General features: G+C 35.2%; 1 protein-coding gene across 20 annotated transcripts; it reads left to right on the top strand.

The window, feature by feature from the left end:
- The first annotated feature begins 45,582 nt into the window (after window positions 1-45,582).
- Window positions 45,583-122,176, top strand: RECQL2 (RECQ helicase L2). 20 transcript variants are annotated; one of them, XM_088216161.1, is made up of 21 exons: window positions 45,602-45,783; window positions 46,112-46,332; window positions 47,958-48,104; window positions 48,208-48,423; window positions 59,341-59,445; window positions 59,666-59,770; window positions 59,851-59,973; window positions 61,546-61,634; window positions 81,591-81,627; window positions 81,711-81,744; window positions 82,482-82,545; window positions 84,460-84,508; window positions 84,582-84,659; window positions 84,763-84,828; window positions 93,232-93,298; window positions 93,390-93,443; window positions 98,319-98,426; window positions 110,620-110,684; window positions 119,458-119,536; window positions 121,159-121,376; window positions 121,838-122,176. In XM_088216161.1, the coding sequence occupies exons 1-21, from the start codon at window positions 45,720-45,722 to the stop codon at window positions 122,021-122,023; spliced, it is 2,175 nt and encodes a 724-aa protein (XP_088072287.1). In that variant the 5' UTR covers window positions 45,602-45,719; the 3' UTR covers window positions 122,024-122,176. The 20 variants fall into 20 exon arrangements, 13 of the variants coding, with proteins under 13 accessions (XP_088072281.1, XP_088072287.1, XP_088072282.1 ...); XM_088216156.1 differs by having other exon boundaries at window positions 45,773-45,906; XM_088216153.1 differs by lacking the exon at window positions 45,602-45,783 and adding an exon at window positions 45,793-45,998.
- The last annotated feature ends 22,003 nt before the right edge of the window (window positions 122,177-144,179 follow it).

The following is a 144,179-nucleotide window of genomic DNA, read 5'->3' as shown; positions in this document are numbered from 1 at the left end:
TCTTCTCAAAATTATTTTCAATTTCGTCCCTAATTTATTTTTTCTTAAAAATTCAATCAAATTAAAATAAAATAAAATATTTTATTTATTTACATATATATTCCATAACCCGTAAAATTATCCTGGGCCAATTTTCGTGGTGGAGTGTTACAACTCTCTTGCCTTTAAAAAAAATTTGCTCCCTCAAATTTGTTGCCTTTTTGCTAGTCAAACAGCTGGGGATACTAGGCCCTGAAGCTTAATTCCAGTTCCCAAGTGGCCTTTTCATGCGTATAGTTATGCCATAGGACCTTGATGAATGGAATTTCTTGGTTGCGGAGTACTCTACTTTTTTGGTCTATAATGCCTACCGATACTTCCTCATAGGATAAATCTTCCTTGAGTAAAAAGGGCTTGCGGGACAGGATGTGTGAGTGGTATGGGTTGTACTTGCATAGCATAGATACGTGGAACACATTATGAATCCTAGATAGCTCTGGAGGTAGTGTCAATTTATAAGCAGTCGTACCAACTCGATCTAAGATCTCAAATGGTCCAATGAACTGGGAATTTAATTTTTTCTTCTTGTCAAACCTACTTATCCTTTTAAAAAGAGTGACATTAAGAAACACTCGGTCACCTTTCTGAAATTCCAAATCCCTTATCTGGGAGTCCGCATAACTTTTTTGTATGCTCTGAGCTGTTTAAATGCTCTTCCTGATCTTAACTATCTTTGCTATAGTCTATTTTATAAGATCTGCGCTGAATAATTTTCTATCACACACCTCTTCCCAACAGATCTGTGATCTGCACGGACGACCATAGAATGCCTCGCATAGAGTCATGCCGATACTTACCTGGTACCTGTTATTGTAGGTGAATTCTATCAGAGGTAGGTGTTTATCCCAATGGCCCCTAAAGTCTAGAACACAAGCTCAAAGCATATCCTTCAGTGTGCGAATCGTCCTCTCTAATTGTCTATCGGTTTGATGGTGGGATGTGGTATTAAGGGAAAATTTCATTTCCATGGAAAAAAACATCGACAAACTAATAGGTAGCACAGTGAGATTATGTCAACTGTTTTATTGTTTATTGCAAAGAAGAAGAATAAAAAAAATTCAATAATATGGCCATTGAGAGATTTTATTGATTCTTTAACTTCAGTAAATAATTAAGCCTTTGGCCAAAAGAGAGATGTATCGCCTAATTTATGGTTCAGGTTTAAAACCAAATGATGTTAACTCGAAGATAGTATGACGAGAGTTAATATTCCTTATTATAATTTTAAAACTTCTATTGGTATTTCCTTCTTTGCTATTAAGATAAACCCAATATACTTGATTATAAACAACAACCTTAATTTGGAATTATGGAAATGTTGAACTTGCAGAGATTACTAATGCCAAGTTTTTTTTAGATTGAGCTTGGAAATGTTGGTATTATGTGTTATTATGCTAGCATGGGGAATCATGAAGAAACATAGAGAGTGAGAAAAGAGATAAATGAGAAGATAGTGAAGGTATCACTTTGTACATTTATGCAAATTTAAAATATGAATATATATATATACATCGCGTGGGTTTAATGTACGTAGGTATTCCAAGAAATTGTATGTGTGTAGTTTTATATATGACTATGTGCTTTATGCTTGTGTTTGATATATTTATAGGTACTATGGAATTATGATCAATATAATTGCAATAGTTTATATATGTTGAATTGTAATTATATGTAATATGTGCATTGTGAGGAAAAAATATATATATGCATAATGAGGATAGGTTAATGGTTAAATATAACTGTACCAAGATATACAAGCTGTGTGTGTGTTTGACACATATATATGTGGCTGTCTGCTTAATATATTGTGTGGGTGCTTGATATACACAATATATATGTTATTGAGTGTGTTGTGTTAGAACCTAGATTACGTATTTGTACTTGTGTTATATGTATATGTATATAAATACATGTATATAGTGTCCATGTGAATATGGGAAGGTATATATATACATATATATATATATATGAAAGTATATAAATATGGAAAATGTGAATTGTGAATATGTAAAGATTCGTTTAGCTGGAACCAAAGAGGGATGGTGTATGTGAATGTGGTTAACCTTATTGTGGATACAACCTTAGTCGGATGTGACTTGGAAATCACATACTGTACGGGGTTGGGAAATGATTTAGTGGCACCCGTTTCGAACAAGGTATTAGGGATGACCAATGGTTTAATGATGCTCATATGAAATGGGGTATGGAGTTAATCTATAATTGTGGCACTTATTACCAGTCGAGGTATGAGGACGGCTGATAATTGTTATAAAAATGTTGAGTATCTGCAGATAGAGGGGATCCATGTGGCCCTAAATGGTATCGATCAAAATGGCATCAAACAATGAAATATAAAAGTAAATAACTCTAATTCTTAAGCAAAAACAAAGGTGATTGATTTGGTATGTGCCCTACACGTGGATATAGATATGATCATATAGTACTTGTTATTAAGAATAAAAATTGTCTGAATACAAATTTATTTGGTTTGATGGTATTTATGAACAAAACAAAATTATCTAAATAGGAATTTAATATGCTCTGATGGTACTCATGAATGAGAATGATATATACGGTATCTAAATATGAATATGTTTGGAATGGGTAAATGATAGTGCGTAAAAATAAAATCTTCATTATCTATTTTTAAGTACTTAGCTGAAATAATTACTATCTGATTTAAGTTATTCCACTCGTTTTGCTGCAAAACAAAAGATGGGAGCAAAATCAGGAAAAGTAGTAAGAAGAGAGGCAAAATTTATGGAGAAGCTATCAGACCAAGAATAAGCCTTGCCTAAGGCTTAGGACTAGGAAGAAGCGGCAAGCCCGAGTTCCCTTTCACTCATCCCATAAGTAAGGCTAAAGGATTCTAAAGAATTATAATTTGTGGGTCTGCTCAAGTAAGCCACAGCCAAGCCTTATGTATCAATAGAAGGAGGGAGTATAATTTACCCTTGGGCACAATTAACACTAAGACAATAGGAGGCAGACCAGATTCACACTCAACCAAGCCTTGGTCAAGGCTTAAAACATATGCAGCACTTATTTGAAAAAACGCGCTCTTGAGATTCAGAAGAGAGAATCTCGCCATAACTAGGATTAGCAACCGACAATCAAAAGGAAGAGAATTTTCGAAAGCTAGTTAAGTGCCAAAATCATTATAAAGAAACCCAAAAGGAAACCCTAATCATTTTGGCTATAAAGGGAAGCAGCCAAAATCAAACAATATCATCTTCTCCCTTGTGCCGTACGTTGTAACATCTACAACTTTTTTGTATTTTTCTTCTTCTTATTTCCACTTAATCAAAAAGAAACCTCAGGCTGTAATTTATCATGCATGGCTAAACACTTTTTTTTTCCCAGTTAATCACTTTAATAGAATTCTAAAGTGTATTCTGAGATTGAATTGAGTTAATTTTAATTTTGTTTGAATGCAAGTATTTGTTTGTTTCCCTGCAGATATATCTATTTACTGTTACTAACCGTTTAAATAGGGCCCATTAAACGCGTGACATAGCAGCATATAGATATCTGAGATAGCTTAAATTCGTAATTGTTTGAGTTACGGCGGTATTAGTGGCAGTTAGTCACAGGCTAAATGAATGAACAATCTAATTGACAAGCTCATGCAGATGAGTCCAACAACCTGAATTGGTTCCTTTTAATTTCCAAGCCACAGATAAATTAAATTCCAGGAACATTCTCAGGGTTGTTTGATCGATGAGAATCAGTTAGTGAACGTTTCCTGACTAGTTTAAACTTAAGGAATTAATTGGTTATCGGAACGTTTCTGAAAACTAGAACTGATTTGCTACATCCTGACCTTATTGATTTTTTTTACATCAGTGATCAATTACACGATTAGAGTGTAGCTAATTCGTTAATTGAGAATGCTTACATAATTGATTAATCTATAATTTCTTCTAATAGTTTTGTCACTTTAAATATAAACTTGTTTAATTTGAGCATCTTTACCTCTTTTCCACTAAAAAAATAAAAAGAAACCCCTATTTAATTTCATTCAAGGTGGACATAAAGAGGAAAGGCAATCCTCAGTTCCATGTAGAATTGATCTTATTTACTACTGCGACAATCTAATATTATCAGGAAATAAGACTTTATCTTTGGTGAATTTGACAACATCAAATTTTGGCATCGTTTTCGGGGAACTAAACAACTATTTTTTTTTTCTTTTATGACCAAGTCTGATCGTGAGGAACATTTCCTCTATAACCCTGAGATAGAAAAGACAGCCAAAAGCCTGAGAAAAAAGATTAAATAGATAAAATAAACATAACAATAGGATTCAAGAACTAAAGAAGAGAGTGGACTATAGGAACTGAAAAAATGTTAGACTCGATGGAACAGGAACACATTCCAAGGGAATTGGTTGCTCCACCTATGAACTAGAAGCCCCTTTCCATCACCTATCATGAATTGGATATACCCTTCGAGCTGAAGTTGGGTTTGATCCATCTATTGCCTAAATTCAAGGGACTGGAGTCGCACAAGCACTTAAAGGAATTTCATATGGTCTGCTCTAGTATAAAATCACTTGGAGTTTTTAAAGAACAAATCAAGTTAAGGGTGTTCCCATTCTCGTTAGATGATACAGCAAAAGATTGGTTATTTTATCTACCTCCCAATTTCATATGGTGTGCTCTAGTATAAAACCACTTGGAGTTTTTAAAGAACAAATCAAGTTAAGGGCGTTCCCATTCTCATTAGATGATACAGCAAAAGATTGGTTATTTTATCTACCTCCCAGTTCCATAACGACTTGGGGAGAGATGGTCACATTGTTCCTAAATAGATTCTTCCCTACTTCCAAAATTGCTAGGATAAGAACAGAAATCTGCAGCATCAAACAGAAGGACATGAAGAGCCTTTATGACTACTAAAAAGGTTAAAAAAATTTTGTGCCAACTGCCCACAGCATGAGATATCTAAACAATCACTGATCCACTATTTATATGAAGGACTGATCTTCACAGAGAAAAGAATGTTGGATGCTGTTAGTGGAGGCGCAACAGTGAACAAAACTCTCCGAAAAATGAGATAATTGATATCGATCATGGTAATAACTTTATAGCAATTCAAAGCCTTGCCAGACACTCCAAAGAGAATGAATGAGGTAATTATTTCTTCTTTTGAATCCTGTATTTCTGAGCTAATGCATCTAGTATAGAACATGGTTGCAGAAAATGAATCACATACAGGACACCCAACAGATATATGTCCCATGCTTCAAGAGGATGATGCACAGCATGTCAATGCCTTAGGAGGATTTTAGAACCAACAACAATGGATATACAATCCCTACTCAAATACATACAACCTCATATGGAGAGACCACCTGAATTTTAGCTATGGGGCGAGACAACAAAATTTTGAACCATACCAAGTCCGACCACTTTTCCAGCAGGAAGTAGCTGCCCCCTAAGCAAGGTATGTCCCTCGAAGAAATAGTGAAATCACTTGAAATTAACACGTAGCTATTCCAATAAGAAACAAGGGCCAACATCCAAAACTTGGAGACCTATATGAGACAACTAGCAATATTTGTTACCATACAAGAGTCTCAAAGAAAATTGCATTCTCAAACTGAGGTCAACCTAAGGCAAAACATGAACGTAATCATGTTGCAGAGAGGCAAGGAGTTGTAAAACATCCCTCGTTAACCAACCCTTGGGCAAGATTCATGAAGGGAGGAGGAATTAGAAGCCTCGACCAAGGGTCTCAGCCCAGTGGGTAAAAAAGATAGTTGTGAAGCAATGTGAGATCTTGGGCAACCGGAGACATTCACAATGAAGTCGTCATTCCCAGAGAGGTTCGCCAAGATAAAAGGAAAAGGAGGATCGAGAGATTTTGGAAATTTTTTGCAAAATAGAAGTTAATCTCCCCCTTCTCTATGCAATTAAACAAATACCTCGTTATGCCAAATTCTTAAAGGAATTGTGCAAACATAAAAAAATATTGAGCTATAATGAGAGGGTTAGGATCAAAGAGAATGTGATGTGAGCAAGGAAAAGGAAAAGAATTTCTTTAAAGAGAGAATCAGCTAAGATTGAAGACTTCTTCGTAAACCACGTGATATTTTAAAGAAAAAGGAAATCAAATCTCATTCCTTAAATAACTAATCCTCATGATTTAGGAAATATATGGGTGGCATCTTTGCTCCTTTAATGGTCAGTCTTAATTAACCATATTTACTTTGTAACGCCCAAACAATTGGGCATTTTTGTAATTTCCTTATTAATTGTATTTATTAAGTTTAAATAAAAAAAAAGAGCGCCACGTCAGCAGGCCCAGTCAGCAGTCCTGGCCAACCAGGACTGCAACGTGGCAAGACCACGTCGACCCAGAGACGAGCCACGTTGACGATCTGCGTACGCGCGATCGGACGGCCCAGATGCGTCCCCGCGCGCACAGACGGCCCAGATCAAGCGTGCGCACGGACGGCTTAGATGCACGCGCACGGACGGCCCAGATTAAATAAAAAACGGACGGCCTAGATTAAATCAAAATGGACGGCTGAGATCAAAAGGCAAAAGGGTATAAATAGAACCCCCACACCTGACCACAAAAACTCTAGCCGCCTGCCCTCGCCGGAGAAGACGAACCAGACGCCGGAAAAGCCGGTCCCCGCCACCTGCCGCCGCACCGGGGAGATTTTCGACCGCCGATCGAGGTAAATTTCATACCCCCGACTCGTTTTTCCACGCTGAATTCCTCTGTGGCCAAATCGGAGCCAAAATCCCGGCCAAACGGCCAAAAAACACTGCCGAAACCCAGCGGTGCCGCCGCGCCCCTCCTTGGTTTTTGCCTCCGATGAGGCCCTTCCCGGCCTCCGTTTGATGCAATTTTTATATCACCGTGATCACCATTCTTTTCTCTATAGGTTGATCGGAGCCGAATCACCAAAACACGAACCTCACCGGAGAGCCGCCGCACCCGAGAGTACCGCCGCCGGTAAGCTTCAGTTTTTCGTAATTTGTTGGCCCCCCGAGGGCCCTAGGGTTATTTTATCACAGGGACCGATGTAAGTGTGGCCAAATTCGACCGGAAACGGTCGAAAACGGCCAACCCGAGGCGAATCGCCGGAGCACGGCGGAGCCGCCGTGCCGGAATTACGATATTGGCCGAAAGGGGCCCTGGGCCTAATTTGGGGATTTTTGGAACACGTGCAAGTACCAGTAGTGTGTTTCAGTTCCCCGGGAAAATAATTCAGGGAAAATTAGGGATAGCCTGTAGACGCACTGTGAAGCCGTGTTCGGACCCCGAAACAAGTAAGGACCCCTCACCCTATTTCCTATCACGGTATTAAAGTTCAATAAATGATAAAACGGTATTTCATGAATCAACAGATGTGTGAAATTGTTTAAGGTTGCTAATGGAGCCCGAGTCTAGTGTGTTTGTCGGTTAGCTGTTGTTTGGCCTATTTTACGGTTTTAAATGCAGCATGAGGTCTGATGTTTTCATTTCATAGTTTCGTGTGCATATTTTACTGTTTTATTGATTATGAGTTGAATGACTGAGAACCCGATGTTGTATGTTGTCTTGTTTGGCATAAATTACTGGTTTGCTTGTTTGTGTGCGAATTGATGATGCTGACTGGGGAAAAGGGGAATGAAAGGTTATGTAAATTGATAATTGTATAATGTGATCAGCTTGACTAGATATCCTGGGAGATGGTGGACGGACCGGGTCCGTAGGGAACCCTACCGGGATTGTGGTCTCTCATACTGGACGGGGTATGGAGACCTTATGTGTTTTGGCGCCCATACCGAACGGGGTATGGGGACAGCCCGTTTCACCCTCATATCGGACGGGGTATTGAGGTTTATAGTTTTGGCGCCCATACCGGACGGGGTATGGGGACGGCCCTGGAATCTGATTACAAGTGTTAAGGGTTCACGGGTAGCGGGACCCCTATGGATCCCCATGGATACTAGTAGGCTAGTAAATGAGGTAAAATATGTTGTGTAATGATTGAATTGCAAATGTGTGATAAGTATTATGTTATACAGCTCATATGATTTCATGATAATGATAATGTTACTGCTTTCGTATATTGTTTTATGAATTTCACCGAGGTACGTGAATAGTAAAGGATTTTATTATTGATAAAAGAATTTGTTGTAAATTATGCTCCATTGACCTTTTTGTGTTTCTACCCACCTTTACCTCCGTGACGGTGAGATATCGTGATGTCTTTACTGGGCTAGTGTAGCTCATTCCTTATTTAATCATTTCAGATCAGGAAAACATTGTTCCTGAGCCCGTTCCGCAGGAAGACGACGAAGGGGACACCTAAAGACTCCATAGTCATATTCATAGCTTTTACTTTCGAGTTTCTCTTTTAGTTAGTTTGATCTTTTATATTTTGAGCACGTTTTTTGTTTTAGTGTAAGAGATGTTAATCGAAATTTTGACTTCGCTTCCGCATTTGACATTTTTAATACACATATTATATTTTAAATTTCCGGGGCCGTTACATACTTCCCCTAATTCCTCCACAATTAATCAAAATATTCTCATTTAAAAAGAGAATATTCTATCTAACATATTTTATTCAAAATCTTCTTAATTTTTATTATGTTCTCATTCAAGACAAGATTGACCATTTTGTCCTTCAGGGTACGAATTTCCTATTTTACTCTTCCTTTTGTAATAAACCCGTACGGGTTTCCTGACATAAATGTGTTTATTCGGTTGATTGTGAGCATTGAAAATAAAAAATGACGTAATAAGACCAAGAATGTGTAAATTTGGTCTTTGGTTGCTGCCAACGCAAAGGAGAAAAGGACATAAATATTAGTAGTTAAGTAAGAGAAATGGTAAGAAATCTTTATGGAACCTTGCTTCAATCTTTATTTGCTTTCCTTTAATCTGCATTTTTATTAAAAATCCCATGACAGATGATTAAGCTAAGGGAAGATTATCTCCTTTAAAATTTTATGGTCTATGTTGTTAACTTAGTTTCCTTGATTTGAAGAAAAATCTCAGCAAAGACTCAAACCATATAACTTTCTGCACCAAGAAACAAGTGCAAGTAAGATTAACTATATGATGTTAACTAGTTTATATTAGTAGTTACATGTTTGCCTTGTTGGGTTTTTAAAAATTTGAAGTTGCCTACGCTGGAAATGAAGAATTTGTTGGAGAAGATAGGAAAAGAGCCATAGGTAGCCTTGTCTTTGGATCACTTTCAGCACTGATGAGAAGCTTAGATGACCTCATCTCGGAGCCTACTAACAAAAATCTCAAAAAGTCAATGATTCTTAAAAATCCAGGCGAGTTCACTCGACTAGTAAATTTGAGAGTTGACATTGGAAGTTTAAGTTGGGATCGATTACTCATACCTATCTTTCTTCTCATTTAGTTTAACATATGTTTTCTCTTTAAAAGTTCTTTGTATAAAAGGAGGGTAAAACTTCAAAAAGAAATATTAAATTTAGTAATCTGATGAATCTCCAAAACAAGAATTAAATATTCTAAATTAACTGTGAGTCTCATTTCGTTTGATTGTTTTATGTAACCCAAACAGATGGAAAAGAGAATTAGAAACAGTCATATCTCTTCAACAAAGACTTAATTCCACCTAATTGGGAGATTAATATTAACTTCGAACTTCTTGTGCTTGATTGGAAAAGAGACAAGTATCTTGTTTTTTTTTTTTGTTTATTTCTCTTGATTTTTGTGTTAGGTTAATTGTGGGTTCAAAATATCAATATTCTTAAATGTGTAAAATTGACTACGGGAATTAGAGAAAAACAATGTAGAAGAATTTGTTGTTTAGCTTATTGGGTTCGTAATAACCCTGTCAGTTACATGCAAGTAATCAAAGTTCGAAACGATCTTCATATGCATCTTTATTCAAATCTATGAGGTATTGTTTAGACCCGTGTCATTTTGTTTCCCATTTTAGCAAAAAAGAAAAAAGAAAGAAACAAAAGTTATATCTTAAAATAATTCTCTAAAATTTTTGGGCGATTGTAAGAAAAAGTTATATGGAAAAATATAAATTGTATAAATCTTTTGTCTCTGACAATCTCTGCATGTTCTGATCTATCATTTCACAATCCTTTAACCTGAAGGTGAACCACATTATCTCGGCTTCTCCTCCAACTACTTAAGAATGCTCTCACTCACCAAGCAGTTAACCTCTCATGTCAACCAAGGCTACCATGATGCGGCACTCGATTTTTTCGGCCATATCCTTCTTCTCGACCCCTTCGTCTTCCCTCTCGCCATCATATCGACTCCTCCAAGTTACCAAGTTATCCTTAATCTCTAATCCATTCTTGGTTAGATAACCGTGGTGAGTGCTTCTCCATATCCCTTGCACACAAAATGTTCGACGAAATTCCTCACAGAAACGTCGGCATACGGAATTCCATATTCCATAATCTCTCTTTACTTGCATGCCGTCAGATTCATGATGCTTTACAATTGTTTTATGATATGGATGTTGCACCAAAACTGCCCTGGAAATCTTTCTGCAGATGGAGTTAGCGAAAGTACAGCCTGATGAAATCACTTTGCTTGGGGAGGTTTCATGAGACACATGAAGTAATACAGTGGATGCCAATAAAAGCAATTGCAAAAACTTGGGGAGCACTGCTTGGAGCGTGTCGACTTATTGGGAGGTTGAGCTTGTCGAGATTGCTGGGCGAGCTTTGTTGGAGATTGAGCATGAAAATGCTGCAATATGTGCTGTTAGCTAGAATCTATGCCACCATGGGGAGACACGAAGAAACACAGAGAATGAGAAAGGAATATGAGGGAGACTAGGAGTGGCGGAGTGGTACAAACGTGCAAGTTATATATGACCATATGTTTAAAATATAATACACACACATTGTGTCATATAACGCGTAATGTGACCATGTTAAATAATATTTATTTAATCTTTTATCCATGTATTCTTATGTTTTATATATTTTTTTATATTTGTGAAAAGTTTTACCATATATACTGATCAAGTTGCGTGCTGTGTCTCTCTCGTCTAGGCTCCTCATTGCCGGACTCTCTCCCTCCCCCATGTCCATAGACTCTCATGCTTACAAATCATCATCTCCCTCATGTTTCTCCATAAAAAGACATAAGAGTCTCTCTCATGCTTCTTTAAAAGAAGAGGATAAAGTCTCTCATGACAGGCTAGGAGATAGAGAGCGAAAGAGAGGGTCTTGCTAAGTGTCTTTCGTTTAAGTACCAGTAGTGCGTTTCAGTTTTTTGGAAAAAATTCAGGGAAATTAAGGACAGCCTGTAGGCACACTGTAAAGTCGAATTCAGACCCTGAAACAAGTAAGGATCTCTCACCCTGTTTCCTATCATGGTATTAAAGCTAAATAAATAAATTGTACTTTGTGACTTTATAGATGTATAATTGATTAAGGTTGCCAATAGAGCCCGAGTATGATACAGTGTTGGTCTGTTATTGTTTGATCTAATTTTCAGTATTAAATGCAGCATGATGTTTGATGTAATTATGTTATGGTCTCGTATGCATGAACTATGGTTTCTTTTATTATAGTTTGTATTATGGTGAACCCGGTACTGTATTGTCTTGTTTGGTGTCGATGACTGGTTTACATGTTTGTGTATGATTTGATGAGTGAGACCAAGGAAAATGGCAAAAAGGTTATGTGAATTGATGAGTGGATAATATGGACAGCCTGACTAGATATCCTATGAGATGGTGGACGGACCGGGTCCGTAAGGAACCCTACCGGGAACGTGGTCTCTCATACCGGACAGGGTATGGAGACCTTATGTGTTTTGGCGCCCATACCGGACGGGGTATGGGGATGACCCGTTTCACCCTCATACCGGACGGGGTATTGAGGTTCATGATTTTGGCGCCCATACCGGGCGGGGTATGGGGACGGCCCTGGAATAAGGTTGTAAATGTTAATGGTTCACGTGTAGCGGGGACCCCCTATGGATCCCCAGGGATACTAGTAGGCTGGTAAAAGAGGAAATCTGTTTTCTGATGATTGAAATGTAAAGGTATGATATGTGTGTATGTTATAAAGTGTGTATGATTTCATGATATTATAAGGTTATTGTTTTTATATGTCGTTTTCATGGATCTCACCGAGGTAAGTGGACAGTAAAGGTTTTTATGTTAATAAACGAGTTCGTTATAAATTATGCTCCATTGGTCATTTTTATTTTCTACCCACCTTTACTTTCGTGGCGGTGAGATAGTGTGATGTCTTTACTGGTCTGGTGTAGCTCATCCCTTATTTAACCATTTCAGATCAGGAAAACGTTGTTCTCGAGCCCGTTCCGCAGGAAGACGGCGAAGGGGACGCCTAAAGACTTTATAGTTATATTTATAGTGTTTATTTCGAATATCTCTTTTAGTTAGTTTGTTCCTTCATGTTTTGAGTACGTTTTGGTTATTGTGTAAGAGATGTTAATCAAAATTTTTATTCCATTTCTACATTTGAAATTTTTAATACATATATTTTATTTAAATTTCCGGGGCCATTACAGTTATGATTGAAAATTCTATTTCAGCAAAAAGGATGTTATGTATTTTTTCACATTTTATATCATTATTATATTCGTACTTTATAAACTTCTAGTAACAATGAGTTTTATTATATCTATTATACTGCATTTGAATTATAATATATTGGATATGCATTATCATGATATTTTATAATGATGTTAAATTATTATTAAAAATAACTAGCATCACTAATTTCGGAAATAATTTCAAATTACAAAGTATGAAACTTTTTTATTTTACAAAGTTATTTAACTACTCTAGTGATAATGATATTTACTTAAAACTAACAAGATATAGTAATATAGATTTTATATATTTTAATGATAAATATATACTTCTATTAAATCTTTAACAAAAAAATAATTATTCATTTGCTTTTTATAAAAAATCTATTAACTATTTTTTAAATAAATTTTTTTTTTAAATAACTTAAAAAGTATACTATTAATATGAGTAAAATAATAATTTTAATTTTTTTTAGCAATTGGAGACGTACACATATTTTAGTAACAATCCAATCTGTTTGATGAATAGAACAAATTATAGTCATATCATTTGTTTATGTTATAATTAGGTCTCCAGAGTTTTTTTGTTATAATTTGGTTATAAAATTTATAAAATTATTTCAATCCTTAATTTTATAATTATAAAACTTAAGACTAATTTTTTTTATTTTTTTTATATTTTATTTTTGCTGTAATTTTTAAAATTATAAACATCAAAGAGAGAATTTTAAAAAGTAACATATGACTATTCCATACACAATAAGACAGAAGAAGAGACTTCCAATATTTTTTTAAATTTTTAAATCTTAAATAAAAATAAATATTTTAAATGATTTATTAGAGTAATAAAATAAAAAAAAATTGTTATTTTTTTCAGAATTACCAAATAAAATTCTATCAAATCTTAGGATGGAGTTCACTCGAGCATTATATATTATTATATTATATTTTGTTTAAAATCCTCTTTTGTTTTTTAAGCTGAATATGGATTCTATATGTTTATTTCCTCTAAATCTTTAAAAAGTTTTAAAAAAATAAAATTCCGAACGAAATTCAGTTTAAATAGCAAAAAAGAGATTAAAAAAAAAATGTATGAAATTAATTCGTAACCACCACCCTCATTCAACTTAAATTCTGAAGAAAATTTTGTAATTTTTTTTATAATTTTTTTTCTCTATTTTGTATTTTGAATTTTTTTTTTCCTTTTTCTTTTTATCATTTTAGCAGGCTCTCCTTTTATTTATGGTACTTTTTGTTGGGCTCTGGTGCTTTCTATCATATCTATGGTTTGTCATACAAAATACTTCTATTAACACATGTATGTAGTTTCTCTTCTTGAATTTCTCCGAATAAATATATAAATATATATATATATATATTATACGATTTTCATCTGCCAATAAATATTCGTAAATATTGTTTTAAAAAATTAATTATATTGTGTAAAATAATAAATTATAAAATACTTATATGAAAAGAAAATTTCTCAAGATATTAAATTGTATTTTTTTGAAAAAAAAACTTAAAAAAGAAAAAAAAAATTATTATTTTTATAAAAATAGATTAATAACATAGATGATTATGTAGATCTTTTGTTCCAAAAAAAAGATAGAAGGACTAGTATTTTTAATATTTAATAAAAAAAATTAACAAAATAGATAATACATTCGACATCTTAAAAAAAAATCCTATAGAAAATAATAATTAAGTGAACAAATAAATAAGGCATAAAATAAATTAGCTTTTACTACATTTCTTAATTAATTATCTTATCATTTATGCTATTTTTAGAATTATATTTCATCAAGTAGATATACCTGATAAATAGATAAAGACTTTAGTTACTAATTGTTTATTGATCGTTAAACCTACCAAACAGATATGTCAAAGTAATTCGAGAAATCCTTATCATTGTGACTCTTATAGAGGTTAGAACCATATTTAATTAGCTCGTCTTCGAAGCTAGCATAAAATTATACAGTGACTACCCTTTCATTGCAATCTACTATATATATTTGAATCTATAAATATTATCTTAAATACCTTTGTTATTTATGTAAAAACGAATGTTAAACATGTGGTCATTTATTTCTCAAGTTTCACGTATCTGTTGTATATATTTTAAAGGGATTTCAAGCCAAGAAACCTAAACTTTTATAATACCAATAATATTTTATTTTACCTTTTGTATATGTAAAAACTAAAGGTCATCTTGTTTAGATTTTGGAGAAAATTGCTTCTACATGCTTCTATTGTGATCAATCTTTTTTAAGTATTCTAGTTATGTATAGTGCAAATATAGGTTGAAATATAATAACACAAAATTAGTTCTTTTGGATAGAATTTTCTTCCTCGATCTCATATTGATATTTTTTTCTATCATTTGCTGACATCAACATCAGATTGAATTTTTATAAACTTCTTCATTAGATTTTGTTTATTTCCAAGTATTCAGTAAGTAGTTCTATAAGCCTTTTTAATCCGTTGTTATGTTAGCTTTAAGTATAGCTAATTGGCTTCTAACAGTATCATCTAAAGTTTGATATAATACATTTTTTCATAACATTATATTTGTGATTTTTTTGAATATGATGTGCTTCAATCCTTTTTTCACATACCTTTTTTTTTACATATTGTTTACAGATGACGTTTGTTAAATAAGTAGTTTTGTTATCAATATCTTTTGTTATATCCTGATGAATCCTTACATATGATCATTTCAAATTAATAGATATGACAAAAAACCTTTAATTCTTGCCATTAATTCCTAAGCAATGTTGGCAAACTCCCTCAAAGGAGTTATACTAAGATATGATGAAAGGGGGATGTTACGTTTACTTGTAGAGTCCTTGCATGACATAAGAAACTCGTCATAACTTCTATTAAGGTCAAGGCAACTTTTCAATTATTTTCACCACAGTAAGGTCTACTTCAATCCTATATAGGATACCTTGTGACTTAACACTCTTCATCTTGTACTATAAGGTGACAATTTTCCTAATTCAAAATAATATTAGTTTTAATTACATGTTTTTAAACCATATTTTTCATAAACTTCTAAATTAAATTGTTCAAGCAAGCATTAAAAGAGTAATTAAATATAGAGAAATCATCCATAAAGATTTCAATAAAATCTTTAGCCATATTAGAAAATATTGCCTTCATCCATCTCTAAGAGGTAATAAGTACATTACAAAATAGAAAGACATTGTTTTAAATGCAGAAGTATAACAAAGATAAGTTGGAAGTAGTTTTCTCTTGGCCTCCTGCAGTAATAGGGATTTGATTATAACCCGAACACCAATTAAGCAACAAAGTTCATGTGCGATAAATCTTTCTATCATTCGATTAATTAAAAGGTAAAAGAAAGTGATAATTAATAATGATATCATTCAATTTTTCACAATCTACACAAACTCATCATATAGTCATTGCCCTAATAGGATCTTCTTCATTTCACTTATTCCTAATAATAGTCATACACCTTTTTAAGCCACTACTTAAGTTGGACGTACTCATCAATTATTGAATATAAACTATATTATATCTTCACCAAGTAAATTTATTATTGTTATGAATTAATTGAATTAACATATAATTCACAAATCAATTCTGTAAACTAATTTTTCAAGATCATTTTGCATAACATCACATACAATCACATTAACGCATAACGAACTATATGTAAATTTTTACGACATAAATACCTCTTATAAAAATCTAAACTTTTGAAGAAAAACAACCAAAAAATCTCTTCTTTTTCTTCACATAAACAGAACTTTTTGAGAGAGAAAGAGAGAGAGGGAGAGAGTAAGTTTTTTTATGTATCTTTTTTTTCTGTATTTTTTTTCTTTTCACAAATTACAAAAAAAAGGGTAACTTCCACTGAATGTGATAACTAAGCACAATTTTGATTTTAAATTTAAATAAATGTGTTATCCTAACTAGATCGGGTCCCATCATGGGTGATGTAACACCCACCAACATCTTTCTTTTTATTAATAAATATAATTTTATTTATTTATTATATTATATTATATTTTAATTTAATGAAAAAAATTGAGTAAAATTGATGAAGGATAAAATTGAAAATAATTTTGGGAAAAAGGGGTGAAAATTTGAGACATATTCAGCAGTCCTAGCAAAGGCACAGATCGTGGAAAGAAGCTTCAGCACCCGTCCTCGGTCAGGAGGGAGTTCCCGACCCTCAGCTCCGTTCCGCAGGCCAGCACCTACTGCGCCTGCCCAACCAAACAAGAGGCTCAGACCACTTATCCAGACCCCTCCTCAGGCTCCAGGGGCAACACGTGGGAAAATCTGTCAACACTGCGACAGAGATCATGGGGACCGACCCTGCTACCGCCTTAACAACACTTGTTGCATTTGTGGCAGTGCCCAGCATTATGCCAGAGAATGCCCAAGGAACCAGAATCAAGGGAGGCCTCCTATCCAGGGCAGAGCTTACAACCTTACCCAGCAGGATGCCGACGCCAACCCGGATGTGGTACAGGGTATGTATACTATCTGTGACCATATTGCTCATGTTTTATTTGACATTGGTGCATCGCACTCTTTTGTTTCACATGCTTTTACTTCTAAAATTAATGTATCACCTGATAAACTTGAATCATTGTTGTTTGTGTCTACTGCTGGTGGTGAAACAATACTAGGGGAAGCTATCTATAGGGCTTGTGCCGTGGAGATAGCAAATAGGAAACTGAGGGTAGACCTGATAGGGTTAGACACGGGGGATTTTGATGTAATCTTAGGAATAGATTGGCTAGCGGCGTATCACGCCACCATAGATTGCTTCAAAAAGAAAGTTGTATTTAATCCTCCTAACGAGGAGCCATTTACAAATTAATAAAATTATTCAGTACGTATTCCTTGATGGCAAGTTTTCTTAACTTCTAGTGCCTTGATCTTGTTGTTTTCTCTAACTAGGCAAGCCCAAGAAGGAAATTTGTATTCAAGAGATTCCTGTAGTCCAAGACTTCCCAAATGTGTTTCCGGACGAACTGCCTGGTCTGCCAGTGGATAGAGAAGTTGAGTTTACTATAGACCTACAGCCAGGTACCCAGCCCATTTCGGTTGCTCCTTACTGCATGAGCCGCATTGAGATGGAAGAGCTGAGGAAACAGATCACTGAATTGTAAGACAGCGATTTTATTAGACATAGTGTGTCCCCTTGGGGTGCCGGAGTCACTTTTACAAGGAAGGGAGATGGAATGTTGAGACTGTGCATTGATTACAGAGGATTGAACAAGGTCATGATCAAAAACAAGTATCCCCTTCCCCGGATTGATGACATCTTTGATCAGCTGCAGGGTGCACAAATCTTCTCTAAAATAGACCTACGATCAGGTTACCACCAGGTGAAGATAAGAACAGAAGACATCCCCAAGACGGCCTTCCGAACCAGGTACGGACACTATGAGTTCCTGGTCATGCCATTCGGGCTAACCAATGCCCCGACAATCTTTATTGATCTGATGAACAGAGTCTTCAAAGAGTTCTTGGATCAATTTATCATCGTGTTCATCGATAATATCTTAGTCTACTCAAAAAGCAGAGAAGAACATACTCACCATCTGGCCCAAGTTTTACAGGTCCTTAGAGACAAGAGGTTATATGCGAAGTTGAGTAAGTGTGGATTCTGGCTTGAGCAGACTGCCTTCCTAGGACACATCATATCGAAGGAAGGGGTATCAGTGAATCATGAAAAGGTTGAAGCGGTACTTGGTTGGGAGAAGCTGACATCAGTTAAGGAAATTCGTAGCTTTCTACGAATAACATGTTATTACTGCAAGTTCGTTGAAGGATTCTCCAGTCTAGCAGCTCCTCTAACCCGACTCACAAAGAAGAATGCCAAGATTGAGTGGAATGAATACTGCGAAAGAAGTTTTTCAGAATTAAGGAAGCGGCTGACCACTGCACCCGTGCAAGCTTTACCGAGTGGATCGGGAGGATATACAGTTTATAGTGATGCCTCCTATCTGGGCCTGGGTTGTGTCCTGAATCAGCATGGAAAGGTTATAGCATACCGGGAACGTGATCTCTCATACCAGACAGGGTATGGAGACCTTCTATGTTTTGGCACCCATACCGGACGGGGTATGGGGACGGCCCATTTCACCCTCATATCGGACGGGGTATTGAGGTTCATGATTTTGGTGCCCATACCGGACGGTGTATGGGAACGGCTCTGGAATAAGGTTATAAATGTTAAAGGTTCACGGGTAGCGGGACCCCTATGGATCCCCATGGATACTAGTAGGCTGGTAAATGAGGAAAATGTGTTGTTAATGATTGAAATGCAAAGGCGTGGTAAGTATTATGTTATACAATTCATATGATTTCATGATGATGATAATGTTATTACTTTCATATGTTGTTTTATGGATCTCACCAAGGTAAGTGGACAGTAAAGGTTTTTATATTAATAAACGAGTTTATTATAAATTATGCTCCATTGGTCTTTTTGTGTTTTCTACCCACCTTTACCTCCGCGGTGGTGAGATAGTGTGATGTCTTTACTGGGCTGGTGTAGCTCATTTCTTATTTAACCATTTCAGATCAGAAAGACATTGTTCTCGAGCCCGTTCCGCAGGAAGACGGCGAAGGGGATGCCTAAAGACTCCGTAGTTATATTTATAGTTCTTATTTTCGAGCATATCTTTTAGTTAGTTTGTTCTTTTATATTTTGAGCACGTTTTTGGTTTTTGTGTAAGGGATGTTAATCAAAATTTCTATTACGCTTCCGCATTTGACATTTTTAATACACATATTTCATTCAAAATTTCTGAGGCCGTTACAATCGTCGCACTGAAGAGCCTTGCCACCGGTGAGTTTTAATTTTTCGTATTTTGTTTGCCCACCGAGGCCCTTTAGCGTGTGTGCTCGCAGGAATCAATGTAAAATCGGTCAAATTCGGTCGAAAACAACCAACTCGAGGAGGATTGCCGCCGCGGGCGGCGATGCCGTCATCGGAGCACCATGGAGCCGCCGTACCTGATTTTCAAAATTGGCTGAGTGGGCCCTGGGGCTAATTTTGGATTTATTTGGAATATTTGTAAGTATTATAAGCGCATTTCAGTTCTCGGAGAAAAATTCATGTAACCTAAGGATCGCCCGTAGGAGTAGTAAACTGTTTAGCTTTTCAGCATCAAATCAAGTAAAGATCCCTCACCCTATTCCCCATCATAGAATTGAAGTTTTAAATAAATAATAATATAGTATTTTATACAAATTAAATAGATGTGCATAATTAATTACATATTGCTAATGGAGCCTGAACTGGAAATTGTTATTTGTTGATTTATCTTACAGTTTAAAAGCATGATAGTATCTGATTTATCTATTTTATGATTTAGATGCATGTATTGCTGCTTTACCTGACTACTGTTTGACTTGAGATTTGAGACAAGATTGCATTACCTTATGCATGTTTATTTTTTTATGTGATTATGTTTGATTTGGTAATGGAGATTAAAGGAGAACGGAAAAGTTGTGATATCAAATAAACATATGGAATGCAGCCTTCTCAGATATCTTAGGAGATGGTAGACGGACCGAGTACATAGGAAACCCTACCGTGAACGTTGTCTCATACTGGACGGAGTATGGGGACGACCCGCTTCACTCTCATATCGGACGGGGTATTGAGGTTTAATGTTTTAGCGCTCATACCGGACGGGGTATGGGGACGGCCGTGTAATTGATGTTGTTAAATAAACTAGTTCACGTGTAGCGGGGACATTCTTATGAACCCCCATGGATACTAATAGGCTGGTGAAATGAGAAACGGTTATGATTTGATTTATTGTTAATGGATATGAATTTATGATATGTTCTATGTTGCTGATTGTTCATGAAGTTATGATCTATATGGTATTATTATCTCTATAGGTTATTTTCATAAATTCTACTATGGTAAGTGAACGGTAAATGATTTTATGATTGATAAATAAATTTGCTAAATTTAGTGCTCAATTAGTTTTTTGATTTTATACCAACCTTTACTTCTGTGCTGGTGATATAGTGTGACATCCTTACTGGGGTAGTGTAGCTCATCCCTTATTTAACAATTTCAGATCAAGAGGAGCAGGTTTCAAAGTCCGATCCGCAAGAAGAGTGCGGGTCACAGCCAACCTGAGGTGAATCATTGCCGCTCGCGGCGTCGTCGTAATAGCACGGCAGAGGCGCCATGCCAGAATTTTAAAATTGGCCAAGTAGGCCCTGGGTCTGATTTTTGGGTTATTTGGGATATGCGTAGGTACCGTAAACGCGTTTCAGTTCCCGAGAAAAAATTCAGGGAACTTAGGGACCGTCCGTAGGCATAATGACAATCTAGTTTTCGGCGTCAAATCAAGTAAGGACCCCTCCCCCTATTTACTATCATGGAATTGAAGTTTGAATAAATAATAATACTGTATTTTGTACAAATTAAATAGATATGCACTAATTAATTACGGTTCCTAATGGAGCCCGAATCGGACATTATTCTCTGTCAATTTCAGTTTGATTTATTTTACAGTTTAAATGTATTATGGTATCTGATTTATCTATTCTATGATTTTAAATGCATGTATCACTGCTTATTTCACTACTGTTTGATTTTGGGAATCTAAGATATGTTTGCTTTGTTAGATGCAAGTTACTTGTTTATGTATTCATGTTTGAGTTGGTAACGGAGACTAAGGACAAATAGGAATGGGATGTGATTTGATAAATGGATAAGATGACAGCCTCACTAGATATCCTGGGAGGTGGTGGACGGACCGGGTTCATAGGGAACCCTACCGTGAACGTTGTCTCATACCGGACGGAGTATGGAGACTTGGTCATTTGGCACTCATACCGGACAGGGTACGGGGACGACCCGCTTCACCCTGATACCGAACGGGGTATTGAGATTTATTATTTTGGTGCTCATACCAGATGGGGTATGGAGACGACCCTGGAATTAAGATTGTTAAGGGGAATGGTTCACGTGTAGCGGAGACCCCTATAGATCCTTGTGGATAGTAGTAGGCTGGTAAAAACGAGAAACAGTGATAACCAGTTATTGCTAATGAATACGGGTTTATGATGTGCTTTATGTTACTGATTATGCATGAAATCGTGATCTGTATGATGTTATTATCTTTATAGATTGTTTTCATAGGTTCTCCAAGGGTAAGAAAAAGAGTAAGTGGTTTTATTTTAAATAATTGTATTATTTTAAAATTTGTGCTCCATTAGTTATTTTCGGTTTTCTACCAACATTTGCTTCTGTGACGGTGATATAGTGTGATGTTCTTACTGGGCTAGTATAGCTCATTCCTTATTTAACTATTTCAGATTAGGAGGACCTGATTCCTGAGCCCGATCCACAAGAAGACGGCGAGTAGATGCTAGATACTTTATAGTTTTCTTTATTTTTCTCATTTCTCGTATTTCTTTTAGAGAACTTATTCCGTGATATTGTTTAGTACTTTTAAGTTATTGTGTAAGGGATGTTAACTTTAATCTTTTATTTCGCTTCTGCACTCAGATCATTATATGTATTTCCTTTTGAATTTCTGGGGCCGTTAAATTCAATTTAAAATTACATAAATAATAATTATATTCATACAATAATAATTAATAAAAAGAAAAAAGGAAAGGTTGGGTGTTACAGTCCCCCAACACCTTATGAGCTAGAACCAGTCATGTACACATCAGTACTTGACTTATTAGCCTCAATTTGATCTTTTTCTAGCTTTAAGTGTCTCATGACATCTTCAAGAGATCTAATGCCTTCATTATGGGTTACGTGGATCTTTATATGTTTTTAACTTTGGGACAAGGAATGAATCACAGCTTGGATCTATTGTTCATCAGTGAGAATATGACATGTATTTTTCAGTTAATATGACTAGCATTTTTCAGTTCACTTATTATGTTTGACATTTTCCTTATATGTTTTTTCATTATATGATCATAGCATTTCTTATAAGTGTCAAACTTGATACTAACTAACTGAAGTTTGGTCAAGCACGTACCACCAAACCTTTGAGCTAATGCGGACCATATACCCTTAGCTAGGTTATACTTCTTAATCTCTCTCATGATATTATTTTCCATACTACTCAGCAATGTAATGCGAGTGAAAGAGTTCTTTTTCTTCCAAGTCTCAAAAGTTTTATGGTCCTTCTGATGGTGGTAGTGTTCTTTTCTTCAGGTTCATTCATGGATTCATTCAAAACTTTTAGAGCCTCTTGCTCTTTAAGTACATATTGAATTTTCATACTCCATATCTCATAGTTATCGCCATTCAAATTTTCTCCTTTATTAAGTTCAACAACAACGTTTTTCGATGCGAATGTCATTTCTCTATACATATAGATATTATACACGTTACACAATGCCTAATAACATATATATATCCTTAATAAGTATTAGTTATACTAACAATAATCTCATATTAGACATAGAATCAAAAAGACATTATGTTTCCAATCATCATCTTAAATTCTAATATTTGTTTTAATTACTGTAATTAATCATGTAAGGTGGTACTTTTAGTTACTAAAACATCTCTTGGTTTTATGGATTTCATACATGGCAAATAAAATAAAAACATGCTATTATGTATGTACATAAATAAATATGAATAATATTTCATTAACAAGAATAAAGTACACAATTTATAAACAATTCACAAAACCAAAAAAAAAATAATAACAATATAAAATAGTTATCTTATTATAATCTTATGTTTATGAAATGATTCCCTAAGCTTATTTTTAAGGTCATCCTTAAAAAAATTTATGTTTGTTTTAGGTAAAGAGACACCAACAACTTTATGATGTTCTCTTCGTGTGGACACCCATATTGAAGCACCAACTATTTTTTTAGCACCTCAATTAATTTATTCCTCAATAAATTTGCTAACTGTGGGTTTATATACTTGTTCTTTATTCCAACAAAGCTAAAGCAAGCCTCGACAACTAGGGATATATATGTAACACCCCCACCCTTTCTTTTTTTTTATTATTGTAATTATTATTGGAATATAATTATTTTTTATGTAATAATATTGAATTTAATTTAGTTTAATTTATTTTAATGGAAATAATAATAATAATAATAATAAAACGGGATAAAAATTATTTAGAAATTTAATTGAAAATAATTTTGGGAAAAATGGGTGAATATTTGGGTTCTAAGGTATTTTTGAAAGAAAAATTAAAAATCGGAGGTCAAAACGTAATTTAGAAAAATCGCACCACGCCAGCTGTCTGGTCAGCAGCCCCGGCCAATCAGGACACGCCGCGTGGCAGAGACGCTGATGTGGGAGGCCACGCAGAAGGGAGCCACGTGGGCGATCCGTGTGGGCACGATCGAAAGGCTTAGATCCATTCCTGCGCGCACGGACAACCGAGGTCAAAACGCGCACGGACGGCCCAGATTGCACGCGCACGGACAGCCCAGATTGAATCGCGCATGGACGGCCCAGATTCATTTCTTATTTAATCGCGATCGGACGGCTCAGATTGAATCACGATGGACGGCTCAGATTAAAAGTGGATGGTTATAAAAAATCTCATCTGCACCCAAACCCTAACCCTAGCCGCCGGAGCCCCTCGCCAGAGAAGACAGCCCAGCCACCGGGGAGCCGACCGCCGCCACCCACCGCCGACCGGAGCAATTTTCGGCCGCCAAACGAGGTAAAAATTCTCCCATTGGGTCAGAATTCGATTCTAAACCCAACTATGGTCAAATCAGAGCAAAAACACCAGCCAATTGGCCAGAAAATGCCGCCGAAGCCCAGCAGCGCCGCCGCAGGTTGTCTCAATTTTTGCCTCCGATGAGGCCCTTCCCGATTCCTGTTCGATGTAATTTTTCAACCATCGTGACCACCGTTCCCTCCTCTACAGGTTAATTAGAGCAAAAAACAAACCGCGGTGCGAGCTGGAGGAGCCGCCGCACCGGAGAGCCCCACCGCCGGTAAGTTTAAGTTTTCTGTATTTTTTCGGCCCACCGAAGGCCCTATGGGTGTTTTCTCACAAGAACCAATGCAAGTTTGGCTGAATACAGCCGAAAACAGCCGTGCCGAAATTCTGAAATTGGTCGAGTAGACCCTGTGGCTGATTTTTGAGTTATTTGTGACATGTGTAGGTACCGTAAGCGCGTTTCAGTTCCCGAAAAAAAATTCAGAGAATCCAGGAACTGCCTGTAGGCGCAATGAAAATCTAGTTTTGGACGTCGAATCAGGTAAAGACCCACCCCTCACCCTATTTCCTATCATGGAATTGAAGTCTGAATAATGATAATACTGTATTTTATACAACTTAAATAGATATGCATAATTAATTACGGTTGTTAATGGAGCCCAAACCAGACATATTTCTCTGTCAATTCCTGTTTGATTTATTTTACAGTTTAAATGCATTATGTTATCTGGTTTATTTATTCTATGGTTTTGAATGCATGAATCACTGTTTACTTCACTACTGTTTGATTTTGTGAATCTAAGATATATTTGCCTTGTTGGATGCACGTTACTTGTTTAAGTATTCATGTTTGAATGGGTAACGAAAACTAAGGAAAAAAATAGGAAAGGGACGTGAATTGATAAATGAATAAGATGACAGCCTCACTGGATATCCTAGGAGATGGTGGACGGACCGAGTCTATAGGGAACCCTACCGGGAACGTCGTCTCATACCGGACGGGGTATGGAGAAAGCCGGGGTATTGAGGTTTATTTTTTGGCACCCATACCGGACGGGGTATAGGGACGGCCCTGGAAATTAAGTTTGTTAAGGGAATGGTTCACGTGTAGCGGGGACCCCTATGGATCCAAATGGATACTGGTAGGCTAATGAAAAGAGGGCAACTGTTGTTTGATGATTGAAATATAAAAGTATGACATGTGTTATGTTACAGATTATGTATGAATTCATGATATTTATGATGTTATTATTTCCATGGATCGTTTTTATAAATCTCACTGAGGTAGGTGGACGGTAAATGGTTTGGTTATTGATAAATAAATTTGTTTAAAATTTGTGCTCCATTGGTTGTTTTTGGTTTTTTACCAACCTTTACTTCTATGACAGTGATATAGTGTGACGTCCTTACGGGGCTAGTGTAGCTCATTCCTTACTTAACCATTTCAGATCAGGAGGACTTGTCCCGAGCCTGATCCACAAGAAGATGGCGAGTAGATGCCTAGATGTCTTATAGTTTTCTTTATAGTCTCTCATTTCTAGTATTTCCTTTAGAGGACTTATTCTTTGATATTGTTAGTATGTTTAAGCTATTGTGTAAGGGATATTAATCAGAACCTTTTATTTCGCTTCCACACTCAGATTTTTTTCATATATTCCCTTTTGAATTTTCGGGGTCGTTACAATTGGTATCAGAGCCGCGTTCCTCGAACTCATCCCTTACACAATGATACTTAGAGAAACACCAAACTAATGAATCATTACTCAATCCTTCCTTGTAAAATGCAGGTACGGAGAGATGAGAATAAGAAGACCCCCACTAAACCGAGCAGCTCGGGATGGTTCACTTCAGGAAGACGCTGATAAGATATTTGAGATGCTGGAGAGACTCATTGCTACCCAACAGGGCCGATAGGAGAGAAGAGAGCTACCTGACCCTCCCCCACTGCAATAGTTGAGCCACCATTGCAGTGAGAGGATCCCGAGCCACCCCAGTACGAGCCTGCTCCTCCACAGTACCACCCGGTGCCACCGTTGCAGTATAATCCGGTGCCCCAGCCACAGTACTACCCAGCACTGCCATAGTATAATCCGGTGCACCCACCATATCAGCAAGTACCACCACAGGGCCCCCCAGTCTATCCTCAGCCTAGCCCAGTTCCTCTTCCGCGGGACCCAGCTCCTTCCATGATTGACCCAAGTTACGTAGAGAGGTATAAGAGACTAAACCCATCCACTTTTTCATGGAAATCCTCCTTTGAAGATGCCCAGTATTGGTTGGCGGAGACGGAGAAGGCCTTCAAGACCCTAGGAGTGACTCCCGATTAGAGGGTCACCCTTGCTACTTACATGCTGGTGGGAGAAGCAGACCACTGGTGGGAACTCAAGCAGACCACTCTGCCTGTTCCAGTCACTTGGGAACAGTTCTTAGCAGCCTTCCATGTAGAGTACCTCCCAGAGCACATCCGACATCTTAAGGAGATAGAATTTGTCCAGTTAGTACAAGGGAACATGACAGTGTCAGAATATGCCTATAAGTTCTTAGAGTTGGGCCGATACTCCCCTGAGATGTTGATGGAAAGAAGGCTAGGAGGTTCTAGTGGGGCCTCCGTCCAGATATCAAGTAGCACCTATTTGTACTAGAGCTAAAGACATACTCAGCCGTTCTAGCCAAGGCACAGTTAGTGGAGAGGAGCCTCCACACCCTTCCTCAGTCAGTAGGAAACCACAGACCCTCAGTTCCACTCCGCAGACCAGCACCTACTGCGTCTGTCCAACAGAACGAGATGCCGAGACCAGTTATCTAGGCTCCCCCTCAGGCTCCAGTGGTAGGACGTGGTAAGATCTTTCAGCATTGCGGCAGGGATCACGGGGACCGACCATGCTACCGCCTCAATAACACTTGTCGCATATGTAGTAGTGTCCAACACTATGCGAGAGAGTGCCCAAGGAACCAGAATCAGGGAAGACCTCCTATACAAGGCAAGGCTTACAACCTCACCCAGCAGGATGCCGATGCCGACCCGGACGTGGTACAGGGCAAACCCAAGAAAGATAATTGTATTCAAGAGATTCCGATAGTCCAAGACTTTCCAGATGTGTTTCCGGACGAACTACCCGGACTGCTAGTGGACAGGGAAGTCGAGTCACCATAGATCTACAGCCAGGCACCCAACCCATTTCAGTTGCTCCTTATCGCATGAGCCGCGTTGAGATGGAGAAGTTGAGGAAACAAATCACTGGATTGCAAGATAGTGATTTTATCAAATACAGTGTGTCCCCTTGAGGTGCCGGAGTCACTTTTGCTAGGAAAGGAGATGGAACGTGGAGGCTATGTATTGACTACAGAGGATTGAATAGAGTCACAATCAAGAACAAGTATCCCCTTTCCAAGATTGATGACCTCTTTAATCAGTTGCAGGATGCGCAGGTCTTCTCCAAAATAGACTTGCGATTAGGTTACCATCAGGTAAAAATAAGGACAGAAGACATCCCCAAGACGACTTTTCGAACCAGGTACAAACACTATGAGTTCTTGGTCATGTCATTTGGGTTAACAGACACCCCAGCCATCTTTATGGATCTGATGAATAGGGTCTTTAGAGAGTTCTTAGATCAATTTGTTATCGTGTTCATCGATGACATCTTGGTCTATTCAAAAAGCAGAGAAGAACATGTTCACCATCTAGTCCAGGTTTTGCAGGTTCTCAGAAGAAAGAAGTTGTATGCAAAGTTGAGTAAGTGTGGATTCTAGCTTGAGCAGACCGCATTCCTAGGACACATCATATCAAAGGATGGAGTATTAGTGAATCCCAAAAAGGTTGAAGCAGTGCTCAACTGAGAGAAATTGACATCAGTTAAAGAAATCTATAGCTTTCTGGGAATGGCGAGCTATTACCGCAGGTTCATTGAAGGATTTTCTAGTCTAGCAGCTCCCCTAACCCGACTCACAAAGAAGAATGCCAAGTTTGAGTGGAATGAGGACCGTGAAAGAAGTTTTTCAGAACTAAAAAAGTGATTGACTACTGCACTTATGCTGGCCTTACCGAGTGGATCAGGAGGATATACGGTTTACAGTGATGCCTCCTATCTACACCTAGGTTGTGTTCTAATGCAGCATGGGAAGGTCATAGCTTATGGGTCCATACAGTTAAAGATGCATGAAAAAAATTATCCCACCCATGACTTGGAGCTTGCCGCAATCATACACGTCTTGAAGACTTGGCGCCATTACTTATATAGAGAGAGCTTTCAGATCTATACCGATCACAAGAGTTTAAAACACATATTCATTTAGAAGGATCTCAACATGCGTAAGAGAAGGTGGATAGAACTTCTTAAAGACTATGATTATGATATCTTGTACCATTCGGGTAAGAGCAACGTAGTAGCCGATGTACTCAGCATAAAAAGTGCAGGTATCTTAGCTCATTTGATGGTCTAAGAATGCAGGCAAATTGGGGCTACACAATAGGTTCGACTTCAGGACTTGCGGAGAGCCACATGTTTGGGCTATTTGACCGTTTAGCCTGAGTTAATCCAGAGAATAAAGAAAACTCAGTCAGCTGATTCCGCCCTAGTAGCCCTCAAGAACAATGCAGAAAATGGAGTTAGTTTAGAATTCTGAGTCTCTACCGATGAGTTACTCCGATTTCAGGACAAAGTGTGTGTTCCAACTAACAGTGAGTTAAAGAAAGACATCATGACAGAGACCCATAGCTCAAAGTTTGTCATGCATCCCAAAAACACTAAAATATACCAAAGCATGCGACCCCAGTTTTGGTGGAATGGGATAAGGACATAGCTGACTTTGTGTCTAAATGCTTGGTATGTCAGCAAGTCAAGACAGAGCATCAGCGCCCAGGCGGGCTACTTCAGCCTTTACCGATTCCAGAGTGGAAGTGGGAACACATCACCATGGACTTCGTGACAGGGTTACCTAAGTCACGCTCATGATATGATGTCATCTGGCTAATTGTTGACTGGCTCACCAAGTCTTCCCACTTCTTAGCCATCAAGATGACCGATTTCTTGGACAAGTTGGCAAGAATGTATATCCAGGAAATAGTCAGATTGCATGGAGTCCCAGTGACAGTGGTATCCGACAGGGACCCTAGGTTCACTTCTCGATTTTCGAGTAGCTTTCAGTAAGCCATGGGAACGAAGCTGTCCCTCAATACTGCCATCTACCCTCAGATTGATGGACAATCAAAAAGGACAATCCGTACACTTGAGAATATGCTTCGAGCTTTTTTCCTTGACTCTGGGGGCCATTGGGAAAACCATCTGCTCCTGATAGAATTCGCCTACAACAACAGCTACCAAGCGAACATTGGCATGGCTCCGTATGAGGTGTTATATGAGCGTCCATGCAGATCACCGATTTGTTGGGAAGAAGTGGACGATAGAAAATTGTTCGGCCCGGAGCTGGTAGATGAGACCACATCCAAGATAGTTAAGATCAGGAGGAACATTCAGATGGCTCAGAGCAAACATAAGAGTTACACGGACACCCGGAGGAGAGATTTAGCATTTGAGAAAGGCGACCAGGTGTTCCTTAAGATCACTCATTTCAAGAAAATTAGTAGGTTCGGCAGGAGGAGAAAACTGAACCCCCAATTTATTGGACCATTCGAAGTCTTAGACATGATTGGTACCACCACCTACAGACTAGCACTACCTCCAGAGCTTTCCAAAGTCCACAATGTGTTTAATGTGTCCATGCTACGCAAGTACAACCCGGACCCTTCTCATGTCTTGGTCCACGAACCCCTCCCACTCCAAGAGGACTTATCCTACGAGGAAGTACCAGTCGGCATTACATATTGAAAGAGTAGATTACTCCGCAACCGGAAAATATCCTTTGTGAAGGTCGTATGGCAGAACTACACACCAAGGGAGGCTACATGGGAGCTAGAATCAGAATTTAGAGCCCAGTACCCCCAGTTGTTCAATCAAGAGTAAGAGACAAATTTAAGAGACCAAATTTCTTTAAGGGGGAGAGAATTGTAACACCCTAATCCTTTTTTTATTTTATTTTTTTTATTATTGTAATTATTATTGGAATATAATTATTATTTATGTAATAATATATTAAATTTAATTAAGTTTAATTTATTTTAATGAAAATAATAATAATAATAATAATAATAATAAAATGGGTAAAAATTATTTAGGGATTTAATTAAAAACAATTTTGGAAAAATATGTGAAAATTTGGGTTCCAGGGGTATTTTTGAAAGAAAGATTGAAAATCAGGGGTAAAAATATAATTAAAAAAAAATTGCGCCACATCAGCTGCCTGGTCAGCAACCTCGGCCAACCAAGACACGCTGCATGGCAGAGACACTGACGCGGAAGGCCACGTGGAAGGGAGCCTCGTGGGTGATCTGTGCGAGCGCGATCGAACGACTGATATCCATTCCCGCGAGCACGGACGGCCCAGATCAAAACACGCACGAATAGCCCAGATTGCACGCGCACAGACGACCTAGATTGAATTTCGCACGGACGGATAGATTGCATCGCGATAAACGGTCCAGATTCATTTCCTATTTAATCGTGATTGGACGGCCCAGATTGAATCACGATGGACGGCTCAGATTAAAAGTGGATGGTTATAAATAATCTCATCCGCACCCAAACCCTAACCCTAGCCGCCAGAGCCCCTCGCCGGAGAAGACAGCCCAGCCACTGGGAAGCCGACCGTTGCCACCCGCCGCCACACTGAGGCAATTTTCGACCGCCAAACGAGGTAAAAATTCTCCCCTTGGATTAGAATTCGATTCTAAACCCACCTATGGCCAAATTAGAGTAAAAACACCAGATAATTGGCCAAAAAATACCGCTGAACCCCAGCAGCGCCGCCACGGGTTGTCTCAGTTTTTGCCTCCGATGAGGCCCTTCCCGATTCCTGTTTGATGTAATTTTTCCACCATTATGACCACTGTTCCCTCCTCTACAGGTTGACAGGAGCAAAACACCAAACCGCGTCACGAGCCAGAGGAGCCGCCGCACCGGAGAGCCCCATTGCCGGTAAGTTTTGATTTTCTGTATTTTTTCGGTCCACCAAGGGCCCTAGGGGTGTTTTCTCACAGGAACCAATGCAAGTTTGGCTGAAAAAGGCCGGAAACAGCCAACCCGAGGCAGATCACTGCCGCGAGCCGGAGCACGGCAGAGCCACCGTGCTGGAATTCTAAAATTGGCCGAGTAGGCCATGGGTCTGATTTTTGAGTTATTTGGGACATGTGTAGGTACCGTAAGCGCGTTTCAATTCCTAAAAAAAAATTTAGGGAATCTAGGGACTGCCCATAGGTGTAGTGAAAATCTAGTTTTGGATGTCGAATCAGATAAGGACCCCTCACCCTATTTCCTATCATAGAATTGAAGTCTGAATAAATGATAATACTGTATTTTGTACAAATTAAATAGATATGCATAATTAATTATGGTTGCTAATGGAGCCCGAACTGGACATATTTCTCTGTCAATTCCTGTTTGATTTATTTTACAGTTTAAATGCATTATGTTATCTGGTTTATTTATTCTATGGTTTTGAATGCATGAATCACTGTTTACTTTACTACTGTTTGATTTTGTGAATCTAAGATATGCTTGCCTTTTTGGATGCACGTTGCTTGTTTAAGTATTCATGTTTGAATGGGTAACGAAAACTAAGGAAAAAAATAGGAAAGGGGTGTGAATAGATAAATGGATAAGATGACAGCCTCACTAGATATTCTGAGAGATGGTGGACGGACTGTGTCCATAAGGAACCCAACCGGGATCGTTGTCTCATACTGGATGGAGTATGCGAACTTCAATGTTTTGGCGCTCATACCGGATGGGGTATGGGGACAACCCACTTCACCTTCATGTCGGACGGAGTATTGAGGTATATTGTTTGGCGCGCTCATACCGGACAGGGTATGGGGACGGCCCTGCAAATTAAGTTTGTTAAAGGAATGGTTCACGCGTAGCGGGGACCCCTATGGATCCCCATGGATATTAGTAGGCTAATAAAAAGGGGGCAACTGTTGTTTGATGATTGAAATATAAAAGTATGACATGTGCTATGCTACAGATTATGTATGAATTCATAATATCTATGATCTTATTATTTCCATGGGTCATTTTTATAAATCTCACAGAGGTAATTGGACAGTAAATGGTTTGATTATTGATAAATAAATTTGTTTAAAATTTGTGCTCCATTGGTTGTTTTTGGTTTTCTACCAACTTTTACTTCTGTAACAGTGACATAGTGTGATGTCCTTACTAGGGTAGTGTAGCTCATTCCTTAGTTAACCATTTCAGATCAGATGGATTTAGTTCCCGAGTCCGATCCACAAGAAGACGGCGAGTAGATGTCTAGATGTCTTATAGTTTTCTTTATAGTCTTTCATTTCTAGTATTTCCTTTAGAGGACTTATTCTTTGATATTGATAGTACGTTTAAGTTATTGTGTAAGGGATATTAATCAGAACATTTTATTTCACTTTCGCATTCAGATTTTTTTTTATATATTGCCTTTTGAATTTTCAGGGTCGTTACAATATAAACTTCCTTTAAGAGCATCACACTTTTCTTCATCTTTTAAAATACCTCATTTCTATATAATTTTTTAAATCTTTTTATTGACTTTAATATTATGGTTCACTAAAAGTTTGGCTTCAATTTCTCTACAAATCTTGTAACACCCAAATTATTATTTTTTTTTATTTTTGTATTTGAATTTTAGTTTAGTTTTTTTTTATATTTAATTTATAAGATTTAATTTAATTTAATTTAATTTAATAAAAATAATAATAATGATAAAATAGGGTAAAATTATTTTTTAAATTTAATTGAAATTAATTTTGGGAAAAAGTGGTGAAAATTTAGATTCTGGAGGTATTTTTGAAAAGAAAATTGGAAACCGAGCGTTAAAACGCAATTGGAAAAGTTGTGCCACGTCAGCAGCCACATCAGCAACCCGATCAGCAGCCCCGGCCAACCAGGACACGCCGCGTGGCAAGGAAACACTGACACGGGACGGGCCACGTGGGCGATCCGCGTGCGCGCAATCAGACGTCCTAGATCCGTTCCCACGCGCACGGACAGCCAAGATAAAAGGTGCACACGGATAGCCCAGATTTCACGCGTACGGACGGCCCAGATTCAATCTGGCACGGACAGCCCAGATTGCATCGCGATGGACGGTCCAGATTTAATCCCAAATAATACGCGATCAGACGGTCCATATTTAATCTTGATGGACGATTGAGATTAAAAGGCGAAGGGTATAAATAACCCCACCCACACCTGACCTAGCCACAAGTGCCTCACCAGAGAAGAAGAACCAGACGCCATAGGAGGCCGCCGCCGCCACCCGCCGCCGCACCGAAGAATTTTTCGATCGCCAATCGAGGTAAATTTTCTCATCCTGGCTCGTTTTTCGATGTTGAATCTGCCTATGGTGAAACTGGAGCCAAACCACCGGCCAATCGGCCGGAAAACCTCGCCGAAGTCCGGCGGCGCTGCCGCGACTTCCCTCTGTTTTTGCCTTCGATGAGGCCCTTCCCGATCTCCGTTCGATGCAAATTTTATACCACTCTGATCACCGTTTTTTTCTCTACAGGTTGATCGGAGCCAAACATTAAAATACGACTCACGCCGGAGGAACCGCCGCACCCGAGAGCACCGCTGCTGGTAAGTCTCAGTTTTTTGTGATTTTTTGGCCCACCGAGGGCCCTAGGGTTGTTTTATCGCATGAACCAATTCAAGTTTGGCCGAATTCGGCCAAAAACGACCAACCCAAGGCGGATCGCCGCTGCAGGCGGCGGCACCGTCGACGGAGCACGGCGGAACCGCCGTGCCGAAATTTTGATATTGGTCGAAAGGGGCCCTAGGTCTGATTTGGGATTTTTTGGGACACGTGCAGGTACCAGTAATGCGTTTCAGTTTTTCGGAAAAAATTCAGAGAAATTAGGGACAGCCCGTAGACGCACTATAGAGCCAATTTCAGACCCCGAAACAAGTGAGGATCTCTCACCCTACCCCCTATGGATCCCCATAGATACTAGTAGGCTGGTAAAAGAGGAAATTTATTGTCTGATTATTGAAGTGCAAAAGTAGGACATGTATTCTGTTACAAAAAGTATATGATTTTATAATGATTATCATGTTATTGTTTTCATGGATTATTTTCATGAATCTCACCGAGATAAGTGGATAGTAAAGGTTTTTATGTTAATAAATGAGTTTGTTATAAATTATGCTCCATTGGTTGTTTCTGTTTTCTACCAACTTTTACTCCTGTGGTAGTGAGATAGTGTGATGTCTTTACTGGGCTAGTGTAGCTCATTTCTTACTTAACCATTTCATATCAGGAAGACGTAGTTCCCGAGCCCGTTCCGCAGGAAGACAGCAAGTTAGATGCCTAAGGACCTTATAGCTCTATTTATAGTTTTTATTTCGAGTATCTCTTTTAATTAGCTTATTCTTTAATGTTTTGAGTATGTTTTTGGTTATTGTGTAAGGGATATTAATCAAAACTTTTATTACGCTTCCGCATTTAAGATTTTTAATACAAACATCTTCATTTAAATTTCGGGGCTGTTACAGTTGGTATCAGAGCCGCGTTCCTCGGACCCATCCCTTACACAATAATACTTAGAGAAATACTCACTGATAAGTCATTACTTAACCATTCCTTATGAAATGCAGGTGCAAAGAAATGAGGAGAGGAAGCCCCCACTAAACCAAGCGACCCGGGATAATTCACTTCGGGAGGATGTAGACAGATTATTTGAGATGATGGAAATGTTCATAGCTGCCCAGCAAGGGCGAGAGGAGAGAAGGGAGTTACCCGACCCTCCTCCACTACCGCAGGTTGAGCCTCCGCTATAGCAAGCTGATCTTGAGCCACCCCGGCACGAGCCTACTCCTCCACAGTACCACCCGGCACCACTGCCGCAGTACAACCCGGTGCCCCAGCCACGATACTACCCGGAACCACCACAGTACAGTCCAGTGCCCCCATCATGTCAGCAGGTGCCACCACAGGACCCCCCAGTCTATCCCCAGCCGGGCCCAGTCCCTCTTCCACGGGACCCCGCTCCTTCCTTGATCGACCTAGGCTACATAGAGAGGTACAGGAGACTGAACCCATCCACCTTTGCAGGGGGATCCTCTTTTGAAGAGGCCCAGTACTGGCTGGCGGAGACTGAGAGAGCTTTCAAGACCTTGGGAGTAGTTCCTGAGTAGAGAGCTGCCCTTGCTTCCTACATGTTGGTAGAGGAAGCAGGACGTTGGTGGGAGCTCAAGCAGACTACCCTGCCTACACCAGTCACTTGGGAGCAGTTCTTAGCGGCCTTCCATGCAGAGTATCTCCCTGAGCACATCCGACACCTAAAGGAAATGGAGTTTGTTCAACTGGTCTAGGAAAACATGACAGTATCAAAATATGCTCGTAAGTTCCTAGAGCTAGACCGATACTCCCCGGAGACATTGATGGATGAGGGCCGAAAGGCCAGGAGATTCCAGTGGGGTCTCCGCCTGGAGATCAGGCAACACTTTTTGGTACTGGAGCTCAAGACATATTCAGCAGTCCTAGCAAAGGCACAGATCGTGGAAAGGAGCTTCAACACCCGTCTTCAGCCATGAGGGAGTTCCCGACCCTCAGCTCCGTTCTGCAGGCCAGCACCTACTGCGCCTGCCCAACCAAATAAGAGGCCCAAACCAGCCATCCAGGCCCCTCCCCAGGCTCCAGCGGCAGCACGTGGGAAGATCTGTCACCACTGCGGCAGAGATCATGGGGACCGACCATGCTACCGCCTCAACAACACCTGTCGCATATGTGGCAGTGCCCAGCATTATGCAAGAGAATGCCCGAGGAACCAGAATCAAGGAAGGCCTCCTATCCAGGGCAGAGCTTACAACCTTACCCAGCAGGATGCCGACGCCGACCCGGATGTGGTACAGGGTATGTATATTATCTGTGACCATATTGCTCATGTTTTATTTGACATTGGTACATCGCACTCTTTTGTTTCACATATTTTTGCTTACAAAATTAATGTATCACCTAATAAACTTGATTCATTGTTGTTTGTGTCTACTGTTGGGGATGAAACAATACTAGGGGAAGTTATCTACAGGGCTTGTGCTGTGGAGATAGCAAATAGGAAACTGAGTGTAGACCTGATAGGGTTAGACACGAGGGATTTTGATGTAATCTTAGGAATGGATTGACTGGCGGCGTATCACGCCACCATAGATTGCTTTAACAAGAAGGTTGTATTTAATCCTCCTAACGAGGAGCCATTTACAAATTAATAAAATCATTTAGTACTTATTCCTTGATGGCGAGTTTTCTTAACTTCTAGTGCCTTAATCTTGCTATTTTCTCTAATTAGGCAAGCCCAAGAAGGAAATTTGTATCCAAGAGATTCTGGTAGTCCGAGACTTCCCAGATGTGTTTCCGGACGAACTGCCTGGTCTGCCAGTGGACAGGGAAGTCGAGTTCACTATAGACCTATGGCCAGGTACCCAGCCCATTTCGGTTGCTCCTTACTGCATAAGCATCATTGAGATGGAAGAGTTGAGGAAACAGATCACTGAATTGTAAGACAGTGGTTTTATTAGACACAGTGTGTCCCCTTGGGGTGCCGGAGTCACTTTTGTAAGGAAGGGAGATGAAACGTTGAGACTGTGCATTGATTATAGAGGATTGAACAAGGTTACAATCAAGAACAAGTATCCCCTTTCCCAGATTGATGACCTCTTCGACCAGTTGTAGGATACACAGGTCTTCTCTAAAATAGACCTGCGATCAGGTTACCATCAGGTGAAGATAAGAACAGAAGACATCCCAAGACGGCCTTCCGAACCAGGTACGGACACTATGAGTTCTTAGTCATGTCATTTGGGCTAACCATTATCCCGACAATCTTTATGGATATGATGAACAGGGTCTTCAGAGAGTTCTTAGATCAGTTCGTTATCGTGTTCATTGATGACATCTTAGTCTACCCAAAAAGCAAAGAAGAACATGCTCACCATCTTGCCCAAGTTTTGCAGGTTCTCAGAAACAAGAAGTTGTATGCAAAGTTGAGTAAGTGTGGATTCTGGCTTGAGCAGACCGCCTTCCTAGGACATATCATATTGAAGGAAGGGGTATCAGTGAATCCCAAAAAGGTTGAAGCGGTATTTGGCTCGGAGAAGCTGACATCAGTTAAGGAAATCTGCAGCTTCCTAGGAATGGCAGGTTATTACCGCAGGTTCGTTGAAGGATTCTCTAATCTAGCAGCTCCTCTAACCCGACTCACAAAGAAGAATGCCAAGTTTGAGTGGAGTGATGATTGCGAAAGAAGTTTTTCAGAATTAAAGAAGCGGCTGACTACTGCACTCGTGCTGGCTTTACCGAGTCGATCAGGAGGATATACAGTTTATAGTGATGCCTCCTATCTAGGCCTAGGTTGTGTTCTGATGCAGCATAGAAAGGTTATAGCATATGGGTCTAGACAGTTAAAGAATCATGAGAAGAACTATCCCACCCATGACTTAGAGCTTGCCGCAATCATACATGCCTTGAAAACTTAGCGCCATTATTTGTACGGAGAGACCTTTCAGATCTATACCGATCATAAGAGCTTGAAACACATATTCACTCAGAAGGATCTCAACATGCATCAGAGAATGTGGATGAAACTCCTTAAGGACTATGATTGTGATATCTTATACCATCCGAGTAAGGGCAACATGGTAGCAGATGCTCTCAGCAGAAAAAGTGCAGGTATCTTAGCCCATTTGATGGTTTCAGAATGCAGGCCAATTAGGGCCACGCAATAGGTTCGACTTCAGAATCTGAAGAGAGTCACATGTTTGGGCCGACTGACAGTCCAGCCCGAGTTGATCCAGAGAATAAGGGAAGCCCAGTCAGTTAACCCCGCCCTGGTAGCCCGTAAGAAGGATGCAGAACAGAGAGTGAGCTCAGAATTCCAAATCTCTGCCGATGGATTACTTCGTTTCTAAAACAGGGTGTGTGTCCCTAATGACAGTGATTAAAAAGAGACATCATGACAGAGTCCCATAGCTCGAAGTTTGCCATGTATCCAGGAAGCACTAAAATGTACCAAAGCATGCGACCCCGGTTTTGGTGGAATGGGATGAAGAAAGACATAGTCGACTTTGTATCTAAATGCTTGGTATGTTGGTAGGTCAAGGCAGAGCATCAACACCCAAGTGGGTTACTTCAGCCTTTACTGATCCCAGAGTGGAAGTGGGAACATATCACCATGGACTTCGTATCGGGGCTACCCAAGGCACGTGCAGGACATGATGCCATATGGGTAATTGTTGACCGACTTACTAAGTCTTCCCATTTCCTAGCCATCAAGATGACCGATTCTTTGGACAAGTTGGCAAGGATGTATATCCAGGAGATAGTCAGATTGCATGGAGTTCTAGTGACAGTAGTATCCGACAGGGATCCCAGGTTCACTTCTCGGTTTTGGAGTAGCTTTCAGCAAGCTATGGGAACAAAGTTGTCTCTTAGTATTGCCTTCCATCCCCAGACTGATGGACAATCAGAAATGACACTTCGTACACTTGAGAATATGCTCCGAGCTTGTGTACTAGACTCTGGGGGCCATTGGGACGACCATCTACCCCTGATAGAGTTTACCTACTATAACAGAAACCAAGCAAGCATCGGCATGGCTCCATATGAGGCGTTATATGGGCGCCCGTGCAGATCACCGGTTTGTTGGGAAGAAGTGGGCAATAGAAGATTGTTCAGCCCGAAATTGGTAGAGGAGACCACGTCCAAAATAATTAAAATCAGAAAGAATATTCAGACAGCTCAAAGTAGGCAAAAGAGTTATGCAAATACCCGGAGGAGGGACCTAGCGTTTGAGAAAGGCGACCGGGTGTTTCTTAAGGTCACTCCATTCAAGGAAATTAGTAGGTTCGGCAGGAGGGGAAAATTAAGCCCCCAATTTATTGGATCTTTTGAAATCTTGGACAAGATTGGTAAGTACAACAGACTAGTACTGCCTCCAAAGCTCTCCAGAGTCCACAATGTGTTCCACGTATCCATGCTATGTAAGTACAACCCTGACCCCTCTCATGTTTTGGCTCATGAACCGCTTCCACTCCAAGAGGACTTGTCTTATGAAGAAGTACCAGTCGGTATCACAGACCGAAAGAGCATGATACTCCGTAACCGTGAAATATCATTTGTAAAGGTTGTGTGGCAGAACCACACACCCAGGGAGGCTACCTGGGAGCTAGAATCAGATTTTAGAGCCCAGTATCCCCATTTGTTCGACCAAGAGTAAAAGACAAATTTAGGAGACCAAATTTCTTTAAAGGGGGGAGAGTTGTAACACCCAAATTATTATTTTTTTATTTTTATTTTTGTATTTGAATTTTAGTTTAGTTTTTTTATATATTTAATTTATAAGATTTAATTTAATTTAATTTAATAAAAAATAAAAATAATAATAATGATAAAATAGGGTGAAATTATTTTTTGGATTTAATTGAAATTGATTTTGAAAAAAATGGATGAAAATTTGGATCCTGGATGTGTTTTTGAAAAGAAAATCGGAAATCGGGGGTCAAAATACAATTTAAAAATGTTGTGCCACGTCAGTAGCCCTGGCCAACCAGGACACGCCGCGTGGCAAGAAAACGCTGACACGGGACGGGCCATGTGGGTGATCTGCGTTCGCGCGATCGGACGGCCCAGATCCGTTCTCGCGTGCACGGACAACCCAGATCAAATGTGCGCACGAACGGCCCAGATTTCACGCGTACGGACGGCCCAGATTCAATCAGGCACGGATGGCCCAGATCACATCGCAATGGACGGCCCAGATTTAATCCTAAATAAATCGCGATTGGATGGTGCAGATTTAATCTTGATGGACGGTTGAGATTAAAAGGTGAAGGGTATAAATAACCCCACCCACACCTAACCACAAAACCCTAGCCGCCAGTGCTTCGCCAGAGAAGAAGAACCAGACGCTGGAGGAGCTGGCCCCAGCCACCCGCCGCCGCACCAGAGAATTTTCCAACCGCCAATCGAGGTAAATTTTCTCCCCTTGGATCGTTTTTCGATGTTGAATCTGCCTATGGCCAAATCGGAGCCAAACCACCGGCCAATCGGCCAGAAAACCCCGTCGAAGTCCAGCAGCGCTACCGCGACTTCCCTCTATTCTTGCCTCTGATGAAGCCCTTCCCGGTCTCTGTTCGATGCAAATTTTATACCACTGTGATCATCGTTCTTTTCTCTACAGGTTGATCGCAGCCAAACATCAAAACGCGACTCATGTCGGAGGAGCCGCCGCACCCGAGAGTACCACCGTCGGTAAGTCTTAGTTTTTTGTGATTTTTTGGCCCACCGAGGGCCCTAGGGTTGTTTTATCGCAGGGACCAATGCAAGTTTGGTCGAATTCGACCGAAAACAGCCAACCCGAGGCGGATCGCCGCTGTAGGCGGCGGCACCGACGATGGAGCACGGTGGAGCCGCCGTGCCGGAATTCAGATATTGGCCGAAAGGGGCCCTAGGTCTGATTTGGAATTTTTGGGACACGTGTAGGTACCGGTAGTGCGTTTCAGTTTTTCGAGAAAAAATTCAGGAAAATTTGGGACAGCCCGTAGGCGCACTGTAGAGACGATTTCAGACCCCGAAACAAATAAAGATCTCTCACCCTACCTCCTATCACGACATTAAAGCTTAATAAATAATTAAACGATATTTTATGACTTTATAGATGTATAATTGATTGAGGTTGCCAATGGAGCCCGAATCTGATACATTGTTGGTCAGTCGTTGTTTGATCTATTTTTTAGTATTAAATGCAGTATGATATTTAATGTAATTATTTTGTGATCTTGTAAGCATGAATCATGGTTTCTTTTATTATGGTTTGTATTATGGTGAACCCGATACTGTGTTGTCTTGTTTGGTGTCAATTACTAGTTTACATGTTGTGTGTGATTGAATGATTGAGACCAAGGAAAAGGGTAAAAAAGTTATGTAAATTGATAAATGGATAATGTGGACAGTCTGACTAGATATCTTGGGAGATGGTGGATGGACCAGGTTCGTAGGGAACCCTACCGGGAATGTGGTCTCTCATACCGGACGGGGTATGGAGACCTTATGTGTTTTGGCGTCCATACCGAACGGGGTGTGAAGACGGCCCGTTTCACCCTCATACCGGACGGGGTATTGAGGTTTATGGTTTTGGCGCCCATACCAGACGGGGTATGGGGACGACCCTGAAATCAGGTTATTAATGTTAATAGTTCACGTGTAGAGGGGACTCCCTATGGATCTCCATGGATACTAGTAGGCTGGTAAAAGAGGAAATTTATTGTCTGATTATTGAAGTGCAAAAGTAGGACATGTGTTCTGTTACAAAGTGTATATGATTTTATAATGATTATCATGTTATTGTTTTCATAAGTTATTTTTATGAATCTCACCGAGGTAAGTGGACAGTAAATATTTTTATGTTAATAAATGAGTTTGTTATAAATTATGCTCCATTGGTTGTTTTTGTTTTCTACCAACCTTTACCCCTGTGGCAGTGAGATAGTTTGATGTCTTTACTGGGGTAGTGTAGCTCATTCCTTACTTAACCATTTCAGATCAGGAAGACGTGGTTCCCGAGCCCGTTTCGCAGGAAGACGGTGAGTTAGACGTCTAAGGACCTTATAGCTCTATTTATAGTTTTTATTTCGAGTATCTATTTTAATTAGTTTATTCTTTCATGTTTTGAGTACATTTTTTGTTATTGTGTAAGGGATGTTAATCAAAATTTTAATTACGCTTCCGCATTTAAGATTTTTAATACATACATCTTCATTTAAATTCCGGGGCCGTTACAAATCTCCTCCATATGAGTATTTTTTAAGTATTATATCATATGATTAATTTTCTCTCTTTGATGAGGAGTCTAATTGTCGTAGAAGTTCTTATCATTATCACTATTGATTTTCTGTAATATATACAAAAAGTAAAAAACATATTAATAAACTATTTTTATAAGTTAATTAACTAATAATTAATTCATATAAAATAGATATTATAATAAATTAATAAACTAATAATTAAATTATTCAAATATGATACAATTAATTAATTAATAATTAATACATTCAAAGTGACAAATATAATAAATTAATTAAATAATAATTAATTTATTAATATATGATAAATTAATTAACTAGTAATTAATTTATATAACAAGAACCTTTTTATTATGTTGTTTAGAGGATAAAATCATTATTTTTGTTTATTATGTTGTTTAGAGGATAAAATCATTATTTTTATACATTATTTTATACAAATTTGGCATACTAGAGTGATTATTTGGCATGTTTAGATATTATTTGGGATTTGTCTGCGCAAGTTCAAATCATGACATCCACCATAGTTTTGCTTTTGACTATACTTTTTGTTTTTGACTTTACTTCGAATAATTATTTAAAATCTATCTAGTTCAGCTAGTAGAGCGTGAGGTTCTTCACTTTGTGGTAGCGGGTTTAAGCTCCACGGTGGTTATTTATCTCTATGTTTAATTTTAAACAAAAAAATAAAATAGTATAAAAATACCAAATGTCTTCATCTTCAACATCTGTACCAGAAAAAAAATGTAAAATCTCCATTGATATAACCTTTTTGCTTTAAACATGATGGACCGTAAAAATGCATAACTCTCTTATTTTTTGTCCAAAAATTATGAATAATATATCAAATTAAAATTTTTGATCTCTACTTTTATTTAAAACTAATATTGCACATATTTAAATAATACAACACAAAATTATTTTACCACAAAAGTAAAAAAAATGAATTTTACACAAAACTTCAACAAAATTACAAATTAAAACAAAATTAAATATGTAATTAATCAAAATATTTTGGTACCAATGTTAGAAACTCATAAAATGAACAAATAATCCATTAATCAATTCTATAACTAATTTTTTATGATTATTTTACATAACAGTATATACAATCACATTAACACATAATAAATTGTATATAAATTTTTATGGCATAAATGCCTATTGTAAATATCCAAACTTTTGAAGAAAAACAACTAAAGAATATCTTTTTGTTCTCCACATGAATATAACTTTTTGAGAGAGAGAGAGAGAATAAGTTTTTCTATGTATCTTTTTTTTTCTTTTTATAAATTACTAAAAAATAGTAACTTCCACTAGATGTAGTAATTAACCGTAATTTTAATTTTATATTTAAATAAATGAGCTATTCTAACGGAGTTGGGTCTCATCATGGATGACCCACCCGATTAAATTTAATAATTACCGTAGTTTTAATTTGCCTTTTTCACCTTGGGTTTAGTCTTTTTTGGGTTTGGAGAGTATGCTTTTATATTCCTCCACAAGAATCTTGTTTGCGCAAGCTAAAAGTCAAATTTCCTTAATTTTCATTTTGTCCAACATAATGCTTTCTTCTATGCCTTTAATACTCTAAGAAGTTTTGCTTCCAATTAAATTTTGAGAAACAAGAATTTTAAACTATTTAGATTGTTTTAGTAGATAATAAAACTTAATATTTTATTAAATTTGTTTAAATGAGAATTGAAGAAAATTTCATTAAATATTAATAATGATGAAATCAAACGGAAAGAATTATTGACTTGAAAAAAAAAAGGAATAAATGACTTGAAGAATTGAAGATAATTTAATTTCATATATTTAAATAAAATTTCAAAATTGGCTCGTGAATTAATTTTCAAAATTTTCAGATATTTTTTGTGATAATAACACATCAAATTAATAATTTTCTAACTTGTCTTTTAATTTTTAAAAATAAATTTTTGATAATTTATGTGAAAAATTATTTCAAAAATAAATTTTAAAATTTATCAAAAGTTCAAAAAAAAAAAAACTTTACAAAACAAAAATCAAAGTATTTGGGATATTTTACAGATATATCTTGTAACTCGAACATAATACAACAATGTAATATATAAAAATTTTGTACATGGTAGATGTCACATATATGTGTTACACATAACAAATTAATGTGATACAATAAATTTTGATGCGCCAAAGGTACGTGTCATGTGCAATACAAATACAAAAGCTATAAAATTTTAACATTGAGCATTTACAACATCAAAATGTAACAACAGCTTTCTAAAATGAATTTGAGCAAAACCAACTAAAATTGAAAACCTAGAATTAAACTTTTATTTATAATATTCACTTGATAAGAGTTAAATTTTTAATTTCTTCCTTAAACTATTAGTGGGCCCCACTTTATAAATGAGACGACGAAAAACTTTTAGGACGTGATGGCAGATAATATTTGCGGGCTTCACTAATACATTCTCCACCACGCCTTGCCAGCTGAAGGAATACGGCAGTAAGTCCCAATTTCGTGAAAATGGAAAAAGATACATACATACATACCTACATACATATATATATATATATAAGTAGTAGTGAAAATTGTAACGTGGCATTTCCTAAGTTTTTAAGATAATTTTTAAATTTCAATATTTTTAATGTAAAAATAAAATTAATTTAATGACATTTATTAGTTATCTATTTAATTTTTAAATACAATTAATTTTGTCACGATTTTAATATTAGATAACTTCTTCAATTAATTATCTATTTGTCAATCATATTTGATTAATCTTTAAAAAAATTAAAGACAGTTTTAAAGAACTTTTTCAATTAGTTTATTAAATATATATAGAGTTTAGTTTTAATCATAATTTTATAGCAGGGAACTTCTTCAATTCATTCGTTTTATTTTAAAATTATATTTGATTAATTTTCAAAAAAAAAAAAATCAAATATAAAAATAGAATTTTATCATAATTTTAATGATAGAGGACATCCTCAATTGATTAGTTAATTTAAATAAATTCATATATAATATTATAATTATATAATTTTAATAAAATAAAGTTATTACTTAGTTCAAATTTACCGCTACTTCTCTCAGTTTCTTTATAAATTATTTCTATAGGTTTTCATGGTATTTATTGGTTTACAACTAAGGTACAATTTTTTATTTTATTTTATTTTTATTAAGAGGTTAAATCGATTATTATTTTTTTTAAAAAAATTAGGTTATTTTTTATTCTGGCGAACGAAGAGTCATTAAGTAATCTTTCCGGATGACACATACAAAAAAACCCGTAAACAATCAAGTAATTAAAAAAGATCTTGTTCTTTAGAAGACGGTTCCACTTGTGAGAACTCCGAATCATTAGGCCTTATGTTTATTACTGTTTCTTTAAGTAACTAATTGAAACAAGAACCAAATAGGGTATTAGTGATCCGGCCCAATTCCTTTCACCCGAAGTGTAGCAAAAACCGGAGGAGTAAGAAATACAAAGCGACAAAATTTGCCGGGATTTTTCAGGGGCAACCTGGGGCTTCCCCTGGTCTTCGAAGAGGAAGAATGGAAACGGACGATATATTGGAGGAGCTACAAAATGTAGAGTTACAGATTCACGATTTTCAAGGTCATGTGTTCTGATGGGGTTTTTTTTTCTTCAAATCTCCATCATCGATGATGACGATATGATGTCGATTCCGAGGACAAGGGTTGCGGAAATTGATTAATTATTTTCCCCTGCTGATTAAGTGTTTGACTTCAGACGTTTTGCTATTGCTCTTTCTCGTTTAGTCTTCGAAATACTGATGTTGTTGCAACTGTTATGTTTTATGTACATAAGAGGTCACGAAGAAATGCAGAATGTTTCTTCACGAATATTTTTTTAGGCTTGTTTGACAAGTGTATGTATATATATATTAGTATTTTGATATTAATAGTGTTTGATAATCTTGCAGAGCAGATAAGGGTGTTGATAGAGCAACAAGAGAAGTTGTATGAGAGGAAAGCTGAACTGAATGAGATGTTGGAAGCATGCAAAGCATCCGGAAGCACTGTTAAAGATGGTGTTCCAAGTGCTGCCGAGAACTGGTCGGGACAATTTGAATGGGACTCTTTAGCTGATGATGTTAGATTTAATATTTTTGGCATTTCCACATATCGTGCGAATCAGAGGGAAGTAAGTGTCTTTCAATCCCAATTTATCCATCGCTTTGCCTTCCTATTTACTTGGTGGTGACTTCTCTGCTTAGCTTTTCTATTTCTGTTAATCTCCTCCAAACTTCCTTGTCCCCAGGCCTGACCTGTCACGTGCATGCACACACGCAACCATCTGCAACCGTCTAAGGGAAACCTTGAATAATCCAGTTTGAGTTTTTGGTCGTTCCTATTACTTTGCCTATTTTTTAGATATCTTAAAGAGAATCTCTTTTTATGTGCATAGTTGGAGGTACATTGAGCGTAGACTGCCTACAAGAATGTCATAGTTGGGTCCTCGCCTCAATAATTTAGTCATAGAAGAAACCAATTTTTTTTCTGGTAATTTAATCTTTTTCCAAGTATTTTATCATAGTAGAAAATTTTAAAGAGGTTTTTATTGATGATGGAATGAAAGGAAAGTTTGTATCACCTAAATGGGATGTGAAGCTCTTTGGGAAGTTGGGAGACTGTTGACGTGTTTGATTTAGGAAAAAGCAGAGGCTTTTTATGCTCTCTGCAGGAAAGAGAAGTATGAGCACAATGTGTTTGGAATATCAAAACACAGTTGGAGTTGGCAAAGGTGACATGTTTTATGAAGACCAAACAGGCCGAGTTTTGAGAATCAGATATTTTAGTTTTTCAGTAAAAATTAAAGAATAAAAAATAAAAAAAGAAGACATCTGTCTAACAAAACAAACCTTATATATATGCTTAAATGGCTTTCTAGTGGGTTTCTCCTTCTCACATTTTCTTTGTGCTTGCTTATTAATTTGGTATTTTAACTATGCTAATATATTGTTTTGAGGTCTAATGGGTTATCACAAGAACAATATTGGTGGGATGCTTTCTGTCTTTAAATGGTTTTCCTTTAAATGATGTTGTTTTGGAGAAAATTGCTTTGGTAGCCTGGGCATCTGATTGTTAATGAGCTTTTATAGAGCACTTCTTAGCAAGTGGCATTGGAAAATCTGTGAATAACCACAGTTGCCAATGGTGGAGGCTGATTAGAGCAAAGTATGGGTTGGAGGAAAGAGAGTGGAGGACTAAAAGTTTTAAGTGTTAATATAGAACAAGTCTTTAGAGGTAGATTAGTAGGGGAAGAAGTTCAAAGAATTTATTCACTTCAAGGTGGCTAATGCTGCAAGAATTTGATCTTGGGGAGACATTTTTGTGGCTTTTCATGCGCAAGCAGTTCCCTCCTTTGTTTCCTTGGTGAGGTGAAAGAACTCTTTCTTGTTCACTGATGTTTCTTGTTTAAGAATGGGGCAGGTTCTCCTTTATAATCGTTTGCTAAGATGCCACTTCTTTTTTTGGCATTAGTGGTATTTGGTTTTGGATTTTCTCAAAGTGTGATGCTGATGGCTAGTTTAGTTGTAGACTAGTTTTGGGCTTGGCAAGGTATCTTGAGGGACATGTGGAAGGAGATAAATGCAAGAGCCTTCTGGGGATGTTTCCCGCTTTTTATTGAGTTCCAGAAGTAACCAAATATGCCTATATGTCTTGATGATATTAGCCCTTCTGATATAGTATTTTTGATTGTCAAATATGAAGATTGTGTTTCTATTATTTCATGTAACATTTGCATTTTGTACATAATGTTATCAGATAATAAATGCTATCATGGGTGGAAGAGATGTTCTGGTGATTATGGCTGCAGGTGGTGGCAAGAGCCTTTGTTATCAACTTCCAGCTGTCCTTCGTCATGGAGTTGCTCTTGTTGTTAGTCCTTTGCTCTCTCTAATTCAGGATCAGGTGTTTTGTTCTTTCATATATATTCTTCATTTATTTTACATATTCACTATTGTGCCTTTTCTTTAATTTAAGATTGCCTTTCTCAAACTATTCAATGATTCAGGTGATGGGTTTGGCTGCTTTAGGGATTCCTGCACATATGTTGACATCAACTACTAATAAGGAAAATGAGAAGTTTATATATAAGGCCCTTGAAAAAGGGGAAGCAGAGTTAAAACTATTGTACGTGACACCAGAAAAGATATCGAAAAGCAAAAGATTTATGTCGAAGCTCGAAAAGTGTCATAGTGCTTGCCGTCTTTCACTAATTTCAATTGATGTGAGTATATTCTTTCCAACATGCTTTTTAGTCTTCAATATGGAGGTGGATGTTTATTTTTTCCTTTTTGTGTTCGTTGATAATTTTGGTCTTATGGTTGGGACTTGAAAATGTGATTCAAATTATGACTAATTTCTTGGCAGTTCTCTTCATTTATGCCTTATTATGTGGTTGGATAAACATGAATGTGTGAGAAAGGAAGTCCTTTATATCCTATTATAACATTATTGAATGGCTTTTAAGAAAAAGATCATTGAGTGGGTACATGTCGTGTGCAAAAGTAAATAATGGTTTTCTTCTCTATCCTTTTGTAACTACTGTTTTATGCATCCATTTAGGTGTTGCGTTTTTGTATGTTGAGAAGGTCTTTATGGGTTCTGATGGGGGTGATGGCATCTCAGGTTTTTTCTCATATGGTTGCTAATTGTAGAAAAAAGGAAAAATTTATTGAGGTTTGGAGCTAGAAGATGGTAAAATTGAGGGAGAGCCTGTTGCTATTGGGAGGGAGATCATTGATCTTTATAGAATGTTGTAAAAAGAGGACTATGGTGATAGATTGTTTTTGGAGGGCATTGATTGGAGTCCAATTAAAATGGACATAGGTTGTTAGTAAGGGAGACCTTTAATGAGGAGGTTAAGAAAGCTGTTTGGTCCCCTACTTGGATAAGGTTCTTGCACTCGATGATATTTCTGTCACCCTTTCTCCCCCAAAAAGAATTGTTAGGGTTGGATTGTGATAAAAAACATTCGATGAAGGCATTTGGAAATTGTCCGTAACTAGATTATTGACAAACGCATGAATTCTATCTTCATTTATTTGGTGCCAAAAAAATAACATATTTTGATGCGGAATTCAAGATCAACAATGTAATCCAACCACACTTTCAATTTAGCATTCAAAACTAAATTCCTAAATAAACCATCTCTACTTAATTCGCAATCAACTTGTGATTGAAAATTAAAATAATTAGAAAAATAAATAAAAAATGATAAAACGTTACAAGAGTTACCTTGATAAGTAGAATCAATTATCGCTCAACAAGAAGGTTGAAAAAAATGTTCCCAAAGAGCACACAATAACTAAAAGCTACCAAAGCCAAAATTTTTTATTTTATTGAACTTGAACTTGAATGAATACAACCAAATAGTGAGGCTTTTATATAGTAGTAGGTCTAGAGAATTACAATAGGAATGAAAGTCTAAAATGTAGGAAACATATCTTGACGTTCTATCTAAAACTTTTATAGAAAATAATAAAATAAAGAAGTATAAAATTACATAGGTCTTCTCTTTGGAATGATAGCTTTAGTATTCAAGGATTGTGGTAAGCTTTATCTTGGAATATCATGCTCGGTTTTGGACTCCTTTATTTAAGTAATTCTCAATGTTGAAGATGAAGTAGGATCCAACCAAGTTAATGAAGAAAAGAACTCTTCTTTCTTGAGAAATATAGGAGAATCGGCCAAGAGGGTGATGAAAAGCTTCCTCGATCCTCCATATGTTAAATGAGATAAACACATGTTTAATATGCATACTAAGGAGTTGGATTTGGCTAGGACTCTTGAGTGAGATGTGAGCGTTTTGTTTTGCTTGACTCCTTGAGAGTCCTGAGTGTATATGGACTCTTGTACTCGTGGATGAAGAAGAGATGAAGGAGGAAAGAACATCCCATCTGCAAGAGAAAAATTCTCTAAGATGAGAGAATTTCTCCCGAGCATGTGGTCATATTTTGTAGGACTTGACATGGCTGGCTCTCCCTTGGCCAAATGGGCTAGATTGTCTTCATTTGTGGGCTTCTAGATCTGGTCTAAGCTTTCCTCCTTCATTAATCCATTATTAAGCACAACTTTAGAAGGCTTCCTTAAGTGTCTTGGCCCATGACAAGGTGATAGATCCACTAGACATTAGGATACTCCTCCAATGTGGCCCAAATTAATTGATCTTTCATTGATTTTTTAACACCTCTTTGGGTGATAGCAGTGCAAGAGTAAAGTCCTGAAAATTCATGTTAAAGGAATAGTGATTCCTAAAACTGTCATGAGTTACATGCTTATCATATTGATAGGGTCTTCCCAGTAGTATGTGAGCAGTATGCACGGGTACAATGTTACAATGAAATTCATCGGTATATTACCCCATCTTAGTCATTTTTACTTTCCCACATTCATTTAACTACTGCAACTTGTAGGAATTAGGATGACATGTACAAGTCAACCCAAGTTTATTAATTTAGATAGTATTGGCAACACTGGTGCAACTATCTCCATCTATGATCATATTATATACCTTTTCATTCACAAACAACAGGTGTTGAAGATATTTTCTCTTTAGTTACTATCTTCTTGCTTGACCTGAACATTCAGAATTCTCATAATAACTAAAGTTTCCCCTTTAGTTGGGTATTCAACATTTTCCTTAACATTCTCGAATGGTGACATGTTATTACTGCAACTATCACATTCACTTGCACTATCAGTGTCGCTATTATCTTTCATTATCATGATCTTCTGATTAGGACATTGTGATGCAATGTATTCAGTACCTAAACACCTGAAGCATTTGATCCTGCTATGCTTTTGATTAGAAGTAGGTGTTTTAGAATTACCTTAAATGTCGGCCTGCTTCAATTCAGTCCGTTTGCCTTTGGACTTCTCATCCTTAATTGGCCATCTTGGATTATGATTAGGGAGGGAATTTGAAAATCCCTTGCTGCCTCTTAATGTTTTAACTGCTTCTCCATCTTCATGACCATATGTACCATTCCTTCTACCTCAACATAGTGTTGCAATTCAACTAGATTGACAATTTTTCGATTTAACCCACTCAAAAATCTTGCCATAGTAGCATCAAGATCTTCTTTTATATTTGCACGTTTTATGGCAATCTTCATCTCTTTATGATAGTCCTCCATGGATATAGATCCCTACGTTAAACGCTGAATCTTTTGGTGCATTTCATGGTAATAGTAAGAATGGAAAAACTTCTTTTTCATGATAGTTTTTATGTCTTTTCAGGTTGAGATAGGCTTTTTACTGAATATTAGTTGATCCCACCAAGCTAGAGCATAATCAGTGAATTCAATCGCACACAAGCTTAACTTTCTTTTCCTCATTGTAATCATGGTAATCAAAGACAAGTTCTACCTTTAATTTCCACTCCAAGTATGCTTCAACATCATTCATTCCCTTGAAAGGTGGAGTCTTCATCTTTATTGAGCTCAAGTTGCTGCCTTTTTGTTCTTCCCTTTGATCACTTGGATCTCCTCTAAGTTACCATTATTACAACACCCAACCTTCTCCTCTTGGATTCGATTTCTAGGCCTTTGTGCATTTGGAGTTCCGTGCTTTACTTTATCCAACTCAGTCATTAGATCTCCAACTACTTTCCTAAGCTTTGAAAGTTCTTTGTGCACGGTCTCCGTGAAGAATTTCAGATCAGTTGGAACATTGTTTTCACTAGACTGAGACATTGTAAGAAAATAGTCTGCAGGAAAATGTTAGAAAGACAATGAAGTAAGCACAGATGACTTGGACTATTCAAGAAACCAACCAAGTCAAGGAGATCACAACTTGAACCCTTCAAGTTTTGGAGGCCACGGTTTAGGCTTTATAAAGCATGAAGACACGGAAAGGTACATCCAAGGAAGGAGTCTCACTGCTTAGTCCATTTAAGTAGAATAAAAGATCAAAATCAAAGTAAACCAAGTCCATATGGAGAGAAGCATATGATGGATCCACTTCAAAATGTATTTGGGCTATATGGATGAGTATCACTATATCTTGGACCAAGAAGCTTAAAAGAGATGTTCAAGTCTATGTCAAGCAATGGATCCATGAAGAGGAAGGCCCTCGGCTGAAATTGGAAGGTCTTGGAAGATGGAAATCAAACTTATTAAATTGCAAGGAGAGGTGGCCAACAACTTGTTCCAAGAGAATTCGGTCATATCTTTTCAAAAGAGGCATATTAAATACATAAAGAAATTATGGATGGACTCACAAAATCATTGACAGATCTATAAGATCATGAATGGATTCACTTTACTAAAAAATCAAGAGATTTTCTTTAACTCAAAAGGTTATTTTTATTAAGATTTCAAGATATATTTTTTAAATTAAGAGACACTTCAAAGTAAGGAGAAAGAGAGATTAGAGACAGTTTGGGAGATTTAGGATTTTCTTTTTTAACTAATTGACATAACCATGAAAAGCACAATAATCTACTATATGTGACTTGGTCTCTTATATAATCTCAATAATCATATATCTTTCTGATATGAGATTGAAATATCACAATATCGACTATTCAAATTCTTAATATCTTCACTAATGCCACATATTACAATCATAAGGTATAATGCAAAAAACGTATAAGGTCTAAGATTGTTCCAGGTTGAGGTCATTGTAGGCACGTAGTCTAATACCATTGTCAACGTCCTATACCAGGAAACCACTAGCCTAACTACTTTAGAATTCAGATCATTAGTTAAAGTTTAAGCTCAAGATATTGATAATGAGTGATATATGGAAACATTTGTCTAAGCTATATGCACTCCGTTCTCTTCCTCCTTGTTGACCCTATATGTATCGTCAAGGCTAGAAAATGAGCCTTGTTTATCTTTCAACAGACCGTTATGTGGATTTACAATAATTATCTCACTTTTGGACGTGGAATCGACTATCTCTGTATCTTTTCTTGGGCTATTACCTTTTGTTTCTTTTATATGCTCCTTCTTGTCGACTTTCAAGCTCTTTTTAATTCTAAGACTATCTGTGTCAAATTTGTTAAGTCTTAAGCCGAAGTCCAACCTTAACAAATGTTGGGGCTGCACTGTTAGCGAGAAGGTTGAATTTTGTTAAAAACTTAATCCTTATAAGAAATGATTGAATGCCCTTATTGGTTTTCTTTTGCCTCATCACTTTTTTGATTAATTTGGAAGTCAATAGAGACACTTGTGGAATAATTATCCATTAAAGGCATGTGGTCTGGGACTTTAATTTCACCATAACCTTTTGACCCGGGAGACCCTTGAATTTCCAAAGTTATTGGGATTATTTGAATCGGTTCACCCCTCTTCCCAACTCGACACTAGAACTTGATCATTGGAACCATAAGGAATGTATGCTTGGAAGTCTTTCTTTGAGTACCTCGTCAAAAACATCTTTTAAGCTAGTTTTACATAAAATATTTTGGAAAGCATTTATTTTATTAAGGTAAAGGTACTTAGACATTCATGCATGAAAAGCTCAATACTAACAAGATGCTACAAATTTGTCATCGTTAGCGCGTCCTATCTCCAAATATTTGTATCACGTGCTTTAGAGGAGATGAGTCTCATTTTCATATATCATTCCATTGTGCTATAGCTTGGAAGATGTGGATGAGAATGCTTAGCATGTTTGGACTAAACTGGGTCCCTCCTACAATGAGGAGCTTCTTATATGTGCAGAGCGATGAGGTAAGAAAGGAAGCGGAACCATTATGGAGAGGAGCCATCTCTTTGGGCTAGGACTTTATGGATTGTAAGGAACTGAGGAATTTTTCGCCGCAGCATACATCTCATGAGATATGGAACAAAGTGACTTTTATGGCTACCTTATGGGCCAAGGTACACAAATATTTCTCTGAGATAGCTATTTATAATCTCCATCGAAATTGGGAGGCTATCATCTTCGCTCCTTGGTGAACCATAAATTTGTTCATTTATGTTTTTTTGGTTATGTTAACAAAATTAGGAGGATGTCTTATTCTCCTCTTTGTACTTTTTTTCTCTTCTCTTAATGAAGCTTCTTTTTTTATAAAAAAAAATTTGTCTATTAAGGCAAAGCTTTCCTGATTGCCCGCTCCAAAAGAATCTTTCTTTTATTGTGCCAGCCTTATTTTTAGCCTTAATCCCAAGCTTTTGGTAGATTGACCATAATATTATGGTCAAGTATTCCTGACAATAGCCGCCTCTTGCTCTGTCTCTTCGACCATCATGCTTTTTCCTGGTTCCTCGTCCTTTTTTTTTTTTGAAATAATTGAGGTTCCTTGTCATGCATCCTGACTTCCATACACCTCTCAGTATACTAGGCTAAGACTACTTCTAGAATCTTCCACCCTGTTTCAACCTTCCACTCCGGATCAATTAAATCGTTCCTCTTTCTCCTTCCAGCATATTCTGACAAGGAGAGGAACCTGCCACTCTCCTGTTGATGAATCTTCACCAATAAGTATCTACTAGCCTCTAGAAGCATTAGTTGAAATTTGTTGCGTTGGTTAGAGAATATTCCAATAAGAGTGTTGCTCAGCCATTTCACCCGATTATGCTCTTAAAGCTTATTTGGAATTGCTTCAATTTTGAGTATTCAGAAACGACCATTCCCCTTGACTTCACAACTTCACATGCAAGACTAAAACTCTTCTAAATAGAGAAATCAAAAGACTTTACCCACCAAAATGATAAAGGATACTAAGTAACTGACATGATGTGACAACCTTTTTTGAGATGTGTTGAATTATTCTCTCTCTCTCTCCTTGACCTGAAACCCTTACTTTCGACTCAACCTTCTCTTCTACCTGTTTCTCAATAAAAACCAAAGGCCTCGAGAACAAAACTCAGAGTCGACCAACCAAAACCTCGCGAGTTTCGATGTCAATAGACCCAAATAGACAATTCTTCCTCATTGACAGAAAGTCCTTTGACGTTGTAAGAAATGGTAAACACCACGATGGCTTATGATTTCGGGAGAATAGTAGAGAGGTTAAGGTTTCGATTACCTTAAATAAGTCAGAGGTAAGCTGGCTCATAGATACACTCAGTGATTTCTATTGGTACAAAGGGGATGTCACTTGGGGGAAAGAGCATGTGAGAAATACCCGCACAATTTTTTTAGCCCGTTGTCAGAACTGAATGGAAGAGTTCTGGTATTATCGGAACAAAAAGGTAAGGCCTACAAACGAATGTTCATCTTGGAAGTGTTTCAAGCTGGTGGATGTTGGAAGCTAATAAAGTCAGTTTTTAGACTTACTGAAACTCCCCTTGTTCATCCCGAAGAAAAGAAGCATTAAGTTGATTGGCAGTACTCTGCTGGAATGCACCCTAAGTTGGTTGGCAGTACTCTGCTGCCCATATTGCAAACAAGATTTTTGTATCGAAGTAAAATCTGACAAGAAGAAAACCTTCGTTGAAATGCTACTGATTGAGCAAGGCAAATGCAATCGGGTGGAGAAGACACAACCTGACCCGGTTCTGACCCGAAAGAAGAAATTTGAATTTCAAAATCCCAAGAGTAATGGTGGCCAATCCACTGCTTCGAGGGCACCTCAGGAAACAACTTGGAAGTCCAAATACAGCATAGAAGAGAAAGGAAAGTGGATTGATACTGGGTCGAGCAAAAATGTCCGGAAGAGGAGAAGCCCAAAAGTTAAATGGCTTTGGAGGCCCAAAAAGAAATTATCTCCAATCAAGCTTACCAGGCCCGAGATTTTACTGGGTGGTGTTTTGGGTTCGGGTTTGGGTCCATCTACTCCTTATAAAGAAGTGATCGAAAACAGAGGGGAAGAAAAAAGGGATTTCATCTTGGATAAAGGTTCAGATAGAGAGAATTTAGAAGACAGAGAAGATGTCTCTGCCCAAAATGAAATCCTTGACCATGAGACAATGAATTTATCCAACCAAGACGATATCGGAGAGGAAGAAAGGATTCCACTTGCCATGGTGGTTGCGGATGAAGCTCAAAGCGAGAATTTGAATGGTACGTCTGTTTCTAACTCTTGATTGGAAATTATGATTTTTCCTGAAGCAGGTCAAGATTATACACCGATGGATTTTGAGCCTATGGATTTCTCCTCGGAACAACTCAACATGAGTTGTTCGAAATATTCACCAAATAAGTGTTGAGTTAGGGGTTTCCTGAAGGGATTAGAACAGCATGCTTATTTTCTGTTTTCAGAGCTGGGAAAAAGAATGAAGGAGACAATGAATAAAGATGAATTGGTCAGAACCCCTAAAAAGAAAAAAAGAAGTAGGGTTAAGGGAACTTCTATGCTCTTCAATAAATTATGATGGTCGGCACAAGAAGAGGTTAGAATTGAGGGGTGAAAAAATTGAGTCAAATGATAGATAAGATCATTTGATGGAATATGCGGCGGGGGGGAGGAGGAAAATCATAAAAGGCTGCCTCAGCCGCTGGAAGGCGGCTATAATATGTCTCCTAGAAACTAAAATGGAAGTGATTGATGACAGATTCATTAAGAGCATTTGGGGTATCAAAGATTTTGGTTGGCTGCATCGGCCAGCTTTGGGGTTGGCCAGAGGTATCCTCCTATTATGGAACAAGGATTTAGTGGTATGTAAAAATTCTTTCATTGGCAATATCACAGTACTTGCCTTGTTTGCCTCCGGTCATCTTGGTACAGAATGGTATTTTACTGGGGTCTACTGCAGGGGCCAACAAAGAAGAAAGGAATTTACTCTGGAAAGAACTATTTGACGGTCAAAATTGTTGGGTTTCTGTTGGTGTTGTAAGGGGGATTTCAATATGATACTGAACAAAATTGAACGGTCTGGGGAGCACTTCAGTGAGTCTATTGCGGGGGAATTTAAGGATAACCTGGAGGCACTAAATCTTTTTGATATTCCATTAACTGGTGGATCCTGAACCTGGAGCAATCAACGAAATTCCGCAAGTTTCTCCAGAGTCAACAGATTTCTAGTTCATCTATCTCTCTTGCTTAAGCTGCCTAGGCTATATCAGAAAGTTCTTCTGCGCCCAATTTCTAATCACTTCCTGATTTCCTTATCAGATAATGGGATCCACTAGGGACCCATTCCTTTCAGAATAGAAAACAAGTGGTTTAAGATGGACAACTTTAAGGAGTTGGTCGAAAAGGTGTGGAATAGCTCTCATATTGAAGGTTCTACAAGTTTCAGGATTGCTTTTAAATTCAAAAATCTGAAAAAAGAGATTAAAAGACTAAAGAGGTGGGTCTTAAAGAAGATGTTGCTATCAATGACATTTTGGAGGAGCTAAATAAGTTAGAGAGTCAAGAAAGGGACTCCGGTCTTAATACAGATGAAAAAAACAGAAGGAACCATTTGAGAAATGATGTGGCCGAGAAACTAAATAGGAAAGCAATCTCTTGGAATCAAAAATCAAGAGAAAAATGGTTGAAAGACGGAGATAGAAACACAAGATTCTTCCAGTGTTTAGAGAGTCAAGAAAGGGACTCCGGTCTTAATACAGATGAAAAAAACAGAAGGAACCATTTGAGAAATGATGTGGCCGAGAAACTAAATAGGAAAGCAATCTCTTGGAAGCAAAAATCAAGAGAAAAATGGTTGAAAGACGGAGATAGAAACACAAGATTCTTCCAGTGTCTTGCAAATCACAGGAGAAGGAAAAATTATGTTGAAGAGTTAAACTTTGAGGGAAAGATGATGTCGGGTAATAAGGACCTTAGAGAAGCAGCAAAAAGATATTACCGGTAGTTGTACTCTAAAGATTTCCATTTACGGCCAAAGCTGGACAATCTCCAATTTGATTCACTTGACAGTGCCAACAGTGAGCTACTTGAAACAGAGTTTTCACAAAATGAAATTGTTGCTGCACTTAAAAGCTATAACGGGGACAAAGCCCCTAGTCCTGATGGGTTCAGTTTTAGATTTATTCAGACATTTTGGTATCTTTTGAAAGAGGATGTGTTTAATGTTTTTAAGGAGTTCCACCGTGATGGGGAGTTCGTTAAATCCTTAAATTCCACTTTCATAGTCCTCATTCCTAAAAAGGAGGGAGTTAACTGTTTCAAAGACTTTCGGCCCATTAATTTGATCAGTAGCCTTTACAAATTGATTTCCAAGGTCCTATATAGAAGATTATCTCAAGCTCTACATCTGATTATTGGGGAGAGTCAACATGCTTTTATAAAAAATAAACAAATCTCCGATGCGTTCATGATCGCTGATGAGATAGTTGATGAGCTGATTGCAAACAAAAAGCAAGCGGTTTTTTGTAAACTCGACATGGAAAAAGCTTTTGATCATGTCAATTGGGACTTCATTGATTACATATTTTGTTCCGGTGTGGTTTTGGTACCAAATAGAGGAAATGGATTAGAACTTGTATTACTTCTACTAGTTTCGCGTTGATGGTTAATAGAGGGACCTCCTCCTTCTTTAGGGCCTCCAGAGGATTACGTCAAGGTGATCCGCTCTCTCCCTTACTCTTTATTATTGTTATGGAGGCCTTTAGCAAGATGCTGATGAGAGCTATTGAACTTAACATGATTAAGGACATCAAACTGGGGAAAGAGAGTAGGAAGCTTGAAATATCACATCTCTCTTTTACTAACGATTCTCTGATATTTTGCGAACCCAAAACAGAATACCTTTTGCATTTGAGCTGCATACTTCTTTGTTTCCAGGCTGTTTCGGGTCTTAAAATAAATATGAACAAAACTGAGTTGGTGGATATCGGTTTAGGTTATGGTAGGCTCCTTCTATAATGAGCTTTTGGCTTGGGAGGGTTTAAACTCAAACAATCATATTAATCGACTTATCCCACTTACCATATTTTGGGTTATTTGGAAAGAAAGAAACAATAGAGTTTTTGAAGGCATTAACGATACTTTTATAAATATTAAGGATAGACGGCTTCATTGTTTTGGCTCTATTTTTTGGGTTGTAACTTATTATCCTTTGATGATATGGGAGTTGTTGTGGATATCTTCATTGATATGTAAATCTTTTGTACATGAACGGTACCTCCTTGGTATCTCTTTCTAATACGTTTACTAACTTATATCTAAAAAAAAAAAGATAATAGAATCTTAACACCTGCTTTTAGATGCATTTATCAACCCATAAGTTGGTCATTTCCAGGCCATCAAGGACAAAAATTGCATGAATAATTAATGTTGATAATTTGGGTTAATTGGCAGGAAGCACATTGTTGTAGCCAGTGGGGACATGACTTTCGCCCTGATTATAAGAACCTTGGTATTCTCAAAACTCAGTTTCCTACTGTTCCTGTGGTGGCTTTGACGGTATGTCTTCGTACTTTCTTAGGCACATATGCATACTTGCAATAGCTCTATATGCGGGTCTATGCATATGTTTGTTTTTATGTAAATTTATATGTATGTTTGTGTGCTGACTGTACACCCATACATTTGCAAGTATATGACTGTTCTACATAGGCACTCTGTTCTATGCTGCAATCTTTTCGACCAATATAATGATCTTACATTCTTATCTATTTGGCAGGCAACTGCTACCCAAGAGGTCCAAAATGATTTGATAGAGATGCTACACATTCCAAAATGTGTCAAATTTGTCAGTACCGTCAACAGGCCAAACCTGTTTTATACGGTATACTATTAATAAGATTTGGCTTGTCATGTATATTCTGGCTTAACTGAACATCAAAATTTTCTTCCCTAACTCTGCAGGTCAGAGAAAAGTCATCTGTTAGTAAGGTGGTGGTTGATGAAATTGCCGAGTTCATACGAGAGTCTTATCCAAATAATGAATCTGGAATTGTTTATTGTTTCTCCAGAAAGGAATGTGAACAGGTGTGAATTTTTTTAACAATTTCATTCTTACAATTCTATTTTTGATGAATTTTTAGCCTTGGTCATAGATTGTTTGCTAGTTTAATTGTCTTCAATATATGTCATTTTCTGTATGTTGTCTTTTCCTCAGACTAAAGAATATGGTTGTACTGAAATGCCATAAAATCTTCTTTTGTTAATAGTATTTCCATTAAATCATTTTCACTAATATTTTTTTTTAATTTTTTTATTTTATGTCGTACTGTTCCTCAGATTAAAGAATATGGTTGGACGGAAATGGCATAAAAAGTTCTTTTCTTTATAGCATTTCCAAATGCTTAGTTCGTCATATACAATCCTGTTTTATTCAATGTTCTTGGCAATTTAAACATCTAGATATTGGCTAATCTTTGTATGGAACAAATTGTTTGATGTTCTCATTTGTTTTTGTTTATTTTCCATTCGATTCTGTCAATTTTTAGTTCTATTTCTTGTAGTTTTCACATGTATAATTAGAATACAGTATGCTGTGCCGTAGTGAACACACCTCAACTTGAATGGTAAGAATTTATTTTTACTTATCATAGGAGTTGAATTCCACTATCAAAGAATTCAAAGAGGGAGTGGTGATAACTTATACATAAAAAATTATATGTTAATGGTACATATTAAGACTAATATGAGAATTAGAATTGAGAATTTACTAGGAACCAAATTAGGAATGAACCAAAAGCAGAGAGTTTTGGAGGTAAACACATTAAACCTAGATGCTTTAAGTTAATTGGAAATTATGTATTTGATGACTCATTCTTTCTGCAGTTTATTGCAGAGAGATTAGCTATTCTCCGTTGAATTTTTGTTAGTTCTTTATTTTATTTATTTATTTATTTTTGGGGAGGATGTCAAATCGTCATGGTTGTATCTTCTTTTGATTACTCATAGGAATAGTAATAGTCTACCTTGGTTACTTTTATATTTTCTAGTTTATTTATGTTTTGTCTTTATAATTTTTTCTGATAGAAGAAGAACATTTATTAAGATAGAGGAGAAAAATACAAAGAAAGAAGGGAAGGATATCCTCCAGATGTTTCAGACTACAGAGATTGGGAATAGTATTAGTATTTCCTATTATTAGGAATAGTATCAGTAATCTTATTATCATTAGTTTCTTATTTTATTAAAAAGTGGTATTCCTAATCTTACTAGTTTTAGTATTTCCTAGTCTATTTGAGAAAGATTTATTTGACACTATATATACACTGCAACCTCTTTGTGATTGTCATTTCAATTATTTGGTAACATATTTTGAGAATTTCTCTTACTTGATTGTGTGATTCAACTAGATCCTAAGTGTGATGCCTAAGATCCCTATATATATCTAAGTTTATCCCCAAATCCTAAAGTCGGTAAATTAATGCTATTTGTCATACAATTTCTTTTTCTTTTATTGATATTTCTTTTGTTTTAAATTAAAATTTTGGAAATTATTACTAAATTGACACATGTTTTGTGCTCATCGTCTAGGTATGAATATTTTTAACTAGGTTTTAAAGCGATTTTCTTATTTTTCCCTTTCATTCCTGAGAGTTATAGATTGCAGGTGAGTTACGTGAAAGAGGAATTCTTGCTGATTATTACCATGCAGACATGGATGTAAATAATCGTGAAAAAGTTCATATGCGGTAAATTTAATTCATTGATCTAGAATTGCTGCAAGTACTCTGATTCGACAATTTTATTTTGCATTCTGTTGGAAATATGTATAGTAACAGTTTATATGTGGCACATCAATGCTAGGCAGTCATGTATATTTATATATTTCTGTAATTGTGGAAATTAATAGGAAAGGCATGTAGGATCATTTTTTGAAAGAAAAGGAAAGTTCAGAAAAGAGCACTAAGGGACTGCAGGAGCATCCTGAACGTAAAAGAAAAACAGCAGTTATAGCTTTCTCCATTTTCTTTTTCTTATTATCACCTCTGCCAGCTAGCCTTCTTTGACTTATCTTATTTACATCATTGCAGAAGAATTTAATAATATTGGGACCTTGAAATTAGCTGCGAATGGAATTAAATAACAAATTAACAAAATGTTTGAAAAGACAAATTTATAATTGACTAAAATCTTTTATTAAAAAAAAGTAATTGGCTAAAATCTTGAATTCCCTCTTAAATCACATAGGATTCATGGACATTCCACTATGCATGCTAATTTCTCTCCTGATGAGAATAAACAATGGTCAATCCTCGCAGCTTAGAAAACCTTACCATGACCATTGTCAAGATGGGTCAGCCTCTAACAAGGATGAAATCAATCAACCTAGGGACAGATCTAGGCATTCTTACCAATTTGGGCAACCCAATCCTGATTTGTTTTGGGGCGAAGGGGGAAACAATCATAGCAATCTATATGAACTCTTGGACATCTCTAAGCAAGACAAGGTAGAGGTTGCTAACTATTATGGTAAACTAGACGTAGATGGCTTCTTAGATTGAGTAGTTTGCATGCAAGATTACTTTCACCAACTTTTGTTGACCAGAATCAATTAGAATCCATTTCCTATGATGAAGTTGTTAATTAGAATCAATTAAAATCTCTACAATAATATTAATTTTTTTATTTGTAAATAGAAATTTTATATAAATATCATTATTGTAATAGCACTGTATGTATGAGAAAATAAAATTAATATTTTTCTCTGAAAATTTTCATAGTATCAGAGGCAACGTTTTAGTGTTCTAATTTTATGATTTTTTTTTTCAAATCCTAAAATAACGCAATTAGTTGAGTTAGTACCCACTTATCAAGATTTACTCTCACCATCTATCCAGACAGAGTCATAACTCATTGCGGGCCTGCCCCCCGACTTCAGTGACTATCTTCCAAGTGCATGAGCCAATCGCGCCACCAGAAAGTAAAGATGTGAGCCATACGTGCCTCTAGAAAGTCTACTATCTAGCTCGAATCACATCGCAATGCTGCCAGAACACCCCGATCGGGATTGATTTAGACTTGTTGCACGTTATTCGGCTTGAATCGTGTCTCTCCGACTCCTGCCTTCAAGCAGCCACCGATTGCAGAGCCATCCTGTAGATTTGGGGCATTCTGCCATGTACAGAGCCGTCTCAATCTGGTTCTTTCGTGCGTTGAGCCGATCGTTTTTCTCTGTTTGCAGGTTTTGCATGCGGTTGCTTCTGTCGCCGCTTTTCACCGAACCGGTCTATTTTTGGTCACCATCTTCGAGCTTTCAACATATTTCATTTCTTTTTCGGCTTAATCCTGCTGTTCCCAACTCCGTTGATACTGGTTAGAAGATTTGTTATATCCTTGTGAGATTAGCTACTGGGTATTATTCTTTTCCTATTTCTAGTTATTTTAAAAAAATGACAGAAACAAAAGAATTGATTATTTTTAGTTCGAATAACCCCTCATTACAAATCAGTTCCGTAAATTTTATTAGAACTAATTAACTTGTTTGTTCAATATTTCATTTGTTGTTTATCAAAGTTAGATGATTGCAGAGTTATATTACTGCTGATATAAAGAAACTAGATGTCACTAGTTTATATTATAACATATGAGAATCTAAAAACTCTTTGGTAATGTCTTAACTCATTAATTCCATACAATCTCACATTGCTCAAACATATTTGTTGTTCGATAGTGTGGTAAAAATATGAAATGCAGTGTATCTTATATACTCACAAGTGAATAATGATGTCCAAATATTTGAATTGCAAAATAAAGTTCATGGCACAAAATAAGGAGAAATAACTATTTAGCAATATTCTTTTGAGCTAAGTGGACTATACTAGAAGGTAGATTACCATCAAGATTTTCAGACAAATTGTACTGAAAATATTGTCAAATTTTGGAAACTAATAGAGGAGCGGATTTATGATTTCTTGGCTAGCCTGAACATCAAATATGATCAAATCCGGGTTTAGATATTTGGTAAGGATGCTCTTCCCTCATTACAACAAAGTTATGCTTTTGTCCAATAAGAAGAAAATAGAAGAAATGTCATGTTTCACATAGCACCAGTTGAGAAGATAAGGAACCAAGGATAATCTTGTCTTTTCATAATAATAAAATTAAAGTTAGAGTTAAAAAATAGAAAAATGGAAAGAAAAGATCATGGCCATCCATTCATCAGCCTAGACATGTGTCTTGATCTCAAGAGGGTTATTTAATCCTTTCAAAATGTAGGATAACCAGCCACTTCCTCTTTTATCTTCAACCAATGAATATAGGGATTTCCTCTACAACTCTTTCGCTTCCATAGAAAATTGACGATCTATTTACTTGTTTATATATCTTTTCTTTATATATAAATCATCTATCTACATATATGTAGAAATCAATTAATGAATGAAATATTTTGGATATATCATCACTATTTCTCTCAAATTTCTATATATCTCTCTCAATACTATCTTTCCTCTATGATTTTCTATCTCTTATTTTTGTTATTCTCATTCTATAATCTCAAATCCTTCTATTTCTCCTCTCATTGTCCCTCTCTTTATTTCAAACCCGAATACATACCTTTTTAAATCAGGACCATGTACCTGGGTCTTCACAGAAGACTAGATTAGTTGCACATTCCTTTGACCAATCTAAAAACCAACGACATTGTGACTACTATGGCAAGTTGAGACATGCTAAGAAAATGTGTTGGTAATTGCATGAACAACTAATTAGAAGTCGTGGTGTAAAGAAAGGTGGATCTACAAGAGCTCAAGCTAATTTGGTTGAGGCGAGTGAAACTCCGGACACACTAATAGTTGTAGCTTTTTCAAATAAGAAAATTAAAAATTGAAGCATATCCCATCTCAACTTAATCCTTCATCAAATATTGGTGCATCAAGTATGGTAAAATCCTGTATTGTTTCTTCTCCCTGCTATTTTCAATTCTAATACTTGGGTTATAAATTCTGGAACTAACAAACACATGGCAGACTTTTCTAAAAACTTTTTAACCTATTTTTCTTGTATTAAATGGGAAAATATCTGTATAGCAGATGGATCATACACTCCTATATTTGAAACACTTTCCATTAATTGCACTCTCACTATTATACTGTCATCAATCATTCATGTACCTAACTTTCCTGATAGTCTTTTATTCATTAGTGCCATCACTAGAAATTTTAACTGTAAAATCGAATTTTTTCCTGATTATTGGATATTTTAGGATTTTCAAATAAGGAAAAGAATCGATACTGATAAACTACAGGATGCTTTATACGTCTTGGATAAAACTTAGAGTTTAATTGAGAATCAAGTCACTCTTGGGAATATGGAAGTCAATCTGGAAATTCTATAATGGCATTGGCAGTTGGGATATTCTTATTTTTTTGTCTTAAAAAAATTACATCCCAGTTTGTTTAAAAGAAGTTTTATGGATTATTTATTTTGTGATGCATGTGACCTAACTAAATATAAATTTTTTTTTTATCAATTAGATAATACTAAAAGTCCTACCCTTTTTATGGGTATTCACTTTGATGTTTAGAGATCTACTCAGAATACCTCTTTATCTGATCGTAGATGGTTTGTTACTTTTAGTAACTGTTGAACTAGATTAACATAGATTTATCTGTTGAAAGTAAAAAACGGTTTGTTATCATACTTCTAATCATTTCATAAAATGATATATATATAGTTCAATGGTAAGGTTAAGATTCTGAGAACTGACAAATGTACATAATATGTGGATAGTGGATTTCTTGCTTACTTGGAGTCTAATGAGATAATTTATTAAATGAGTTGTCCTACACTAGTGAACAAAATGATGTTGTTGAAAGGAAAAACAGATACATACTGGAGGTATTTCGGTTACTGATGTTTACCATGAATCTAATGAAAAGTTACTGAAGCGTTGTAGTTTTTTCAGTTGTTTATCTTATTAACAAATTTTTTTTGCAAACTCTCAATTTTAAAAGTTCTTTGCAGGTTTTATAAGGAGAAAATTCCTACATAGTTCTCTCAAGAGTGTTTAGATGTGTTTGTTTTGTCCATGGTAGAAACTTAGACAAGTGGAAACTCAGAGCTTTTAAACGTATCTTTGTTGGATATTCCCCCTACTAAAAAAGGGTACAAATGTAATCATTTTTCGTGTAGAAGGAAGAGATTATGCGTAGTTTGTTAACTCTTGACAATCATATTTAGGGAGAAAGTTCTATTTCAGAGGGTTTCGTTTAATGAGAAAATGTCGGACACTTGGATAAAACGGACTTGAGGTATTCAAGGAGAGATAAGACAGAGAAAACTATCGTGCAGTCTGTCACAAGTCAATAATCTTTCTCAATTCCTAAATTACTAGTGAGGTACCTTTACTTTATGATTTATCTGATGATATGGATAAAACTATTGCTCTTAGAAAATAAGTCAGGTATTACAATAAACACTTATGTCTTTGTTTCCTATAACTCTCTATCTTCCTCTTATATAACTCTTGTCTTATCTATTTTTTTTCTATATTTCACAGGATTAGAGAGAAGTTTTACAGGATCCCAAATAAAAGGAAGCTATAATTAAGGAAATGAAAGGTTTGATAAAGAATGAAACTTGAGAACTTGTTTCACCTTTATTAGAAAAAAAGATGATTGGTTGCAAATGAGTTTTTACTATGAAACACAAAGTAGACGAGTCGATTGAAAGGTACAAAGGTAGATTGATGGCTAGAGGGTTTACTTAGACTTATAAAGTAGACTATTAGGAGACATTTGGACCTGTCGCGAATATGAATACAATCAGAATATTGTTGTCTTGTGCAGCTAATTTTGATTGTGACTTATAATAATTTGATGTTAAAAATACTTTTCTCCATAGAGACTTAGAGGAAGAGGTATACATGGAGATTCTTTCTGTATTTGAAGATGCAAGAATATAAGGGAGGGTTGCAAATTAACGAAGGCCATACATGAGTTAAAGTAGTCTCTCCAAGAGCATGATTTAAAAGGTTTCGAAGAGTTATAATATCTTTTGAATATCAATAAAGTAATACTGATCATACTCTGTTTATTAAACATTATGAAGATATGACCGTTCTTCTCATTATTTATGCAAATGATATTTTGGTGACTGAAGATGATACATGAGAGGTAGCTTGATTGGAAGAATTTCTTACTCAAGAATTTGAAATAAAAAATATAGAAGATCTACAGTATTTATTGGGAATTAAAGTTATTAAATCTAATAAAAGGATTTTCATTTTTCAAAAAAAATATATTCTAAACTTATTAAAAGATACAAGTATGATAGGTTGCAATAAAGGATATAAAAAAATTACAGTATTTCTTGGGAATTGAAGTTGTTAAATCTAATAAAAGAATTTTCATTTCTCAAAAAAAATATATCGTAAATTTATTAGAAGATATGAGTATGATAGGTTGCAAGTCGGCAGAGTCTTCTATTGAAAGTAATCACAAACTATAAGTGAGAAATAGTACATCAATAGACTTAGGGAGACATTAGAGATTAGTTAGAAGACTCATTTATCTCTCACATACCGGACTTAATATATGATATGCAATTAATCTAATGAGTTAGTATATGGATGATGCTCGCAGGCTTCATTTACATGCATTTTTTCGCATATTACAATATTTAAAATTTGCACAAGGAAAAAGTTTGTTCTTCTCTAAAAATGGCCACTTTAAGGTAGAAATATTTATAGATGCTGATTAAACTAGATTTTCAGATGATAAGAATTCAACTACCGGTTACCACACACTCTTAGGAGACAACTTGGTTACATGAAAATATAATAAGTAAAGTGTAGTTGCTCATTCCAGCACTGAAACAGAATATAAAGTAATGTCACAAAAAGTATGTGAATTATTATGGTTGCAAAAACTAATGAAAAAATTAAAATTGTTTAAAGAAGAGAGTGTACTCTTATTTTGTGACATAAAACATCCGTTAGTGTAGTTCATAGTTTAGTTCAACATGACCAGACAAAACATATTGAAATTAATCGAAACTTCATTAAAAAGAAAGTGGTTAATGACTCTTTATGTCCATATCATGTACCTTTTGGTGAATAGGTGGCAGATGTCTTTGTTAAAGACTTTTGCAACAAATTTTTTCATAACTTGGTTTGTAAGTAGGGCATGTGTGACCTTTGTATCAACTTGAAGAGAAATGTTGAGTAGAATCAATTTCATATAATAATATAATTTATTAGAATCAATTAGAAGCCCTATAATAATGTCAATTTCCTTATTTGTAAATAAGAATTTTATATAAATACCCTCGTTGTAGATGAAAGAGAGTTATTCTCTCTCTAAAAAATCTCTTTACTTTCTCAATCTTCTCAACCTTCTCTCCCCTATCATCTTCTCTCTTTCTATCACATAAGACTATATTATCACGTTCTCGAAGGCTTTTGAGCGAAAGGCGGCCGATCGGAAATCTACCTCCTCCCAACATGCTTCTTAAAAATATCAAGCGTTTGGTTCACATTGGGAGGAACACTTTTGATATTGTTTTCGGCGGAAAGAAACTCGATGGTTTACGAATCTACGAAAACAGAAGAGGAATCAGAATATCTATCACTCTCAATAAGAGAGAAGTAGACTGGATTGTTGAAAGTCTAAGCAACTTTTACTGGAATAAAGGCAGAGAAAATGGGATAAAAATATTAAAGGTCATCATTGACATCTCTTCCTGGCTTTGGTTTGGAACAAAAGGGGCCCAAATCTTGTGTTATCGGAGGAAAGAGATCAGTCTGTTAAAAGAATTTTTATTTCGGGTAGTTTCGAGGCGGGCGAATGGTGGCGCACTATGAAAGCCATTTTCGAGCTCATTGATACATCTTTGAAGAGTCCTTTCTTGAAGCAAACAGAACATATTACTCCTGATACTTGTTCTCACTAGGTCCAAACAGAATCTTTCCACTTCTTCTTTAACTGCCCAAACTGCAAACACACTTATCGCTTTATCATACCGATGGTGGAAAAGAAGTCAATATGCAGAAGCTCTGAGAACCTCTAATGCTAATCCTAGGCGGGTGAAGATGATTGCACCTGACCCAATTCGGAAACCCAAAAACCCGATTTTTGAAATTAAAAAACCGAGTGGCAGTAGCGGGAAAAAGAAAAAAAAAACGGCAGACTCAATCCAAAAGCGGCCCTCTACTCTACTAAGCCTAGATAAACTTGGCCGAAAAAGGGAAAATGGACCAATCTGGCAGGCCCAAGCAGAACGCCCAAAATGAAGACAAGCCCGACTCGGATGTAACAAAAGGTGAAATGGGCTTGGGGAGAAAAGATAAAAGACCCTCACCGTCACTCGAATTTGAATTTGTTTCTTGTTTTGGAGCAACAAGTTGCCAAGATAAAAGATGGGATTTCATCTTCATAGGACCAGAACCCTAAAAATCCTTGTCGAGACATGACAACAAACATCTTCTTCTCAAACTCCTAGTATGTTGAACAATCAATCATATGCAGTCCCACTATGAACCTCAAAGAAGAGCAGTTATATGGTTTGGGCTATGAATTGGTGGTGCATCACTCCGAACAAGAAAATTTCTCTGAAGGGTTCGAAGCATCAAGTAACGAAAGAGTTCTGACTGAAGTTATTGAGTCTATTGATGCACTTTTGAAGGACAAACACAAGTATGGTCCTCAAATTTTTTTCGATTGGATTACTCATAATATATTTTGCATCGATAAATTTCTTGGGACATCTTTTTTCAAGTATGAAATGGAAGCTAAAAACCTATTTATTGAGTTGAAAAAGAAGCTAGAAATTTACAGAAGTGAGCCTTTGCTTTTACAAAAGGGCAAAAAGAAACAGACGACAAGTGGGTTCAGAGAATTAAAACGCCTCCAGTCTTCAATCAACTAAGGGTCGCAACAAGAAATCTAAGGAATCTGGTGTTGATCTCATTCAATCCAAATGATTGACAAAATCATATCTTGAAATGTTAGAGGTTCTAATGACCATAAAAAAAGGAATATCATCAGGGACTGTCTCAACAGATGGAAACCCACCATCATCTTTCTCCAAGAAACAAATGGAGGTTATCACAGAGAAAACTATTCGCAGCATTTCGAGAATGGTGGATGTCGAGTGGAAATTTCTCCCCTCAAAAGGCTCTGCCAAAGGTATCTAAGTAATGCGGAGAAAAGATAGAGTTCGGTGCCAGAATGTCTTTACAGGTAAAACATCCATTTCTTGTCTCTTTTTCTAATAACAATAGCGGCTTTTGGTATTTTTCTGGGGTGTATTGCAGAGGCAATTCGGTGGAATGGTCACTGATGGAATAGGAATAATCTCATGTTAGGAATAACTGGGGTGAAAAGGGTATTGTTGGTAGGGATTTCAACATGGTTTTGAGGAATTCAGAAAGATCTGGCAGCAACTACTCCAGTAATGATATTGATGAATTCAGGGCCCTATTAGACAAGGTTGATCTTAATGACTTGCCTTTAAAGGGAGGGAGATGAACTTGGAGCAACCAAAAGAGCCAACTATCTTTCTCAAGAATCGATAGATTTCTTATCTCTTCTGTGTTGCTTCTGGAATTATCTGATGTTAATCAAAATGTTCTTTCAAAACCTGCCTCTGATCATTTCCCAATTTCACTTTCTATGGATGGAATTAAATGGGGTTCGATACCTTTTTGCCTGGACAACAAGTGGTTGACACTAGAGAGCTTCAAAAATTTAGTCACCGACATCTAGATCAACACTCATACAAAGGGTACTATCAACTATAGAATTGCTGCCAAGCACAAGGTCCTTAACCAGGAAATTAAAATGTGGGCAAGAGATACTGGTAGGAAAGAAGAAGAGAGCATTACCGATCTAATATTTGAAATTGATGTCTGGATAGGGAAGAAGAAAATGGCAATCTGACAAATCTGGACAGAGAAAGGAAATATTAACTAAAAGCTGATTTAGCTAAAAAATTGCAAATGGAAGCTGCCTCTTGGAAACAAAAATCAAGGGAAAAGTGGCTCAAGGATGGGGATAGAAACTCCTAGTACTTTCATATGTTGGCTAACTATAGAAGAAGAGTGAACTATGTTGAAGAACTCATCATGGAAGGCAATAGCATCAAAGGAAATGAGGATTTGAGAGGGGGCCAAAAATTATTTCCAGAAATTATATGCGGAGGAATTCAACTATAAACCCAAACTAGACAATTTCTTTTTTAACAGCCTAAATGAGGCACGGAGAAATTAACTTGAAGAGGAATTCACCGAGGAGGAGATCTGGTCATGTTTAAAGGAGTGATGGGGATAAAGCCCCGGGACTCGATGACTTCAATACTAAATTTCTCCTAACTTTTTGGGACGTCATTAAATCGGACACACTTGAATTTTTCAATGATTTCCACTCTCATGGATCCTTCGTTCGATCCCTCAACTTAACCTTTCTTGTCATGATTCCAAAAAAAGCTCAACCCAGGAATATTAATGAATACCATCCTATTACCCTCATTGGTTACATATACAAGCTATTATTGAAGATTTTGGCGAATAGATTATCTAAGGTGCTTCATTACATCATCAGTAACTGCCAACATGCGTTTGTTAATGGGAGACAAATAATTAATGCCATCTGCATAGTTAATGAAATTGTGGGTGAAATCATTCAACAAAACAAGGAAGGTATATTATATAAATTAGACATGGAAAAGACATTTGATCATTTTAATTGGCAATTTCTTGATTACATGCTGCAGAGAATGGGATTCAGAGTTAAATGGAGAAATTGGATCAAAACCTGTGTCACAACTACCAGTTTCAATTATTGAAAAAAGCTAAATCAATTCAGTAAATCAAGGGGTTGACAGCGGGGAAAAACGCCAAAAATATAGAAATTTCTCATTTGTTTTTCGCAGATGACGCACTCATCTTCTGTCATCCTAACACACGACATTTCATATTTCTTAAATGTATTCTGTTATGCTTCCAGGCAGTGTCAAGGCTTAAAATCAATCTTCACAAATCAGAATTAGTTGAACTGGGGAGCTGCACTTTGGAGGGTTCTTTTTGTGATGTACTCGGCTGCAAAAGGTCTTCCCTTTCCATTACATGCTTGGGTGTTCCTTTGGGATCTAAACATAATGATATCAGATGTTGAGAACCGGTGATAGAAATGTTCAACAGCAAATTAGCCACTTGGAAGAAGAAATTCCTGTCCAAAGGAGGTAGATTAACTCTCATAAAGAGTACTCTCTCAAATCTACCTTTTTACTACTTATCCAGTCTCAATATTCCTACAAATGTAGCTAAGAAATTAGAAGACATCCAATGTAACTTTTTATGGGGTGATAGTGACAGCAAAAAAAATACCATCTTGTTAAGTGGTTGAATGTTAAGAAACCTTTGAGGGATTGAGGTTTGAGGCTGAGATCATTGAACAAATTAAGTACGACCTTGCATGGGAAATGAATTTTGAGATTTTGGAATGACAATAACAGCTTATAGAAAACGATTATCAATTTGCAAGTGGTATAACGACAATCCTCATGATCTTTCACATATTCAGCACAACAACTATGGTTTGAGTATGGAAGAATATAATTAACCTAAATGGCAAAGTGGTATATTGGAAATAGACAAAAAATCCGCTTTATGGGAAGATACTTGGTGCGGAACCAAGAAGTTCAGGGACAGATTTCCTCTTATTTATTGTATCACTGAAAACAAATTAGTTACTGTTGGGGAAGCTGCTGGTTTGGACTGCCCTGTTTATTGGAGTGTTCCGGTTGCGAGAAATCTTAATGATTGGGAACTGGAACAATATGAATCTTTACTTCTCACATTGAGCAACATTAATCTTAAAAACAGGGATGATATACTAATATGGAACCTCAAGAAGAATGGATTATTCTCTGTCAACTTGTTGTTTTGTTTCTTGGACGGTCATAACTAGAATAGTCAAAGAACTTTCCCATCTAAGATCATTTGGAATTCTGGTGCTCCACCAAAGATATCCTTCTTCACTTGGGAAGCTGCCAAGGAGAAGATCCTCACTCTTGACAACTTGATCAAAAGAGGTCACACTATTGTCAATAGATGCTTCTTTTGTAAAAATGTCATGGAAACCTGCAATCACCTTCTTTTGAGATGCCCTACTACGCACAAACTTTGGAACATGATCCTTGGGCTGTTAGGGTTTCTTGGCTAATGGTAGAAAATGTTAGCTCCGAACTGATGGCTTCGGAAGGTCTAGGCAGCAATAATAAGTCAATTAGGCTCATTTCTCTTACTATCTTTTGGGTTATCTAAAAGGAAAGAAACAACAGGGCTTTTGAAGGAGTTGAGTATGATTTTAATAACACAAAAATAATTGGTTTCACTATTTTGGTTCAAATATTTTAGGGAATAACCTTGATTGTTTTGATGATTTAAACGATATTGTTAATATGCTAATTGAGATGTAAATTTTGTACGTGACGGTGTTTCTTTAGCACCTTACATCAATACAATTTTATATATTTATTTTTTTTTAAAAGAATAAATACTTTCGTTGTAATAGTACTGTATATATGAGAAAATAAAGTTAATATTTTCTCCCAAAAATCTTCAATTTCATTAATTATAGATTTGTTAAGTAATTATGGCTTATAAGAATTCACTGCTTTTTTTTTTTTTAAATTTTATTTGTTTCATTTGTTATTTTTGAATGAAAGAAAATAAATTTTTTTTTTCAATTTTGTTTGTTTTATTAGTTATTTTTGAATTAAAGAAAATAAGTTTAAAAAGGACACTATTCCAATCTGATCGGTCCAATATTGAACTGATGGACACTCCTAATTCTAGGGCTATTAGTATGTGTGTCACATTCTTGTAAATTGATCCAAAAACTTGACAGGACAAGTGTTTGTTTGGTCATTGTGGTTCTTTGATTATTTATATAAACTGCAAAATTTTCTCTACCATTGAATAATAGTAGCATGTTTCATGATCACAACTCCATGGTGGACTAAATGACGTTTCCTTCTTCCCTAACTTCTTGCTGTTTCTCCAAGATGATAACTGAACGCAGACAAGAAAACGAAGTTTTTTTCTTCTTTATTTACTGTTCTTTTAAGCAGGTACAAAATGCCGAATTTATAAAATTTCACATCCATATTTAGTTTTCCTAATTTTAGGAATAAATAACTATATAATCAATAGTAATAGCTCTTAAAAATTACAACAATAAATCATAAAGATATGCAATAATAACTCCTAAAAATTTGCAATAATAACTCCTAGAAATCTATAATAATAAATTATAAAAATATGCAATAATAATTTTAAAGATGTGCAGTTAATTCTTTTCATATTTTTACATCTCCCCTCAAGTTGGTACGTAGATATTGATCATGCCAACATGTCAATGAATGATTCACACTTTGGTTTGAAATGCCCTTGGTGAAAATATCAGCTGTTTGTTGCTCAGAAGGCACAAACGTCATACAAATAACTCCATTTTCCAGCTTCTCTTTAATGAAATATCTATCAATCTCAGTATGTTTCATATGGTCATGTTGAATTGGATTGTGTGCAATGCTTGTAGCTGATTTGTTATCACAAAATAGTTTCATAGATGCTTGTGCATCTAATCTCAGTTCTTCAAGTATTTTTTAATCCATAACACCTTATAAACTCCATTTGCCATAGTTCTATACTCAGCTTCTGTACTACTTCTAGCAACTGCACTTTGTTTTTTACTTCGCCAAGCAACCAAATTTTCCTATACAAACGTACAGTAGCTAGAGGTGGATTGTCTATCTGAAACTGAACCTGCCTTTTCTGCATCTATGAAGACTTCTATACTCCTATTAATATTTTTCTTGAACAGCAACCCTCTTCCAAGTGTACTCTTTAAATATTTGAGAATCTTGTATACAGTTTCTAAATGTTCCTCATAAGGTGAGTGCATATATTGACTCACAACACTAACCGCAAAGGCGATATCAGGTCTTGTATGGAACAAATAAATGAGTTTTTCTACAAGATGTTGATATCTACCTTTATGAACTCGAATTCTATTAAGAGCATCTCTCAACTTCTGATTAGGATCCATGGGTGTATCACTTGGTTTGCAACCACTTATGCCCTTCTCCTCTAATAAGTCAAGAACATACTTTCTTTGTGATACAGAAATTTCCATCTTTGACCTTGCGATTTCCATACCTAGGAAGTAGCGTAAAGACCCCAAATCTTTAGTTTCAAATTTTGAAGTAAGATGTTTCTTCAACCTACATATCACATCATTATCATAACCGGTAAGTATTATAATATCTACGTATACAATCAAGATAGTCATCCTTCCATCACCACTGTGTTTCACAAACGTTGTTTGATCAGATTGTCCTTGATTATACCCTTCTTTTTTAACGAATATGGTAAATCTCTTAAATCAAGGTCGGAGAGATTGTTTTAGTTCATATAATGATTTTTTCAGTTTACAGACATTTACTTTAAACTTGTCTTCAAAGCCAGGGGGCGGATCCATAGCTCTCCATTGAGAAATGCATTTTTAACCTCCAATTGAAATAGTAGCCACTCTAAATTCACAGTTACAGAGAATAATATTCGAATAGTATTTAACTTAAGCACAAGGGTAAAAGTCTCTTGATAGTCAACTCCATATGTCTGCATAAATCCTTTTGCTAATAACCTTGCTTTGTAACATTCAAATGATCTATTTGAGTTGAACTTTACTGAAAATTCATTCGCACCCAACAATTAGTTTTCCTTTAAGCAAACCAGTCATCTCCCACGTATCATTCTTCTTTAGAGCCTCTATTTCTTTAAGAACAGTTTTTTTCCATTCAGAAATCGTTAGTGCTTCTTCTATAAAAGCCCAGAACTAAAAGGAAATAAATTTATATTTTTAAATGCAGAAGCGAACAATAAAGTTAGGGTTTACATTCCTTACACAGTAAATTGGGATGCCCAATAGGGTTACAGGAATGGTCTTTCTATATTGGTTCATAAAAAGACAAATGATAATTAAAAATAAATAAATAGGTATTCTAGAGGTTAACTTCCACTAACATTTGAAGGGAGTTCGGGAGGTGAACTACTCACAACTCTCTTACTGATCGGGATCTGGATTTTGGTTTTCTTGATCTGAAATGACCAATGAAAGGGTGAGTTACACTATTTTAGAAAGAATATCACACTAATCACTGATATGAAAAATCGAAAGTTGGTAAGAAAATCAGAAAATAACTAATGGAACCCTTACTTTAAGTAAATACATTTAACTTTAAAACGTTTTATTCGATACTTACTGTTACGGTTTTTTTTTCCAAAATCAATATATAAAGACAAATAACTAAATGACATTTCAATTTCATACATAAGATCAACAATTCTTTATTTTTAACCTTCTTACTAGGACTCCTAGGGGTCCATAGGGATATCTCTCTACTCGTAGATTCAGTATTAAGATTTGACAATTAACTCGACCGTCCCCATACTCCGTCTGGTAATGGGCGCAAAAAATACCATCGTCTTGATACCCTGTTCGGTATGAGAATGAACCATATATTCCAAAACCATTTTGGTATAGGACTTCTCAGTCCCGTCCGATTGAGATAATGTTCACGGTAGGGTTCTTTATGTACCGGGTCGGTTCACCCTTTTCCAGGATGCCTAGTAAGCTCTCATTTATTCAGATTCTCATAATCTAAACAACCAGTAAAGTATACCAACGTCTCATTTCATATTCACCGATTTATTTAAACGGCATTTAAGCAAGTGATATAGTTTAACATAACTGAATAATCAAGTAACCAGATAACCAAATAAACAATGCAGGATGAATTAAATAAACCAAATAATCGAGAAAACCATAAAAACTATCAATTTAGATACGCACAGAATAATAGTAAGTAGTTTAGGAAGTACAAAAAAATAAATAGGGAATCAGGATAAATGTGAACTAAACGGTTTCGCTTCTACTAGTGACCTGTAATTATTTTTATAATTTTTCTAATTTTTCACAAAATATACACAATTATTATTGATTATTAATTCTCAATTTACCGTAACAGAGAATAGGGTAAAGAATTCTTATCTGGATCGGTGTTTCGAAATATCGTACTATCTACTATGTCTCCTAATGAGTTCCAGATTTTCTGAATTTTTTCTGCGGGAATCAAATGTCTGTCACGTATCTAAAAATATTCCAAAACTATCGATATTGAAAACCCTTTTTGGCCAATTTTAGGATTCCAGCGTAGCAGCACCACTGTGTTCCGACGCCGAATCCGCCGCCCATGGCGGCAGTTCGCCTCGGTCTGGCCAGTTTTACATGTATTCCTGCAGAAAAACACGTTAAGCGGCCTCCGTTAGGTAGAAAATCAAAAGAAACCGAACCTACTGGAGGGGTTTTCTTCTGGTGTGGCGGTTTCGCTAGTTCTCCTTTAGCTAATCTACATAGAAAAGGATGGTGAACACAATTGTCGAAAAGTTGTGTGAAATGGGATGCGGGAAGGGGCTCATCGGAGGGGTTTTAGGGTTTCGGCCGTGGTGGCTCCATCAGGCTTTACCCGCAGTTTCCAGCTCACTTGTCGTTTATTTTTACTTCGATATGGCCACAGGTCGGAATCGAATTCCGAGCAGGAAGAAGAAAATTTTACCTTTTTTGGCGGTCGGCTGTGGCTCTGGTGCAGCAGGGACTGGAGATCGATCTCCTTCTCCGGTGTCTGGTTCTTCTTCTCCGGCGGGGTAGGTGCGACTAGGGTTAGGGTTCCTTGAGACGCGATGTTTAAATACCCATTTCATGTCCATCTGGGTTGTCTGTCTGTGTCAATGTGGAGCAAGTTGAGCTGTCTGATCGTTATTTGTTTAGGTTGATTGCGTGGGTGAATTTGGACCGTTCATCGCAATTGATCTCGTCCGTCCGATCGAACTTATAGAGGGAATGCATATGAGCTGTCCGTGATCGGGAACGTCGGATCGCCAGACATGTGGATCGCCAGTGTGACGCCAATGTTAGCGTTTTTTGGCATGCAGTGTGCTCTGGTTTGCTGTGGCTGCTGATTAAGCTGTTCCACGTGACCGAATTTTTTCTTTTTACGATTTTGCTCTCTGTTTTCAAGTTTTTTTTAAAAAAATACCCCATTTATTCAAATTTCACCAATTTTCTCCAAAATTGTTTTCAATTTCGTTCCTATTTTATTTTTTTTCAATAATTTAAATAAAATTAATTATTTATACAATTTTTATAAATAAAAAAAAATTATCCTGTATCGATTTTTGGGTTCGGTTATTACATACTGTATAAATTTAGATATATCCACACTTGACAATTGTGAGATAAAAGTATAGTAAGAAGATGACAGCTTCTTATAAGATACAAAATTTGATAAAGGGTGTCGAGTACATAATCGAGTCCCTTTTCTAAGAGCAATAAGGAGGTCTAGAGGGTCAGAATGTACTTGTTCAATTGGAAAAAACTTAGATTTTAGACACTTAGAGATTGTACCTGATTCTTCAGATCCTGATATCAGATCAGATTCTTGGCTTTGAGGACACATAGTTGCATCTTTCTTACTTTGAATCGGATTTCTTTTAGTGTAAGTTTTTCCGAACAACCTCTCATCATCGAAGCGTGTATAATCCATTACGCTAGTGTATTTTTTGTGTTCAGGCACTAAGGTTGGTCTCATGTTTTTCTTATCCAAAATATCAAAATTAAATATTGCAGTTTCATTACTTTTATAACTATCAGAAATATTTTCTTTTCAAACACCGAGTCTTCATTTTCCTTTTCCCTTTGAAGATGAGGACTAAAAAAGCTTTGTGATTCAAGGAATATAATATGCATAGTGACAAAATATTTTTTTATTGTAGGATCAAAACATTTATACCCTTTTCGTGTGGGAGAATACTTTAGAAAAGCACATTTTATTGCTCGTGGATCTAACTTATTTCTGTTACGATTATGTATTTGAACAAATGCAATACATTCAAAGATTCTTAACGGTAAATTTGATGTCAATCGAGACATTGAGAATGATTTTTTGAAAATTATTAGAGCTGTCAGAAAATTCAAAACTCTTGATGGCATTCTGTTGATTAGATATGTAGCAGTAAGAATTATTTCTCCCCATAAGTATTTAGGTACATTATTGGTAAACATTAAAGATGTAGCTACTTATAGAATGTGCTTTTTTTTTTCTTTCTGCTATCCTATTTTGTTGATGAGTGTTATTGCAAAAGCTGTGATGGACAATTTATTTTTTCAAGAAAAACGACCCTAAGATTTGATTAAAATATTACTTTCCATTATCACTCCGAAACGCTTAAATTTTTGTTTGAAATTGGGTTTTAACCATGGTATAAAAATTTTTGAAAACATATTATGTTTCAGATTTTTCTTTAAGTAGATAAACCCAGCTTAAACGTGTATGATCATCAATAAATGTTATAAAACATTTTTTTTTTAAGAGTTGATTAATGTTCTAGAGGGTCCCCACACATCACTATGAATAAGAAAAAAGGCATAGATGGTTTATATGGTTGAGTAGGGAATGATGCACGATGGTGTTTAGCTAAGTGGCAAATTTCACATTGCAACAATGTTAAATCTTTATTATGAAATAAGTTTGGAAATAAATATTTTAAATATTGAAAGGTAGGATGACCTAACCAATAGTACAATATCATTATTTGATCACTAGTAGAATTAAAGCATGTTCCAAGATTTGAGGATTTCGGTTGCTGACACAAAGAATTTCCATCATCAAAGTAATAGAGACCTCCATGTTCCCTAGCATTGCCAATCATCATCTCATATCCTGATCCTGAAATTCACAGTAGTTTGGAAAAAATTTAACTTAACATCTTAAGTCTTGAATTATTTTACTGACAGACAAAAGATTACAACAAAGATTTGGAACATGAAGAATATTGTGAAGAACAAGAGTGTCAAAGATAATAATTGACCATTTTCCAACAATTGCTGAGTGAGCCATCAGTGATTTTAATTTTTTTATTGTCTGCACAAGGACTATAAGAAAAAAACAGTTTAGAACAACCTGTCATGTGATCCATAGCACCTGAATCTATTATCTATGGACAAAGAGGAATAGTTGACACATTAAAAACGGCAAATTGAAGGTAGTTACCTTTCTGGGCTGAGGAACAAGAGAAAGGTACAGGATTAGAGAATTGTGTGGATTGAAAAAGTTTATACAGTTGTTCTAACTGTTCCTTACTAAATGAAGGTGTTGCAACAGCAGATTCTATGTTCCCATTCTGCTCGGTAGTGGAGTGAAAGGCCTTTAGGTCATGATTTGGTTGATTGAGAGTCCTTGGTTTCCAATTAGGGGGGTTTCCCATGTAACTCCCAACAAATTTCTCTAGTATGACGTGGTTTATGACAGTGTATCACTCCATACTTTTTCTCCTTTCTTATTTGCCCGTGCCTGGAATGGAGAATTATTGTGATTGCTTTTGGTCACAAGGGCTGAAACTTCTGGGGTAAATGAGTTTCTTTCCCCTAACATAACTCGACATCGACCTTCTCATCGCACTTCTGCATGCACTTCCTAGATTGATGGCAGTGGAGTTTTGCAAAGAATCCGGCCTCGAACTTCGTGAAGATTTTTATTCAATCTTGCCAAGAACTCAAAAATACGGTCATTTTCCATTCTTTTCAAATAACATGCACTATCTATTGCATAAGCCCAATTATCCTCATAGTAGAGATCAAGTTCCTACCATAATGCCTTCATCTTGTTGTAATACTCAGAAACCTCACGATCACCTTGCCGCCAAAGCTTTGTTTTCAACTCAAAAATCTGTGAAGAGTTTTTGAGATTTGAATACGTTTCTCGGACAGCATCCCACACATCTTTCGCAGTGGGAAGAAACAAGTATGTTTTCTCAATTGATGCCTCCATGGAATTGATCAACTAGGCCATTACAAGGGAGTTTTTTGACTTCCAAATCCACCATGTTAGATCGGTATTTTCTGGCTCCTTTGTCTCGCCGGTGAGATAACCAAGTTTGCCTTTGCCATCGACCACCAACTTAATAGATTGCGCCCGTTTCAGGTAATTTTTTTCGTTCAGTTTGTGAACGGTTAATTGTATTGGGGAATTTTAATTCCGTTGGGGATTATAGATCCCAACGGTAACAACATCCTGACGTTATTTTCAGGAGATGTGGCAGTGGAACTGATATCCCTTACTCTCACTTTTCTAGGTATGGTTGTTTGCGCCATTACAAAAAAAACTGATAAAAAGAGAAGGATTTAAAAATAAAATTTATTTAGGCCAAGCTAGCCGACCTGGCTCTGATACTATGAACGCAAACAAGAAAACGAAGTTTTTTTCTTCTTTATTTACTGTTTTTTTCAGCAGGTACAAAATGCTGAATTTATAGAATTTCACATTCATATTTAGTTTTCCTAATTTTAGGAGTAAATAACTATATAATTAATAGCAATAACTCCTAAAACTTACAACAATAAATCATAAAAATATGCAATAATTACTAATAGAAATCTACAATAATAACTCCTACAAATATGCAGTAATAATTTTAAAAATGTGCAGTCAATTCTTTCCATATTTCTACAATAACCAACTGAAATAATGCAACTTTGGGCTTGGGTTTGCATTTTGATGCATCTAATGTATGTTTCTTATTATAGGTGGAGCAAAAATAAGTTGCAGGTTATTGTTGGCACGGTATGTATTATTTAGTTATTTCTACATTATCAATATTGATGTCAATTTGACTTTTTGGTTTCATACGCTTGTTTCCTTGACAGGTTGCATTTGGGATGGGAATCAACAAACCAGATGGTTAGTATTGCAAATTTACCGCTCTTCTGATTCAACTAGAAGCTTCTACGTTGATGAGGTCCTTAACAATATTCTACTTGGTTGTCATAGTTCTACTAATGATGGTTCCTTGAACAATTTCTATTGGTCTTGCATTTAATTGGAAAAGGTCTGTTGGTTTTTTTTTTCTTTTTTTTTCCCTTAAAAAGAAGATGGCATTGGTTATTAAGGGAGTTTCATTTTTCATATGTGTAGAGCTTTCTCTATTCCCTTAATCTCCTAATCCTTGGTTTTATTGGGATGAATTATCAGGATATTATAATACCATCCATGATTATGCATAAAGATGGCAAAAGCTTATGTCCAATAAATCAAACTTGATCAATAATGATATTGCAGCATAACTAAATAAAAGGCAGTATAAAGATGAAAAAGATCAGAATTTTCTCCATAAATCAAAAGGCACTCTTTATAGTTTTAGGGGGTGAGGTTACTCTCATTCTAGTGCCTTTCTAGCATATTTCATTAGTTTTGTGTCTTTTTCTAAAAGCTGTATTGGTATAACTGTTGAAGTTGAGAAAAGTATGGAGAGATTCCTTGGTGCCCAAGAAGGATGAATCTGTTAAGGTTATTGACTTTCACTGGATTAGCCTAGTTAGAAGTGTCTGTAAAATCGTCCCTAAGGTATTATCTACTAGGTTGAAAGAGGCTTTAGATAGTACTTTTTCTCCTAAACAAATTGCTTATATCGCTGGCAGGTCATCCTAGATGCTTCCCTCATGGTGAACAAAGCTGCAAAGATTTGAAGGAAAAAGAGAGCAAGTATGTTTCTAAGCTGAATTTTTTTGAGAAGGTCTATGATAGATAGATTTAATTGGGTTTGTAGATGTAACCATGAGTACAAAATTGTTTTTAAGATAGATGGAGATATTAGCTTAGATGTTGTCTTTCTTCGGCCACATTTTTAATTATTATCAAAAATGGGAGCCTAAATCTTGGTCTAAAAGGTTAGCATGCGGTAAGGCAGGGAACTCTCTTTCTCCTTCCTCTTTTTTCTATTGGTAGATTTCCTTAGCAAGATGGTTGAGGGAGTGTGAGAGGTCTAATGAATGGTGTGCCATGGGGATGAGGAGGTGGAGGTTTCTTGGTTATTGTTTCTTTATGTCCTCTTTTTCTGTCAAGACAAGGCTACTTTTGCCTCTATCATCTCTCCCTTACAAATTTTTGAAGCAATCTTCTGTCAGAAGTAGTTTAGCATCAATAACATTGAAAACCAATATGAACTTGGGGTTTTATTAGAATCAAGATTCCTTATTGCTCCTATAATCTCTAATTTCTTAGGAGGTCCCTCAAGACAATATGCTTGGTCCTCATTGACGGGACCAAGTCCAACCTTGAAGGAAAGGTCAATTGATAGAGGAGAAGATGGATTAAAATCTACCATTAAGACATCAAGCAACACTTTCACTCCCAGATCCCAGAAAAGGAACCAACCTAGGATTGTCCTCAACAGGAACATACAGATAGATGATAGTCTAATTTAACAATATTGCGTCCAACTGATTGAGCAAGAACTCTAATGATATTATCCAAACCAGGTAAGTTACTCATCAAAAAGCATATTAGAGTCATGTGTTAAGAAAAGAACATCATCCTATGCAAAATGATTGGAGATTTCCACCCACTTATCACCCATGTGTAAATCCATCAATAGACTTTTCTCAATCCCATAGGTCAACATCCAGCTCCAAACATTCAGAACTAGTCTAAAAGAAAGGGGGAAAAAGGGCCACCTTGTATCAACCTATGCCAACTACAAAACTAGGATTAGGCTTGCCATTAACCAATGCAAAAAAGACAACAAAGACAAACAAATTAAAACAAAATGCCTCCACCTTTTACCAAAACATTTTTTTACCATGACCTTATCCAAAAAGAACCCAATTAATTGTATTGAATGCTTTCTCAAAGCCCAATTTGAAAAGCAATGTGTTTTGCCTCAACCTCTTTATCTTCACCACCTCTTCATTTGCAATGAGAGAAGCATCTTAATGATAGCACTTCAATGATAATCTTATAATCACTAGTAACCGAGTTAATGTGTTGAAAGTTGGAAATCTTAATCGATTTGCCCTTTTTTAAGAGTTAAGGTGATAGAAATGGAGTTCGCGCTAATATGAGCTTTACTATTCATGTGGAACTCCTCAATCACCTTAGTTAGATCCTCTTAAGTATTATTGAAGCCTTTCTAAAGAAAGCCAGGCTAAACCATCAAGACTAGGAGTCATACATTAAGATTTGGCAATAGCAGGTATACTGTGTGAATGGGGAAGAGATGGAGTACCTAAGCTCTATCAGTTTTCTTGCAAATAACAGCTCTTGCATTTGGATTTGGATATGCACGCCTTGGTGCTGTCAGATAAAGGCAACCCATCTTTGTTGGTTGGTATGGCCTATCTACTACTTGTTGAATAGCTTTGCAAATGCGACAAGAAGGCAAAATATGTCCTGAAATCTTCTTATATGGCAAATTTATACATTTGAATATTCAACTATTTGGTAAAACTAAGACTGTAGCCTTTTTTCCTGCTAACAATTGCATGTGCATGTGTCTTTTCTTGTTGTCCCTTTAATTTACTTCCCCTCTCTTCTTCTTTACTTATCATTCACTCCATTTATTCTAGTCTGCTTGCATGTATATTCTTATTTTAATGTGAAGGACTTTTTTGTAGTCAGGTTTGTCATCCATCACAGCTTGAGTAAATCCATGGAGACCTATTACCAGGTTCTTGCTTCCCTAAACAACCATCCTAATTCTCATATAGTTTCTTTCTTTCTTAGAACATTTTTAACTGCAGGAAAGTGGTCGTGCTGGAAGAGATGGCCTCCCTTCTGAATGCATACTCTTTTTCCGTCCTGCTGATGTTCCTAGGCAGGTAACCTTCTTTTTGCATTTCATTTTCTTTTCATACATTCTATTTTTTTACCATTCTTGCTTTTATGTGTTCTTGATCACTAAGAAGATGCTTCTTTATGCAGAGTTCAATGGTATTCTATGAGAACTCTGGTTTGCAGAATCTCTATGACATAGTGCGATATTGTCAGGTACGTGTGTAAGATAACTATAACTTGTTAGTTCCATTGAAATAACTTCTATCGGCTGGAAGTTTGAAACCTTTCAAACTTCTTACTATTTTTTATTTGAGGAAGGCTGTAAACTGTTTTTTCTTTTATGATGGTTAACAGCTTCTTGGGCTAAAGCTTTGTGGTTGTTTTGAATAAAGCTTATGCGCTTGGGGACCTAGTGTTGATAGTATGCTTATATTTTGTGTTAGGCATGCCTTCAAACAGTACTAAGTTGGTTCCAATTATCTTAGGAAGTTTTAGTTTTGAGGCCATTCCACAAGCGTCTCCAAGTAACCTCGTTACTCTTACTTCTCCTAAATTACTACTTGGATCTATTTATTGCCAATAGTTGAGGATAGGCATCATAACAGAAATGCATTTCGTCTGATCCTAAACAGAAAAATGGGCATGGTTATCAAGTTTCCGAAGAGAAGTAACTTTGCCATTAATCCAATGATCATAAGTGTCAGAAAAAAAGGTAAATTGAGTTAAAAGGTATGAGGGTAAATTGTACTTTTATAATTAATTGAAATTTAGCTGTATATTTTCTTTTCCGTCCTAGAAAACCTGCATATATAAGGTCGTAATATTTAATAGAATATATATTAAATCATTCTTAATATGGTATCAAAGTTTTAAAAAATATCTTGATTTTTTCACACATGCTAAACTGGATTTGTTGCCAGAATAAGAAGAAAAAAACCCTAAACTCGTATGCAGCCTTCATGATCAGCCTTTGAAGCTGAAGAACATCCTTGCCACGCCTGAAAATAACTTGTTCCAGCACGTCATGCTTTGCCTCTGTTTTTTGCCCCTGTTTCAGCCACAATAGCAGCCAGCTGCATGCTTTGTTTTACGCTGCTCAGCCGCACACTCTGTTTCTTCCTGTTTTATGTGCTCTGTTGTGCAAACACAGCCCTAGTTTTATGCCCTGTTTTGTCTGCTTCTGCTTTATTTCATGTCTTGTTCTCTGTTTTTGTTCGAAAATTTGCTTTATTTTTGCACAGATCTACTTTGTTTTTAGCTCTATTCTGCTCTGTTTTCTATGACATGTTCTGCTCCATTTCAGCTGCTATTTCTCTTTTTCAATCCTTTGTCCAGCCACAAGCAACACCTCTAACCGCTGCTCCCTGTAGCCATAAACCAGTCCAGTTGTGCAGCCACCAGCTGTGAAACCAGTTAACACCTGTGCAGCCAACCAACGGGCGTTTGCCCTATTCGTTTTTTCTTTCAATAAAACAGCTCCAATCAGCCACTCTTTCAATTTGTCTTAATTACTGTAAGAACTTTTAAGTCATGTTGGAGATTTCGTCCCAAGTCATTGCAGCAAATCCTTACATGATAACTTTAGATTTTAGTAAATTCAAAATAGAGATTGAAAGACTAAGAACTCAACTTGAGTCCCTGGAGAAACAAACGGGTACCGATTTATGGGTAAACTTAGATACGACTTCTACCTCAAATGACTAAATTTTTCAGATATAACTCTTTAAGAATTCTTGAATTATAAACTCAGAAGTCACATATCATATCACCAATACTTTTGAACAATTTCATATATATGCTACATGTCCAAGTAAAAAAAAGAGTTACTGCATAAGACTACGTCAATTTTATTGCAGGCAAGAATGATATTAAGTTTAGTCGTATATTTATCTTAAAAAACGCATCAGATGTTCCTAAATTATGTATTAATCTTGTGTTAACTAATAAGTTATCCCAATATTTGAATTATAAAGTAATATTTGACTCTTTTTATTATGACTTTTAGGACCAGAATTTTAGGAAGATGATTGGATGTGCTAAAATTAGAAATAAACTCTACCACTTGGATATAATTGGGGAATCCTTATCTGCTATTACCACTGATACACATACAAGATTTGATTCCATCATAAAAGATATGGACACCCATTTGTTTTCTATTTTAAAGGTTATTTTTCCCTTCTTGTTTAAGAATTTGAATATGAAAATTTACATTGCGAGATCTATAAGTTTTCAAAACATATACGTATAACATTTTATATTAGTAATAAACAAAATTTAGTTCTATTTTCATTAATTCATATTGATATTTTGAGAATCGACTTAATGTTTTTGTCCTTTATTGACAATTGCACTAGTATCACTTGTTTGTTTTTACTTAAAGTCAAATATGACATTAATCATATCATTACCCCATTCTACAACATGATAAAAACCCAATTCAAAACTGTAAAAAAAGATTTCACATAGAGAACGCAAAAGGTTTTTTAACCACACACTTCAATTATTCTTCTATCGTGAAAGAATTTTTCATGAATCATCTTTGCATTTACACTATTTCAATAAAATGGAATAATGAAACGCAAGAATAGTGATCTTTTTGCTACCACTAGAGCTTTCATTTCTCGAAACAATGTCTCAAAATGTATTGGGGTGGAGCCATCTATAGTATTAACCACCTGACCACTAGCGTTTTTTATTTTAGAAGTTCTTTGAAAGCATTTCAAAAATTTTACCCAAGAGTAAGTGTCACAAATCATTTGATCTGTAAGATACTTAGGTATGTTGCATTTATTCATATTCATTCCCATCAAAGAAGGAAATTTGATTCCCTAGCCCTGAAATGTATACTTATGGGGTAATAAAAAAGGGTATAAACGTTATCATCTATCCATCCAAAAATTTTTTGTTTGCAGATGTCATATTTATTGAAAAAAAAATCTTACTTAACCTTATCTTCAGAAGAGTCTATATTGAAAGGTAAGGATATGAAATTCTTAACAGACTTTACCCTACCACTTTTGCTACACAACTATTTGCCACACATCTCAACACTATCACCATAAAAGAACCTTCAGAATCCACTAGAAAATTCATCTCCTCAAGAGATCATTCCAGCCTTAGGTTTTCTCATGTGTGTACACAAGAAAGATATGGAGTACTGAGCCTAAGCCAGTCTAAGAGTTCGATCTTGATCCTGAAACTGAGTTAAGTTCCAAAAAACCTAAATAGTTTGATAGTGATATACCTATTCCAGTTCGTGAAGATAAAAGGGACTAAACGCTCTTTTTCCTATCTCACAATTTGTGTCATTTGATAAATGTTCATCATCTCTTAAAGTTTTCTAACAACTTTGAATATTAAGTCTATTCCTAACACAGTATTTGTAGTATTATCCTGATAAAAAATAGAGGAGTGTTATGAATATAGAAATGCAGAAACTTGAAAAAAACCAAACATGTAAAATGGTAGATCTATCTAAAGATAAGAAATTAGTGGGATGCAAATGAGTCTTTATAATCAAATAGAAAGCAGATGAGACAATAGGGTATGAAGCGAGACTAGTGGCAAAAGATTATACACAGACTTATGTGATAAATTACCATGAGACATTCGCACTAGTAGCCAGGATAAGCATTGTGCGGATCTTGTTGTCATTAATTACTCACTTTGATTGACAACTGCAGCAATGTGATATAATAAAAATATTTTCTTATAAGGAGATTTAGAAGAAGAAATATACATGGATATCCTACCAACTAAGGTTTGTAAACTAAAGAAGGCTCTATATGGATATAAGGAAAGCATGATTTGTCAAATTGACAAGGATGATGACAGGTTTGAGATTTAAGTAGGTTCGAGGAGAACATACTTTGCTCATCAAACACTCAAAGACATGGAGAATTAAAAATTTCCTAATATATGTTTATGACATTATCGTAATAGAAGATTTATAAGAAAAAAATTGATATTAAAATAATGCCTAAGAAAAGAATTTAAAATCGAGGAACTTAGTAAGTTAAAGTATTTTCAGAAAATTGAAGTCGTATGCTCAAAATACATTTATAGTATGTTGAGGAACACTAATAACTTAGCATACAAACAAGTTAGCACTCCTATTGATCATAATAAACAAATTAGGAATAGCATAAGAAGATTTTTTTTTTTCTTTTGAAAGAAAAAGTATAGAGATTATATTAATAAGGTACCAAACAAGAGGGGTACCCACCCATATATAAAAGATTTACAGATTAGTTAGTATATCCAAAACATTTCCAAAATCCTCATCCCTGATAATGTCATGACCAAGTATAAGAAATCCAAAATAATTAAACCATCTCTCTCTTAACTCGTTAATATTATTCACAACTCCCTCAAAAGCTCTCAAGTTCCTCTCTTTCCATAAAACCCAAAAAATATATAAAGGTATAGGTTTCGCAATTTCTATTCTTAATCCAACACTTTCCCAAGCCCTAATTTCACCCTCAATCGACCTAGCAGGGACCCAACAAATGCGAAGCAGACCATAAACCAAACTCCATAATTCAGAAGCAAAATGACACCTAAGCAAAAGGTGGCGGCAGTTTTCCTCATCCCTAAGGCACATGAAACATCTATTTGCGAGAGTAACACCCCTTGACTTCAGTTCTTCTTCTCCATAATGACAGAAGAAGATACATCAATAGATAAGTAAATGTATTAAAAATTAGTTGAGAGATTGATATATTTATCTCACATGAGACCTTTTATGCAGTGAGTGTTATAACTCACTTCATGCACAGTAAAAAAAAAAGTGTATCTATAAGCTGTCTACAGATTATTGCATTACCCTAAAAGATTACCTGGGAAAGAAATTATGTTCAGCAAGCGTGATAAATTACTTCTAGAAATCTATACTGATACAGATTATGTAGGGTCAGTTATAGATAAAAAGTCTACTACAAGATATTGTACCTTCCTTTGAGGCAACCTAGCCAGCTAGAGAAGTAAGAAGCAAAACATAATTGTGAGATGAAGTGCATAATTAGAATTTCGAGTAATAATATAAGATGTATGTGAACTATTATTGATAAAAGAATTTTGGAAGGTCTTAGAATTATGTGCAAAATTTCTAGGTGCCTATATTGTAGCAACAAATTGGCTATAAACATCACTCATAATGTGGCGCAACATGATTGGAACAAACATATTGAGATCGAGAGATATTTTTCAAAGAAAAACTTGATAGTGGGCATTTGTACACGATACATGTCTACCAGTCATCAACTGGTATATGTATTAACTAAAGATTTAAATAGCTCAGTATTCCAAACTTGTATTGGCAAGATAGGAATGGAAAACAATTACTTTCTAGCTTGAGGAGTGTTAAAGAAAGGGTATATTAGATCAAAAGAGTATAAGAGTAAATTACATCTTTTGTAATTAATTAAAATTTATTATCTATTTTTTTTTTCATTCTAAAAAATCTGTATATATAAGACTATAATATTTAATATAATACATATCAAACCATTATTAATAAGTAATTATTAGGATAACCAAAACGAGCTCTTGAATAAATTGAATTTAGGATAGTGGGGGAAATAGGAGAGGAGGTGAGGATGATGGTATTCCCTAAGACATATACCTGCCAGAAAAAAAAAAGTTTTGTTGGAGATTAGGTGATGTAGGACAAAAAGAGCTTAAAAACTAAACTTAGAGAAATTTTATGGACCAAAACTTGGAGAAGTCATATCTTAATTGGTAAAATAATATCTCAATATTTTAAATAATAATAATGAATAATCTATCAAATAACTAAGGTAGGGTTACCTTCTTTATGGGCACCAAATATAGTTAAAGATAGAAAATTTAGAGAATCTAGTGAATAAGAAAATACGCTCAACAAAAGAACTAGGAGAATAGTTAGGAAATGAATATTAAATCTTCCTATTCCTTTTAGAAGCTTTATTAACAGAAGAGGAAAAAAGTCCAAAAAGGAGAATAATACATCCTTCTAATGATATCATCAAGAGACAAAAGAAAAAGAAACATAATGTACAAAATGAATTAACTATTAATGGGTAAAGATGATAGCCTCCCAATTCTGATGGAGAATGGAAATTACTATTCGGGAGAAATATTTGTGTGACTTGCCCCTTAAGGTTGCCAAAAATATTGTTCTCTCCTATAGCTCCTGAAAAGGCATATGTATGTCATTGAAGATTCTCCGGTTCTCGTAAGCCATATTTGCTTCTTTTCTTAACCCATTGTGCTTTATGCCTACATGTAAGAAGGTCTCAACTATAGGAAGAGTGACCTAATTAATTCCAAACGTACTAAACAATTTGTCCACATCTTCCAAGCTATCTCATAATGGAGTAAAATTAAAATAAGGTTCATCTCATCTAAAGTACATGATACAAATATCTAGTTATAGATAGCAATGAGGGCGAGAATTTTGTAGCATCTCATTGGTATTGAATCTTTGATGCATAATTGTCCAAGTAAACACTTTTACCTTTAATGGAACAAGCACTTCCTGAAACACTTTTAGCAATATTAAACTAACTTAATGACTTGGTTTTTATGAGCTATGAAAGAAAGACTTGCAAGTGCATACCTCTGAGGGTTCCAAAAACCAAGTTCTGGTTTCAGGCTGAGAAGATAGGTGAATTGGATCCAGTAATTCGAATAGATTTGCAATTCAAGGGTGTCCTCGCCCAAAAAGTTACTAGTGAAACAGAAGTTCCAAGCAACGCTCTTGTCACTAGTTGAAATGAATTGTGTGATTGGGATATTATGTCTAGATGATAGGCTAAAGAAGCGAGGGAACTAAAAGGCTAAAGGTTAATCACCCACTTAGGTGAGAGTGCTCTTTTATATTAAGTTATATTTGTGAAGTTTTCACTAAAAAAATTAGGGAGTACAGAAAGGTTTAGTGGATGCCTATTATGGGGGGAATGACTATACAGCATTGCGAACAGTTGAGACAAGAGGATGATCCCTTCTATAATTGTTACTTTATTATAGTTTTGGCTGGATCTCCAACTATCTTTTTTTTTCTTTATGGTGTTCATGGTCTACACTTTGATGGTTATAATTGATTGGTGGGTGATTATGGTAAAAGAACTTCTTGCTTAAATGGACATTCAAAAGAGAGAAAAATAAACCATTTCTTTAGTCTCTCCATCCCTTCTGCCAAAGAAGACAAAAGTTAGCCTTTGATTTAATGGAATCCCTTTACCATGGTTGAAGATAACAAGTTATTGAACTTTTTTTCTTATGGGCATCTAGGAAGAGCAGTAGATATATCAGATAACTTCATTTAACTGACTTAGAATTTTATTGGTTAGTGCTAACCCCTTGGTTCCTTATTTATAATAATACATCTTTCTATTAGAAAACTAGCTACATGTTTGCTGCCTTTGCCAACTCATTTATTCCATGTGTATTGTATATTCACTTTAGTGAAAATTTAATTGTGAGTCGAAATAAATTATACTTGAATTTGGTCATTGGGACCTATGGGCCAACACCTCTACGTCTTTATTTGACCACCTCCTCCCGACAACCAACAAATTGTTGCCAAGGACCTTTTGTAAGCTTCAATTCTACCAAAGGTAAGGGTTTTTCTTTGGAAAGCCATTCATTGAAGGCTCAATGCTAATGAAATGCTTTAAATCCATCGACCCAACAAAACCTTGTCTCCTAACATCTGCTGGATGGATGTGCTATAAGGATGGGGAGACACTCTCACATATTTATTCATTATGAGATGGCATGAAAATTGTGGACGAGGATTATGAGATCATGTTTTTATGGAGAAGGGGTTAGGAAGGTGGCAAAGCCTCTTTGGCAGGGGTCTCTTTTTGCTGGCTTGTGGTGCATATAGTTTTTGAGAAACTACAGGATATTTCAAGATTGCTACTCATCATTTCAGGAGCTATAGGAGAGGATGATGCTATTTGCCACCTTGTGGGCTAAAACTCATGGGAAGTATTTCGATTTAGCAAGCTCCAAGCTTTCATAGGGAATTGGGAGGCGATCATTTTGTCACCATAGTCTGCCATTGTTGTCATGTTCTTCATGCATTTGATTGTTCCATTTACATTTATTGAGGAGCATGTCTTATTTTCTCCATTGATTCTTAATAATTTTTTTATTTTAAAAAAATTTAATTATACTCGAAAAATTGCTTGTTTGTTACATTTTGGAGCAAATACAACGAGCCAATGTTGTCCTTATTTCCTATCAAGCCTTGAGCTTCATAATATATAATTCCCATGTTCCTATAATCCGGTTTTCAACTTGGCTGGTATTTTACGATCTTCACAACTACCTAAGTGCAGGTGCAACTTTTATGAAAATGTTATAGAGCCAGCTAAAATATTAAACAAATTTCGGCAGTTAAGAAACAACAGCATATGATTAGGATATCATGGTACATGTGGCAATCTAAGGATAGAAGAAAAAATTAAGTTGTCGGTAGAGAAGTTGGGGTAGATTGGTTTAGCATTTTCGATCAAATATTACTAGCCCAGAGGAACTATGATAAAACTAACACTTTTTACATAAAAATCTAGAAATAAGATACCTTTCTTTTATAATTCTGTTTGATCTATCTCGTTATTGCAGTCTAAACGACAATGTCGTCGAAGTGCTATTTTTCACCATTTTGCTGAGCCATTACAAGACTGCGATGGTAATATTTACACTTAAATTAATCACAAGTATAGTAATATTTGCTTCTTCAATTAATTTTAAGAATTTTAAGCATGTTATATTTGATTTAGGAATGTGTGACAACTGTGCATTCTCAAGTGACATTAAGGAAGTGGATGCATCTGGTATGTTTGGACCCCGATATATTTGCTCTTAATTTAGTTTTTTTTTATTGTTTTTTATTTTCTTAAGTAAAGCAAATGCATTAAAAGGTGTCATGGTGGTAGAAATCCATATAGCTATGGGTGTATGTTTACAAGACAATTTGTGTGGATAAATTCCATGAGTCACTGTAAGAGTTGAAACTGATTCATGCAACACAACTTCAAGGTGAGTGAGTTTTACATTTTTAAACCACCCATTATTTTTCATTGCAAAGAATATTGTCTTGACCATGTTCTATCTTTTTTAAACGGGCTAAGGATAAAACTGAAAATTAGATGATAACCCCTATAATGATAAAACAGGTGTCAAAGATAATCAGTTGTGCCTTACTAGGATTTTTTGTGAACGTAGTCTCTTTAATATGAACAACTCTACAAAAGCAAGATTTGGTGTTTGGAGCATGAGGTTGTGGGGTCACTTATTTAAATTCCTTCCATGGAAAACTTTTAAGTCGAGAGCACACACAAAAGGGAGAACTACAGAGAAACAATAGGCAAGTTCATGTTACTGTGACACAACTAGATGACACAAAAAAACAGAGGCAATAGGAGGATTGAATGATTAAGAAATTGAGAGGGTCAGATCTCTTACCAATAGTCTGAGCAAGCATTTAGTTACTTGGTCATTGGCATATCTAGGTAAGCTTCCATTTGTTATTGGTTTAAATGTTTCAAGTACAACCATAGCCAACTCCTGAGTTATGGAATCAGAAGCCATGACCATATGACTCACTCCTCCAATAACTTCTCCACCTATTCCTTGTGCCCAAGTTCTCTTTGACCTTGGTAATTCACATATCTCTTGACCATTGCTCGGAATTTTAAGTTTACACTCGACCTTGCACCTACATTTTGCTTCTTACCTCTTTACATAATTAGATTACTCGCAGGGAAGATACAGTAACACGTGGTAGATATTTTATTTACCATTGACTTTGCGTAATCTGTATCTGTATAAGTTTCTAAAAGTAACTTGTCATTTTTTCTGAACATGATCCCTTTCCAAGGTGATTTTTTCAGGTAATGCAATGCTCTGTAGGCTGCATGTAATTTTAAGATTGTGCATAAATTAAATTATAATACTTACTGCATACGCGACATTGAGCTTTATTTGTGGCAAGTATATCAGTCTTCCAACTAAAATCTTATATATTTTCTTATCTATTAATGTATCTTCTTGTACAAGTCCTAGTTTATGATTGGCATCTATAGGAGTGCTAGTTGGCTTATATATTAACCGATATCTTTTAAGAGGTTATAAATGTATTTTGCTGAAAGATGAACGTCACTAATTTTGAGTGAGTGACTTTAATTCCCATAAAGTATTTAAACTTAACAAACTCCTTGATTTCTAATTTTTTAGTCATGCATTGCTTGAGCCAATTTCTCTTTTTCATCATCCAATGATATAATAATGCTCAAAACTACAAAAACTACCAGAGAGTGGTTACTCTACTTGCCTCAAAATGCTTGATAAAGAAAATGTCGTCTCATTTAGCTTGCTTCTATTTCAAGTCTGTCATCACCTTGCAAATCTTCCAAACCATGCTCTAGGGGATTGTTTGAGTCCATAGAGTGCTTTATTCAATTTACAAACTTTATGGTGGTCTTGCCTCTATCAAATCATTGTGGAATCTTTCATACAGATTTCTTGCAAATCTCCATGTAAGAATGCATTCTTCACATCGAATTGTTGTAATTGTTAGTCAAAATAAACAATTACAATTAGTATGTTCCACACAATATTCATCTTAGCGACCAATGTGAATCTCTTGATAATCTATCTTGTATGTTTGTGTGTATTCTTTTGCCAGTAGTCTTACTTCATATCTCTCGATTGTTCATCTTTCTTGTATTTTATTATAAACATCTATTTGCAATCCTCATGCTTCTTCTCTCTGGGCAAGTCCATTACTTCCCATGTTTGATTTTTCTCTAACGCCTTGTATTTTAACATTCATTACATTTTCCCATTTTCCATAGGATAATGTCGGAGAGACAATGTTAAGGATAAACTAGGCATTCGAACTTGTAAGAAACTTTTGTAGTACTGTAAACATTTATCAAATGATACAAACTGTGAGATAAAATAAAAGGGGTGCATGCTTTGGTTCCCCTAGAAATTGCAAATGGATAAATCATTATCAAATTGCTTAGGTATTTCAAGGCTTACTTTAGTCTCAAAATTCTTGTCAGATCCTTGAACATGCTTCGATTCAGAACTCAAATTTTTTCTCGTATATAGTTAAGAATCTTTGGTCAGATATAGTTTCTTGATTGAATGGGTTCTCTAGTAGTTTCTATAGTTTTTCTTGTATGGTGGTTGAATATGTGGTAAAAGTGTTAAGGTAAAGTATTCTATATCTTTATCTTTCAATAGGCTTCCCATATATATGAGTTTAAGAAAAATATGAGTTTTGTTCAACAAAAGTAGCATCTGTAAACACATAGAATTCTTGTGTAGGCAGATTGTAACGCTTATACCATTTTGAGAAGAGAAATATTCCACAAACACACATTTCAAGACTTTGGGATCAACTTTTTTCAATTTAGTGAATGAATGTAAACATGGGCAACACTCAAATATTTACAGGAACATATAGTTTGTAATACTTATGAGTATAATTTGGATAGGGTTTCTAAAGGACTTTTGAATTCTAGGGGCAGTCGAGGGTAAGTAGTTAATAATATTTGTAGTGAAGGACGACTTCACCTCGATATTGTTTTGAGAATGTAGTTTTGGAATATAAAGGCTCTAGTGGTTACAAATGGGTGAACATTCTTAAGTTCCACCACTCCATTTTGTTATAGAGTATGAAATCATGATGATTAATGAATAATCCCTTGTTGGTGGAAAAAGGAGGAGATTATGTGGTTAAAAAGGTTTTTTGTGTTATCATGCAAAATTGTTTTATGTGGGTTCTAATTGGGTTTTATCATTTTGTAAAACTGAAGTATTCTGTGGCTAACATCTGATTTGAATTTTAGTAAAAAAAATTATGTGACCATAATACAATCATCAATAAATAACACAAAATGTCAAGTCACGCAAATATTGGGAATGTGAGATGACCCCCAAACATCACTATAGATTAAAACAAATGGAGACGATGACTCGTAGCATATGCAAACTGTTATTGATAAATATCATCTTAAAGATCTGAAGACTAAATTGGATGTTCTAGTGAGACTCTATTGTGATAAGTCTATCATTAGTGTAGTCCACAATCTAGTTCAATATGATCGAATGAAGAACATTAAAGTCCACAGACACTTCAACAAAGAAAAATATTGGAGAACGGACTGATCCATGAACCATTTGTGCCTATGCGTAATCAACTGGCTGATGTGCTTACTAAAAGACTGAATAGACCAGTGTTTCAGAATATGGTTGCAAGTTGGGATTGAGAACACCTATTTACTAGTTTGAGGGAGTGTGTCGGAAAATGGAAGTATATATATTTTTGTTTTTGTGTTATATATAGAATTAAACCTATTTAAGTAGGATCCTTCCATGGATAATAGGATTTCAAAATATTTGGGTTTCCTTTTATGTAACTCTGATAAGATATAAATATGTGTAATCACTTATATCTATTCAATGACAAATACCATTTTCTCCAAAATATATCTTTATTTACTAAAGAAAAAACTTGGAAAAAATTGTTTACATCTTTAAAATCCAGATTCCAATATTTCAGAAAAATGTAAATCTGAAACTACTTCCTCATGGCCTAAATAGAGATAGTTCATAATTATAATTGCCTCCTTATTTCTTGCCATGAAGAAAAGATCTAGAAAACTCACTCTCAGAGTGGTATAACTGGGACAAATTAAGTTGACTCTCACTGATCAAGCTTTGCCCCTGCTTCTTTGAGTAACAGAACTAGTATGGTAGAGATTATTTGTTTGCCTAGAATTTTATTGTGTGAAAACCTAGTTGTACAAATGACAATGCTCCCCCTAATACTCCTAAATAGTGTACTACAGTTTCTCATAGGAATTCCAGTAAAAATACTCCTAGTTAGAAATCTAATTTAGCAAAACTGAGGTTCGTTCAGAAAATTTCTATAAATGCCTTCAGCTCTTCCTAATATTCCTGAAAGCTCCCCCTTCTAAGGGAGTCACTACCTTTTCAGACCACTTTTCGTTTGTGCCTAGATAATTTTTTTATGACAAGAGTATAGTAAAGAAAGATAACAGAAACTGAAGAAGAGACACATATTTAAGAGGTAGAACAAGAACAAAGGGATAAATCTCAAGAGAAGGGGAAGGAAACCGAAAAGCAAGAGATCGAAAGGTAGTAGATTTCTAAATAACAATAGCAAAAAACAACAAATTCAACACAATACCAGTTTGGTTCAGTGGTTTATGCTCCCTTGGTGGAGCTTCTCATCCAGGATCAAATGACAACCAGAATGTATGATGAAGAAATCCTAAACATATCAAACTGAAACCTTCTAAGAAGAATGTAAAACAAGCATCTGATTAAACTAAGCTCTCATCACTAATCTTAAAAAATATCGGTAAACAGTAACAATTACATAAAAATTCTCAGAACATATTCCAAAGAAATTACTTCCATTCTGCATCAACTGTACTCAGTTACCACCATCCATAAACTTAACATTTCAATCATGAAGCTGAAAGAAATTTTTTATCAACTTAAGTTTTTAGGATAATCTGTCACTTGGTGAAATTATTTATCTCACATCTATTTACATTTTGAAGGAATCCTCTTTGTGTTCTATATTAGACTTCGAATGGATTATTGGAAAGTAGTGCTCTGTGTGTTGTTATTCTTGATTCAATTCTTGATATGGAAATGCTTTTTAGGTCATGCAAAAATTGTGGTTTCTTTGCTCCAAGACATGCGAGAAAATGATCAAAGATTGACAATGTTGCAGCTGGTGGACAGAATTAAAAATAAGCACAAGGAAGTAGGTTAGTTCTCTTGTTCAATGTTTCAGACCTGGGCCCCATATTAAAACTGTGGGATCTAAAGCCATCTAATGAATAACAGACTTGTATTATTTCATATTTCACATCTGAATTTTATTTTTTTGTATTGAATTCTTTAACATTTTAGAATATGTTTACAGACATGAATCATCACAAATGGACATCTCAACTCATTTTATTTTCCAAATTTACTTGACCTTATACAGTCTGGGAAAATAATTAACTAAGGGTTTGCATTAACTTCTTATTTTTAGTGCTTTTAAGTGCGTTGGGCTTTTAGTTCCAACGAGCTTTAAGTTCATAGACTTTAAGAGGTAAAGAGTTTGCATTTTTCATTTTCCCTTTTTGACTAAGTTCTATTAAGTTTTAAAATTTTTAGTAAAATTTGAATTTTGAGCTGAAAATTTTGTTTTATTAAGGGTGTTTTAGTCAAAAATAAATTTCAAAATTCTTGTTTTTCCAGTCAAAGATTTTTTTAAGAAAAAACTAATCCTGAGAACTTTTATTCTTTAGCTAAAAGCTTTATGGCTTTTAGCACTTTTAAAGTGATACAAAAATCTTTGAGTTTATTTTTAATTATAATGTGCTTTAAGCCTTTCTAGTTACTAAAATCGACAACCCCATTAATTGGTGTTGTTGACCAGAATATTCTGTTGCTCTATTAGTTAAGATAAATTTTTCCCTATTAGTCATTCTCATAATCTTTTCCATAATGATATAATTAATTAAAACCAATTAGAATCCTTACTATGATGTTAATTTTCTTATTGTAGATAGAAATTCTGTATAAATATACTCCAATTGTAACAACATAATTTGCATGAGAAAATAAAGTGAATATTTTTGCTTTACAAAAATCTTCATAGTATCAAAGTCAAATAAGGTTATTTTAGAATTTTAATTTTAGGGTTTCTTTCAAACCTTAAAATAACACAATAAACTGAGTTGATACTCGTTTATCTAGATCTAATCTCGCCACCACTTCAGATGGAGTTGTAGCCTCACCACCAGTTTGCTCCCTCGACTCCGGTGACTAGTTCACGCGTGTGTGTCTCACTTGCTATCGTACGAGTCGCCACCAGACCGCCATGCACCGTAGTAAATTGGTTGGAAATCACCATAGAACCAAGTTAAATTTGGCATGGAACTCATGAAATCATGCCAAAAAATGACGAAAAACTCCATGGATTTGTGAAATTGTGCGTCTAGCAACAGCTTTGCTTTGCCCTCTTCAAACTGTCCTCACTCAAATCTGACTGATTCTCTGCGATCCAGCCCGTATCTTGTTGCATCACCGCCAGACACCTAGATTCGGGACAGATTTTGGCTTGTCACACGCAGTTCGACTCGAATCGTGCCTCTCCAGCTTCTGCTTTCACGTGACCGCCGCACACATAACCTTTCCAATCTAGTTCCTCCCTATGCCGACCCAACTGGCTCTCTCTGGACTCGCAACATATTTCTTTTTTTCTCTGCCCTAATTCTAGGGCTTTCAACTCCATTGGTGTTGGTTCAAAGTTCTATTCTATCCCTTTTGAGATTAGCTGTTGGGTATTATTTTTTCCCTGTTACTTTAAATCATGACTAAAGTAAAGAAATGGTTATTCCTAGTTTGGATAACTCGTCATCGACTATTGGTGTTTTAAATATGGTAAAATCAGGTATTGCTCATCTCTTTACTATCTCTAGTTCTGATACGTAAATTCTAAATTCTGGAGTTAACAGATACATGACAGACTCTTTTAAAAAATTTTTAACTTATTTTTCTTGTACTAAAGGGGAAAATGTCCATATAATAAATGGGTCAAATACTACTGCATCTGGAATAGGTTCCATTAACTTTACTACCACCATTACTCTATCTTCAGTTCTTCATGTGTCTAGTTTTCTTATTGTCTTTTATCCATTAATGCCATCATTAGAGATTGTAACTGTAAAATTAAATTTTTTCTTTATTACTGCATCTTTCAGGATATTCAAATAGAGAAAAGAATTGACACTAGTAAACTGCATGATGGTTTATGTCTTCAATAAAAATCAAAACTTAATTGAGATCCAAGCTGCCTTCGGGAATACGGAAGTCATTCAGGAAATCTTACAATTGTATCGACAATTGGGACATCATTTTTTATTTTAGAAAAATTATATCGCAGTTTGTTTAAAAGAACTTTCATAAATTTCTTATTTTGTGGTACATGTGAACTAACTAAATATAGGAGTTCCTATCATTTAAGTAAACATAGAAGTTCTATCTTTTATAACTACTCATTCTGATATTGAGGAACCTACTCGAAATCTCTTTATTTAATTATAAATAGTGTGTTACTTTTATTAACTGTTGTACTATATTAACATAGATTTATCTGTTGAAAACAAAAAAATTATATGTTTTCATACTTTCAATCATTTCAAAAAATGATATGTATACAGTTTGATGCTAAAACTAAGTTTTTAAGAACAAACAACAGTACAAAATATATGGATTGTGGATTCCGTGTCTATTTGGAATCTGATAGAATAATCTATTATACAAGTTGTGCATATATCAGTGAACAAAATGGTTTTGCTGAAACTAGAGGTAGGTAGGTCTTTTATATTCACTATGAATTTACCAAAAAATTATTGGGAATATATAATTCTTTTTACTGTTTATCTTATCAACAGAATATCTTTGAGAACTCTCGGTTTTAGAACTCTTTTGGAGATTTTGTAAAGAAAAAATTCCTATATTGTTCTCTCAAAAGTGTTTAAATGTATTTGTCTTATCCATGCTAGAAATGTGGACAAGTTGGAACCCACGACTCTTAGGTGCATATTTGTTAGATATTCTCCTACTCAAAAAAATTACAAATATTATCATCCTCCATTTAGAAGATATTTTGTAACTATGGATGTTACTTTTAGGGAATCTAAACATTATTCAATTCAAACTCATATGTCTTCAGAGGGAGAGTGAGAAGGAAGATGTTATGCTCAGTTTGTTAACTCTTCACAGTCATCTAAGAGGAGTTCTACTTTGAAAGGTCTCATTCAAGGAGAAACCATCGGGCGCCTGGATAAATAAGACAACTAAAACTGTCATGCAACCTGTACCAGGTCAAAAATCTTATTTACTTCCTAAAAATATTGGTGAGTTATCTTTATTTTGTGATTTATCTAATAATATGGATAAATCCATTGCTCTTAGAAAATGAGTCAGGATTTGCACTAAACATCCTATATGTAAATTTATTTCTTATAACTCACTATCTCCTTCTTATAGAGTTTTTGTCTTATTTGTTTTTTCTGTATTTATTCCACAAGGTTGAAGAGAAGCTTTAAGAGATCCCAAATAAAAGGAAGTTATAATTAAATAAATGAAAACAAGAATGAAACTTGAGCATTTGTTTCACCTCCATTGGGAAAGAAGATAGTTGGTTGCAAATGAGTTATTACTGTGAAACACAAAGCAAGGCCAATGGAAAGGTACAAAGTTAGATTGGTGGTTAAGGGTTTGCTCAGATATATGGAGTTGACTATTAGGATACATTTGCACTTATCACGAAAATAAATATAATCAGAATATTGTTGTCTTGTATAGCTAACATTGATTGGAGCTTACAAAATAGTTTGATATCAAAAATGTTTTCCTCCATGAAGACTTAGAGAGGTATATATGGAAATTTTCCATAGATTTGAAAATGAAAGACTATAAGAGATGATTTACAAATTAAAGAAGGCCTTACATGAGTTGAATCAGTTTCTAATAGTATGATTCGAAACGGTTAGAAGAGTTATGATCTGTTTTCGATATCAACAAATTAATGTTGATCATACCCTATTTATCAAATATTATGAGGATATGGTTACACTTATCATTTTTTACCCATAGCAATGACTTGAGCGCGGTGGCCGAGTCGGAGCCCCACGAACAGGAAGGCAGTGTCGACAACATTTACTCGAGAAAATCACTGTGCAACGAAGAATCAAACTGCGTATTTTGGATCTGCGAATGTTGTTTTTCAAGAGGGATTTGATGAGACTGGTTTAATAGAGAGTTCATGGCTTGCGTTTCTTTGCTACAAGGCTGCATAGTTGACGAATATACCTTCCAGATAACGAACATAAAAATGATCTCTATAAACAATTTTAGAAATCGACGACAATGAAGATGAATTTCTAAGAGTTTTTAGATGAATAATAATAATGATAATAATAACCAGTGATCTATTGACTAAACTGGAAAGAAACCAGTTGCATCCAGGGTATGAGATGTTTATAGATGATGGAGAATGTAGATGATGTTATGGTGACTGGAGATAATATAAAGGAGATAAATCAATTGAAAGAACTTCTAAATGATTTAGGAAAATTGTAGTATTTCTTGGAAATTAAAGTTGGCAGATCTAATAAAGAGATTTTCATTTCTCAAAGAAAATATATCTTAAACTCATTAGAAGAGACTGCTATGATAGATTGTAAATCGGCAGAATCTTTTATTAAAAGTAATCACAAATTACATGCGAGAAATGGTACATCAATTGACTTCGTGAGATATCAAAGATTGGTTGGAAAACTTATTTATCTCTCACATATCAGACTTGATATTGGATATGCAGTTAATCTAGTGAGTCAGTACATAGCATCACCCTCACGACCCTCATTAACATGCCATTTTTCACATATTGCGATATCTAAAATTTGTCACAGGAAAAAGTCTGCTCTTCTCCAAAAATGGTCACCTTAAGATAGAAGCAGTTGCAAATGTTGATTAGGTTGGATCTTTAAATGATAGGAGATCAACTACTGACAATTTAATTATATAAAAAAGTAAGAAACAAAATATAATTGTTTGTCCTAATGCTAAAACAGAATATAGAGTAATGGCCCAAACACTATGTGAACTATTATAATTGCAAAAGTTAATGAAAGAATTAAAGTTGTTTAAAGAGAAGAGTTTATCATTGTTTTGTGACAATAAAGCAGTCATTAGCATAGCTCATGGTGTAATTCATCATGGCTGAACAAAATATATTGAGATTGATCGATACTTCATAAAAGAGAAAGTGTCTGATGGCTCATTATACGTATCTCATGTGTCTTCTAGTGAAGAAGTGTCAGATATCTTTACTAAAGAATTTTATAGCAAACTTTTCTATAACTTAGTTTAAAAGTTGGGCATGTGTGGTTTCTTTGTACCAAGTTGAGGGGGAATGTTGAATAGAATATTTTGTTGCTCCATTTAATAAAAATATTTTTTCTCGATAATCATTTTCATATTCTTTTTTATAATGATGTAATTAATTAGAATTAATTAGAATTCCTACTATAATGTTAATTTTCTTTTTTGTAAATAGAAATTATGTATATATATCCCACTTGTAACAATACAAATTATATGAGAAAATAAAGTGAATATTTTTCCTCTACAAAAATCTTCAGTTGTCAATTATTTCAAAGGTTTACGTTAAAAGAAAAAATATTATTAGTTATTGATATTCTAATAGTAAGAAGATGTGTGCCTTAATTGAGTTTACTGATTCACGAATGATTAATCATATTCTAGAGTTGTATCGTTAGATATTCAAGTCTGTTGGATTTAATGGTAGAATACATATAGAAGCTAAATTATGGTTAATTTGTCTATTTTTGAATTTGGAAATAAAAGCCTAAACATCACATCTAGAGTTTCTCATACTTCACAATTTAGAAGTTTTATGCATCACACTTTAGGGTTTAATAGTAAAATACAACTAAAAGTTTAAGGAATTTTTTTTATTGAATATCTGAATTGTTTCAAAAAGTGAGATCATCTATAAAGGTGATTATAATATTTCCAAAGTAACATTTCCGACATAAGATTGTATTAATAACTAGCGATATTAATAAATAAGAAAATAAATAGTAAAAGAATAAAACCTTAAAACTATTAAAATTATAATAATAGACTTCTAAATAGTAAAATGGTTTATATTTAATTATAATATCTAATCTATTTATGTAATCTAAACTTAACTGATTCTGTATCATAAAGGAGGTATATTTATTCTACTTTTTCCTACATCAATTTGTATTGAAGCTGGCTATGACAAATTTAAAACAAAAACCCCATTCAAATTATACCTATTGTTTTTTCTTTGAAGAAAAAAAAGAAGACCTTAAAATTTTGTAGGGTTTAGTAGTTATCAACCAGTCAGTTATTTTCAGTTAATGTTTTTAAATTTGTGTTATCTGTATGCTTTTCTTAAGGGAGAAAGTTACTATCCTTAAGGAAGCGGTTATCCTGTATTTTTATGCCTTAAAAAGATGATGTTAGCGTTCTCTCATAATGGGTCCGGGCCATTACTAATGATAGGTCAAAAACGAAGAAGAAACCAGATTGTTTCTGGTTCCTCTTTAACAGATTTCACCTCAAATAACCAGATCCAAGGCTTTTGAACATACCATAAATCCAAGGACATATTGGAGGAGTAAGAAGAAAATTCACCAACTCTAGCTCATGATCGTAAAGATTTTGAGATTCCTCATGATTTTTCACAAAAAGATCTCTATGGAAGTTTCATGCAAGGAGAATTAACGCCAACCAGTCAATAATATTGATTTCATTTTACGACTAGGATTTCACCCTCCTAAAACAAGTGCAAAGTTTTGCAAAAAAATTTTCGAGAATCTAAAAGGTTGTGTCATTTTATATGTTGAAATTCAAAACTTAAGGTTGAGTTTTCTTCAACAAAAGGATGACAATGTAGAACAAGTTATCTTTAAATTGCCTAATTGTGTAACAAATTAAAAGTCTTTAAATAGACAACTATTATTCTATTTATACTATTACTATAATTTTTAATTATTTTATTGTTTTTAGCATTTAGTTTTTCTATTTTTGTTAATAGTTACATTTCTTAGTGTTGGCTACAATATCCTGTTGCTTAATTAGTTGAAATATTTTTTTTCTATATAGTTATTTTCCATAATAATGTAATTAATTGCAATCCCTACTATAAAGATAATTTTCACGTCACTAGATAAGAATTCTGTATATACACCCTATCTGTAACGACATAAATTGTAGGAAAAATAAAAGAGAATATTTTTCTTTAAAATTTTACATAGTATCAGAGTCAAATAAAACTATTTTAGGGTTTTAATTTCAGAGTTTATTTCAAAGTCTAAAATAATAAAATAGGCTGACTTGGTACTCACCGTCACTCTAGACGAAGTCGTCGCCTCTAGTTTTTATCATGCGTTGCTGTCGGCACGCCGGGGAGCAGGTCGAAGCCACGTTGCATGCAAACCTGAAAACCGCCGCACAATTCCGCTTCTCCGATTGGATTCGCCACCAATGCCCAGATCTTCTTCCATCGTGCTCAAGAAGCTTTCAGGCCGTGTCGTGTCGCACACAGATCTGAACTTCGAACTTCTTCTTCGACTGCGCACAGAGCCGTGCGCAGGAAGCTTTCTGGTCGTGCCTTTTCGCGCACAGATCTAGAACTCTTTTGCCGCGCCGTACTTCGCTCAAATTTGGTTTGTTTGAGTGAGCTGAGCCGAGTGAGCCGAGCCCGAGCTGTTCTGAGTTGAGACAAGCTATTTTTTTAGCCGAGTCCGAGTTGTTTTGAGCCGATCCAAGCCATTTTTTGAATCGATCTGAGTCAAGCCTTTTTAGAGCCATTTCGACCCTTTTTTAGCAGAGCCGAGCCGAGCTGCTGCCTGACAAATCTGGTTCCAATTTGTAGCGCTTTTTTGGCATTCTTGGTGTTGATCAACGGGTCCTTTCTATCTCGTTGAGATTAGAAACTGAGTATTGTTTCTTCCTTATCTCTAGTTATTCTAAATAATGACGAGTAAAGAAATTGATTGTTTCAAGTTCGGGTAACTCTTCATCAACTGTTAGAGCTTTTTTGAAAATGAGATTTAAAGCCTAAAGCATCGTATATCTCAATTAAGTATTTATCAACTATTAGTACGTCAAAAATTGTGAAATTAGGTATTACTCCTCTCCCTGTTATTTCCAATTCTGATACTTGAATTATAAATTCCGGAGCTAATAGACACATGACAGACTCTTTTAAAAACTTCTTAACTTATTTTTCTTGTATTAAATAAAAAAATGTCCGTGTAACAGATAAATCATATACTTTTGTATCTGGAACATGTTCCATTAATTGTACTTTAACCCTTATTCTGTTTTCAGTTCTTCATGCTTAGTTTTTCTAACAGTCTCTTGTCCATTAGTATCATTATTAAAGATCTTAGCTGTAAAATTAAATTTTTCTCCAGCTATTGTGTCTTTCAGCGTTTTCAAACAGAGAAGACGATTAGCATTGGTGGACTGTAGGGTGATTTATACGTTTTGAATAGAAGTCAAAGTGTAATTGGGAATCAAATTGCCTTCAAAAATACGTATGTCAATCGGGAAATCTTACGGTTACATCGAAGTTGGGACATCCTTCTTTCTTTACTTTAGAAAAATTATATTACAATTTATTTAAAAAAACTTTCATGAATTTCTTATTTTGTGGTGCATGTGAGTAACTAAACATAAAAAGTTTTATCATGTGAGTAAGCATAAAAGGCTAAACATAGAAGTTTCTATCATGTAAATGACGATAGAAGTCCTATCCCTTTATTCTGATGTTTGGGGACCTATTCAAATTACCTTCTTATCTGGTCATAAATGATTTATTACTTTTATCGGCTGTTATATTAGATTAAGATTGATTTATATGTTGAAAACAAAAAATAATGTGTTCTCATGCTGTCAGTCATTCAATAAAATGATATGTATCTAGTTTGATACTAAAGTTAAGATTTTAAAAATAAACAATGGTACAGAATATATGAATGATGGATTTTGTGCCTACTTGGAGTTTAATGAGATAATCTATCAAACGAAGTGTGCCTGCACCAGTGAATAAAATGGTGTTGTTGAAAGAAAAAATAGACACATATTGGAGGTAGTTCGATTTCTTATATTAACCATAAATCTATTTAAAAGTTACTAGGAAAATGCAGTTCTTGTAGTTATTTACTTTATCAATAAAATGTCTTTGAGAGCTTCAATTTTAAAAGTTTTTTAGAAGTTTTGCAAGAAAAAATTCATATATTCTTCCTCCAAAGGTGTTTGAATGTGTTTGTTTTGTCCATGCTAGAAGCGTAGGAAAGTTGGAACCTAGGGCCCTTAAATACATATTTATTGGATATTTCCCCTGTTAAAAAGGTTACAAATGTTATCATCCTCCATCGAAAATATATTTTATTACTATGGATGTTACTTTCAGGGAATTTGAGTTTTATTTCAATCTAATCCCAACACCTTTTCAGTGGGAGAGTGAGAAAGAAGAAGTAATGTCCAGTTTGCTCAGTTTGTTAAGTCTTGACAGTTATATTCAATGAGAGATTTTTAGTTCGAAAAGTCTCTTTCAAGAAGATAAATTGGGACATCTGGACAAATCAAACTTGAAGAGGTATTCAAGAAGTATAAAACAGAGAAAACCATCATGTAGTTTGACTCATGTCAAAAATCTTCTTCAATTCCTGAAAGTACTGGTGAGTTACCTCTATTTTGTTATTTATTTAATAATGTAGATAAACTCATTTTTCTTAAAAAATGAGTTAGGTCTTGTACTAAACATCCTATGTTTAATTTTCTTTCTTACGACTATCTCTCTCTCTGCTATAGAGGTTTTGTTTTATCTGTTTCCTCTGTGTCTATTACATAGGATTGGAGAGAATATATAGGAGATCTCAAATGGAATGAAGCCATAATTGAAGAAATAAAAGCATTGGCAAAAAATGAAATGTGAGAACTTATTTCATCTCCACAAAGAAAAAAGATAGTTGCAAATTAGTATTTATTGTAAAACACAAAGTAGACGAGCCGATTGAAAGGTATAAAGTTAGATTAGTGGTTAAAGAGTTTACTCAGACCTATAGAGTTGACTATCAAGAGACTTTTGTACCTGTCATAAAGATGAACACAATCAAAATATTATTGTGTTGTGCAGCTAATCTTGATTGGGACTTGCAACAATTTGATGTCAAAAATGTCTTCCTTCATGAAGACTTAGAGGAAGAGGTGTATATGAAAATTTCTCATGAATTTTAAAATGAAAACATATAAAGAAAAATTTGCTAATTAAAGAAAATCTTATATGGATTGAAGCAGTCTCCAAGAGTATGATCTGAAAGGTTTAAAAGAATTATGATTTTTTTTAGATATTAACAAAGTAATGTTGATCATACCCTGTTCATGAAGCATTATAAGGGTAGAATTACTTTTCTCATTGTCTATGTAGATTATATTATGATGACTGGAGATGATACAAAGGAGATGGTTCGATTAAAATAACTTCTTGTTTCAGAGTTTGAAATAAAGAATTTAGAAAAATTGTTGTATCTTTTGAGAATTGAAGTTGCCAAATTTAATAAAGAAATCTTCATTTCCCAAAGAAAATATATTCTAAACTTACTAGAAAATACTAGTACGACGAGTTGCAAACCAGTAGAATTTCCTATTGAAAGCAATCACAAACTACAAGCAAGTAGTGGTACATCAGTTGACTTTGGAAGATACTAAAGATTGATTAGAAAACTCATCTATCTCACACAGACCAGACCTTATATAGCATATGCAATTAGACTGGTGAGTCAGTATATGCATGATTCTCTTGAGAATCATTTACATGTCTTCCGTATATTACGATATCTGAAATCTACAACAGCAAAAGGTCTATTTTTCTCCAAAAATAGCGAACTTAAGATAGAAAGATTTACAGATGCCGATTGGGCTAGATCTCCAGATAATAGAAGGTCAACTACCGGTTACTGCACACGCTTAGAAGGTAACTTGGTTATATGGAAAAGTAAGAAGTAGATTATAGTTGTCTGTTTCAGTGCTGAAACAGAATATAAAGTAATGATGCAAGGGGTATGTGAATTATTATGGTTGTAAAAGTTAATGAAGGAATTAAAATTGTTTAAATAAAATAGTTTATCATTGTTTTGTGACGATAAAGCAATTAGCATTGCCCATAATTCAATTCAACATTACCTGACAAAGCACATTGAGATTTATCAACATTTCATAAGAGAAAAAGTGGTTGATAGTTCCTTATACTTATATTATGTGTCTTCTAGCGATGAGGTGACAGATATCTTTATTAAAGGATTTTACAACAAATCTCTTTAGAATTTGGTCTGCAAGTTGGGTATGTGTGACATCTACACACTAACTTGAGACAGAGTGTTGATTAGAATATTTTGTTATTTAATTAGTTGAGATATTTTTTCTATATAATTCTTTCCCATAATAATGTAATTAATTATAATCTCTACTTTAAAGGTAATTTCTTTATTAGTAGATAGGAATTCTGCATATATACCCCTTCTGTAATGACATAAATCGTAGGATAAATAAAAGAGAATATTTTTTTCCAAAATTCTACACTTAGTCTAATCCTACACGGTAAAGGTTAATTGGAAAGCATTCTAAATACCTTTTTAATCTAACATTTTGAAACAGTTTAATTATTCAATAAAATATTTTGAGAATTTTCTCAATTTCCTGATTATGCAACTAAGCTTTAAGTGTGATGTCTAATATTTCTTAGATGTAAAACCTGAAAAAAGTGTGATATCTAGTTTCTTATTTCTGAATCCTTAAGTAGGTAATTTAACCTTGATTTGTCCTAACATTAAATATACAATAGATAAATTTTTTGTTAGGTTCCTGAAAATTGGACCTCATATAGTTCAAGGTCAGGAACTTGTGGGTAAACCATTCACATGGAGGCAATTTGATGAAGAGATCAAACGTGATCATTTCCGATACTCGAGTACTTTTTAGCCATAAAATTGACCTTGCTGTTATTGTGGCAATTATTACAATGAAGTCTTTCAACTTCTAGTGTGTCCAGTCCCAAAGTTCTAATGTCTTCATGTATTCTCTCTCTCACTCTTTTGGCATAGAGAGGAACAATTGTATTATCAAGGGCACCAGGGGAGGTGTCCACCTGCAAAAGATAAACATCAGCAATAATCAAAATGTCCATTAGGTTCCTTAAATCTGCTGTCTGAGGGCAGGATGTCTTTGTTTATTCTTAAAGCTGTCATTATTGTATTAAATAAATAAAAACACTCTGGCTTTTTGTCCATGGTTCTTTCAGTATTTCATACTTTCTCTTTTTGTTGGATGTCCTAGGTTTGGATCTGAAGAGAGAGGAACTCGAGCAGCTTGTTGTACAGCTTATAGTAGACCATGTTTTGGTAAAATTCCAATCCTTTAAACATGGAACATATAAGCATAGTTGCATTCTTTTAACTGAGTTGGTAACTGAAAAATAGTGTGACCTGAGTTTTGTTCTCTTGGCTTGCATATCTTGTTATACAACAAGAAATATGGACAACGTGGATATAAATCTACAAGAACCCTTTTATAGAATAAGTTTCTTTTTATGCCAGCCTGATAGGGCCCAAATTAATGGAAAATTTTTTTGAAGATGATGCTGCTTTTGATTTACGAAGGCAATTTGATTAAGACTACTGCATCCAAACTATGATTGGCCAATAAAGAAATGAATCATTGAAATAATTTAGCTCTTCATTTTTTCTTCTCTCTTTCTGGATAGAAGAAGAATTATATTCAGATGAGAAGAGCATAGTTACAAGTATGGGGAACAAGACATCCTCCAAAAAGAGGAAATGAAGCAAAAGTAAAAAGACAAATACAATGGAACTGCTCAAGAAAGAACCCCAGAGCTCAAAAATGATAGCTCCGCAATTTCTATGTAGTATAGAAAGCACAATGCCAAAATGTTTCCCGTTAGCATTGGCCTATAGGGAGCTCAAAAACATAGTGTTCCGGCATAACGATTTTGTTGGGAAACGGTTGTCATAATATGATGATTCTTCTCTAAACAAATAATCTACGGTCTTGCCAAAATAGCTCTTGCCAAAGAAATAAAAGAGTATATAAGCATGAAATAGAAAAGTATCAGATTTTTTTTTTGAATGTAGAAAAATATCAGGTTTTAAGGAAAATATGAAATAGTTAACTGGGCTAAATCTTATCAGGCGCTCATCTGCTATAGTATTTGAATGCCTGAAGAAAAAACAACAATCAATAAGAGATCTATTGATACAGTTGCTACTTTGTGTCAATGTAAAATTCAAAGTGGTTATAGTTGCATCTGCTCAACAGTTACCTAAAGCAATTTATATTTCTGTTAAGTGTGGCTTGGATCATTATCCTTCCTTTCCCAGAGAACTTGGAGCTACCCACGGTTAAAATTGTGAGTGAACAGCGTAGAGAAAGGTGGACAAACAATCAAAATATAATTGGGACCTGTAACCACTATCATATTCAAATTATAAAAAGTTAGACTTTTACCCTATCCTGTGTTTCATCTCTTAGCATTAAACAGAAACTAATGCCCTTTGGACTGAACTCTGAGACACTTCTTTGTGGTATCACTGATGATCCTGCAGTAGGATTATAATGCTTTCCAAAATAAAGTTAAAGTTCTTCACTCCTGTGTCATCTTCAGTGAGATAATCTTAATTTGAAAACATGGTTCATTATTATTGTCTACTCATATTGAATAGAAATACCTTTTTTATGAAAAAAGAAATATTATTAAAAGCAAGAAAAGAAAAACACAATCTTGGAGGACAAAATATCCTCCAAAACCCTTCTAATAGAAGAACTCTGTTAGGTAGTATTGTCCGAAGTAGTATATATCTTTAAAAGAACTCTGTTAGGTAGTATTGTCCAAAGTAGTATATATCTTTAAAAGAACTCTGTTAGGTAGTATTGTCCAAAGTAGTATATATCTTTAAATTAATAGTAAGAGCGGGGGTATAATAGTGATATACCTGTTGTGGTTAATATCAGGATTTCCTTCTTTTATGCTAAGATTCATGTATATATACTCCCTTTTGTTTCAAGAGTACTATTTTATTTTTCTATATGGTATCAGAGTTATAGGAGAAAATCATAACCTTTTATAAATCCTAAGCGCCCTCCTACTAAAATAAGAAAATACAGAAAACCTTAAACGAGCCTTCATAGCCGGAGTAAAAGTACTGTCTGGTTTCAGCCACAGCTGCTCTGTTTCAGCTGCAAGTAGCCATTCCAGCTCCTCTGTTTTTCTGCTCCAGCTGCCACTATATTGCGCGCTCTGTTTTTGTTGCGCTCTGTTTCGGTGTGCTCTTTTCGTTCATGTCTCACTCCTGTTTTAGCTGCCTCTGTTTCCACTGCTCATTTCACCCCTGCTTCGGCTCCAGCCAGCCACTTCTCTGTTTTTCCCTGTTTCCTCTCCAACGAGCTACTGCTTGCCTCTGTTTCGCCCATGTTTTTGCTCAAGCCAATTGCTGCCCTGTTGGCCTCTATTTTGCCCTGTTCGAACCCACGCTTCATTGCCGGTCAGCTGCACTAGCTGCTGCCCAGAAAATTCCAGCCGTCACACCAGCCTCTCTGACTACTATTTTCTCTTATAATCACCTACAAATCGATACATGTGAGAGATAACCTAAACTCCACTAGAGCTAATTCTGAAGTGGATGACCTCATCCCATCCTTCTGGAGAATACATTATATTCAAGTGGCCTATTGGTTGAATGGGAATAATTACTTGAAATGGTTTCAACTAATCAGGCTATCCAAACAGGTTAAGGAAAATCAATCACCGTTGGGCCACAACTTGGGATATTCGCTTTGATGCATGAGGAAGAAGATTCCGTGATCATGGTCTGGATTTGCAATTCTACAATTCTAGCGATTAGTGACAACTGCATGTTCCTCCCTAATGCCAAAGAAATATGAGAAGCGGCGAAGCAAATGTACTTCAAAGTCCATGATGGAGCACAAGTGTCCCAATTGAAGATTAAGACTTCTTCCATACAACAAGGAAATAGGAAAGTTAGGGAGTATGCTAACCTCTTAAAGACTGGGTGGTAGGAGCTGGATCACTACCTTTGCCTCAGAATGCAATGTAGTGCAGATGCTGTTGCCTTAAAACCTTGTTAAGAAAGACATAGTTTTTAAGTTCCTAGCAAGCTCCATATGGAGTTTGACTCCCTAAGGGTTCAATATGAGTAAAGATGTGACACCGCTGAATGAAGTAATTCTAATCATCATGACAATGGAAAGCAAGAGGAGAGTAATGCTGGAACCCCACTCCATTCAGAACTCTGGTATGCCCGTCAATCACGTATGCCGTCGAAGAGCATAATCAAAATGCTACAAGACCAGGAGGCATGAGTCGGGACAATCTATGGTGTACCTTCTGTAAGGAACTCAAGCGTAACAAAGAGAAATGTCTCCATGGTAAGCTCACTACCTCCAAGAAATATTAAAGATACAAAATAAGTCAGAAAGGCCTGAAGGACAAGCAAACGTGACCAACCCAACAAGGGATAGAGAAAACTTCATATCTCAGAGAATTCAAGGCAAATATTGAAAGACTAAGGAGTCGGCTGAATCCTTAGACAAACCCACAGGTAAGGTCTATTTGCAAGCTTAAGTAAATTATCTCTCTCAACATGGTTTAAATGCTTCAGATAGACCATATGACCACCCATGGATCATAAGCTCAGGAATCATTGATCATGACCAATTCCTACCAATACTTCAACATATATGTTGTGTGGCTAAGTAGTAGGAAAATTATTGTTGTCGAAGGTTTCCTAAATACCATTGCAAGAATGGATAACAGCAAGATTAGTTCTAATTTGATACTTGAAAATGTGTTTCATATTCCAAAACTATGCACCAACCAAAGGTCAATAACAATATTATCACAAGATTTGAATTGTAAAATTACTTTTTTCCCTCTTCCTTTTAGACCAGGAACTTGAGGAAAATGATTGGACATGCTAATATAAAGAACAAATTGTATTTCTTGGATACACCTAGACTCTCTCTCTTTGCCACCTCTACAACCGCTTCCGACAAGATTTTGCTCTATCACAAACAACTTGGACACCATCTTTTTATATTTTGAATGATATGTTTCATATTTTATTGAAAGATCCAAATAATAGAAATATCCATTGCGATATATGCGAACTATATCATTCAACAAATTTACTTAGGCATTCAAGCAATTTTGATGTAATTAATGCTAATAGGTCATACTATATTTGTCAAGTATGATCCTTCAAGAAAAATGACAATTTTCATCGTATATGTAAAGATGTAATAATTATAGAGGATGACACAAAGGAGATACTCAGACTAAAAAAGATCTTAAGTATAAGAATTTGAGATTAAAAACCTAACAAATCTCAAATATCTTTTGGGAATGGAAATGTTTGGACAAGGAAAGAAATCTTAGTTTTCCAGCCAAAATATGTGTTGGATCTTTTAAAAGAGAGTGGAATGCTTGGATGCAAGCCCGTATACATACTCATGGATCACAATATTAAATTGGGAAGTGAAATCAATAGTACTTTAGTTGACAAAAAAAGATACCAATATCTAGTAGGTAAATTGATATTCCTTGTACAAATCAAACCATATATCGTTTTTATTGTCAGTGCAGTAAATCAATTAATGAATGACCTAGCTAAAAAACTTATAGCGGTATTGTTTGGGATTCTCAAGTACTACAAAGAAAAGCTAAGAAATTGGAATATATATGTTGATATAGATTAGGCTGGTTCTATAACTGATAGAATCCACATCTGAAAACTGTACATGTCTAGGGGAATCTAGTTATTTGGAGAAGCAAAAAGCAGTAAGTGTTATCAAGGATATTGGATGAATTTATAGCTTTAACACATAATATATGTAAAAGATTGTGGCTACAAGGGATATTGAATGAATTGAAAATTCCCTCTTTAAAGCCTATGAAAGTATAATGTGATAATCAATCCATCTTAAGCATAATAAAGAACCCAGTTCATCATGATTGAACTAAGTATATGGAGATTGATAAACACTTTATTAAAGAGAAATAGAATCAAAAGCACTATCCTTATGACATTCAATCTTCCCATCAAATCATGAATATTTTCACCAAGGCACTACCTAGAAGACTTTTTAAGAATTGAGTTCCAAATTTAGTTTGCTTTATATTTTCAAACCAGCTTGAAGAAGAGTGTAGGAATCTGATTCTTGTAGAAGTTCAATTTCTATACAAATTGGTATCTTTAAGAAAGCTCCTGATAAAGTAGAATCACAGTTAATTTCTATAAGTAAAAGATGTTTTTTTTTTTATGGGAGTGATTTATATTTAGTTTTCTAATAAAACTCTCTTTAATTTTTTCCTATATATATCCAAATGTCGTATAATAAAGTATCATGAATAAAAATTCAATAAATAAAAAATTTAATTACAAATTTTCACTAATACATTCCATCGCCTTTATCAAATCCTTCACAGTATTTTATACCGCATTCCAACCAAAGTACTCTTACATGGAATTATGTGGGGGCTTGAGCTATGCTCAAATACTTGAATAACTGTGAGCGCATTCCTAACTTTTCTATCATTATGGAACGACTATCTAATAGAATATATATCCCTTGATTGCCTCCTCCAACCATTATCTTTTTATGGTTAACAAACACCCTCTTTGTAGGCATTATTTCAGCTATGTCGAGAATTGAATCTTTAGCCCCTCCTCTCTTGCTCTTGTTCAGAACCAATTGCACCTGCAAGAAAATGAGCAAGGAGGTAGAGAATCAGCAAGGGAGCAAAAAGAGGAAGGTGAAACCGACCGCACAGAAAGGGTTTACAAGCGTCGATCACATGTTCTCCTGCCTGAAAATAATTCATGCCACATGGCAATATCTGAGGAGACTGGAGGGACACGTGTCATGATCAAAGAGGGGGTATTTCAAACCCCAAAACCGTAGGCGCCGAATCATTTTCTGAACCGCGGCACCATTTTCTCTTCATGCAGTGAACCAGGTTGACTTTTCCTTTTCCTCCTCCATGCAGTGAACCCGAATAGGATGCATCCCCACTGATCGTCAATTTTTGCATCGTTTTGGCCTCCACGGTGTCGTTTGGCGAAACATTAATGCACCAGTTTATGTATTTAAGTCTCCATTTGTAAGATTCAATCATCAAAGTATTTTGTTGAAGATTAATCTCAAATATCTCTTCAGTTTCTCTGTTTCAGTGTTCTCTCTCTATCTTTTTCTCTCTCTAAACTGTCTCTATTCCAATCTCACACTCTTTTTGCTCTCTCTTGATCACTCTCTTTTACAATTTCTCTTGATCTCTTTATATTATTTCTTTCCTCATTGATCTCTTTCTCATATGTTATAATTTAATTTACTTTTACTGTCTCACAATTATGGTAAAAGTACATATCAAGGTCGAGTCCTAACAACTTGATATGAGAGCTGGTTGAATCCGAAGAGACTCTTGCAAGCTGTGTTCTGGCAAAAAAAACAAAGGAAAAATCGTGGTAATCGAACTTCAGAAAATGCAAACTTTAGAAGAAAATGTTCGCAATTTGGATCGAAGGCTCGCAGATTTTTGTCAGAGTGTATGGATCTCAACAGCAAAATCAAAACAAGATAGATCAAAAAATGGCTATATTCAGCTAGCAATTAGATAGGATCTCTGATCTCTTGCACGGTGGCGTCTGGTTAGATAAAACAGCCGCAAAGGTAAGTCCCTCCGTCTGTATTTTAAATGTGGATAAAACAATTTGACAAAACCCTAGAACAAGAGAAATAGGATTAATAGTGGGTCGAACCAAAGGAGTAAGCAAACAAGAAATTTCTACCCGAAAATTGAAATACCTGTTTTTTAAGGAAAAAAATCCTAGATCTTCGACTAGGAGATGCAACAAATATTTCTATATTTTTTAATTTTCAAAAGAAAATAAAGTAGAAATAGTCTCGATGTATCTAGGGGACGAGGCAAAAATTTAGTTCCACGGGTTAACAAATGATTCTCAGATATTTGAATGGAAAATATTTGTGGAGGAATTGTGTAGAAGGTTCGGAGGGTTAACTAAAGTAGACATTGTGGAGGAATTTAACAAATTGATACAAGAGGATATCATCGTCAAATATCACGAAAAGTTTGAAGAAATGAGGTCTTTGATATTGACCAAAAAACATGATTTTCTGAAATATATTTTATTTTTAGTTTTATAAGTGGTCGAAATGAAGAACTTAGACCAACAATCAAAATGCGAAGGCCACACACCTTGGCTCAAACATTTAAATTGGCTTTGTAACAAGAAGTAGTAGATGTCATCAACCGTCAAAATAAATCAAAGCATTCTACGACTTCTTTCAAATCATCAAATCCCAAAGGAAGTCTCCCCGTTACCGAAAATTTCTCTAATGTTCAGAATTTTCAAAAAACCTCACCCATAAGAGGTCCAAATCATTTAGAACTAAAGGAGAAATCTTTGTTACAGATGCAGGGGAAAATTATTTCCCAGTACATCAATGTAAAGAAATAACATCCATGGCAGTAGAGAAACGTGAAGAGTAAGAAGGTGGTGAAGTGGAGCAAACCACGGAGGAAGAGCAACATGATAATACAGATGATCCTGTGACCCTATCTCTCTAAGCCACAGCAGGAGGTTCTTTGGGTGGCACAGTTAAGGTCAGGGGGCAGTTGAATGGGAAACCCATTCTAATTTGGTGGAAGCTCTCATTCCTTTGTAAACAATTCAGTTGCAGTGGAAATACGGGATCTAGTGGTTCCAGGTTAACATGACTCTGGGAATAGATTGAAAGAAGCTCCACAATCCTATCATCTTTGATTTTGTTGAATCAAATGTCAGTTTTGGAAGAGATTGAGAGCAAATCACTTTGCAAGGGATTAAAGCCTCCAAAGCTCTGGTTCCGCTCAAAGAAAGAAACCTTAAAAATGTAGTGACTAGCCAAGGACAGTAGTGCTCTATTTACTGCATTTGGTTCATGGAAACTGAAGACCCGCAGAAGAAGGAATCTTTCTCACTCCCGATCCCTCTCTTTTACAATCTCTCTTTTGGTCTCTTTATATTATTTCTTTCCCTACCGATCTCTCTCTGATCTGTTATAATTTAATTTGTTGTTTCTGTCTCACAGTTCCGATAAAAGCGCATGTCAAGGTCAAGCCCTAACAGCATCCTAGCGAGCTGCCTCTATATTCATTTGCAAGGTTCTGCCACTTGCAGCATCTCTATTGTCCTCCAAATTTACATATCCCTTTCTCTAGTCAACAATCTCACTAAAGGGACTTTCCAATTTTCTCCATATGACTCTGGCTCTGCCTTCTAGAATAAATATGTTGTTTGTCTTCCTGCCTCCAGCAAACTCTGACACGGACAGATACTTCCCACTGACATTTTGGAAGATTAAGTACTTGTTCATCTCTCGATAAGCTAGCTAAACACTTTGCTTCTTATTAGAAAACTGGGACAAAAGAATATTCTCAACCACCACACCCCTTTATTATTCTACACAAATTTTAAGAGATTTCTCCTTCAGGAATTCTAAAATAACCATATTGCCAGAATGAAACTCCACTACTTCTCTGCAGTTATTAAAAGACTTCTTCTCAATAGAGAAGTTAATGGCCTTTGATAAATCCAAAACTGATAATTATAAGCATCCTATTCGAAAGAAAGAGACTCATTGAACAAGCAGGAATATGGTCCTTCCAACCCCTCTTATTGATTTCTTTTTTGAATAATAATATCATTACCTGCTCGATAATTGTAAATAGTTCATATTATTCTGCGCTTGATAATGAGAAACTATACCTATTTGCTGATCAGGTATGTAAAGTTTCCAATTCTTCATTGAATCATGCAGTAATCTCAACCTTTTCCTTCTCTGGCGGTTCCCTTTTTCTATTCTAATATTTCATGTACTAGGAGTACAAATGTACTAAAGGAAACTGTTGGTAATATTTATGTAAAACTAATTTATTCTATAACTTTTTTTACAAAATGTATAAATTCTAAACTTTCCTTATTGAATAGTTTCTTTTCTGGATTCATAAAAGTTCTCTTATCAGTACATGTTTTTGTCAGAGATTTTTGTCTGTTTATGATATAGTTATTTCTACTGCAGAAAGAAGAGTTCCGGCATACAGCTTATGCAACAAATGCTTATGTAACAGTTGGACCATTGGCAAAGCAATTATTACTAGGTACATATGCTTCAAAAAAGCTGCTATTCCATAGATCTAGGGCAGTATATTGTTAGGATTCTGTTTTCTACTATTAGTTATGCTATTTTTCTTAGAATTTAACCTTTTGCATTTTAGAAGGTACTCTTTTTTGTTTTGATTCATCCTAGCAACTAGTGGTAGGTCCTTGTAGCATCAGATTTCAATTGATTTATGTTAGAAGATATATCTCATTCCATTTCATATTGATTTGTGAAACTGCATGCATGCATCATCTTCCAACCAAAATGAGAAAGTATTTGGTACTTCAATTTTTCATATTTCTTGCATATTGTTCTGGAAATATCCATCATATATTGTTTTAGGATTGATGACAGTATTTAATGTTTTTAAGAAAATATTTATACATGCTTTTGGTTGTTAAGATGAAAACTTAATTCCAGCTTTGGCAATCATTTTAAGGAATGGTTTCCTTGGTACTGTAGGACAGGTTGGCCTTGATACCAAATGATATAGGACAAGAGACTGAATAGAGGAAAATACGAACTAAAAGCAAGATAGGGAAAAAGATAGAAATGCAATTGAAGAGGAAGAAAGGATAAGAGAACAAACAAGATGGGGACAAGACTAAAGATCATGCGTATCCAACACTACGTATATATGTTTTTCTATAGTCATAACCATTTCTAAGCCCTGAAAGAGGTGCAGTTATATAGGCATCAATTCATTTTATAAAGAGAAGTGAATTAATTAAGATAGCTAAATAAAGCTTTAATAGCAACTAATCCTAGATAGGACGAAATAAACTCTTGCACTTATCTTTTTCTCTGATGCCATTTTTTCTTTGTATTCTCTTATAATGCTTTAAATGGTATTTTTTGTCTTGCATAGCCTTGGTTCTCACTCGTCTAAGGTCAAATTAAATTTGGAAATTTGTCTTTTTATTCTCACTAGCATTATGACCATGTTATGTGCGGCTTTATCTAAAGTTCAAGATCAAATTTAATTAATTTGATGTTAAGTACTATTACTAATTTTTACTTGATGCATTCATCATATCCAATTCATTTTTTTTTTGTTTCTTTGTAAATTATTTCCCACAATAAATAGTGTGCGTCAGATATTTGGATTAATTTTTAAATGTCTACAGTTTTAAGGGATGGGAGGGGTCTAAAATTAATCAAATACGTTAAGGATCAGTTTCAAAGTGTAGAAAGGAGGTTCTTGGGGACATAAGGGCTAAAAACAAGAGCTGCTTAATCAATTGAGTGCCTTCCTGTCTATCAGATAACTAACAAGCTATATTACTCTTTTAAACATTAAGTTTTAGGGATATTTTGGTGAAAGACAAGATGGATTGCAAACAGAAGTCTAGAATCATTATAGTATTAGTTATTAATATTATTATAATAATTGTTTTATGCTGGTGTAGCATGAGTTTACGAGATTAAGTTATCCCCTTGGTAACTTCAGCACTACATCCATTCTTTTGGATATAGAGATCTAGATTAGTAGAGGAAACCAGCTTTTACTGTGAAATTTTGAGTTAGCATATTTCATTTTCATTAAGTGGTTCATTGTGGTTTGCTCATTTATATTTGTCTTATTGTAATTAGGATCTAACAAAAAATAATCATTTTCAGGGAAAAAAATCATTAAACTAGAAATTTCAAGCAGCCGAAAGAATTCAGCATCCAACAAGAAATCAAAGCGTGGTCTTACATTCTGTGGTTTGGAGCTTAAGCTTGATGAGCTGCGGAAGGAACTGTGTTCAGTTAATGGTGGTATATTGCCTCATTCTGTGTTTTCAAGTCAACAGATCAGCATGTTAAGCTCCCAGAAACCAAAATCTATGGAGGAGGCAAGTTCACTTATGTTTTCTAGATGCCTTACTTTCCTGAGTAGCCATCCTTCCAATAGTGATTTGTCTAATTTAAATTACACTTATGCTTGCAGCAATAACAAAGAGCAAGAAAAAACTAGTTGTCCACGGTGTCTCTAATTTTAATTCTCTATTCAGCATTCTAATTTAGAACAGAAAGCTAGCTGCCCCTATTAATTGTGTGTACCTCTCACAATTTTAAATAGATGCATGCATTATATGCCTCGGATACACGCACGTGCAAGGGGTATGCACATCTTCACACATAAAACATGTCTACACACACTAGGTTCACATGGGAGAAATAGCGAGGGTGTGTGCCTGCATGTGCAAGTGTTGTTGCCAAACAGGCACATGGGCTTGTCAAGAAGTTTAAGGGAGTTTTCTGCAACTTTTATCCTCAAGAATCTAAGATTATTGCTTATTTCAATGCTCTGCAGTTGGAGGGAATAATTGGAAAGTTGAAGACAGAAAAATACGGGGTTAGAATTCTTGAAGAAATAGAGAAATGGCCTGCAGATAATGATACGGTTTATGGAAGCCTTGTCAGTGGCAACACATCCACAAAGAAGCTGAAGACCCAGAAGTCTCCTGTGCTTATTGAGAGCAGTGAAGATGAGGTTTGAGATTAAAAGAAGTCTTCTGTTCAATTTGGAGTTCAATTAAGATTAAACTTAAGTAATTTAATTTTTTAGATGTAATCACTATCTTTTATTTAATCCATCATAAGTTATACCAGGCCACAATTCAGAGAACTTTTAATGAATTTTTTCAGTTAAGGGGGGGTTTTTGATGAATGTCTTTTTCCCTGCGGGAAAAGCATAAAATGAGATGATGATGATGATGATGATTAATGCTGGAGAAGATTATGGTAGAAGTTCACAAATAACTAAAAAAGTAATAACAATTCACCAGAAAAAAAAAAGACTTTTTAAATTTCTAAAGCAACTCAATTAAAATTTTGATGTCAAGAGAAATGAACAGTCCAATTTACTATATGAAAGTGTTTTATAGTTTTTATTTTTTCTAGTTATATGTATTCTGTTTTATAAAACAAACAAGGTAATCAGTACCAAAACGTTTGTAATTTTTATGTTTTAGAAAATTATATGTATTTTTTTTATAAGAACAAACAAGATAGCCAATAATGAATAAAATGGCAAAGAAGTATGAAAATTTAAAAATGTCATTTTTTAGGATTTTTTTTTTTTTGTTTTTTTTGAAAAAAAAAAAAAAAGGTATTCTCTCATGTGCTTATTATTTTTTATACACGGGAGATAAACGTGTATTATTTTTGTAAAACTGTAATAAAAGATTTAACTATCATAAATAAAGAAATATAGATATTTGAAAAATAAAAATTAAAAGGTCTTTTAAATATTTAGATTTGAAATGACGTGATTGAGCTGAAAACGAATAAAACCAAGAAAGCAAACTAAAAATAAGAAGATTAAACGAAATTCCATGCACTAAATATTAAGTAAAAACTCATAAAGAAAACATAAAATTTGACTGCCAACATACATAAGAAACACAAATTGTACTAACAAATCCATAATCGAAATATACTACAAAATTTAGTATAATTTAATTAAATTAATGACAATTAGATAATTTAGTGTCACATAATATAATAATTGGATTAGTAAATAATTAATCTTAACTATGGATATCTCCAATATATCTACATTACAACAAGTTATTTTAAAAATTCAGATCTTTCAATGAACTAAATATTTCCCCGCATTCTTGAGTCACGAATATAACTTCATAGTAAATAAATATGAATCGTTTTAATACTCAATCTCAGTAATTAAATTTAATGAGTATAAAATTTCAAGAATAAAACATCTTAGAAAGTAATTCATCTTTAATGAAAATTGAGACCCTATTATAATTATATTTTCCATTATAGTGCAAATTATTTCTAAAATCTTTATCATATCATAGATAAATGTCTTTTTTTCCTTTTTTGTTACTACTTTATTCTTCAAATTGTCAAATATTTTTTTTCTTATTTTTATTGTTTGACTTTCTATCTCATTAATATAGTTCTTAGAATTACTACTTCATTCAATATAGATTCTATTTTGATCATCACCAAATGCCAACAATATACCTTAAGCTAGTGTTCGTGATTCATATTTAGTAATACACATAACAGAAAATATAACATCAATATAGTCATTGAACTTAAGTAGAGAAGTTCTAATATAAGAGTTTCTAGAACCATCTATAATGATATACTAATTAATTTAAATTATCATATATCTAACTATAAGATCATAATAGTGGATTACCTTTAGATTTTTTTGTTACGACACCTTATTAACATTAATTTATTAGTTTTGTGGACCATTTCTTGTCTCACTATGAAGTAATTTCTCCAAAATTGTTACTCTTCCTTTAGCAAACCTCATTTACTTTTCTATTTTTTTTTTCTTTATTATTTTTCACTATGAAGTACTTTTGGTCCCCAAGACCCGAAGCAACCCCTTAGGACTACAATGATATTTTGTTAACCTTGGTATGAAGACCAACATTTGGTGTAGGTGAGAGGAGAAATGCGACGGGGATAGGACCTGGACACTGTCCAGGCAATCCAAACTGTTGGGATAGGGTCTTCGCCTGATAATTCCGAGCATTTTCTTGTTGTATTAATTTTCTGATTGTCACTTGTTAATTTTCTTGCATGCCTTTAGATTTTCGCTTATGTCTGATTTTGATTGTGCTTGCATTTACCTTTTGCATGGTGTGAATGAAGTCTGCATGAAAAGAACATGGTAGATTAAGTGGAATTCATAATAGGTTGGGATAAAACCTTAAAGAATATGTGAATTGGGTAGATTGATATGTGTGATAATTAAACTATGACTTGTGCAAATAAATTGAAAAATAATGATGAGAAATGTATGAAGATAATGAAAATTGTTAGATTAACAGAAAATAAAATTTTAAGTATTTATGTAAATAATCAAACAAGCAAAATTAGGTACGTTAATTAGATGAGGGAGGTTACAACGACTTGAAAGAATTAGGAGCGATAGACGAAAAAATGATAAGGATAACAAATCATGGAAACTTAGCAATATTTTCGGGTTGTAAGGATATGAATACGAAGAAGCAATAAGCGAAAAACTTAAGAAAATATTAAACTCGGTTAGTTGTGAATCTGAAAATTTTATAAAAATAAAAATAAAAGTGCTTATGTGTGAATAAAACGTTAAGGAAAATCTGTTTGACCTGTGTGGTTGAATTTCAGTAGGCAGTGGACCCTACTTATGGAAGAGATTTGGACCTACTCAACACATGGAAAGGTATATATGTTTTTATCTTTATTGTGTGTTATACCCTAATGGCAAAACGGATCTGTTATACCCTAATGGTACTGGTTAGACAAGGGATAGCATAATATAGACTTTGATAAACTACAAAAAGATAAGAACATGTAAATTTGATACGATTTGATTTGATTTGAATATGATATGGATTTACGCGTGTAAATATATGTTTTGTGAATTAATTAAATATTTAGAATTATGAAAGTTGAAAAATGGTAAATCCAATACTTTAGATATAATTGGGTTGAGATAAAATGTAGAGAATAAAGAGTAAATATTAGATATAAATTTGGACAAAGGTGAAATTAAGAAAATCTACTTAGAAAAAAATCTTTTCAGAATAGTTTGCTAATTAATTAGAACAACATCTTGAGAGAATGCTGAGAGTGTATGATTTGGAACAAGAATAACACCAATAAAATCATTTAGATAGTGATGAGATAATTTGAAAAATTTCCTTGGTGTATAATTATAATTTCTTTTAATTAATTACATTATCGCATAGTTGCATGTATTGGATGCTGCATACCTAGGACATAGGAAGCTCATTAAATTCCACATTTGTATATTTCATATCAGAAAGAACCAAGAATAGCTTCAGGACCATGAGAGACCTTGAAGGAAACCATCTAATTTTTGGAATAACTTTATATAGTAAGGTAGAAATCAATTAAGATATTACTTGTAAATTAAATTTTTAGAAAAAGTTGTCTAATGTATTTTGGTTTTTAATTAATAATTTATGTTAGGAGGGATGTATGTAAATTTGTAAGGCAACTGCATATTTTGTATTTTCTCTGTATTCAGTAAGTTAAAAATGGTGTGCAAAACATTCTTACTCACAAATTGGGTCGGAGTATTACAAATATTGAAATATATATATATGCATTTTCTTGCTGCTACTACATACACAAATCAAAATAAATATTGGTAGCAATTCTTATGCTTTCAGATTATATTTCTTAAATTATAATTATTTACTAAATATCAACAAAACATGCATATTTATTTTAAACCTCCCATGCCATTATCTTGAATGATCGTCTAAAATCTTCATAACAAATTAATAAAATGTTGGTTTTGAAGTTTTACAAGACCTTTTATATATATATATATATATATATATATATATATTTATTTATTTCTCATTATATAATAACACACAAATTTTAGCAGTAACAACTTTAATATTAACAATTATTCTTGTTCACTCTCCAACATCTCTTTCCCTTATTCTTCACGTTCATTATTTTTTATTAAGATAATTCACAGCTAGATGATGAATTTGCACAAACCAAAATATTCTAGTGTGTAGTAAAAGCAACAAACTAAGACAGTAATTGAATTGAAAACTCAGAAAGAAAAAAAAAAAAAAACTAAAGATAAGAAAGATATAACAAAAATCCATGCCCTGCATTAGCTCAAAAGCCAAATTATACAAACAAATCCCTGATACAAATATAACACAAACTACAAATTTAGGTACAGCTTAAATAAATAAATAACATATTTAAAAAGTAAATACAAGTCACAGATAACTCTATAGTACATAAATATGAATCACTTTCATGCTAACTCTCAGTAATTAAATTTAATTAATAAATATGAGGTCTGGATAATAAAACATCAGTAATTCATTCTTAATGTAATTATATTCTTCCATTTTACTGCAAATTATGTCTAAAGTCTTTGTCATATTAGAGGTAAAAGTCTTTTTCTTCTTTTCATCCACTCCTTTATTCCTCAAATTTGTCAAATTTTTTTTTTTTTTTTTTTTTTTTAAATTTTTATCCTATGGTTTTATATCTCATAAACCTATAAGAATATATCCTTAGATCGTTCGACATTAATTCTATCTTGATTATCACTAAATGTCAACAACACGCCTTTGAGTTATTGTCCACAATTCACATTTAGTAATAATACACATAATAAAAAATATAATATCAACATAATCATTCAACTCAAGTAGAGAAGTTTTTAGAAGCATCTATGATAACATGTTAATTAATTTAAACTATAAGATCTTTGGACTCTATATTATAATGGATTACCATTAGTTTTTTCTCACACCGCATTAATTTACCAGTTTCATGGACCATTTTGGTCTCACTACCAAGTAATCTCTCCAAAAATATTTAGCAAAATTTCATTTATTTTAAATTCTTTTTTCTTTATTTTAGTTCTTTTCTGTTTCCAATTGAAACTTCTAACAATATTTGTCCAACCAATTTTTGAGAAGCATATCTTAAGTTTATTTTTAGTATTGACTTCGCAAAAATTTTTTAGGACTCAAATTCTAAATTATTTTTCATTTTTTATTGAAAGTATTGAATTTTTTAAAGACCAATTTTTCTTTGTTTGAATCCATCTATAACTAAAACAGATATATTGATTTCATTAAATACTGAAGATGAAAACAAAATAGAAAAAGTTAGAGAACTTTTGGTTTTGAAAATAGAAGAGTATTTGCAAATGAATCCAAGACTTAGAAGTTAGCTTAGTGAAGAAGTTACTCAATGTATGAAAAGAGTGCATAAAAATTATTAAGAAGTTAAAAATAAAAAATCTTTGTTTTTCTTTTGCTACTTATCAAGAGAGAACTCATTAAAAAATTGTATATTGAAATCGAACATGTAGATGGTACGAAGAATATATATAAAGAACCTAATCTATCAATTATGTTAATGTCCTAACGTCGAGAAAGAAAGATCTTTAGAATTGAAGGGCATAAATATATTCATACAATATCATGTTTCAAAATTGTTACCTGTTTAAAGTAACATGTCCATACATATATAAAATAATAGCCAATAACATTTAAATATTTTTACAAATTCCTATGTACCTAATTAAAAGGTCTACAAATTTTAGACATAATAATTTAGAAGATAACTCTTTAAAAACCTTAAACAAAATAGTTGTCATGCAAGGTAGACATAACGATACATTTCTTTAGAATGAAAACCCTCACTTTTTTGAACCAATTTGTAATACCCAACTAATTTTAATGTATTTAAAATTAATTTATAAATATAATTTTTTAATTTTTTAATTTTAATTTAATGTAAAAATGAAGAAAAATAGGTGAACGATGAAATTGAAAATAATATTTTTTTTTAAAATGTGAAAATTTAGGTTCTATGCATATTTTTAAAAGAAAAATTAAAAACTGAGGATCAAAACATAATTTAGGAAAATTGTGCCACGTAGGATGCCCATCAGCAGTCCTGACGAACCGGATCACGCAATGTAACAAGGTACGCTGACGCGGTGCCACGCGGGAGGCCACGCTGGCAATCTGCGTGCCTGTGGTCGGACGGCCCAGATCCACTCCCACGCGCACAGACAGCCCGGATGCATTCCCTCTCCAAACGCAGTCGCACGGTTAGATTTAAATGCGATCAACGGTCCTAATTCACTTCTTATTTAAACTCGATCGGATGGTCCAGATTAGATCGCGATGAACAGTTCAGATTCACTCCCTATTTAATCACGATCAGACAGTCCAGATCAAACACGATTGACAGCCCAGATTAAAAGAGAATAGATATAAATAACTCTCTTGACACCAAACCCTAACCCTAGCCACCAGACTCCCCCGTCGGAGAAGAAGACCCAACCACCGGAAAGGAAGTCGCCGCCACGCCGGAGCCACTTCCGACCACCAAAAAATGTAAAAATTTCTCATTTTTCTCGAAATTCAATTTTAAACACCCCCATAACCAAATCGAAGCAAAAAGATGAGTGAATTGGCTAAAAAGTACGGGCAAAACCCGGCGGCACCGCCGCAAGAAATTACAAAAGACACATCCGATGAGCCCCTTCCCGATTTCCGTTCTACATAATTCTTCCACTATTGTAATCACCGTTTCTTTCTCTACATGTTGTTAAAGTAAAACACCCAACCGCAAAGGCAAGCCGGCGAAGCTGCCGCACTTGAGAACCTCGCCACCGGTGAGTTTCAGTTTTTTTAGTTTTTTCGGCCAATCGAGACACCTTAACATATTTTCTCGCAAAGATTGATACAAAACAAGCCAAATTCGGTTGAAAATAACTGACTTGAGGTAAATCGCCGCCACGGGCGGTAGTGCCGTCACTGGAGCACAGCGGAGCTACCGTGCCAGAATTCTGAAATTGGCTAAAAAGGGGTCCTGACACCGATTTTGGGTTCTTTGGAATATTTCTAAGTACTTGAAGTGCATTTTAATCCCTGAAGAAAAATTTAGGGAACTTGGGAACCGCCAGTAGGCACCATCAACAAGTCTAGCATTTCAAGCATCAATTTGAGTAAGAATCTCTCACCTTATTCTCTGTTATGGAATTGAAGTGTAATTAACAATAATACGATATTTTGTGAAATTTAAAAAATATCTATAATTAATTACGGGTTACTAATGGAGCCAGAACCGAAAATTATTCTCTGTTAATTTCTATTGATTTATTTTACAGTTTGAATGTATGATAATATTTGATTAATCGATTTTATGATTTTGAATGCATGTATTGCTGCTTTATGTGAGTACAGTTAAATTGAGAATCTGGGACGTGATTGCATTCCCTGATGCATGTTTTTTTTGTTTTATATGATTACGGTTGAATTAAAAAACTGGAGATTGAAGATAAACGGGAGATTGTGTGATTAAGTGAATGAACAAAACAACAGGTTTACTGGATATTCTGGGAGATGGTGGACGGACCAAGTACATAGAGAACCCTACCGTGAACGTTGCGTCATACCGAACGAGGTATCGAGGTTTGGTTATTTGGTACTCATATCGGACAGGGTATGGAGACGACCCCCTTCACCCTCATACCGGATGAGGTATCGAGGTTTAGTAATTTGACACTCACACCAAACGGAGTATGGGAACGACCCGTTAATTGGAAATATAAAAGGAAAGGATTCACATGTTGTGGGGACATCCCTATAAACCCCCATGGATACCAATAGGCTGATAAATGAGAAAATTGTTATTCCAACTGATTGGATATGAAATTATAAAATATGTTATGTCATTGCTTTTATAGGTTGGTTTCATAAATCTTATTACAGTAAGTAGACAGTAAATGATTTTATTTATGATAAACGACTTTGCTAAATTAAGAGCTCTATTAGTTATTTTTATTATTTATACCAACTTTCATTTTTGTATCGGTGAGTAGCATGATATTCTTACTGGACTAGTGTATCTCATTCTTTCATTAACCATTTCATATCAAAATGACTAGGATCTAGAGCTCGATACACGAGAAGATTGTGAGTAGGACATTCAGTCGTTTACTTTTAATTTATTTCTTTGGTTATTAATTGTTCTTTTAGAAGGATATTCCCGTAAGCCCTATTTGGTACTTTCAGTTATTGTGTAAGGAATGTAAATCATAACTATTTATTTTGCTTCCGCACTAAATTTATAATTTATTTCCTTTAGAATTTTTGGGGCCGTTACAGTTGGTATCAGAACTGCGTTCCTCGGAACCATTCCTTACACAAAATCCTTAGGAAACATTAAAAATAATGAATTATCACTCAACCGTTCCTTGTGAAATGCAGGTACATATAGATGAGGAGAGGAAGACCCCCACTAAACTGAGCAGGCTGGGAGGGTTCGCGTCGAAAGGATGTTGACTGGTTATTTGATATGCTAGAGAGACTCATCACTGCCCAGCAGGTCCGGGAGGAAAGGAGGGAGCTACCTGACACTCCCCCGCTGTCATAGGTGGAGCCATCCTTGTAGCGAGAGGATCCTGAGCCACCCTGGCATGACCCTGCTGCTCCACAGTACCACCCGGCACCACCACAGTACGGCTCGGTGCCCCAACTGCATCACCCGATACCACAACAGTACAATCTGGTGCCTCCACCATATCATCCGTATCACCGCAAGGCCATCTAGTCCATCCTCAGCACAATCCAGTCCCTCTTCCACGGGACCCAGTTCCTGCTATGATAGACCCAGGCTACATCGAGCGGTATAAAAAACTAAACCCATCTACTTTTGTAGGGGGATCCTCCTTTGAAGAGTATTGGTTAACTAAGACAGAAAAGGCTTTCATGACTCTTGGGGTGATTTTCGAGCAGAGAGTCATCCTTGCTACTTACATGCTGGTGGAAGAGGCAGGCCACTAGTGGCAACTTAAACAGGCCATCCTGCCCGTTCTAGTCACTTGGAAACAGTTCCTGATGGCCTTTCATACAGAGTACCTTTTAGAGCATCTCCGATATTTGAAGGAAATAGAGTTTACACATCTGGTTTAGGGTGACATGACTGTATCAGAATATACTCGGAAGTTCTTAGAGTTAGATAGGTATTCCCCCAAGAGCGTGATGGATGAAGGCAGGAATGCAAGAAGGTTCGAATGGGGTCTCCGTCCTGAGATCAGATAGCAGTTGTATGTGTTCAAACTCAGCACTTACTCGATTGTTCTGGCCAAGGCACAGTTAGTGGAGATGAACCTTTGCATTTTCTCTCCAGCAGTAGGGAACCTCAGGCCCTCGACTCTACACTGCAGACCAGCACCTACTGTACGTGTTCAATAGAATAAGAGACCTAGGTCGATGACTCATGCTCTCCCTCAAGTTCTAGTAACAAAATGCATTAGGACCCATCAGCACTGTGGCAAGGATCATAGGGACCGACCCTGCTATCGTCTCAACAACACTTGCCGCATATATGGTAGCGTCCAACATTATGCAAGGGAGTGCCCTAGGAACTAGAACCAGGCAAGACCTCCTATATAGGGCAGAGCTTACAACCTCACTTAGCAGGATGCAGAAGCCAACCCGAACGTGGTACAGGGTATGTACATTATCTATAACCGTCTTACACATATTTTGATTGATACTGGTGCATCGAACTCATTTGTTTCACATATTTTTGCATCAAAATTAAATATATTACCTAAAAAACTTGATTATGTGTTATTTGTGTCTACTCTTAAGAGTAGAAAACTACTGGGAGAGGTTATATACAGAGCTTGTGTCATAGATATAGCTGATAGAAAATTGAGTGTGGACCTAATAGAAATTGACACGAGAGACTTTGATGTAATTTTAGAAATGAACTAGCTAGCGGTGTATCACGCCACCGTATATTGTTTTCGCAAGAAGGTTGTATTCAACCCTCTTAATGATGAGTCATTTATAAATTAATAAAATTTCTTGACATTTGTTTTCTTCATGGTAAATTTTCTTATTATCAAGTACTTTAACCCGATTGTTTTCTCTAACTAGACTAACCTAAGAAAGAAATTTGTATTCAAGAGATCCCGGTAGTCTAAGACTTTTCTGATATGTTTCCGAATAAACTACCTGGACTACCAGTGGACAGAGAAGTCGAATTCACCATAGACCTTCAGCCAGGCACCCAGCTTATTTCGATTGCTCTTTACCACATGAGCCGTGTTGAGATTGAAAAACTGAGGAAACAAATCACTGAATTACAGGACAGTGGATTCATCTGACATAGTGTGTCCCCTTGGGGTGTTTGAGTCACATTTGCAAGAAAAGAAGATGGGACGTTGAGGTTATGTATTGACTACAGAGGCCTGAATAAGGTCACAATCAAGAACAAGTACCCCCTCCCCAGGATCGATGACCATTTTGATCAGTTGCAGGGTGCTTCGTTCTTCTCCAAGATAGACCTGCGTTCATGTTACTATCAGGTAAAGATCAGGGTAGAAGACATTCTTAAAACAACCTTTCGAACTAGGTGCAGATACTATGAGTTCTTGGTCATACCATTTGGACTAATCAACGCACCAGTTATCTTCATGGACTTGATAAACAGGGTTTTTCGACAATTCTTGGATCAGTTCATCATTGTGTTCATCGATGATATATTGGTTTACTCAAAAAGTCGAGAAGAACACGTTTACCATTTGACTCAGATTTTGCAGGTTCTCAGATAGAGAAACTGTATGCAAAGTTGAGTAAGTATGGGTTCTAGCTTGAGTAGACTACCTTCTTGGGGCATATCGTATAAAAAGATGGAGTGTTAGTGAACCCTAAAAAAGTTGAAGCAGTGCTCGGCTAGGAAAAATTGACCTCAGTTAAGGAGATCCATAGCTTTCTGGGGATGACAAGTTATTATCGTAGGTTTGTGAAATGGTTTTCTAGCCTATCTGCTCCTCTGACTCGGCTCACAGAGAAGAACGTCAAGCTTGAGTGGAACGAAAACTGTGAAAGAAGTTTTTCAGAACTAAAAAAAGGGTTGACTACCGCACCTATGTTGGCCTTACCGAGCGGATCGGGTGGATATACAGTTTATTTTGATGCCTCCTACCTAGGGTTAGGTTGTGTTTTGATGCAGCATGGGAAAGTCATAGTCTATGGGTCAAGGCAGTTGTAGAGTCATGAGAAAAATTACCTCATCCATGACTTAGAACTTATCGCAATTATCCATGCCTTGAAGACTTGGCACCATTACTTGTATAGGAAGACCTTTTAGATCTATACCAATCATAAGAGCTTGAAACACATATTCAATCAAAGAGATCTCAACATACGTCAGAGAATGTGGATAGAACTCCTCAAGTACTATGATTGCAACATCTTATACACCCGGGTAAAGGCAACGTGGTAGCTTATGTACTTAGCAGGAAAAGTGTAAGTATATTAGCTCACTTGATGGTTTTAGAATGCAGAGTAATAGAGGCTGCACAACAAGTACGACTTCAGGACCTGAAGAGAGTCACATGTTTGGTCCACTTGACTGTTTAACCTGAGTTCATCCAAAGGATAAAAGAAGCTCAGTCTGCCGATCCCACCTTAACAGCTCTTAAGAAAGATGCAAAACAAGGAGCTAATATAGAATTTCGAGTCTCTACTGATGAGTTGGTTAGATTTCAAGACAGGCTGTATGTTCCAGATGATAATGAGTTGGAAAGGGACATCATGACAGAGGCCCATATCTCAAAATTTGTCATGCATCCGAAAGCACCAAAATATATCAAAGTATGCAACCCCGATTTTGGTAGAATATGATGAAAAGAGATATGACTGACTTTATTTCTAAGTGTTTGATATGTCAGCAGGTCAAGGTAGAGCATTAATGCGCAGGTGGGCTACTTCAGCCATTACCAATTTCGGAGTGAAACTGGGAACATATCACCATAGATTTCGTGACAGGATTACCTAGGGTACGCTCAGGACATGATGCCATCTGGGTAATTGTTGACCGGCTTACCAAGTTTTCCCACTTCTTGGCCATCAGGATGACCAACCCCTTGGACAAGTTAGCAAAAATGTATATTCGGGAGATAGTCAGGTTACATGGAGTGTCAGTGATAGTAGTGTCCGACAGGGACCCCAGGTTTACTTCTCGGTTCTGATCTAGCTTTCAGTAAGCTATGAGAACGAAACTGTCACTTAGTACTGCATTCCACCCTCAGACCGATGGACAGTCAGAAAGGACGATCCGTACACTTGAGGATATTCTCCGAGCTTGTGTTCTTGACTTTATGGGCCATTGGAATAACCATCTACCCCTGATAGAGTTAACTTACAACAACAGCTACCTAGCAACTATTGGTATGGCTCCGTATGAGGTGTTGTATGGCCATCCATGTAGATCGTCGATATGTTGGGAAGAAGTGGATGATAGAAAACTGTTCAGTTCAGATCTCGTAGAGGAGACTACAACCAAATAGTTAAGATCAGGAAGAATATTTAAATGGTTCAGAGTAGGCAGAAAAATAAAGTGAACACCCGGATGAGAGATTTAGAATTTGAAAAAGGCAATCTAGTGTTCCTTAAGGTCACTCATTTTAAGGGAATCCGTAGGTTTGGCAAGAGGGGAAAGCTAAATCTCTAGTTTATTAGGCCATTTGAAATCTTAGATAGAATTGGTACCGCCACCTACAAACTGGCACTACCTCCAGAACTTTTCAGGGTCCATAATGTGTTTCATGTGTCCATGTTACGGAAGTATAATCCAAACTTCTCTTACGTCTTAGCCCACGAGCCTCTTTCCCTCCAAGAGGATCTGTCCTACGAGGAAGTACCGGTTGGCATCGTGGACCGAAAGAGTAGAGTGCTCCGCAACCAGAAAATTTTCTTTATTAAGGTCCTATGACAAAATCACACACCAGACGAGGCCACATGGGAGCTAGAATCAGATTTCAGAGCCCAATATCCCAAACTATTTGATTGAGTGAGAAAGAAAGACAAATTTGAGGGAATAAATTTCTTTTAAGGGGAGAGAGTTGTAATACCCAATTAATTTTAATGTATTTAAAATTAATTTAAAAATATAATTTTTTAATTTTTGAATTTTAGTTTAATGTAAAAATGAAGAAAAATAGGTGAATGATGAAATTGAAAACAATTTTGGAAAAAATGGGTAAAAATTTAGGTTCTGGTGTATTTTTGAAAGAAAAATCAGATACTGATTGTTAAAATACAATTTAAGAAAGTTGTGCCATGTAGTACGCCCAGTCAGCAGTCCCGACGAATCAGAGCACGTCACGTAACAAGGGACGCTGACGTGGTACCACGCGGGAGGCCATGCTGGTGACCCACGTGCTCACGATCGGACGTCCCATATCCGCTCTCGCACGCACGGACAGTCCGAATGCGTTCCCTCCCCAAACGCGATCGGACGGTCAGATTTAGACACAATCAACGGCTCAGATCCTCTTCCTATTTAAACGCGATCGGACGGCACAGTATCATATCGCGATGAATGATCTAGATTCACTCCTTATTTAATCGCGATCGGACGGTTCAGATCAAATGCGATGGACGGTCTAAATTAAAAGAGGACGGATATAAATAACCCTCTTCACAGCAAACCCTAACCCTAGCCACCAGACCCCCCCACTAGAGAAAAAGACCCAGCAAGCAGAAAGGAAGCTGTCGCAACCCGCCGCTGCGTTGGAGCCATTTCTGACAGCCAAAAGAGGTAAAATAAATTTATCTTTGCTCGAAATTCAATTTTAAATACCCCCATGGCCAAGTTGGAGCAAAAACACCAGCGAATTGGCTGAAAATTGAGGGCAAAGCCCAGCAGCACTGTCGCAGGAAATTGTAAAAAATGCCTCCAATGAGGCACTTCCCGATTCCCGTTCTGCGTAATTCTTCCACCATTGTAATCATCATTTCCTTCTCTGCAGGTTGACTAAAGTAAAACACTCAACCACAAAGGTGAGCTGGTGGAGCCGCCACACCGGAGAACCTCACCACCAGTTAGTTTTAATTTTTTTAGTTTTGTCGGCCAACCGGGGCCCTTTAACATGTTTTCTCGCAAAGATTGATACAAAACTGGTCGAATTCGGTTGAAAATAGCTGATCCGAGGCAAATCATCGCCTCGCGCAGCAATGCTGTTGCAAGAGCACGTCGGAGCCGCCGTGCTGGAATTCTAAAATTGGCCAAAAAGGAGTCCTGACACCGATTATGGGTTCTTTAGGATGTTTTTAAGTACTTGAAGCGCGTTTTAATCTTCGAAGAAAAATTTAGGGAACCCGGGGACCGCTAGTAGGCGCAATCAATAAGTCGTGCTGGAATTCTAAAATTGGCCAAAAAGGAGTCCTGACACTGATTTTGGGTTCTTTAGGATGTTTTTAGGTACTTGAAGCGCGTTTTAATCTTCGAAGAAAAATTTAGGGAACCCGGGGACCGCTAATAGGCGCAATCAATAAGTCTAGTATTTTGGGCATCAATTTGAGTAAAAATCTCTCACCTTATTCTCTGTTATAGAATTGAAGTCTAATTAACAATAATATGGTATTTATAAAATTTAGAAAATATCTATAATTAATTACGGGTTACTAATGAAGGCAGAACTGAAAATTATTTTTTGTTGATTTCTGTTAATTTATTTTACAATTTGAATGCATGATAATATCTGATTGATCGATTTTATAGTTTTGAATGCATGTATTGCTGCCTTTATGTGACTACAGTTAAATTGGAAAACTGGGACGTGATTACATTCCCTTATGCATGTTTTGTTTGTTTTATGTGATTACAGTTGAATTAGGAAACTGGAGATTAAAGATAAAAGGAAGATTGTGTGATGAAGTGAATAGACGAAACAACAGCCTTACTGAATATCCTGGGAGATGGTGGATGGACCTGATACATAGGGAACCCTACAGTGAACGTTGCCTCATACTGGACGGGGTATCGAGATTTGGTTATTTGGTACTCATACCGAATAAGGAATGGGGCGATCCATTTCACCCTCATACAGGACAGAGTATCAAAGTTTAGTAATTTGACACTCATACCGGATGGGGTATGGAGACGGCTCGTTAATTGAAAATGTTAAAGAAAATGGTTCACGTATTGTGGGGACATCCCTATGAACCCCCATGGATACCAGTAGGGTGATAAAGGAGAAAATTGTTATTCCAACTGATTGCACATGAAATTATAAAATGTGTTATGTCATTGCTTCTATAGGTTGGTTTCATAAATTTCATTACGGTAAGTAGACGGTAAATTATTTTATTTATGATAAACGACTTTGCTAAATTAACAGCTCCATTAGTTATTTTTATTATTTCTATCAACCTTCATTTTTGTGTCGGTGAGTAGCGTGATATTCTTATTGCGCTAGTGTATCTCATTCTTTCATTAACCATTTCAGATCAAGAAGATCAAGATCGAGAAACTGATCCACAAGAGGATTGGGAGTAGAACGTTCAGTCGTTTACTTTTAATTTATTTTCTTGGTTATTAATTGTTATGTTAGAAGGGTATTCCTGTAAGCTCTATTTTATACTTTCAGTTATTGTGTAAGAAATGTAAATCCTAACTATTTATTTCGCTTTCGTAATAAATTTATAATTTATTTTCTTTAGAATTTTCGAGGCTGGTACACAATTTATATGGAATAAAATCTTATTTTCCCTCAACTCTTCATGATATATTTTTTTAAAAAATGTTAAAAGAACACTTTTCAAATGCATCCCCGTAAGCAACACAAACTTATATTTCATGGAACAGGACACCAAATTTCAACTCCAATCAAATTCAACACCAAATTTCAATTCGAACAGAATTGAAAAAACAACTACTTCAATTGCACTTTTAAAATAAATGTATGAGTGTTTGGAAATGTAGAAGCAGAATTTAAAAAATAAGAAACTATATTTATATAAATAAATTTTAACTTTAATTTTTATTTAAAAAAATATAATTGTCTTTAATAAATTAGTATTTCTCTATTGCATAAGCAATGTCAAAGAGACTTTTGTACCCTTAAGGTCCTATTTGTTTGGTGGTAAATGGTAGTCAATTAATGTATGGTACTCCACAGATATGATAAAATCTTAATTGTTTCAATTTCCAACATGATGAGATGATAGAAAACATCCAACTTGCAAATTTAGGATGAATTTTAAAAACCACCGAATCAGTGTTATGTGACCGGCAGATAATTTTCTTCCCATTTTACTCTTAAAAAATATGCTTAATTTATGTTATACCTTCCTAAATAAATACCTTATTTCGCTTCTCCCTTCTTCATTCACGTCGCACGCAGGGAGAATGATTGCTCTGCTTTTTCTTCTTCTTGTTCGATCTCTACTTGTTTTTCTTCTTCGATTGCTTCCAAACGTTGGGTCCTTACTTCTACTTCTGATTTGTGTTCTTCACCTTCTCAATCAATAAGTATTTTATCTCTTTTTTCTTTGATTTTGTCAGCATCAAGTTCGATTGTTTTGCCAATAATATGAGTGGAAATGTAAGTTCACTTGTTTTATCAATTTTAGAAAGTGGAGTTGTTAACTTGTGCATTATCTCCTATAGGGCAATCCTCCAATTAGGTTTTTGGTCATTAGGGTTGTTCTTTTGTGTTTTATTTTTTTTTTACTGAGTTTTGTTTGATTTGTGCTTTTTTTACGTACTTATTTAGTTTTCAAGTGCATATGTTGTATTCACTTCCATTTTCAATGTTTCTAGTGATTGATTTTGGTTGTTCTACTCTTTGCCACTTGGTGTTAGCTTATTTATTTTTCATTATCTGATTGGGTATCCTTGAGTTTGGGTTTTTACTTGCTTGTATTCAATTGAGTTATGTAATTTTGGTGAGTTTGAAGTTCGATTTTATGCTTATTCATGTGTTTTCTTTTTATTTTCTCCAGTCAATATTATGGTGTTTTGCTTTCAAAAATTCTATTGAATTTGTGTTATGCTTGTTCGTCTCTCCAAAGTGGGTGTTAGTCTAGTTTTATTTAAGCTGGCAAATGGTTGGGTTCTTCAGTTTGTGCATTTGCATTTTTGTTTTTCAAATCGGTATAGCTCACTAAGTCTCTTGTTATATGGAGGCAATTTTATGAATTTTTTCATTTTCTTAAGCTAGTGTTAAATAGGATTACAGGGTTCTTTCCATTATCTTCATGATATGCATTGTTCTTTTGAATTTGAGAGTAAATGTTTCTTGCTACCAAAAGTTTGGGATATGTTTAACATTGACATTATAGTGGGGAACTTAGCATATAAATACAACTAATCCCTCTGAGTTATGCAAATGCATAGAACATAAGTAAATGGGAAGTAATCATATTTTGTTATCAATATTCTGTGATTTGTGCGGAAATGAAGTAACTAGAAAATGAATTTTGAAACGGGTGTTGAATAGAATGTTTCTAGTTAGAAATAACAAGTTTTCCTTATCTAAAACTTAGGTTAAATATCTGTGAACTTAAGTTAAATGTTTCTCTGATCGGATTTTTTATGGACTTGAGTTAAATGAGAGTTTCAAATGAACATGATGATACTTTAATTTATATCTTCATATTGTGCATCTTTGAACTATTGAAATAAAACGTGAAGGGTGGGATGAGTTTGCTTCACTTGTAGTATTTTGTCTATTTCAGCTTCATATCAATATATTAAACTTGGTGTTCAATGATAAAACCAGTATTTGTATTTTAGAGTTTTTTTTTCTCTCTCTTTGGCCTATAATATGCTCATGCCACTTATGAGAAAAGTGAACCGTATATGGCCCTATTGAATGTTGTAGAATGAATTCTTCATTTTAACTTCGATTGCACTAAGTATAATTTGATGTTGTAGGTGTCGATGCTTCTCTTGTCCTGGTAAATTATGTGTCTGCAGCATATAATAAAAATAAGCATTATATTCAAAAGAAAAAAGAAACAATGAAGAGTAAGCACTCGTAAAACATAGTAATAGGTAACTTACTAATGCATGTAGGGGTCGATTTTTGTTAATGACATGGATTAACAATGATTGGTGGTCGATTTTTTTTAAACTTCAAATACGAGAATGAGGACAATTGGATGAGAAAATCTGCTTATAAATATTCTGCCATGGTGCCCACCTTGATGGAATTTCTAGCCTATTGTTATTTAGTTGAGTCTTTTCTTTTAGAAGAGCATGTTTAGATCATTATCCTTTACTAAATATGAGATCTGGTTCCTTGTAAAGCATGTTGTTAAGCCTTGAATTATTCTCTCTCTTGATGACATAAGGCATGAGGATAGGAAAATACTTGTCTAATGCAAATAAGGCAGCATACAAGAACATTGATCCAATTCAGCTATCTAATTGTCTGGTTACAACAACGAGATTGAAGAAATTTAAGGACGCATTAAACAGAATGATTCAAGGCTTGTGGAATAACATTAAAAAAAATTCAAGAATGCAACAAGGAAACATGTATCGAGCTTGGACTGAATAACATAAATCAAAACTTGGTCATATTAACTCAAGTAGAAGTTATATTAGCCCAATATGAAGTTGAACTAGTTTGCTTGGATGAGCCATAACTTGGGCTTCTGATGTCTAAATTAGGTGCTTCAAAAGCCTAAACTTATCTACACATTTAGGCCAATAATTTTCATGGAAAAATCTAATCAAATTCGGATTTTATCAGATGGATAATTGACTCACAATTTTAGAACGAATTCTGACTTAGATACATTAGATCTAGTTGTATTCATTTATTGTATCTAAACTTTTATTTTTCTTATTTAATAGAACTATTTACTTAGTAATATGAAGAGTTGTGACTCTTAAAAGTCTTAAAACTTATCTTGGAGGGTTATTCCATCTATAAATAGGTAGTATTCTCTTTTATAAATACAAGTTGATATATGAATTTACTTAATACAAGGTTTCTTAAGAGAGATTTTTCTCTTGTTCTGATTCTTGTTTGAATTAAGGTTCCTATGAGTAAAGGTAATTACTTTGTGAGTAGTTTATTATAAGGTTCTCTTTAAGGGTTGAATTTGGGTTGCAGATTTATTCCAAAATTCTCTTTCACGCATTGAATTGGATCAAGGACTTGGTAAATATGGTTTAGCTTTCCAAGGGCTTGCTTCTAAGCGTAAAGATATTGGGTCTCAGGTTTAATATACCCCCGGTTCATATCATTGTCACAGTAGGAGGGTATGACTATTGGATATAACGGTGATAATTTGCCAAGTTTTTTAACTGCTCTCATCTTTGTTGGTTTAAAGTAGCCCTAAACAGGGGCTTAAGTAGGGTCATCATGTATGTTAATTAAAATATATGTTTTGACTCGCTTTGATTTGGAAGGATTCTACTTATTATTTAGTTTTGTTTTAAGCATTTGGTATCGTTTCTATTCTCACATTAGGTAAAAAAGATAGATATTTTAAGACGTGTAGTTATTTTAGTATGTCAGTTTATCATACTTCATGGGCTAGTAGTTCATAGAATGCGCAAGATAAGTTATAAGCTTACTCATGAATTAAGACTAGAGGGAGAGAAAGCTCGAGATAAGCTTATGAAAAATTTATTCTTAAGTGAGTTTTGTTGGCATATAATTAGGATGAGAGCTTCAACTTTTATGAATTTATGTTATGTATTAGTTATAGATGGTGGACTTAGGCATATCATTCGTGTAATTATAGAGGAACAAGTACTTAATATATTTTACTTATTATGGCACAATGAGATAAATCTAGTCATATCTTGAGTTTTTCAACGATCCGGAGAGACGACAAGTTGCCATTTTCACAATGTGATACGATGTATAATACATATGGCTGTTAAATTTATTAGTCAACTAAATGGATCACAAGTGCCTCCGAAAATAGCCAACAATCCTATATTCTTTTCATTTTTTAAGGTATATATATAAGTTATATACATTTAATTAATTCTTTTAACATAAGTGTATGTTTAATTAATTAGTAAACAATTAATTTCAGGATTGTATTGGTGCAATTGATGGAACACGTATACGTGTTAAAGTATTTAGAAAAGATGTTCCACAGTTTCACAGGAGAAAAGATTTCCCCACTCAAAATCTATTGGTAGCTTGTACATTTGATTTGAAAATTTTATACGTCTTAGCTAGGTGGGAGGGGATCGCATCAGATTTAAGAATAACAAAAGATGTGTTAAACAGAGTTGATGATTATTTACTAATTCCCAAAAGTAATTAAAATAGATTTAACTTCAATATGTAATGTATACATTTGAAGAAAAATGTTATAATTTAATTTATTCATTGCTTGTAGGTAAATTTTATCCTGTCGATACTGGGTTCATGTTGTGGGGTAGACTAATTACACTATATAGAGGAGAACGTTACCATTTGAGTGAATAGTCTAGGAATCCATCATGTAATGCTCGTGAGTTGTTTAATATACGACATGTTTTTTTGCGTAATGTGATTGAACGTGCATTTGAAGTTCTAAAGAAACATTTTCTAATTATCCAAAGCTCGGTTGAACCTTATTATCATATTAATATTGTTAATACCATTATATTTGTTGCATTTTGCATAATTATTTACGGGGAGAGGATCAAACTGATGGACTTCTTCTAGAGGTTGATGAAGAACCCCGAAATATTTCTCCAGACGAACAAAGTACATGTAACTTTAGGGACAGTACTGACAAAATGAGAAACGGTGAAACAATTAGAGATGTAATAGCAACTGATATGTGAGCTAATTACATTTTGTGTAGTTTATGATGTTTGTATGGTGTATGATATTTTTATGACTTATAACATTTGTATAACTTTAATATTTTAATTGAGTGCTATAATTTGAAATTTATTTTGTTGTAATCATATTATATTTTTTACATATGATTATATTTGGTGTTTTCATATGTGCTTTAAAAAATGCCTAGGAGAAATAGACATGTAGATGGAAGAAGTAAAACTATTCAGCGGACAGATTCTATGGATGACGTCCTAGTAGACTCATTTTACGAATAACATTTGTGTGGTCATAGATCGGGTGGGACATTCACATCACACACCATTAATTGTGTACTTAAAGGACTGAGGAATGCATTTCCAGATATGAACATTGAGAAAGAGCAGATACACAACTGCATAAAAAATTTAAAAAGACAATTATGAAAATGTTATGATGTTTTTAAATATGGAATGAGTGGTTTTACCTAAATCCAACAACTGAACGATTCGAAGCAGAAGAGGAAGTTTGGTTGCAACTAATAAAGGTAAATTTCTTACTTTATCATATGTTGTTTGATATATTTTATATTATTCAAATATTAATATAGTTATTTATCCTAAGGTCAGCCCGAAGCATTGGAACTGAAAAACCAACGCATGCGAAATTATGAAAAAATGTTGGAAATGTATGGAAGGAATAAACCTAGTGGGTCTACAAATGAGACAACCCTAAACCCTTAGAGACAAAGGAAGAGGAGTGGTGATGAACATGATTTGGATGCTACAAGTAAGATACCACTTACCCAAGATTTAAGTGGTAATTTTAATTTTCATGATCTAAATACTTTATGTGAGGCTCCAACGTCCGAAACTCCAACTTCGAAACCCGAACTTGAGGTGCAAGAGTCTTATATGCAAAAAAAAGTGAGATGTTTGACAATGATCTATGAAAAAGAATATTTGGTTGAAGTTCGAACTATTTCAAATTCAGTGAAGTAAATATTAACAATTTCAAAAGCGTCTGTTTTAATAGAAGAGCTATATTAAGAGGTTTATCGTATGTGATTAATGTCTCCTTCTAGAAATAAAAGCTTTTATGCTATTTATGGATAAACTAAACATGACTAAAGCTTTAATGATTTGTTATTTTGCTGGTTTTGATTTTTTATGTTTTTTAATTTTCAGATAATTAAAAATGGAGGTTGTTGTTGTCGAAAGGTAAGGCTATATTATGGTTTTAGGAACCTTTGTCAAACTATGTTGTATGTTTAATATATAAGTAGAAAAATAAATGAATCTTATTATTCTAATGTACTAATTTATTGTTTTGGATTGATTAATTTATGTTAAATTTATAATTTTTTTATTTTTCTTTATTTGTTTGTGCACAATATTTTTCACTATTTACATTTTTGAAGCGATTTTGGTTTAATGTAGTATTTATTTAATTCTCAAGTAATTTAATAATAGAATATAAATATGTTTTTATTATTGAATATGAATAGGAGATATATATATATATATATACATACTATATATTTTTGTTAAAAAAATAAATTTAAAAA

The sequence above is a fragment of the Carica papaya genome, chromosome 3 (genome assembly GCF_054855325.1).
Source record: "Carica papaya isolate Zhongbai chromosome 3, ASM5485532v1, whole genome shotgun sequence".
Lineage (NCBI taxonomy): Eukaryota > Viridiplantae > Streptophyta > Magnoliopsida > Brassicales > Caricaceae > Carica > Carica papaya.
The sequence above is the reverse complement of the archived record's forward strand: the minus strand, read 5'-3'. Positions and strand labels throughout refer to the sequence as shown.

Bases quoted from the DNA above. Each gene is read 5' to 3' on its own strand.
- RECQL2 (XM_088216150.1), top strand. From the start codon at position 45,979: ATGTTTTATGTACATAAGAGGTCACGAAGAAATGCAGAATGTTTCTTC. The intron at 84,509-84,581 runs GTTCTTGCTTCC...TTTTAACTGCAG, and splicing joins CCATGGAGACCTATTACCAG to GAAAGTGGTCGTGCTGGAAG. The intron at 110,685-119,457 runs GTAAAATTCCAA...TTTCTACTGCAG, and splicing joins TTATAGTAGACCATGTTTTG to AAAGAAGAGTTCCGGCATAC.